The sequence below is a fragment of the Triturus cristatus genome, chromosome 10, assembly GCF_964204655.1.
Source record: "Triturus cristatus chromosome 10, aTriCri1.1, whole genome shotgun sequence".
NCBI classification, from domain to species: Eukaryota; Metazoa; Chordata; class Amphibia; order Caudata; family Salamandridae; genus Triturus; species Triturus cristatus.
This window is the reverse complement of record NC_140593.1, coordinates 1,101,635,272-1,101,779,450: the sequence shown is the minus strand read 5'-3', so window position 1 is coordinate 1,101,779,450 and position 144,179 is coordinate 1,101,635,272. Positions and strand designations below refer to the sequence as shown.

The following is a 144,179-nucleotide window of genomic DNA, read 5'->3' as shown; positions in this document are numbered from 1 at the left end:
GGTGATGTGACATGTCTGCAGAGGAACCAAACATCGACAGGGGCAGTGTGCACACATCGTAAACAACTGCCACACCCAATACACCCCTGATGCATCCCTTACCCTAAGGAGACTTCCAAACTTGTCCGTGCGTGTAACGCTGAGTCAGCACACGATGACGTGTCCATGAGGAATAGCAGTGCCACAACAATGTAACCAGCAGACGGCATGCGCAAGTACCTGGGGATGAGAGACGCACAAGAAGTCAGCCACAAAAAGCACAGCCACTTGCATGTGCATGTACTCGACACATGTGAGGATGACAACATGCTAGGTCACAATTATGACGGTGGAAATACACTCATCACTGGCACCATCACTCCAGTGACACATCCACACACACCTCTGACTCACGTGCCATACATGCAGATGGACACACACATCGCAACACATGCCACACGGGGACCAATGCGTGCACACACAGACACTGGTACTCACCACTAAGCAAAGAAGTCGCGTATGAGCAGACTCCGGATGTCCTCTTGCGGAACCACATCCTCCACATCACTAGCCCCATTGCCAAGCCCTTCGTCCTCCACGGGTGGATGGTCCTGATCATCTTGATCCAGGATGAGTGGCACAGCTTTCTCAACTGCCATGTTGTGCAGCATGCAGCAGACCATGAAGATTTTGCAGACCTTCGCCGGGGCATATGGGAGGGCGCCGCCGGTCTTGTGGAGGCATCTGAATCGGCTCTTCAGGAGGCCAAATGTCCTCTCTATCACTCGCCTTGTCCGGCCATGGGCGGTGTTGTAGCGGAGCTGGGCCGGCGTGATGGGGTTGCGGAGAGGTGTGATCAGCCATGGCATGTTGGGATAGCCAGCGTCCCCTACATGGAAACCACATGGACATAAGTAGGACAGGAGAAGCGGTCGTGCTGGAAGTCTACGCAAAATACAGGACAGACAGAGTGTACCCACCAACAACACATGCTCGTTCGTTGCGCAGCTGCGTCATCATTTCAGGCACCCTGCTACGCCTCATGATGTAGGCATCGTGTGCTGATCCTGGAAAACGAGCACAGACATGTGAAATCACCATGTTGGACAGACACACCACAAGGGCATTGATGGAGTGGTAGTGCTTGCGATTCCTGTACGCTACCTCCTGTGCCTGTGGTGGTACCAAAGCCACATGTGTCCCATCTATGGACCCAATGACATGGGGCATCCCTCCCAGGGCATAGAATCCACGCTTGACCCCAGTCAACAGTTCAGGAGTAGGGAAATGGATGAACTCATCCAGGTGAAGCAACATGGCCTCTAAGAAATCATGCAGCACACGGCTGAACATGCTCTGGGACATGCCACCACCATGAGCTATGGTATATTGAAAGGTACCCGTGGCAAGAAAATGTAGGGCTGCCATTACCTTCAGCTTGGGTGTCAGTGCCATAGGATACCTGTGCAGCGGTTGCAGGTGTGGTGCCAGCCTCGCCGTCAACTCCTCAATCAACGGTTAGGGGAAGCGGTAGCACCGGATACAGTCCTTCTCCCGCATGTCAGCCAAGTCCGGAATTGGTTGGGGAAGAGGCGGCGCTCTGCAGTAATTTGGAAGTGACAAGGAAGAGTGAGTGCACTACAACAACAATATTTTTTGTACTGAGCACATGTTAATCTGTCAATACACATATGCGACATACGGAGTCAGGTATGTGCCACATGCCCTGGACACGTATGGCTGCCAGGTGACACTCCTACCAAGACCCAGCTACACACGGAGATTGTGAACCTCCACATGCCATGGCATGGGATTAGCTGTGTCCCAGTGTAAGTGAACTGCCAGACGCAACACAGGAGTGACATACATCAACACATCAGCAGAAGTAGGATGTCGATTTCAGAGACTGGTAGCGGAACACTAGAGCCACAGGTCACACGACATCACACTAGGACAGCCCACACACCTTGCCAATAAGGTGTACATGTAATGATTCACCACACATTCATTGAGAGGATGCAGACATGTCCTTGTTACGCTACTCCGTGTCCCCTGCATACATACGCACCTCACATCCGATACCACATGTGGCCTGGTGTGCGTAACAGTGTGCCATGTCCATCTACACACAGACACATGTTGGTTGCTGCATCAGCTGATGCATTTGAGGGAGCACCAACATCAAGCTAATGGGAACACCCCACACATACATGACATGGACACATCGTGCACCGTGGGTAGTCACATGTCTTTTGTGGTAAAACCTGTAGCGGGCATCAGGGGACACTTGCGTGTGTTGTTGACTGTGCCATGCCAGTGACGCTCATCCCAAGTGTGCAGTACGACATGCACACATGTCAAAGGAGTTAAGGGCATGCCTGGCACACATTGCACCGTCACACATAACATCTGTACACATCTCATCATACATCTGGTGCCTTCTCGACTCAGGAGTAATGTGCCACATCACAGCCTTTCACACCTGTGCCCCACACATGTAGTACTGCCCAGACAATGCCTTGATGTCCATCCATGGACAAGTATGTCAGCCCTATTCCTTCCTGTGTGCTGCCTGTCACCACTGTGATGTGTGAAAGGCACTGTACATTCGCTCAGAGGGCCTGTGTACGTTCCCTATCACTATGGGAGTGCTGCCGTATGTGTACCCATAGTGATAGTGAGCGTACGCACGCGTGTACGGTCCGTATCACTATGGGTACGCATACGCGAGAACACCCATAGTGATAGTGAGCGTACGCACGCGTGTACGGTCCGTACCACTATGGGTACGCATACGCGAGAACACCCATAGTGATACGGACCGTACACACGCCTGTACGCTCACTATCACTATGGGTGTTCTCACGTATGCGTACCCATAGTGATACGGACCGTACACGCGTGCGTTTGCTCACTATCACTATGGGTGTTCTCGCGTATGCGTACCCATAGTGGTACGGACCGTACACGCGTGCGTACGCTCACTATCACTATGGGTACGCATACGCAAGAACACCCATAGTGATACGGACCGTGCACACGCCTGTACGCTCACTATCACTATGGGTGTTCTCGCGTATGGGTACCCATAGTGATACGGAGCGTACACGCGTGCGTACGCTCACTATCACTATGGGTGTTCTCACGTATGCGTACCCATAGTGGTACGGACCGTACACGCGTGCGTACGCTCACTATCACTATGGGTACGCATACGCGAGAACACCCATAGTGATACGGACCTACACACGCCTGTACGGGCCGTTGCTATGCATTTGGGGTGCCCTAGGGCCCCGGTACACACCGTACCTGTGTGTGAAAATCCAAATTACATAGGGGACACATGAGGGACAAGTATAAAGGCCTACATGCATGCTGGTTGTCATGGAGACCAAGTTTGAATTTTTTTCAGCAGGTGCACAGCAGTAGTCAGTTTGAATGAATCTACTTTGTTGCAATGTGGTTCTGGACTTGACATCATGCTCAAGAAAAAAACACAGTAAGAACCCACTGACTGTGCTAGGTTTGAAGGGATTGGAGGAAACATAGGATGCAAATGTGAGTGACCAATCACTCTGTACTCCTGTGCATGAAACAGGCCAGCAAGGCAGATATAAGGCAGCCAGGTCCCATGAGGGAGCACTTGCCTGCACATCTTTCGATTCTACGAGCCAGCTGCTGCTACTGATTCCCTGGAACCATGTCAAGGTCTGTGGAGAGGGCACAGCCTTTCACCCTGGAGGAGAACCTGGCTTTGCTGGATGTGATCCTCCCACAGTACCCCCTGCTGTATGGGCGACCAGGGTATCAGGTGAGTGCCGAGTCTACTAGCACAGACTGTGTCCCTTGTTTGTGACTGTGACTTCTGGCATTGTGTCCAGGTGTGACACACATGCTATGTACTGTAGGGGGGATCCCAGGGGGGGGGAATGCCTGATGTCTCCCAGCCAGTGCATGCTGTGGTGCATGTCTGCCGTCCTCACTTGCATTGTGTTTACTGTGACAATCACTGCATGGTGCATGCCACATTCTGCCTGTCTTGTCCTCCTGGGAATGTAGCCTCTACAGTCCTCATTTTATTATGTGGTCAGCCCAGTGTGACAGGTGACTGTACCCACAGATGTGTGTTAGTTCTGTGTACCTGTGCTGAGAGTGTCCACATGATGTGTTTGTACCCTGGACATCGGTGTGTGTGTAAGTCCCCTGTCATGTGGGTGGGTGCATATGTGGAGTGTGGCACCCGGGCTGCATGAGGGATGGATATACCCTGCCCATCTGATGTGAGCAGGGAGCAGTGCTGTGTGTCTGACGTGCAGAGCCAGCCCCACACCTGTGAGCCCCCCCCCCGTTTAGTGGCGCATGTGCAGAGTGAGGTTTGTCGCTGCATTTGGCAATGGCAGGTGAATGTCCTGTGCCTGTGTGTGTCTGTGTACTCTGCTGCGATAGCGTCAGTGGCCTGTGGCATGTGACTGCTTAGAGGTGCTGCACATTATCCTGGTGTACCTTCTGATGCACAGTGTGAGCCTGGATCATTGATTGTGTTGTTACCCTCATTCCACCTGTGTACTTTCAATGGCACGTACTGCTTTTGCCCTTCCCCAGAGGATCATGTCCCTATGACAAAGGTGCAATGCGTTGGATGCATACTATGCCTTGTTGTAAACAGCAAATTTGTTCTAATATGTGTCTCTGTGACATGTGCCAGGTGTATTGATGTAGTGTCACTTGTTCATCCTCACAGGTAGGCGCCTCTGCCAAGAAGCAGATATGGATGAACGCCGTCAGTGCCATGAGGAAGACGGAGGGTCGCAAGCGGCGCCTGGCCCAGGTGAGGAAACGCTGGCAGGATATCCGGTGCTGGACGCGGAGGATCGCACGGGTCCTGCTGGGGGACTCACCTGAGACCCATAAGTACCGCGGGCGCCGCCGTCTGACCCACATCCACAAGCGTGTGCTGGCGGTGGTATTTCCAGACTTGGACAGGTGCTTAAAGGAGAAGCAGCAGCAGGAAGGGGGTAGGTACATGTGTGTTTGTTGTGTGTCACCAGCATTTGTAGGTGCACAGTTGCATGGATACACTGCCAGGGTTTAAAGGTGCTGTGCAGATCCAGTTACCCACAGTATAGCGGTGCTCTCCTGCCTCCCTTCCCCTCCTTGCAATGTGTTCCCTGGTCTTTGTGTAGTCACTCCTTCACAAGGTTATGTAGGCTGGCACTTTCTCCACGTGAACTATGCCTGTAGCATCATGTGTGGGGGAGGTGTGTAACAGGTTTTAGGACCTTGCCTGTGCCCTGTCCAGTTCAGTACTTGTGGGTTCCATGTCAGTTGGCACTGATGCTGAGTCCAGACATGGGAGTTAGTCTCTCAAGTGTCATGCCTTACAGCACGCATGTCCTATGTTGTGGCCTGTGACATGATGTGCATGAGTGTGCGATACGCATAGTGCAGGGATGGTGGCGTGTGTTGCAGTCATTCCCATTCAGGACCATGGAGTTGTGTGGCAACTACTGTCCCCTGGGGCATATTTTCCTAGGTGTCATGTGTGTCATCACAAAATGTGGACACTCTCAGTGTCTACAGCATAGGTTGTGCTCTGTGCCATTGTCCCCTGGCACCATGTATATTGACGTAAAATGTAGTACAAGTGTCCACTGTACAGCCTGACCTGATTTTCCTTGTTCATACTCACGGTGGCCAGTGCCTGTGTGTCTTGTTACAATCATCTGATGATGACCATTTGTACATGATTATTTGGACAGGCGCACCTTGGGTATTTGGTGTCCAATCTTGCATTCATCCAGCACATGTGTATTTCACTCAGACTAAGAGATGTAAGTGCTTCCTGTGTCTCAACAAATTGTCTCATGTAGGGGGTGGTTGGTGCGGGCAAAGCCTACATGTCAAAACCTGATATCTCCTTGCTAGGTCTGGCCAGTGTGTGATGTTTGTCTGCACATGCACTCAAGGTGCAGTGAGCCTGTCATGGTGGGCATGTTTTCAGTATTACCTATGCAGCATGTGCCTCAAGTTCATGGATATGGTCCCTGCTCATCCCTATTTTCGGCAACGCTGTGTGGTGCAGATGCAGTGCTGGATTGTCCCCAGGGCCTGGCTCCTCTGTCAAACTCCATTTCATGTCATTTGCTATTGTGTCATGCTCTCCATAGTTTTTCAGTGGCATGGTGGGTCAACCAACTGTGTGTTGCATGCCCTACATCTGTACCTTGTTTTGTAGATGTTACTGATCTTTCTTTTCAGGCTATGCACTGTAACCTATGTAGATTGGACTCATGTGACATATGTATACAGGTGTATGATTAATTGCTGTCTCTTCACCTTGCCCACAGCATCGTCGGGGGACACGGAGGGAGACATGAGCACAGATGGAGCGGAGGGACCGAGCACCAGTGCCAGCGGTGACATCGTGCCTGGCACATCGAGTGGAACTGAGGCGGAGGAGAGTGAGGCCGAGGACCTGTCCACTGGCACGACAGAATATTAAGCTGACGGGTCCGAGGATGATCTCTCCGAGTGGGCGGAGGCTGCACCAGCAGCTGACAGCAGCACAACATCTCTCCCCACCCCCTCCATTGCCATCAGCCGCCTCCCACTTACTTGTGTCCCTTCCCAGCGTGCCCAGTCACCACATGTCTCCTTCCTGCCAGGTACCGCACCCCCTGCCCCTGTCTCCACTGCTGCCGCCAATGCCGAGTCTGTGGACATCCAGCGGCAGTTGCAGGTTGGTCAGGCTGCGATGCTTAATGTCCTCCATGGCCACAGCCAAGTGCTGCACAACATGGAGGCATACTTGGAGAGCATTTTTTCATCGCAGGCTGACCAACGCAACTTGCTGAGGTCCATTGACTCGACACTGACTGCAGCAGTGGGTCTCCTGCAGCGCTACGTCCAACCCCCTACCTCTGACCCATCCACACTTCCCACTCCCATGCCTGTCCCACGTACACCCAGACGTCAGCATGCACCCACCACAACAGACACAGGCACCACACCAGCAGGGAAGGTCAAACGCACACCTCCTGGCACGCACACACAGGGTGAAGTAGGCACACCCACTGGGTCGGGGGGCAAACGTAAGACACGCAGCCAGAGTGGGAGTCCGCATTCCACCCAATCCACTCCCTCCAAATCCCCTCCCCTCCCCTCAGCTCTCCTGGCCACATATCCGGCAAAGGCTCCTTCATGGCCGCTCTGTCCCTGAGCCCCACAGTGACACCACCCCGCAGGCGGTCAAGGGAGTCCCCGGTCAGGGTGGTTGAGTCCCCCCCCTGTCCACACCCTCCCCCAGTGGCGCTGCGACTCATCCCTCCGCCCCCCCTCCTTGGGGCCTGTGGTTCCTTCGGGTGCAGGGGAGTCGCTGGAGGATGCAGCGCCATCCTGGCCTCCACCTTTGGCCCTGACCCACCTCCTGTGGTGGAGTCCTCCATCCCTGCACCCACGACGTCTACCCTTCGCCCTCATGTCCCTGCGGTGCCTGGTCCTTCCCCCCCACATGATGCCCTCCCCGCTCTGGAAGACGAAGGAGTCTGACTGTGCAGGCAAGCTAGGGGACACGCGTCCCACTGTGTCCCCCACCTCGATGTGAACTTTGGATTGCCCTACGGGCATTGTACATTTTGAACTTTCAAGGGACAAACACATTTTTTTGATGCTGAATAAAGCAATTTCTTTTTCCTTAGTACACTACTGTCTGTCTGGTATTGCTGTTGGTGGACCTGCCCCATTATTTTGGGTGGTGATAATGTGTTGGGTGTGTGGGAATTGTAGTCTTGTGCTGGTCATAGGGTGGATCCTGGTATCTGTGTGCCATCACAAGCTGTTGGCTACATTACATTGTTCATGTAAGCAGTTACTGCATGGTGTTATCGTCCCAAGGTGTGTTCCTTCCTCTGTGTAACCTGACATCTTCCCTGCAGGGTCTTTCCAATATGTGGTGCTGAGCTGTGTCTACATTGGCTGGGTGTGTGATGGACTCGTTAGACTTGGGCCATGCATGCTGAGCGATGTCTCCACCTGCATCATTCGTGGCGTCCTTGGTGGTCACTGTACTTGTGTATGTAGACTGTTACCATGACTTCATGTGTACATGTTTTCTTTTTGGCGCTATGCATGTGTATACTCCCAGCCTTGCACACATGTGGTACATGTACTGCAGGATCTTTGTGCACCTGACTGACATTTGTGGGCATTGGATCTGTGGGTACTCCACCCTATTCTTTGCAGGGGCACTGCTGTGAGTGTTAGACACCCACCCCTCCTGTGACTGGCACTGCTGGGAGGACTCTGCACCCACCCCTCTTATGTCTGGGCACTGCTGGGAGTGATAGGCACCCACCCCTCCTATGTCTGGGCACTGCTGGGAGGACTTTGCACACATCCCTCTTGTGACTGGGCACTGCTGGGAGGACTCTGCACCCACCCCTCCTGTGTCTGGGCACTGCTGGGAGGACTCTGCACACACCCCTCTTGTGACTGGGCACTGCTGGGAGGACTCTGCACCCACCCCTCCTGTGACTGGCACTGCTGGGAGGACTCTGCACCCACCCCTCCTGTGTCTGGGCACTGCTGGGAGTGATAGGCACCCACCCCTCCTATGTCTGGGCACTGCTGGGAGTGATAGGCACCCACCCCTCCTATGTCTGGGCACTGCTGGGAGGACTCTGCACATACCCCTCTTGTGACTGGGCACTGCTGGGAGGACTCTGCACCCACCCCTCCTGTGTCTGGGCACTGCTGGGAGTGATAGGCACCCACCCCTCCTGTGTCTGGGCACTGATGGGAGTGATAGGCACCCACCCCTCCTATGTCTGGGCACTGCTGGGAGTGATAGGCACCCACCCCTCCTATGTCTGGGCACTGCTGGGAGGACTCTGCACACACCCCTCTTGTGACTGGGCACTGCTGGGAGGACTCTGCACCCACCCCTCCTGTGTCTGGGCACTGCTGGGAGGACTCTGCACACACCCCTCTTGTGACTGGGCACTGCTGGGAGGACTCTGCACCCACCCCTCCTGTGACTGGGCACTGCTGGGAGGACTCTGCACCCACCCCTCCTGTGTCTGGGCACTGCTGGGAGTGATAGGCACCCACCCCTCCTGTGTCTGGGCACTGCTGGGAGTGATAGGCACCCACCCCTCCTATTTCAGGATATGTGCGCTTAGAACATACACGGGTGTGGGTTCGCTCCATGCATACGCGGGTGAGGGTACGGGTCGTACTTACACTGTTGGGGTGGGGGGTATGCTTCATACGTACGCGGGTGAGGGTACGGGTCGTACTTACACTGTTGGGGTGGGGGTACGCTCCATACGTACGCAGGTGGGGGTACGGTCCGTACATCCACTGTTGGGGTGGGGGTACGCTCCATACATACGCGGGTGGGGGTATGGTCTGTACTTACACTGTTGGGGTGGGGGGTACGCTCCATACATACACGGGTGAGGGTACGGGTCGTACATACACGGTTGGGGTGGGGGTACGCTCCATGCATACGCGGGTGAGGGTACGGATCATACTTACACTGTTGGGGTGGGGGTACGCTCCATGCATACGCGGGTGAGGGTACGGATCGTACTTACACTGTTGGGGTGGGGGTACGCTCCATACGTACGCGGGTGAGGGTACGGGTCGTACATAAACAGTTGGGGTGGGGGTACGCTCCATGCATACGCGGGTGAGGGTACGGGTCGTACTTACACTGTTGGGGTGGGGGGTACGCTCCATACGTACGCGGGTGGGGGTACGGTCCGTACATATCCGTACCCACGCTATGGAATGCTTGTGCGGGCCGTACCCAGGCCTTTGCCACGTGGGTCCAGCCGTCCCGCCATTGTTGGGGTGACATAGTTGTGGGCGTGGTACGACTCATACCCACGCTCTTGAGGCGTGGGTACGGGACGTACATGTATTGTTGTGTTGACGGTTTGCGTGGTCAAGCACTTCCATTGTGGCGGACGTTGGCTTTGCTGGACACGCCCCCACCCCCTCGTAGTGACCAGGGCCTGGGGGTCAGGTATGTCCAGGGCATGTGTGCTGTGTGACTTTGGTGGGGGTTTTGTGGCCTACCCCTGCTCCTGCCCCCCCCTCTTTCCCCCCCTCCTCCCTTTGTTGTTCTGACCTTCTGCGGCGTCTGCGTCGTAACCTGTAGAGGAGGTCGACTGCTATGAGGGCCGGGATGACACGTAGGTTCGGGTCCATGTCTGTCCGTCGCGTACAGGTACTCCTTGTTCGCGTCGTCCTGATTTCCCGGCAGTTTTTGGCTGCCGGAAAATATTGTCCGTGCGGGATGACGTCGGTGCGAATCGTACTTCCTGGTTCGTGAATGGCAGGCTGCGTGCGTCCCGACGTCACATCGGCGCTTTCCCGGATCACATTTGTATGTCTATTTACGTCGGTCGGGGTTTTGTACGATTCGTACGGAAATGGTATTTCTGTGCGAATCGTACTTCCATGTTTGTATATTGTTACGACTGGGTACGCGTCGGACGGAGAATATGCTCCATCCGACGGTTCGTACCCGGTTTTTACAGGATCGTAATCGGCACCTAAGCCTTCACCCTCCTATTTTTGTTGAATTGTTTTTTGCCTTAGGACTCTGTGTACTTTGCCACTGCCAACCATTTCTTAAGTACTTGTGCTCTCTTCCTTAAACATGGAATATTCGGCTTACACCTGATTGGCATATTTAATTTACTTATAAGTCCATAGTAGGTACCATATACCCATGGCCTGTAAATTAAATGCAACTAGTGGCCCTGCAGCACTTATTGTGCCATCCACTTAAGTAGTCCCTTAAAATTTGTCCCACGTCAGCCATTGTAGCATGAAAGCAGTATTAAACAGCTAATTCAACTTGGCAAAATAACCCCCTTGCCAAGCCTGGAACACCACTTTTATTGCATATAAACCACCCCTAACATGAGCCCTGGGCAGCCCAGAGGACAGGGTGCATTGTAATTAAAAGGTTGGACATTTACTTTTAGGTTTTACATGTTCAGGTAGTGAAAAATTCCAAAAATAATCTTTCCCTACTCTGTCTCCTATGGGGTAACGTTGGATTGTCTTATTACAAGTGATAACTTTTGATTGAACCAGGTAGAGATTTCATGGTTGGCGTCTGAGAAATTGTAATTCAAAATCCTCTTTAAAGGTAAAGTCGGATTTTAAGTTACAATTTTGAAAAGGCCTCTTTTAGAAAGTTGGCATTTTCCTTCTGTGGCTGTTAGGTGCCTGCAGTCTGTTCCTGGGTCACTTGACTGGGTGTAGTTGGCAGTTGGGCATTGTATATTGCTCCCAGACAGCCACACAATAGAGGGATTAGGTGTGCCTGGATAGGTCTTCACTGGCGGAATGGGGGCAGAGCTGGGCACAGTCCCACTTGCAAATCAATAGGCTGTGCCCTGGCTTTACACAACAAACGTGTCAATAGTGCATTGTGCCTGCAGCCAGCTAGGAGCCAGAACAGGATAGGAAGAAAATTCCAAGCAATTCAATATTCATTTTTGGAAACTTCTCCCTACTTCAAAGAAGGACCGGGTATAAAAATGGGACCCTCAAGCCCACTCTTCAGTTCACTTTCTGGACCTGCAGAAGGACTACCAAAGGACTGCCTTCTGCTGTGGCCTGTTGTGTACTTTAGAATGCTGCCTAGAAACCTCAAAGGCCTGCCCTGCTGCTTTAGCCCTGTTCCACTGCTTGAACCCAGGACTACCAGAGTCCTAGGGCTAGTTGGCTGGTCTCCTCATTAGAGCCTTAGGGACAGAAAAAGCCCTTACAATTTTGATCCCACACCTGGAACTAGCCAGTGTGAGTCCTGACCCTCCAAGTGGTGCCTCTCCAGTCCTAGACCTTTAAAAGGTACCCAGATAGACAAAATCCAAAACTTGGGACTTGAAACATTTCTGCCTCAAAAATGTTCTGAGAACCGAGAAGAGACAGGTATGTACCTGCTCATTGATCCACCAGAGGTGCATCGCTGGTCAGCTTGACTTTGCAGCAGCTCCTGCTACTTTCCTAGCCACAGCAGCAAATCCTGTTCATCAGTCCTTCAAAAAAGGAGTTTGCGGCCTCATGTAGCTTTGACTTCTAAAAAAGAGACTAAGTCTGAACATGTAAACCTTTACAGCGAATACGTCCAGTGGCTGCCCTGCCACAACACCTCCTCCTCAAACACCACCTTCAGCCTTGCCCACTGAATTTAACTTCTCAAACATTTGCCCACAAAGGGGCCGATTCCAATCCTGGAAAAACCGGGTACGAACCGTCGGTCGGAGCGTTTTCTCCGTCCGACTCGTACCCGGCAAAAACACCATACAAACTTGCAAGTACGATTCTTACGGAAACACCATTTCCGTACGAGTCGGAAAAAACACCGACCGACAGCAAAATCCATACGAATGTGATCCGGGACACCGCGGACGTGACGTCCGGACGGAGTTAGGCATGTTTTTACGTCCCAGCAAGTACGATTCGTACCGACAGCAGTCCGGACGGCAATATTTTTACGGCACCCAAAAAGTGCCGGAAAAGCGAAGGACGCCGCGATGCGAGCGGAATAGGGGGCCCGGTATGCGCCGTCTCCCCCCCAGCCCCCCGTATGTACGCGCCGTCCCGCCCAGCCCCCCGCGGCTGTACGAGCCGTACGCCCAGCCCCCCGCGGATGTACACGCCGTACCCCCAGCCCCCCCAGCCCCCCCGCGGCTGTACGCGCCATACCCCCAGCCCCCCCACAGATGTACGCGCCATACCCCCAGCCCCCCCCGCGGATGTACGCGCCGTACCCCCAGCCCCCCCGTGGCTGTACGTGCTGTACCCCCAGCCCCCCCCGCGGATGTACGCACCGTACCCCCAGCCCCACCCGTGTATGTACGGCACGTACCCCCACCCCCGTAGGTACGGCACGTACCCCCACCCCCGTAGGTATGGCACGGACCCCCAGCGTGTAGCGCTGGGGGTCCGCACTGTACCGACAGGGGCGGGGGTACGTGCCGTACATACACAGGTGGGGGTACATGCCGTACATACACGGGTGGGGGTACGTGCCGTACCTACGGGGGTAGGGGTACCTGCCATACATACACGGGTGGGGGTACGTGCCGTACATACACGGGTGAGGGTACGTGCCGTACCTACGGGGGTGGGGGTATGTGCCGTACATACACGGGTGGGGGTACGTGCCGTACATACACGGGTGGGGGTACGTGCCGTACCTACGGGGCTGGGGGGACGGCGCATCCATCCGCGGGGGGGGCTGGGGGTACGGCACGTACATCCGCGGGGCTGGGGGGGGACGGCGCGTACATACGGGGGGCTGGGGGGTGTTCGGCGCTTACCGGGCACCTGTTTGGACGTCGCCATGGTTGCTATAGGAGTTCGCTCCGGACGGTCTTTTTACCATACGGTTGTACAATCGGACGGACGGTAGGAATCGTACTTGCGCGCGCGGACTTCAGTTTTCAGATTCGGACGTAAAAATGTCCGGGGACGTGTCGGACACCTTTTCCGACCCGAGGACGTGTCGGGGAATTTACCCAGAGCGATTCGTATGGACTTTTTCACATACGAATCGTACTTGCCAGTTTGTACGGGACATGTACGATTCGTACGGTAAAAAATCCAGATACGATTCATACGGGGCATATTTTTCCAGGATCGGAATCGGCCCCAAAATGTCTTCTAGTTCCGAAGGTAGGTGCCAACCTGGCCCAATCCACTCCTTGTCTCAGACCTGTGCTCTCAGCCAACATTTTTTTACCTTGACCCGGTTGCGTATGAATAGATGCCCGCAATTTCGCTTTGATCTTTTAAGTGCTAGTTTTTACCTTAAACTTTAGAATTTCTTAACTCCAGTCTAATTATTAGATTTTTGTAGTTTTTAGTGTCAAATAATTTATTAAAATGTACTCTATTTTTCTAAATTGGTGTGGGATTTTTCTTGTGTTGTGTTTTCACTTTACTACTGTTTGTGTGCTCCATAAATACTTTTACATTGCTTCTACATTAAGCTTAACTGTTTTAGGGCCAAGCTATCAAAAGGTTAAACACAGGTTAATGTAGTGACTTTTGTGGTTCACCCTGACAGGGATTGTGGTTGTTGCTTGATCAAGGCTTCCACCCCACTCAACCAACAATCCAATTACTCACAAGTACCAAAAAAAGTAATACAGTAAAAATTCAAAATAATAAAAATCCCAAACTAAATTAGAAAACTAGAGTGCCATTTAAGAATCAAAATTACACCAACATTACAAAAATCCAATCAGGAGAACTTAAAATGTGAATTTTCAAAGTTTTATTAGAAATAGTGCCAACAAGCACAAAGTGCCAATGATAGTCAATAGTTCCAGTAAACAGGGACCTGGGGCACATTTGGAGGCTGGCAGCGATAGAGTGTGGGTATTTTTTTTTTTTTGTCCTCATCCTCACCAAGGCTGAAACTTGCGTAGGCCAAAACAAAAAGAATGGCATATAAGACATTGACAAGCTTACTCAACAGATGGTTGGAAGAGGTCTTAAGGTAAATAGATGCTAACCATGACCCCACAGCTATGTCTTGTGTCCAGACAGCCTTAACATTTTGTAATGGACTCAACACACGTCAACCAGAAACCGCTTCCACCATAGCTAAAATCCACGTGAGAGTTGGCATCGATGCCATGCGGCATTAGCAGGGAAAATAGACCATGGCTTCGTAATCATCGGACCTGGGGAAAAAGAAAAAAAAACCCAGGCTGTCACTGAGACCAATCAAGTAGGTGCCAGAAAGCTCTTTTACTCAAATTGCCGGACCTAAGCAGGTCTATTTTCGAGATTTGTAGCATTGCCGACTGCCAATCGTATAGAGAAGGTGGGATTGTCTCTTTCCAGCGCTTACATATTTCCCTACGAGCCAACAGAATGGAATAAAACACGAGATCTTTTGCTGGACTTCGCTTCTGATCCACAGTCCCAAATATTACTAATCGCAAGTCCACATTAACAGTGAAACCCACGGCAAAAGAGAGTTTAGTGCTGATGGAATCCCAAAAAGGTGACAAATGGGTGCACTCAAAAAACATGTGGGCATCAGAAGCCTCAGCTAAACCACAACGGGAGCATGCCACCGGAATTCCCGGAGTAAATTTAGAGAGCCTCTGAGGAGAATAATATGCCCTGTGGAGAGTGTGGGTATTATACACCAACCAGGTTCATCATTGTCAAAGATTTTACCTTCTGACTTAGTCCATGAAGTCGCATTCCACCTCAAGACTATACTTTTAAAGCCCCCCCAGCTTTCCTCGAAGAAACACTTAGAGACTCACAGGGTGTCAGGCAGAGGCCAAAAGAGGTATCCAGTTCGGGTCCAGACTACACTGATCGGCTGGACCTTTGAACGAAAGGCACCATGCAGCTTGTTGTATCCCTATAGCTTGAATAGGTCAGCCTTATGACCCCTGGAGTTCACTTGTTTGTCCTAGTTACAAGAAGTAGGAGGTCCAGTCCTTGAGGGCACTTTTCAAGTCACAGACAGCAAGTTCAGTCTTCTCTACTTCCTCATGTCCAGTAGAGTTCTTCTTAGACCTGGCAGTCTTAGGGTGGCCTTCCCCCAATGTTTTGCCTTTCTTCTCCATTCCTGAGACAGTGATAACATTAGGGCTGGGTAGAATGTTTCATTCCTCCCAGAGAATTGGCGGTATTTGGTGACCCCACTTTACTCTTGTAACGCAGAGTTCCAGCCAAATTCCACCAATTGCAGCATGGAGGAATTTCTCACAAGGCTCCAGAAAAGCAAGCACGAGCAACATTTGGTGCCCCATAGCGCCATTTTCCATAGCGCCATTTTCTAATGCAGGCAGTCACAGGGGGGTGGGAGCAGTCATGGTCAGAAGGCTGCTTCTCAAGTAGATTTGTTGCCACTCGAGGAGATTTTCTACTCGCGTTGCAGCAAAATCTACTTGAATGGCCGCACACTCTTGCACACCGTATCATGCCATTGGCACACATTTTTCAGTGCTGCTCATGCTACTGGCACTAAATTGCAGGGAAAGCAGCACACCATGCACATATTGTGCCAATTGCCAGAACTCAGTCGATTCTTGCTGAGATTTTATGGGACTCAGTGGGACTCCGCGGAGTGAAACTCTCCGAGTTCCACCCACACCTACATAACACTGGGGTGAGTCAAAGGGTGCCCTGGGCCTAAAACTCTCCCTTTTTGCTTTAAAGTGGAATGGAAATCCCGTACCTCTAAACTCTTTTTTATCAGTGATTTGATGAAAACCCTACAAGACTACAATCATCCGAGCAAACAGTCTGGACTCTGTGGCCATGCTCATTTCCACTCTACACAAGCACTTTGTTATAAATCTCATTACTCACATTGAAGGGTGCTGTCTGTGCACAGAAAGGTGTAGTTCTTAAACAAAGCACATTGAAACTAGGAGTGAGCTTATCTGGCATATTTCTCTCTAGTGCAATTACTTGAAATTCTGCAAAATTACCTGTAATTATCTGTAGTTATGTTATCAGCATTTTTCAGCATTTAGCACTATTTTCTTCAAAATGGGCCAGATGTTGCATTTAACACAAAGAAAACTGCACTAAAACTACAGGACATGAACAGCAGTAGCTGGCAGCCTTTTGCTCTCTCATAGTTCATTGTTCTTGTGCCCCTGTGATAGGATTTGTGCCCCAAATTACTCTTAATTACTCAAGCTGGCATTATTGAGAAATGTTTTTTATTTCTGTAATTTTGCATCACAAAGTAATGCATGATACTGAAATTATTCCAATTACTCCAGCATAATTGAAACTCTCATGAATCACTTTAAGACTTGCTGAATACTGACAGTATTACTGATATGATTGTTCCAAATGTCTTATTGCAATTGTGTTAGGTAACATCTTCCACAAATTTTTGCTTCGAAAGTGGGCACAAAGTAATGTTGTTTTGGACTTTAATGCACTTATGTCTCCTTGCAGGTGTTAGCCCAGTACCTGTGCAGAAGTTTGGGACCGGTGCTTGGAAATCCTGTGAGTTTTCCAAAATCGGATGAAATATTGCAAGAGCAGTGCAAATTCCGGCCAACATTTTGGTTCCGCCGACTATATAAGGGAGCCAAGCCAAAAGTGTTCTACTTATTACTGGAGCAGTTCCATAGTAGTAGTTGCCCTCAAGAGTCTACAACTTGAAGACCGTACAACTTTAGATCTTTGAAGAGTAAGAAGAAGTAGGTGGAAATCAATCAAGGTAAGTCTCTTCTGGAAGGAAAAAACCAAAGTACAGAGACTCATATCATCCCATCAGAATCACAATAACATATGCAGTTTAATTGTTTTATTGCTCATCACGGTCTAGTGAGAGTAACATGAATCTAGCACAATCCTCAAGTAGCCAGAGACTGACATTTTGAGATAAGAGGGAGAGAGACTTTTGAAACCTTAAGAAGCATACTGGTAATTATTAAGAGTGACTGAATCAAACAGTAAAGGATTTGAAAAAACTCATAATTCACGGATCATGATCTTGTGTTGAGAGGATTTAGACTTTTGACTATAAGTCATTTTGATTGTAGAAATAGAGACTAGTAGTGTTTGAACCCTTAAGCAAAACAAGAGCTTTTTTCCAAGAAGAGTTGACGGCATTAACATTTTATTCTCACACGTAAGACACTAAGGCTAAATGAAAGTGTGCTAAAGAATGTAAGAACAAGTTGACTGGGGAAGTTGGGCATATCAGCTAACACCAAGGCCTTTTTCATTCTAGATCACCCTCCTTACAGTACCCTTTTTAATTCCCTTCCTGGCAACTGGCCACTCTGCAACTCTGGAATTCTAACTGCAGAGTCAGTGCTGCCAGAATCAGAACATTTTAAGTGTACTGCTCCAGAGGAACGTGGAATCCTGTCAAAATAACAAGCCCACAAATGTATTATCTCCTGAGCAGAGCCATTGAAATGTCATCCATTGAGGATTTGTGTAAACTGATGGGTAAATGCAAAAAGATCTAGCTGTCTTACATTTAGAGACAGCAATCTTGGACAACCATGTGACCCACTTAAAGGATCAAGAATGGTTATGAGTGCCTTATGAAAAACAAACAGAAATGCTAAAGTGGGAGCAACTTCTTCTATGAGCATGCCAATTCAACCATCTACTGTTTCAGTAACTGTTCCAACCTCCGTACTATTGGCTTCTCCAAAGCGTTTCACTGGTGATCCAAATTTTGTTTGAAACATGTCCAATTGCACTATATGGTCAGACCAACTGCTTTCCCTGATGCAAAATCCTACCTCACCTTTACCATCTCATATCTGGTGGGAGATGATGCATAGTAGACAGTAACTCCTGTTAATTCAAATGACACCTTCTTCTACAACTGGAATAATTTTAAAAAAGATTGAATAACTATCCCTAGATTGGTGGACACAAAGCTGTTAGAGCTAAAGCAAGGGATCAAAGATCTAGTCACTTACCTAACTCAATTTATCAGACTTACTGCAGAGACCAAATGGTCCAAAGAGAAAAGAGCAGTCACATTCTTTCTGGGCCTTAAGGACTACGTAAAAGCCGTGTTCACACAAATTTACCCTCAACCTACGACTTGTGTTGATGTCACTACATTTACTTTATGGTTAGAGCATAGACTCTCTAAAAGAAAAGGTGACAGGAAAAGACCAGAAACAAGGCTTCTATTCAAACCCAGGGAAAAAATGTGCATGTCTTCTTATTCGGCGGAGTCAATGGAAACAGGTCAAATTTGAGGACCCCTTTTGTTGGAGGAAAAGGTTAACACCACAATGTCTGTACTGCAGCATATAAGGACATTTTGTCTACTAACGTGACCAACTTTACCTCCAATACCAATAACCGATGGGAAACTAGAATGCTTGTGAGATAGTCAGCAGACTGTCTGGAGCAAGGTAAAAAAAAACCCTTGAACAATCACTTACTAATAACCGGCAAACCTCAGCCCATCATTTAACAATTAATGAAGAAATCAGAAATGGCCAACTCATGATTCCAATCATGAGTAATACAGAGGCAGACGGAAATTTCATTGATGCCATGTATTTTAATAAATTAGGATTTCAAACATGCAAAAAGAGAAGAAGCATTCCAAGCTTTCGACGGAACTATGTTAACTTTTGGCCCTATTACATGACAAACTGAACCACTATGTGTGGTATGTATAGACTGTGGTCTGCTTCATGACGAAGTCTTACGTTTTGATCTCATTGATGCCCCACAATTTGGATTTATATTATGAATGCCATGGCTCACCAGTCATCACCCGAGAATAGATTGGACAGTTTTGTTTCAGAGATTTACAAAAAGGATTGTTTCAGTCAAGAGGATGACAATAAAATGTGAAAAAGGTGCTCACCTCAGAGACACCACAGCAGAACAATGCACTGTCCTACCTGAAGAATACCAGAGATTTCTACATGTATTCAGCAAACAAGGGATGGAAACCATACCCTCGCAACATACTTATGACTCTCAAATTGATCTTGGGGCAAGAGCTAAGATACCTCGCAGTAGGATCTGCTCCCTATCGGAGAGTGAAAACCAACACCATGGGGCTAAATATCTATGCAACATTTTAATTCAACCCTCAAATGCTACAGCTGCTTTGACACTCTTCTTTGTCCCTGGTCTCAAAGCTGCATTGCTAACTTGCAGTGACTATAGAGCCTTGAACAACATTACCATGAAAAATTGGTAACCCTTTTCATTTACATTTGTGCGGATTGAACAATTTGGAATTATATAAAGAATGCCATGGCTCACTACTCATAACGAAAGAATAGATTAGGCAATTAGAAATGTAACCTTTGTTTCAGAGATTTACAAAAGGGTTGTTTCAGTAAAGAGGAAGACAATAAGATTCCAAATGGAGATCACTTGATAGCAACCACTTCAGATCAAGACACATTTCTACCTGAAGAATACCAGAGTTTTCAAGATGTATTCAGCGAACCACAGGCAGACACCTTACCTCCACACAGTATTTATGACTCTCAAATTGACCTTGTGGCAGGAGCTACCATACATTGTAGTAGGATCTAGACTCTAACAAGAGTAAGAACCAACACTGTAGGGATTAATATCCATGCAAGGGTTTCATTCGACCCTTGGAATCTCCAGCTGCTTTGCCACTCTTCTTTGTCTCTAGCACCAATGGTGAGTTGCAAACTTGCATTGACTTGAGAGTCCTGAACAACATCACTGTGAAAAATTGGTAACCCATTTTATTGATATTCGTGGTGGTTGATCAAGCAAGATCTACTAGCATCTATACTACGTTAGACCTACAGGGAGCATACTACCTGGTATGAATTTGTTCTAGAGCGACTGGAAAACAGTACTTTGCACTTGATATGGGCTCTAGAAGTACTATTCAGTGCCATTTAGCTTAAGTATTGTCCCAGCAACATTGCAAATGTTTGTAAACTATGTCTTGCAGGAGTTGTTGGACAGATTTGCCATTGTATATATAAACAATATTTTAGTCTATTTGCAATCTCAAGACAAACATATTGATCATGTCAAACAAATTCTGACCACCTTCAATAGGCACAGCATTCTTTGCAAGTTATCAAAATGTGAGTTCCACACTTCACGAATAGAAAACCTAGGATGTATTCCTACACTACAAGGCATGTCTATGGCAGGAAGAAAGGAAGATATGAGCCATATTAAATTGTCCTAAACCTCAGAATGTCAGATAAATAAAATGATTTATTGGCTTTGTCAATTTCTATTGTAGATTCATAAAAAATGTCTCAATAATGCCTCCTCCACTCATTGGTTTATTGCAGAATATGGTTAAATGTCTATGGTCTCAAGAAGCTGAAAAGACAGTTCAGAATCTAACACTTGCTTTCTCCTCAGCTCCAGTACTCACACACTCGGACACCTATAAGCCCTTCATAGTAGAGACAGATGCTTCTGATGTAGCTGTGGGAGCTATATTATTCCAATGAAACTCTGAATCAGGCCCATTACACCCATTTGCCTGTTTGTATACAATGACCATTGAGCCCTCCAATTTCTCCATTGAGCAACAGTCCTACTCCCAAGAAAATTAAGATGGACTCTTTTCTTTGCAAAATTTGTGTAAGCTATTATAGGCCATATGTATGAAGCCAATTTGCGATCGCAAACGCTGAAATTCACAGAAATCGGAAATTAGCAGTGTGCAATGTAGCACACAAAAACCCCCTCACAATATAAGGAATCGCAAATTTTGAGATTCCTTATTTTGCGCTTGCATTTAAGGAATTGCAAATTGCGATTCCTTAAATACAATGTAAGAGGCACAAAAGAAAGTGCGATTTGGCCTTAACTTCAAGTTGGTGGTAAATTGCGATTTCACTTAAAAATGCACTATTTTGCATTTTTTTAAAGTGCCATGTTGCGCACATACATGCCCCTAGGGTATGTATGTGTGCCACATGTGCACACATGCACATTTCAGGTGTGCAACAAGGTGTCCTTTTGACACCCTGGCACCCTTGAAAATGCATTCTCAATTTGCAATTCTCTAATTGCTAATCGCAAATTGAGAATGCCTTCCCATTCATTCCTATGGACCTACTAGCCCATAGGAATGAATGAGAAGGTATTCCTTATTTGCGAATCTCAATTTGCGATTCGCAAATAAGGAATATGTGAGATTCGTAAAATTATTAGCAAATCCTCCATACATTGCATTTTGCGATTCTCAAATTGCGATTCGCTGAAAATCGCAATTTGAGAATCGCAAAACTCTATTTTCATACATATGGCCCCATGTTATTAGTTGAGAGGGATATCCCTCTGGTAGCTTGGCACAAAAGCAGTCAGGCTTAACTTGGAGGCAAATTAAAATCCAAAACAATACAAATCCAAACTGAATAAACAAAATATCAAATAAATAAGAAAAATCCAATAAGGGGAATCAGACATATGAATTTGTAAAGTTTTAAGTAGAAATAGGATCAAGAAGCATAAAGTGCCAATGATAGTAAATATTTCCAGTAGATCAAGACCTAGGCACAATTTGAGGCTGGCTGCGATGGGGCGCGGGTAGGATACACCAACCAGGTTCATCCTGGTCAAACAGTTTACCCAGTGACTTAATCCTTAAAGTTCCAATCCACCATAAGAATACACTTCAAAAACCCCCAGGGACTCAGGGGAGGCACTTAGAAACCCACAGGGTATCAGGCAGTCACCAACAGCTGGGTCATGTCCACGTCCAGTTGTCACTGGTCATCCGAGCATTTGCAGGATAGGCCTCTTGTAGCTTGTTCTATCCCTGTTAGTTGAATAAGAGGTCGGCCTTATGATCTTTGGAGTCCACTTCTTTGTCCTGCATACAAGTAGAAGCAATCCCAGCCCTCCATGGCTCCTCTCAGGTCACAGACAGCAGATGCGGCCCTCTTCTCTTCTTCTTCAGGTCCAGCAGTGTTCTGAAATGTGTGCCTGAAGAGGCCACATTTATGCTTACCACTAGCTAGTGGGTAGGAATGACTCCTGGATTCATGCTAACCAATCGGGTAAAGGTTCCCGGGCCAACAATACCCACTTTTGGCATTTTCAAGATGGTGAAAGTATTTGGCCACACTAAACTTGGGCTCCAAGGGCTGTCTGTGTGTAGGGAGTGTACTATGGTAACCATAGACGATGCCTTCCCACATCTGACAATAAAATCCAGTTTAAAGCAGCCACTGTATCCACAATAAACCCAGAGACAGAAGCCTTGTAGGACAAAGGCAGGGCTCTTCAGCAACTAGACAGGAAATGCAAAAAACTGCCTTGGCATCCCGTTCCCTTCCTTTGAAGTGTGCTTCAAGTGTTATATGTAAAATCCAGAGACAGAAGTCTAGTAGGACAAAGCAGGGTTCTTCAGCAAACAGAGTGTAGGTGCACATAATGGTCTTGTGTTGGAAATGGCCCTCTCTGCAGGGTCACCAGTAACCTTTTACTTCCCTCCTCTTTTTTCTGACCTCTTTTTGTTGACTTTAGGGCTCTGTGCACTTTTTCACTCTAACCAGTGCTAAAGTCCTTGTGCTCACTACTGAAAACATGGTAATATTGAATTATTCACAGTTAGCATCTTTAGTTTACTTTTAATTGCCTAGTAAAGTGCACTACTTATGCCGAGGGCCTGTAAATTAAATGCTACTAGTAGGCTTGCAGCACTGATTGTGCCACCTCCACAAATAGCCCTTTAAACGTGTCTCAGGCCTGCCATTGCAAAGCCTGTGTGTGCAGTTTTAAACTTCCATTTCAAACTGGCAGGTTAACCCTCTTGCTAGGCCCAAACTTTCCTTTTTAATACATGTAAGTCACCGCTAATGTAGACACTAGACAGCCCTAAGGAAAGGGTGCAGTGTATATAACAAGCATTTGCAATGCAATAGGTCTCGTAATTGCAAGATTTTGACCTATTGGCATTGTAAATGGCAATGCAATCTATTTATTTGTTTAAAAAAACATGCAATAATAAAAGGCATTGTCATTTACAATACCAATAGGTCAAAGTTTCTAAAATGCAAGACCTATTGCATTGCAAATGCTTGTTTACAACTGGCATTCTGAACTCAAATATCTGAAAGTGCTTTCATAAGTGTTAATGAAGAAAAAAATAGTTTCAGTGAAATAAAATATTTGTCTAAGATCACACAATTTAAGCTGAAAAGCCGCAATTTATCCATGTTTTCTAATTTAACTTTGTGCAAATCAGCCAGGAAATGGGCACCAAGGTGTCTTGTTAAGGCTTTGTTTTAATCTCTTTGTGGTTTTTTCAGCAGTTTTTATATAGCATGAACTCGGCCCAAATGTATTTGAGCACTTTACACGACTGTTACTTATATTACTCGATAAGATGATATTCATTGTTCATAGGCAGGGGGGCAATTAAGTGATTTACCCCAAAACACAGGATTTTGAGCCGATTCCTAAACTAGAAGCTAACATATTGCAAGAGGGAGTTGGGAACTGAAAAGTGAAATAAGGCAAGGGGAGAGTAAGAGAGAAAAGTGGGAAGGGAAATGGAATAGTAATGAAAGTGTGGACGAGCTAATGAAAATATGGGTAAGAAGGTAGAAATGTAAAACAAAGAAGTGAAAGAAAATAAGTGATGAGGAGTATGAAAGGAAAATAATTAAAGGCACTAAAATTGAGAGGAGTGAGTGGGCGAAAGTAGGATGAGACTAAAAATGAGGGAGGAGGACAGAGGGAAAAGGGATAGAAAGAGATGGAGAGTGAAATCGAGAGTTGAGGAGAGGGGCTGAGTGGCAGAATGACTAGGAGGATAGATAGATAGATATTGCACACTATACACAAAGTTATTTCTAGGCCCTCACACTGATAATGTAGCCTGTGAGGACCAGAGTTAGAACAGGTTATCTTTACGACTTGTCTTGAAGATATAAAAACTTTTCCTGTCAGAGCTTATCTAACAGGACTTTCCACCACCAAATCCCCAAACTTCCTAGTCTATGCCCTTTGACAGTAAAAAGTTAAAAACCCTTCTGGCATAGCAAATTGCTGCCAACTGAAAGCAGCATTCTGCTAGGAAGGTATGCCCACATTTTCATTCAGTGAAGAGGATGGGTTCCCTCTTAGCTTTTTAGAGAGCACGCACTAGCGCTTTAATTGAATTCTAGTGCCTGCAGGGTGCCACAGAAGAGCTTGTCTAACTGGTCTGTTTTAGCTGATCCATAGACACAGCAGACTCCTGCCTGTTGGCTTTTTTGAGGATTTTAGGCTTTTCCTAACAAAGTGCCAATAGAGAACATTAGTGTGAACTAGAAAGTAGGTAACCACTGCACCAATTAAGGAGGCTCTAAAACCTGGTGGAAGGAGGAATTGTACCCTTTTCAAGCTCGAGGAGATATGACAACCATTGGGCAGAGAGAAATGGAACAAGTGAACAATGAAACAAGGTAAGGGACAGCGATAAAGAAAGAAGGGGGAAAGGAGAAGATGGAGGGTGTGTGTAAAAGAAGGGAACAAGAGAAAGTAAATAGAAAAGAAAGCAATACCAGTGAAAAGAGGGCGGGGGAAAGGAAAAGGAACATGAGGGGTATGCAGTGATAGGAGGGGAAGAAGTGGGAGTAAAATGGAAAATAGGAAAATAGGAAAGGGGGAGGTGTACAGAAAAATTGAGTAAAGAAGAAAAAATGGGAAGAGAGAGTAGAAGGGAAGCAAGGAAGAGGAAGAAGAGGGATTGAGTGAAATAAGGGAGGGGTATGGACAAGACGTAAAGAATAAATAAAGGGAAATGAGGGAGGAGAATTGTGAAAAAGATCAATTTCCCACTCGCTGCAGAGTAACTGAACTGTAGTTGGAACCTCCTTGTCTCAAGTGCTTCGACGCCTCGTCAGGGGTAGTAAGCGCTATATAAATGCAATTACAATACAATACAATACACCTTAGCTCTCTGTCTTGCTCCACTTGCCTTTGCAATGAATCTTTGACCAGGGTTTCCAGTGCTGCGGTTGGCACTTCAATGTTCTAATTATGTTTTCATATCATTATCATGCACAAATGTGGTCTGCTCCACTCCCTTGTGCTAGCTCAGATGTCCTTGATTGATTGTGATCCTGTTCGAACACTCAGACCTTTGTCACTTGTCTGTGATACATAAGCATCCTTTTCTATATGAACCAAAAACATTGATTGGTGCTCTTGCCATTCTGACTGCTTGCCTTTGTCGTCTCAGAATACCTCCTGTCATCACGTGCGTGTGTCTTCTTGAAACACAGATTACTTGAAGTCTCGGAGAGACAGCGCATGTGCGCTGCCTAGCCGAGACCTAAAAAGCAGGTGCCCAAACGGGTGCTGTCCATGTTTGCCCTCACCCTCAGGGTGAAAAAAACGGTAACTCTGCATCAACACTACCCTTCACTGCCTTTGATGTAACTTCAAAGAAACTGGTTATAGTTATTTCAGTCTCATCATTTCAAAACTGTGGCATTTTCAATATTCTAGACAACGAAGCCATAGTTGTTTATTTTTTTTCTTATGCAACTAACAACCATTGACAACGCCAACAGTCCTGGCTTGTAGTTGTAATGTTACTTGCGGTATTATATATCTGAATGCAATGATAGAAACAGCAAAATACCAGTCAGGGGCACACTATGCTAAGGGTTTGAGTTTACTTGTTTTTTAAGCCACGCCCTAATTTACATAGGCTAGGTACCTTTGAGAGACCCTACCCTCCCCCACACACACACAGTTTTTCCTTCCCAGTTAAAGCCCTGGCTCTCATCGAGGCAGCGCTGCTGTTCCTCCAGTGAGCCCCGAATACCACTATCTGGCACTGCACCAGTACTGCTCTGCCGCTCATTACACCGGGGCGCCAGTACTGTACGCTCCTGCTCTTACAGTAGGCTTAATGAGCGAACCGCACTGTGTCCCCAGTGATGCCAGTGCCACTACTCCGGTGCTTCCAGTGACGTGCCAGTACTGTTCTATCAGTGGTCACAGTAAATATCGTTCTGTAGGTTGCAGTGAGGACCCAGTACTGTTTTTCCAGAAGTTCCAGTGAGACATCTTTACCACAGCTGTGGTGTCCACAGTGAGGCATCACACTGCTCTTAGAATGGCTGCGGCGGAGCACCAGGACTTCAAGACCAGTGCTCACGTGACACACCATTATTCTAGTACAGACACCAGTACTGCTCTTCCGGGGAGCACAGTAAATCATTCACAAGTGAGAATTTGAATCTGTGGAGCTTGAGGTGAAACGCTAGCAAATAAGTCTTAATTCTAGTGCGTGCTCTTACATCACAACATAACATAGGAAAACATTGTACAACATGCCAGCCAGAACAGAGAATGAGAGTTGAAAGTGAGTAGGAATTTACAACAGATAAAAAAGTCAAAAAAGGAGAGAAGAGTGAAACAAGGAGAAGAGGTATGAGAAGCGGAAAAAAATAAGCAGAGAAGGGCAAGATAAGAAATCGGGGGACTGAAGAGTGGTACGGGCTAAAAAAGAAAGTGGACGTGGGGACAAGGAAAATGTGTGTCTGGGAGTAGGAGAGAACTCGTAGAGGTGCAGATCGTCTCACAGTTACGTGAAAAATAACGTCCGTACATTTCGCATTTATTTTGTTTTAATGCTTGGCAGAATGATGTCCCCCGTGGATAGAATAAAATGCAGAATTATTCAATAGTGTTTTGCTGACATAGTCTCACAGTTTCACAGGGCTGTAAATAACTGCTGCTGCTATTCAAGTCTATTGTACTAATTTAACAGACATTGGAATGATTTAAGGCTGAGCTAACTTTCCAGTATTCAGGCCTGTGAGCGAAACGAGAGAGAGCAGCGCGCGTGGAATTTGGCGAGGCTTCGGAGAAGGGCACAAAAGTCGCGGCTCACGATACTCGCGGGGGGGAGGGGGTGGGAACGCGGGGGCCGGGGGGTTAAAATTAAAGTAAAAAATTGTGAAAACTTACCTGCCCTGGTCCGCGCCGTGGCCGCCTCTGGACCCCACACGGAGCTCCATCTGGGCCCCACTTACTCCTGTCATGATCCGGCGACCCTGAGCCCCATCGACACCCCACATGATCCTGAAGGCTATGCGGAGGACTTGAGCAGCTCAGTAAAGCCCTCGGGTGTACCCGACCAGGAGAAGGTGACCGCTGCAGATGGTGCCTGGCAGCCGCCTCCCTTCACAGTGAATAAAGGCAAACATGAGGCATCTCCTGACCTCTGGGGCCTGCAAGCAGCGGCGCTAGGCATCAGACGGGGCTCGGTCGTGGACTGGACCCCCGTCCCGGTGCCAATAGCTGATTGCGACTCAAGCCGCTGCCAAAGCACCGAGCCTGTGCTGCTGTGGGAGGCAGACGGGAAAAAACATGAGCGGTGCTCAGTGATTTCCCCGGGCTCCTTGGGACAGTGATCGGAGTGGCCTGCCTAGGGACCGCTGCTCTGCTGCAATGGTGTCTCTAGGGGGACCCGCTGATCTCAGCGCAGTTTGGCAGCAATCAGTGTAGAGTGGCATCACTGGATCTCCCCTGGGCCTCCATGGGGATCGTGACCAAAGGTGCCCGGCCCAGAGTTATCGACTCCAGCAGGTCTCCCCAGAGCGAGAAGCTGTGGCACAGCAGTCAGAGCTGCAGGCTTCGGAGCTGGGGATCCATGTTCGAGCCCGAGCCTGGGCAGTAGGCTTAATATCCTGGAAATGTTCTATCCACACTAAATAAAATAAATACACTTTTAAAGTGAATGGCATCCCAAACAGCTTAATTATATAATATAGGCGAGCACCCAGAGCAGAACAAAGCACGGGACTTCCTTCCTCATTACCGACTTCTGTGGGGGTCGCGAGTGAGTCTGTGGTGAAGTTGGAAGAGGAAGACTAGGAGACCCTAAAAGAATATAGTGCTCACCAACTACAGATGGACACACAAAAGCGGATAAAAACTGTAGTTGGGCTGTGCTGCTTCCGGAATAACCGAAAGTGAGTATGGGAACAACAGCCAATAAAAAGCCCGATAAGAAATGCCAGAGTTAAACCAATGGCAAGCAGCCTGAGAAATTACCTAGAGTTTCACATAACCTACTGATTACTTGATGCCTCGCAGAGGCAGCGCATGCGCTACTCTATACGAGACCTAAAAAGTAGGACATGTAATTTTAGGTTTTACATGCCCTGGTTGTGAATAACTCTTAAATTCGTTTTTTGCTACTGCAAGGCCTACCTCTCCCATAGGTCAACATTGGAATTACCTTATTACATTTTATGAGTGTAATTTTCAATTAGGAAAAGATGGATATTTTGAGTTTGGTGTCGCTGGACTCACAATTTAAAATCACAACTAACGGTAAAGTCGGATTTTGTATTGTAATTCTGAAAATACCACTTTTAGAAAGTTGGCATTTTCTTACTTAAGCCGTATGGTGCTTTCTGCCTGTCTCGGAATACACATCTGAGGTGGGTGACAGCTGAGCTTTGTGCATTCCCTCTAGACAGCCACAATGGGAGCTTAGGTGTGACTTGATTGGCCCTTCTTGGGCCATTAACTGGTTTGATGGGGGGGCGGGCATAAGCACAGCCTCACTTACACTGAAAAGGCTGTGCCCTGTCCACACATAATAGAGCTTAGCTACCTTGCATTGTCACCCTAACCAGCTTATAGCCAGGACAGGGAAGTCCGGGAATATGTGCTCTTCAATTGCATAACTCTGGAAGCTTCTCCCCACTTCAAAGGCACAACTGTGTTTAAAAAAAGAACTTCAAACTCCACCACTTCAGTACACTTCTGGACCTGTGGATTCTCTGCCAGGAAGAAGAACTGCTGTCCTGCTACAAGGACTGCCACTTTGGTGGACTGCTATTCTGCTGGCTCCTGCTTTGTTGTGCTGACCTGCTGCCCCCTTGCCTCGGGGTGAGAAGTTCTGGACCTGCATCTCTACAACCTAGAACCCAGAGTGACTCCAAGGGCCAGGTGAGTGGTCTCCTGTTTTCTGAAGTCTCGGAGGCACATAAGACTTCCAACCAACTGGCTCCTGCACATGGACTCTGCCATATGTGAGTCTGTCCTGTCAGGTAGCACCACTCCAGTACTGGACCCTTAAAAGTGGGCGTAAGGTGCTCTGTCCTCTGTGGTCCTCATCAGAACCGCTGCAAACCCTTGCAAAGCAACACCGCACAGACCCGCTGTGTTCAGTGGGTCCAAGTAGGTTCCTACAGCCAGCTTATGTTCCACCGCAGGTGGCCTGAACTTGTGACTTTGTCCTAGTCCAGCATGATTAGATAACCATAATTCGCGCTTTGTGATTTTATGTGCTATTTCCACCCAAATCTTTAAAATTACGTATCTCAGGATCTACTTCTTGGATTTATTGGCCTTATTTTGCACATTAAATTAAGCTCTATTTTTGTTTTTTAGGTCGAGCCAAGTGGCAGCGCGCATGCGCTGCTCACTCTGCGAGACTGCTGTAGACTATTGGAGAGAAGCCACGCCCACTCTCCGCCTATACTTTTCATTTGCTAGTGTCATTGTCTTTCATAAATGATGCCTTCGGATTCATTTATAGGCTTTTTAGTCACTCCTAAGTACAGCCTTGTCTTCATTTGTAACCTCCCATGGTTACTGGCCCCTTTACTTCGGTTGTTACACAGGACCTGTTATTTAGTCTGTAAGAACTTTTTACTTTATGGAGTTTCTCTTACTTCAGGCCGGACATGCGCTGCTTCAGCTAAAACCGCTTGTGTTTTTTAAGCAGCACGACTGCTCCACCAGTAACACAACACCCACTTTCAATCACTTTAACCCGGCATTATCTTGAGTCAACCCCCCCAAGTAAAATGGATTTAGAAATTATTAGTGAATGTGAATTCCAGGTAGCACATAATCGTGTGCTAATGGGCTGAAGCTGACAACAGCGCATCTGTGTTACATGTCATCTGCACTAAAGGACTGGTTGTTTTCAAAAGCCTGTTATATTAACAAGAACACCACCACCAATACCACCAACACCACCACCAATATCACCACCACCACCAATACCAACACCACTGATACCACCACGACCAATACCCTCACCACCAATACCACCACCGCCACCACCACCAATACTATTACCACCAATACCACCACCACCAATACCACCACCACCACCAATACCAACCCCAATACCACCACCTATACCAACACCACCCATACCACCACCACCACCAATACCACCGCCAATACCAATACCACCACCACCAATATCAATACCACCAAATCCAATACTACCACCACCAATACCCCCACTACCACCAATACCACCACCATCAATACTACCAATACCACCACCAGCATCACCACCAATACCACCACTACCACTAACAATGCCAGCACCACCAGTACCACCAGTACCACCAATACCACTACCACCACAACCAGTACCACCACAATCACCACCACCGATACCACCACCAATACCCTACCACCAATACCACCACCACCACCAATACCGCCACCACCACCAATACCACCACCACCAATACCACCACCACCACCATTACCACCATCACCACCAATCGCACCACCACCAATACCAATACCACCATGTGAGAAGTTGGCCTGGCATATGATGTTCACTAGTTAAAGTGACCACCTTGTACCATGCCAAGCAACCCTTATGGTGTGGTTGTAAGTCAACCTTTTCGGACTAGCTGCCCTAGTGGTAGCGTAGGCTAAGCAGTCTTTGAGGCTAAACTCGTGATGCGTGTTAAGCCAGCTGTTTTACCAAATGCAACCCCCTTTTATACCAATGAAAGGACACCACACAGATATATATTCAAAATATATATGTATTTATTTCTCAAAGTAGCCCCTAGTCTCTTTATGAGCACAGGAGCACAAATCGTCAAACAAGATTACAGTAGAATACACAGAAGTTGCACTTTATATGGATAGGCCCAGGTGGCCACTCAAACCATATACTAAAATAGTGGTATAAGTACCACGAACAGAAAAGGGAAAAGGCCTAGGGCCTCTAGAATCGCTGGGCCTACAAGGAGCTAACTTCAGTTAGTGACCAGGAGGTCCACGGGTTGCGTGTGCAGAGCAAATAGTCACACGCGTGCTCCCATAGGTTTTCAATGGGTGCGTAAAAAGTACAAAGTTACTGCAAAAGGAATCTTCCGGATGGGCTAGGAACTTAAGATTGGAAACACAGACACTAGAGATGATTCTCAACACTTGGGCACCGGAGTGCCAGCTTTACCTCACCCACAGGAAGCGGGTGCATAGGCGTCGAAGTGCGTCGGGTTTCTTCTATCTGTTCAATGGAGCCTGTAGATAAAGATGCTGCAGGCGGTCGCCCCGGAAGAGGTGCGGTGGATCCAAGAGTGGATCGGAGATGTTGAAGACCTGTAAGCAGAGGGGACAGTGTTCACAGTCACTAGCCAGTGACCAGCGTGGCACCAGGTGGGTACCAGGTGATGTCGGGTGCAAACAGGAAGGAAGGTGTAGATTGTCTCTGCAGCCACGTAGTCCCTGAAGGTCGACGACGTCCAGGAGTCAAGTCACGAGCTGTCCCACGTAGGCTCTCGCTGTCGGCAGTGTCGGCGACTTGATCAAAGCAAACAAGCCTTGGCAAAAGCAATTGTTGTAGGAAAGGAAATAAGCTGATGGTTCTGACCAGCAAGGTCAGAGGGGCTGCTCCTTTGGAAGGGAGCAAGGGCCAGTCTGGAGCAACCAGACCAGCAGTGTATTTCGTGAAGTTCGTTGCCAAGATGGCTACTAGCCAGCGGACCAGCAACCGGTTAGGCGCGTCGAGTGGCAAAATGCAGAAGGGCCCCACTGTTGTAAATTAAGGCAGAATGTGATTAAGCATTTACTGAAAACATTAATGCTTTCCCTTGCGATCATGTTTTCTTCGTTATGTTGACCGAAGTCCGGACTCCATTTTGTATTGACATGCTGCCATGTGTTCGTCACGAGGAGAGTCCGACCTCTGTGTTAGTTGCTCCTGTAATCTGCCTAGTAACAGTTTATAAATAGCTCTCTTGTCCATCTGGCGCATGCCCAGACTTGACCACATCTGTTATAATTAGCTTTGCTTGACCATGCCCTTTCACGGGCTCAAGGAGTGTGTTGGCTCCGCCCATGTATTGATTCAGTATCGAGAATGACCATAAATGGTAATGTTCTTCGGCCTCATGTTGTATCCACCCACTTATGAGCCCCTCTGTTGTGTATAAAAGGGGACTGTGTACGAATGTTCTTTGTGCTACTCCATGCAATACTGAAGAGTGTTGTGTGGATTGTAGGACCACCCTTAAGGGTTAATAAACGTTGTTTTTGTACTTTGCAGTTTCCGTGCCAACTTCCTTATAGATTCCGTTACAGGAGAGCGAACCCTTGTGCTTTGCGGGCCTAGCTGGGGCCTGTATTCATCAATTGGCGCCCGTCACGTGGGGCTCATCGGCGACTCGGATGCTCGAAGGACTGGTCGCGACGAAGGTGAGGAGTTTGGCCGGGGACGTGATCACTGCCAGCGGCGTCTTAGCCCTGGCATCCCGAGGTTTTTCTTCCTTCCCTTCCGAGCTGACCGTCTGGGTGGCGCCGGTCATCGACTGAGACCTCTTCTGTCGGTCCTGCCGTGAGAGCCGTTTGGGCGATTGTGGAGCTTGGCAGTTGGAACCTGGACTCTTGATTGGTAAGAACCGTTGTACGGTACTTGCTCCGAGTTTTGAAGCCTGGGTTGGCTATTTGAGTTTGATTGATGATGACTAGTCATATTTTGTATTTGTCTTTGTGAAAATATATGCGTTGCAACACATATAGGCAGGTAATGTGGAGAGATTTCTCCGGAGCTGTGTAAACTTTGAACGGCGCAACGATTAAGTGCCATTTTTCCTTATAATATTGCATATTTTGCATTATTCCTAGCATGCCTGCTTTTAGCGCACTCCGTAAGTGGTGCTGCTGTTTTGGTAACCGGTTGAACCTCGAGGAATCTGCTCCAGCTCCCCCAGAGGGGACTCCTAATAGGGATATGTATGTGAAGCATGGTCTTTCTTCCATAATGTACAGCACGCTATGGAGGAAATACACGAGGAAGGATCCTGAGTTGCGATGGCCTTTGTATGGATCGTTTGATATACGTAAGATTGAGTATGTGGAACAGTGTATGTGTAAGCGACGTGCTCGTCAAGATATGTTTGAGTGTGTGCGGTTATGGGTGAAGGAAGTGCGTGAGCGAGAGAAACGTGAGAAAGCGCTGTTTGATAAAGAGCTACGGAAGAATGATCATGTGCGAGCGCAGGAAGCGAAGCGTCGGGAGGACAAAGAGCAAACGGACAGACAAGAGAAAGAGCGTAGGCTACAGGTCTCGGGTCAATATGTTGTTCGTCAGCCACTTTATCCTGTCCTTAATAATCCTGATGATGATTTTTATTTACTAGATCGCTCTCCGCCCCCTTATGTTGGCGCATCTGCTCCGCGGCCGCAAGATTCTGGCCCGGCTCCGGGTAAGGTAGACACACGGTCCATGTTATCGGCCGAGCATATGGCTGAGCTTCGGAAACTTTCCCTCCGTGCCCTTAAGGGCAAGATATCTAAGGAGGAGTTGTTCCATACTTGGGGGTCGTGGCAAGATAGAGAGAGGGTGTATTTTCTGTCTCATTTCGCAGATGAAGTAATTGCTGCTTTCCGAAAATATTCTAGTGTCCTTGAGCCTGACGAAGTGTCTTCGGATGCCGGAGCATTACGTAATGGTGTTTTTTCTCCCCCTAAGGCTCCTGAGGCGGCTCGGCGGCTGTTCGCTTTGCGGGACGAGGTGCTGGCCCTTAGAGAGAGAGCACGTCAACAAACGGAGGAGGAGAAGCAGTCGGATTCGTCTGTAGCAGGGGGCCACCCATCTGCCTCCCAGTCCGATAAGGATGACATAGTGCATGCTAAACCAATGCGAGAGGCGGCGCCTTTGTATGTTCCTCCTAAGGGAGCAGGGACTAGCTCGGACATTAACTCCGCCGATGCTAGGGGATATTTTGTATATAATTGGGTTTACACTCCATGGCATAGGGCCGATGTTATGGCATTAAAGAATGCGCTGCCTGACCCCCGCAAGAATCCAGCGGCCTTCTATGAAGAAGTCGAGGGGGCCTTGAATTCTTGCATTATGACTTTAGCGGATATAGACCTGTTCTTTGGCCTTATCCTACCGCCGGATACGTGGCGCTCTGTCCGAAAGGTAGACGATGCGGTTGCCTTCAAGGCCCGGTGGTCTGACCTTGAGGATGAGGATAGGGAACGGAAGCCTGCACAGAAACCACCCCAGAATATTTTAGATCTCCCCGCTGCTATTGTGACTAAGTTGAAGACGATTATCCCCCCTAAAAAGATTGACTGGAATATGTTAGCTGCATGTAAACAGAAAGCTGACGAGTCAGTTGCGGACTTCTTTACGCGCTTTGAGGAGACGTTTCATGATTTTAGTGGCCAGTCGCTTACTGACGACACGGGCCGCCACCTTTTCGCGGACAAATATGTGGCTAATCTGCTACCGGCAGTTGCGGCCCGGTTAAAAGCGAGTGAAAGTTCTTGGTCCTCCGCGACACCGACGGCCCTTCTGACTATCGCTCAGTATTATGAGCGTCAGGAGCACGAGGCGAAGGGCCAGGAGGAGAAGAAATCGAAAGATCTCAAAACCAAGGTGATGTTAGCACAAGTATATGGCCCGCCCCGACGGGGTAATAATAATAGAGGAAGGGGCGGATCTTATGGTCCCCCTTCGGGCCGATCTGATTTGAATAGGAACCAGTGTGCGTACTGCAAGCAGTTGGGCCATTGGGCCAGGGATTGCCCAGCGTTGCGTGCTTCGCGTCAGGGGCACACTCCGGGTGGCTCGAGAGGTAGAGGGGGCTTCTCGAACTTTAGAGGGAATTCTAACGATAATGTCCGTTTCGATACTGTCGGGCGGCACCGAGATGGCTCAAATGTTTTTGATCGCCAGCACCAGTATCATGTATCGGACATCGATCAATCGGGATATCATGATTCTCAGCATGCATAGGAATGCGTTGGATGGGGGTCCGAATCAGTTGAGGTGCCGGTCGATCAGACGGGTCCTTATGTATCGGCTGAGGTTTTAGGTTCTACTGATCAGTTCCTAGTAGATACAGGAGCGACTCGTAGTGCATTGTCTAGGTACTTGGTTCCGGGGGCTCCCCCATCCGGCTCAATAGTTACATCGGTAGGGTTTGACGGTACACTCTCCCGAAGCCCTCTTTCACAGCCCCTTACATTTAAGGTTGATTCTTTTTCTGCGCCCTGTCCGTTTCTGCTTGCTCCGTATACACCGGATAACATTATGGGCCTTGATATGTTAAAGTACTTTAGGGCTACAATACGCTGCTCCCCTGAGGGTGTGAGGGTGATCTTAAATGACAACTACCCCCGGTCTGGGCGGATGTGTACGATATCAGAGGATGCGTTGTTGGCTACCCTCCCCCGAACTTTATGGGCGACTTCGGACACAGATGTGGGACAAATGGTGATTCCTCCGGTCCACATTAGTGTCCAGGAGGGGGCGGTGTTACCACGCCTCCCGCAGTATCGTATTTCCCAGGAGGGCGAGGAAGCTCTCATACAGATTGTGCAAGATTTGATCGCAGTAGGGGTAGTGGAAGAAGTTCCCTATAATATCTGTAACAGTCCGATTCTCCCAATTTTGAAAAAGGACACAGATGCAAAGGTCTATCGGTTCATAATTGATTTGAGGGAGGTAAACAAGATCGTGATACCTCAGTACCCGGTGGTTTCTGATATCACGACGTTGCTTACCTTGGTCCCGCCTACGGCAACCATGTTCTCAGTGATTGATTTGAAAAATGCCTTCTTTTCTATTCCCATTCACCCTGATAGCCGATTTCTTTTTAGGTTCACATTAAACAATATATCTTATCGTTTTTGTAGAATTCCCCAAGGTTATACAGAAAGCCCTAGTATTTACAGTCAGGCTTTGAAGCGACAGTTGGATTCCTTTGTTTTACTCGAGGGGGTCGCCCTCATCCAATATGTCGATGACATCCTGTTGGCGGCTGACACCCTGGAGTTGTGCGAGAAAAGCACGCTAGCCTTACTTTCCTTTTTAGCATCCCACAATCACAAGGTCTCTAGGAAGAAATTGCAATTCTGTAGACCAAAGGTGACTTATTTGGGTCACCTTTTGTCTAAGGAGGGACGTGCACTCACATCAGATCGTATCCAAGTAATTTTGGACACACCGAGACCATCCACGCAGAAGGATGTGCGTGCATTTTTGGGCCTTGTTTCTTTTTGTAGACAGTGGATATTGGGGTTTTCACACATAGCTAAGCCATTACTAGCTCTTTTGACAAGAGACACGCCTATCCCAATCCCTTGGTCAGATGAGTGTGATGCTGCTTTTCAGCAATTGCGACAGGCCCTTTGTTCAGCACCAGTGTTAGGGACCCCTGATTATACAAAACCCTTTTCGTTGTATGTGCATGAGAAAGATGGATGTGCATTGTCAGTTTTAGTGCAGATGCACGGCGATAAGCAGCGCCCTTGTGCATATTTTTCGGCTGTGCTTGATCCTGTCGCCCGAGCATTACCAGGGTGTTTTCGCTCGGTAGCGGCGACAGCTGTGTCAATACGCCAAAGTGAAGGAATTGTGTTGTCCCATAAATTGTTGGTGTTAGTTCCCCATGCTGTGGATGCCCTGCTTAATCAAACAAAGACGCAGCATTTGACCAGTGCCCGTTTAACGGGATATGAGCTGACGCTTTTGGCTCCTCATATTACGTTGAAAAGGTGCGTGACATTAAACCCGGCCACATTGTTGCCATACCCCGAGACCCAGCCTGAGGCGCAGAAAGCGCATGATTGTATTCTTGTGACTGAGGAACAAACAAAGGGTCGTATTGATCTCCAGGATACGCCCTTTTCAGATGTAGATGGAGAGTTGTGGGTAGACGGATCATGCCTGAAGCTACCAGATGGTACGACTTCAGCAGCGTATGCAATTACCACATTACACACGATAGTGGAGACAGCACGCATACCACAGAAATCAGCTCAAGCAGCGGAACTGATAGCATTAACACGAGCATGTGAGCTCAGTACAGGATTATGTGTGAATGTTTATACAGATAGCCGCTATGCCTTCGGAGTAGCGCATGACTTCGGCCTACTCTGGAAGGAGAGAGGGTTTTTAACGTCACATGGAGTACAGATAATGCATGGAGAGTTAGTTCATAATCTTTTAACTGCATTGACATACCCAAAGAAAATTGCTATCGTTAAGTGTAGCGCCCATAGGAAAGTAGTTGATAAAGTTGGAGAAGGGAATGCGTTAGCAGACCGGGTAGCACGGGAGACTGCGATGCAGCCCGGCGCTACTGCCATGTATGTAGTAAAGTCACAGGTGGAAAGATGGCGTGATGCGAAGGAGGAAGTGCGAGAAATGCAAAGGACCGCTTCTGACAAAGAGCGGGAACAATGGGCTAGCGAAGGAGAACTGGATGACGAGGGTTGTTGGAGAAATAAACAGATGGATAGATGGAAGTTACCCACGGCTTTCGTACAACCTATGGTTCAAATGGCACATGGGCTAGCACATGTTGGAGCTTCCGCAATTGTGAAATTGCTTACCCAAGTCTGGGAGCATCCAGAGATTGCTAGCACAGCAAAGAGGGTGGTGCAGACCTGTATGATCTGTCTGAAGTATAACCCAGGGAAAGGCACTCGAACTCCAGCAGGAGGATTTGCGACGCCCACTGCACCCTTTGAGGTTTTGCAGATGGACTACATCCAGCTTGAGCGCTGTAACAATTTGAAGTATGTTCTAGTAGTGGTCTGCGCTTTCAGTAAATGGGTTGAGGCGTACCCTACGAAAGACAATACTGCAATGACCACGGCGAAGCTACTGCTAAAAGAGTTTTTCCCCCGATATGGCGTTTGTAGACTTCTGTGGAGTGATAATGGCCCTCACTTTGTAGCGGATGTTATAAAATATGTCTTGAAGGGCCTAGGCATCACCCAGAAGTTCCACGCCGTATTCCACCCTCAGTCTGCAGGACTAGTCGAGAAGTATAATGGTACACTGAAGCTTAAGATCGCCAAAATCCAAGCTTCAACATCTTTGACTTGGCCAGACGCCCTGCCACTGGCGTTATTGTCAATTAGGTCAGTGCCACACTCTCGAACCGGCCTTACGCCATATGAAATCGTATTTGGACGCCCAATGAATATTTGGGGTCCACCAAGGCCTAAGGCTGTGTATGATGTACCTTGTGTAATGATGAGCGATTATCTGGCACAGTTAACGGATAATTTGGTTTCTATTCATCAACAGGTCCGAGAGGCGCTCCCTGATCGGTCTACCGGCGAAGGACATGGTCTCCGGCCTGGGGATCATGTCATGGTGAAGGTCTTCGACAGAACGAACAGTTTGGAGCCGAGATGGGTCGGACCTGAGCAAGTTCTCCTTGCAACAAGGACGGCAGTGCGAGTCTCGAACAGGAAGAATTGGATCCATTCCTTACACTGTCGAAAGGTACCGCCCGGATTGGTGGAGTCTGCCGTGCTGACCGATCAACGAGAAATCCTAGCAGCAGAGACAGGCCGTGCTGCTGAGCCACGAGACACTGAGGAGCTCTTTCCGGACCATACGACTTCTGGAGGAAGGCGATATCATCTTCGACCAAGGAAGTAAGGTTTCCAGTGCCGGGACATACTGTCAGAACGGCCCTTGGGTTAGTGAAACGGAGAGCCGATGAGGCAAGGGGGGGGGATCAGCCCTGCATTAGTGTAGTGACACCCGTCTTGGCCCGCTGGTGAAGAAATCAACCACTGCCCAAGGGGAAGAGTTCTGACAGACTTTTTAGTTTCAGGAAGATACCAGGGTATTGTTTCTTTTGACATGGAGAAGAAGAAAATTCTTTGTGCGTTGGGGTTCATGCTAACAGTAGCTATTGTTGGGATAACCACATGGTTTGTGGAGGAGGTAACTCCTGCTCGGAAAACACTTGTGTTGACAACTCCGGTGCCCGAGGAGCACTACTTTTATACATTACCGTACCAAGAGTTGAAGCATCGACAATCCTACTTGAACAACACTTTCATCCAGATGCTGCATCATACCCACGTTGCTACGAATGCTACGAACTGTTGGATATGTGGGATGATGCCAGCCCATCAGAAGAAAGGAGGAACGCCATTCATACCACTTCCTTTCTCTCATAATGGCTCTTGTAGAGCATGGTACACTTTGCTTTTTGCCACTCGGAAACCGACAGTGGGACGATTGCTTTTTAGACTTAATAAAGAATGCCATCAGGACAAGAATGGGTATCCACAGGCGAATGGGACAATTTGGGAATGGGAAGAGTACCGACCGGACAATGAATCCATTCCCTATATCTTCACGAACACAAGAGACACTGCGGGGAAGGACAAATTCGTAATCCAAGTAGCACAAGCTCAAGCGGACTTGTGTGTCCAGAGTGTGGGTTTTATCCCTGTTGGTGTCAGTGATTGCATAACCGTATTAAATATTGACGGGCTGAACAACAGTACCTTCCTAGCGTCCCATAATACTTACTTTGTATGTGGAAATAAAGGTTATTACCGTTTGCCGGCTGGGTGGTCTGGGGTATGCTATGTATCATTCCTATTACCTCCTGTATTCCTAGCACCCGCGTCATATCATAAGGATTTGAAATTGTTGAATAATGTGACTGTAAACAGGTATAAACGTACTCTATCAATTGATGATGTGGATCAGACCGATACCAGCTTGCAACAGTATATTGATTTTAACTTAGGACTGTTTTTCTTTGTTGGAGCCGCTTTGAATAGTAGGAAGATCCGAAGATTAACAAGAGTGGTAGAAGCTGTGACTAATCAGACTGCTGCTGCTCTTGGGAATCTTACGGAAGAGTTACAAATAACTAGGATTGTTGCATTGCAGAATCGTATGGTATTAGATGTAATGCTAGCTGATCGAGGTGGAGCTTGTAAAATTATTGGAAGTAGCTGCTGTGTGTTCATCCCTGATCATACGCCATCCGTTTATAACGCCATTAACAAGCTGCATAAAATAGCAGCTGAAATCCACACAGAAAACGGCACTTGGTCCTTTTCTGGATGGTTTTGGGCGTTGGTTACTGCCTGGGGATGGAAGGTCTTAACTGGTCTCTGTATTATTATAGCAATTCTGTTCCTTTTCTGTATGTGTATTCAATGTGGACCATTGTGCTGTTCCGTATGCATTTCATTCTGCATTCCAGATAAGAAAGCTATTGCCGATGTTGCTCGCCAGAAGGGTCTAGCTAAAGAGGTTAAGGGAATGATGATAATTGATATATATGATGATTATTCTTGGAAACCGGATGTCTTCAGTAAATGCTGAAAGGGTCGTCTGTTGTAAATTAAGGCAGAATGTGATTAAGCATTTACTGAAAACATTAATGCTTTCCCTTGCGATCATGTTTTCTTCGTTATGTTGACCGAAGTCCGGACTCCATTTTGTATTGACATGCTGCCATGTGTTCGTCACGAGGAGAGTCCGACCTCTGTGTTAGTTGCTCCTGTAATCTGCCTAGTAACAGTTTATAAATAGCTCTCTTGTCCATCTGGCGCATGCCCAGCCTTGACCACATCTGTTATAATTAGCTTTGCTTGACCATGCCCTTTCACGGGCTCAAGGAGTGTGTTGGCTCCGCCCATGTATTGATTCAGTATCGAGAATGACCATAAATGGTAATGTTCTTCGGCCTCATGTTGTATCCACCCACTTATGAGCCCCTCTGTTGTGTATAAAAGGGGACTGTGTACGAATGTTCTTTGTGCTACTCCATGCAATACTGAAGAGTGTTGTGTGGATTGTAGGACCACCCTTAAGGGTTAATAAACGTTGTTTTTGTACTTTGCAGTTTCCGTGCCAACTTCCTTATAGATTCCGTTACAGGAGAGCGAACCCTTGTGCTTTGCGGGCCTAGCTGGGGCCTGTATTCATCACCACGCAGATCGTGGAGATGCTGGAGGCCTCACCTTTGGTGCAGATGCTGCTCGGGTGTTGGGCTTCTCAGATCCCAAAGCACAACTTGGAGGGAGCCTCGGTTGTTGCACTTGTCAGCTTGTCGTGGTCGTTTCAAGATGGCTGGCTCCACGTGTCTCGGTGCCTCCACGGGTCTCCTCTTTTCAGGGACTGTGGATCGGGCGGTGAGAGGTCTGGAGGTCCAGGTCTTGTCAGTCTCTGGGCTCGGGCTCCGTCGGGAGGCGGCGGCAAAGCAGACGTTGATTCGCTGGATGGTGCTTGCGTTAGCAAGGTGGTCACTCCCTGACCACAGGAGAGATTGGCTTCAGTCCTCTGTGCGGCAGAGCGTCGAAGTTCCCGTCTTCTTCTTAGTTTCAAGTTGATTCCAGGATGTCTGAAGTCTTAGGACACAGCTCCTACCTCTAAGCGGATTCTAGGGGCCGGACTACCTGCTAGGTCCCTCCCTAAGGGTGGGACCAGGAAGGGGGGTGGTTACACCCCCAATCCTTTGTCCAGCTCGCCCCAGGCCCGGGACTGGTGTGCCCCAGGACCGGATTGAACTGGCATATGCACCGAGGCTCCTTGTGAGCCTCAGGCATGTCTGGTTTCTTTCAAGCCCTACCTGACCAATACACAAAATCCTGTCTGGGCTGGTGCACGCACCTCCCCTGGCAGGAAACCCTTTGTCCACACCTCCCAAGCTGGAAGGACTCCCAGCAGCAGGAGGGCAGACTTGTGTCTGTGGTGGCAGCATCCATTTTGTGGAGCTGAGGCTATGTCTGATTTTACCCGGGTTTCAGGTACTGTACATGTCGTGTCCCTCTAGAAGGGTGGAATGCTAACCCCGTCGCCAGAATTGGCGAGGGGTTAGTATTCCAATTCGTATGACACCTTACTCGACATGTTTTGATAAAGCCAAACCAAAGATAGCATTTAACCGCGAGGTTCATAATGCACTTAAGAGTATATGGTATGACGATATCTGGAAACAGTAGAAGGAAGTTGTTCCGACCACTGCAGACAGGCTCAGCTCATGCCAGAGCACCATCTCACATGGAACCAAGCACTCTGCCTTCAGGATTGTTAAGGCCTGCCATAGGAGTGACTTATAGGTTACCAGGTGTCCCATTTAAGGTTAGGTATAGGTATACTACACCTAAGTAAGAGGTGGTTACACCAACTTACCCCAGCTGAGTGATCAGCCAGTTGTGTCAAATTTGTTAGGCCAAGCCTGGGGTGGCATAATACATGCTGCAGCCCCTGGCAGGCCTTAGATACACCAATGCCCTGGGTACATAGTGTACACTGGTACAGGGGCTGACAGGGTGATCCACTTCCAATTGGTTATGCACCTAGGGTGCATAGTTTTAATTTAGTAGAGAGAACAGCAGGCTGAGATCCTGAATGGCAGGATCTCAGGCCAACTAAGTCGAAAAACCAGCTAGACACTAGGCAAAAATTTTGGGGTAACCATAGTCATATATCCACCTTCCTACACAACCCCCCCCCCCCAAACGAAGGGAGATAAGGCTGACCTTGACCAGGTAAGCCTATATTGCCCAAGTGGCCATATAAGGAGGAACCAGCACTGGCATGGTTACCCCCTGTCTCATGGTCCACTAAGCAACCCCTCACCCTAAGGGTATCAGAGGGTCTCCACCATAGGGAATCTCTACCTTTGGTGTGTCTTGGCAAAGTAAAAGGCTGGTGTTGAGATGGAGTACTGAAGTGAGTGTCCTCAAAGTGAGGCCTCAGCTTCCTCCAATCATCCTCCACCATGGATGCCTTTCTTTCCTTAACTGAGTTGCACTGTGCTCTCAGGGTCAGCCTCTGGCTACCTAAAGCTGGAGGCTGGGTCCCTTTTGTGGGTTTACTGGAGGGACAGGTCAGGTCTGGGGCCCTAAGGTCCCATGTTTGCCTGTGCCCAACAGAATCCCTCTGGGGGAGGTCTCTAACTACCTGTAAAGGAGATCCCTCAGGAATGTTTTTACCCATCACCTGGCTAGGACTACTAGCCAGGCAATCCTCATTCTTTTGATGGGGGGGTTCTTGTGGACAGGGGCCCTCTGGGGGTCCACTGGCCTCCCTGACCTCTGCAGCCCTGGGCTGACTGAGGCAGGGTAGAGAGAGGCAGGCTACCTGCACCAGACTGGGTCCCACCTTGGAAGGGGCCACTGACATCAGAGGCTCTGCCAGGCCAGGCCTGGCTACCTCTGGGGCAGTTCCTTCACAAGGGGTGAGGTCAGCTCCCTGAGGAGGCTGATCTTTTCCTAATGTCTGGGGAGAGGGAGACTTTTCTTCCTCCCCACTACTCTCTGTTTGTGTGGAGTGATCCATAGTTTCAGGCTTCACTACACCTATGTCAGTCTGAGTATAGGCTGAGACCATTACAGCCTTGCCAACCTTTTCAGGGGGGCACTCAGTTTGTGTTTGAGCTGTGACTGTCACAGCTCTGCCAGTCTCTACAGGGAAGTCTGTCTGTGCCTGGGCCGTGGCTACCACTGCCCTTCCAACCTTTCCAGGGAGGAAATCTATTTGGACAGGGGTTGTGAATGGCACAACCCCACTACCCTTTTGTGAAAGGCCTACCATTTTAGAATGGGTGTCTTGTTCAACTCCAGCCCAGGCTGAGAGTTCTAAGTCATTCCCTAGTAAGCAGTCCACAGGCAAGGTTGGGGACACTGCCACCCTTTTAGGGCCAGTGACACCTCCCCAGCTGAGACATACCTCTGCCATGGGATGACTGTTCTGTTTGCCATCAATGTTAGTCACCTGGTAGGAGAAACCAGGCAAAAGCTGCTCAGAGGGAACTAGCCAATGGGCCACCATTGTGATGCTAGCTCCAGTGTCTCTGTAGGCCTCAGCTTTGGTACCATTGATGTAGGGCTCCTGTCTGTACCTACCCAAAGTGTTGGGACAGGCAGTGAAGTTGGCAAACCCCATGCCACCATCACAGACAAGAGTAGTTGCTGTAGGGGAATTGGCTAAGCCAGGGTCCCCCTGTGTTCCCCAAGTAAACCCACCCAGATTTCTGGGGGCACTCCCACCACATGGGGGATTACTGCTGACAGTAATAGGTGGTGTGACAGGAGTAATTGGAGGAACAGTTTTGTTTTTAGCCCTTGGGCAACCGCTGTCAGTTTTCCAATGCCCAGGAGTTTTACACTCATGGCAGTAGGGCTTTTTAGCTGTGGTAGAGGAGGGAGCTTGGGACCCACCACCCTGTGTGGAGTTTTGGGGCCCTGAGGAAGATTTCTCTTTTGCTTTATCCCCACCCTTCTCTTGAGGCTTGGTGATATCTTTCTTTTGGTCACCACCCTGGTTTTTAGGCCTGATCCTGGTCCTGAACCATTTATCTGCCCTCTTTCCCAATTCTTGGGGAGAGGTCAAATCTGAGTCTACCAGGTGTTGATGGAGAAGCTGGTTTTGACAATTACTTAAAATCTGCTCTCTCATCATCAAATTGTACAATCCTGTATAATCAGACACCTTACTTCCCAGCAACCAACCCTCCAAAGCCTTAGTGGCACATTCCACATATTCAGACCAGTCCTGAGTCTGTGTCTTCTGGGTGTCTCTGAACATTAACCTGTACTGTTCAGTGGTTAAGCCTAACCCATCAACTAGGACACTCTTCAGGACTCTGTAGTTTCTGACATCCTCTTCTCTAACAGTGAGGAGTCTGTCTCTGCCTCTTCCTTCAAAGGAGAGCCAGAGGATTGCTGCCCACTGGTCTTCAGGAACCTGCTGCACTTTGCAGGCTCTCTCAAGAGCAGTCATCCATTTGTGGATGTCATCCCCACTTTTGTAGGGGGGCACAACCTTAGACAGGTTCCTATTATCAAAGACCCTATCTTTGTCCCTAGGGACAATGCTGCCACCAGTGGGTATAGACCCACTCTCTCTAGGTTGCCTAGCTTTGTTCAGTTTCTCTTCCATCAGGGCTACTTCTAGCTCCTGCTTCCTGATCCTCAGCTGGGCTTCCTGCATTCTGGCCTCATGTTCCCTCCTCTGAGGGGTGGTCATCCTTTTCCTGGAGTGACCTTGAGAGCCTCTAGAGCCATGAGATGCATTGGATTCACCTGAGCGATTCCTTTGCCTCCCAAGCCCTGTGTTAAGTCCACTGGGGAGATCCAATGGGGTAAACCCACTGTCAGTCCCCAATAGCCTTAGTTTAGCTGGGCCAAGTATAACACTTGGCACTGGGCTAGTTCTCCCTTCATCCTCACTCACATCAGTATCCCCCTCACTTTCCTCCTCTGTAGTATGGTGTTCATCTAAGGGATGGCTATTGGAAAGGGGTACCTCAGTGGCATCTTCAGAAGGGGGGCCTCCTGTTCCTGTCCCTAAGGGGGCTAACTGGGAAGCTTTCTTGAGCTCTCTTTGATTTTCATCATTTTGCAAGAGTTCTCTGAGCTCAGCAGAGGTAGGGTTCTTGGGCTGTTTAAGGCCTCTAAGAGTTGCCAAATGCCTGAGCTCATTCTGATTAAGGGTAGCAAAGATGGATGGTGCCCTCTGGGGGTCACTCTCAACAGAGATGGGTACAGTGGACCCCTCTGCCCCAGCCATTGCTCTTAAGTGTGGGTGGATGTGTTGCAATCTACCTACACTTGGGTTTACCTACTAAACCTATCTAGTAGTTGTAGTCAGGGTGTGCTACTCCCTTTGCTCTACAACAACTAAGTTCAGTAGAACTTATGTATATCTAATCTTGTTTTATATGTACCTATAGGTACCTATGTGATCTTTCAATTGGTAACCAAGAGATTATAATGGTAAATCACAGCAAGCTCAAATCCAACCGCTGCTCACCAATGTGAGAAGTTGGCCTGGTATATGATGTTCACTAGTTAAAGTGACCACCTTGTACCATGCCAAGCAACCCTTATGGTGTGGTTGTAAGTCAACCTTTTCGGACTAGCTGCCCTAGTGGTAGCGTAGGCTAAGCAGTCTTTGAGGCTAAACTCGTGATGCGTGTTAAGCCAGCTGTTTTACCAAATGCAACCCCCTTTTATACCAATGAAAGGACACCACACAGATATATATTCAAAATATATATGTATTTATTTCTCAAAGTAGCCCCTAGTCTCTTTATGAGCACAGGAGCACAAATCGTCAAACAAGATTACAGTAGAATACACAGAAGTTGCACTTTATATGGATAGGCCCAGGTGGCCACTCAAACCATATACTAAAATAGTGGTATAAGTACCACGACAGAAAAGGGAAAAGGCCTAGGGCCTCTAAAATCGCTGGGCCTACAAGGAGCTAACTTCAGTTAGTGACCAGGAGGTCCACGGGTTGCGTGTGCAGAGCAAATAGTCACACGCGTGCTCCCATAGGTTTTCAATGGGTGCGTAAAAAGTACAAAGTTACTGCAAAAGGAATCTTCCGGATGGGCTAGGAACTTAAGATTGGAAACACAGACACTAGATATGATTCTCAACACTTGGGCACCGGAGTGCCAGCTTTACCTCACCCACAGGAAGCGGGTGCATTGGCGTCGAAGTGCGTCGGGTTTCTTCTATCTGTTCACTGGAGCCTGTAGATAAAGATGCTGCAGGCGGTCGCCCCGGAAGAGGTGCGGTGGATCCAAGAGTGGATCGGAGATGTTGAAGACCTGTAAGCAGAGGGGACAGTGTTCACAGTCACTAGCCAGTGACCAGCGTGGCACCAGGTGGGTACCAGGCGATGTCGGGTGCAAACAGGAAGGAAGGTGTAGCTTGTCTCTGCAGCCACGTGGTCCCTGAAGGTCGACGACATCCAGGAGTCGAGTCACGAGCTGTCCCACGCAGGCTCTCGCTGTCGGCGGTGTCGGCGACTTGATCAAAGCAAACAAGCCTTGGCAAAAGCAATTGTTGTAGGAAAGGAAATAAGCTGATGGTTCTGACCAGCAAGGTCAGAGGCGCTGCTCCTTTGGAAGGGAGCAAGGGCCACTCTGGAGCAACCAGACCAGCAGTGTATTTTGTGAAGTTCGTCGCCAAGATGGCTACTAGCCAGCGGGCCAGCAACCGGTTAGGCGCGTCGAGTGGCAAAATGCAGAAGGGCCCCACGCAGATCGTGGAGATGCTGGAGGGCTCACCTTTGGTGCAGATGCTGCTCGGGTGTTGGGCTTCTCAGATCCCAAAGCACAACTTGGAGGGAGCCTCGGTTGTTGCACTTGTCAGCTTGTCGTGGTCGTTTCAAGATGGCTGGCTCCACGTGTCTCGGTGCCTCCAAGGGTCTCCTCTTTTCAGGGACTGCGGATCGGGCGGTGAGAGGTCTGGAGGTCCAGGTCTTGTCAGTCTCTGGGCTCGGGCTCCGGCGGGAGGCGGCGGCAAAGCAGACGTTGATTCGCTGGATGGTGCTTGCGTTAGCAAGGTGGTCACTCCCTGACCACAGGGGAGATTGGCTTCAGTCCTCTGTGCGGCAGAGCGTCGAAGTTCCCGTCTTCTTCTTAGTTTCAAGTTGATTCCAGGATGTCTGAAGTCTTAGGACACAGCTCCTACCTTTAAGCGGATTCTAGGGGCCGGACTACCTGCTAGGTCCCTCCCTAAGGGTGGGACCAGGAAGGGGGGTGGTTACACCCCCAATCCTTTGTCCAGCTCGCCCCAGGCCCGGGACTGGTGTGCCCCAGGACCGGATTGAACTGGCATATGCACCGAGGCTCCTTGTGAGCCTCAGGCATGTATTGTTTCTTTCAAGCCCTACCTGACCAATACACAAAATCCTGTCTGGGGTGGTGCACGCACCTCCCCTGGCAGGAAACCCTTTGTCCACACCTCCCAAGCTGGAAGGACTCCCAGCAGCAGGAGGGCAGACTTGTGTCTGTGGTGGCAGCATCCATTTTGTGGAGCTGAGGCTATGTCTGATTTTACCCGGGTTTCAGGTACTGTACATGTCGTGTCCCTCTAGAAGGGTGGAATGCTAACCCCGTCGCCAGAATTGGCGAGGGGTTAGTATTCCAATTCGTATGACACCTTACTCGACATGTTTTGATAAAGCCAAACCAAAGATAGCATTTAACCGCGAGGTTCATAATGCACTTAAGAGTATATGGTATGACGATATCTGGAAACAGTAGAAGGAAGTTGTTCCGACCACTGCAGACAGGCTCAGCTCATGCCAGAGCACCATCTCACATGGAACCAAGCACTCTGCCTTCAGGAGTGTTAAGGCCTGCCATAGGAGTGACTTATAGGTTACCAGGTGTCCCATTTAAGGTTAGGTATAGGTATACTACACCTAAGTAAGAGGTGGTTACACCAACTTACCCCAGCTGAGTGATCAGCCAGTTGTGTCAAATTTGTTAGGCCAAGCCTGGGGTGGCATAATACATGCTGCAGCCCCTGGCAGGCCTTAGATACACCAATGCCCTGGGTACATAGTGTACACTGGTACAGGGGCTGACAGGGTGATCCACTTCCAATTGGTTATGCACCTAGGGTGCATAGTTTTAATTTAGTAGAGAGAACAGCAGGCTGAGATCCTGAATGGCAGGATCTCAGGCCAACTAAGTCGAAAAACCAGCTAGACTCTAGGCAAAAATGTGGGGGTAACCATAGTCAGATATCCACCTTCCTACACACCACCAATACCACCACCACCAATACCAATACAGCCACCAATACCACCAATGCCACCACTACCAATACCACCACCACTAATACCATCATTACCACCAATGCCAGCACCACCAAAGCCACCACCACCAATACCAATACCACCACCACCAATACAATGCCCACCAATACCACCACCACCACCACCAATACCAATACCAACAATACCACCACCACCAATACTAATACCACCAATACCAATACCACCACCTGAGCGCCTCTCGCTCAGTAGTACTAGCAGGGGCATTGTATGAGGCCAGAGCTGCAGCCAAGACCATCCCTCCCTCTCTCCATGCCTGCCATAAAGCACAGCCCGCCCTGCACGAGGAGGTGAAGCCTGGGCCCTACTACAGCTGGAGTGTTTTTATTAGGCCAAAGATAGCAATGACATTACGCAATGCCACACTGCACACTCAAATCACGAAGAGGGCAGGAAATAGCCCCCCCCCCACTCTTCCTCCTGAGCCGCAACAGTGTAATCACAGAGCGAAAGGTGTTGGAGCGCTTTGTTAGTGTTTATAGCTCAGGTCATAGGTAACTCTCAATTCACACTTTGTGTCTGTGTCATTTACAACACTTACATCTTCTTCACTGCACTATTTATCACTACTTTGAAGACGTTGCATGCCTATCTCTTCCTCTGAAGTTTACAATCTAACAAGCGGTCGAGAAGGCCCTTTATTGTAATGCAATAGGTCTCGCATTTGCGAGAGTTTAAGCTATTAGTATTGTAAATGACAATGCCTTCTGTTTATGTTTTAAAACCCAGAACATAAATAAAAGGCATTGTCATTTACAATGCTAATAGCTCAAACTTGCATGAATGCGAGACCTATTGCATTGCAAATGCTTGTCTAACCTGGTGAGGATTATTTTTATGTGGTGTTTTTGCTGTTTTCCTGTTTTAAGTGTTGCACAAAAACTTTACACATATTCTCTTGAGCTAAGCCTGACTGCTCTGTGCCAAGCTACCAGAGGGTGAGCACAGGTTATTGTACGGTGTGTATTTGATTTTCCCTGACTTGGATTGAGATTTCTGCTTGGACAGGGTACATACCTCTGTCAACCGGAAACCCCATTTATAACATCTTGGCATTTTGTTGCCTTCCTTTCAAATGTACTCCAGGTGTAATGTGTGAATCCAGCAGATCTGTCAAGCAGGAATTGACACTCAAGCAGGATTTGACACTGCAATGTGAAAAACGATGCCCACAGCCCCCTCCCTTTGGCTGAGGTCAAAGGAGTCATCCCTGTAAATTCAGGTAGACCTGTCAATCACAGTGACCAATTGTGCAGCTCCTGGGAGGAATTTTACACCTTTTTCACGCCTATTCAAATGCTGATTACTGGCTGGAAGAAGCTGGAGAGCAAATACAAATTAGCCTGCAGAAACTTCTGGTAGGGAAAAGGTAACTTTCTAACAGTTACTTTTCCTTACAAATCCACTTTCACCATAGAATTGGATGTTTAACAGCTATTAAAATGAGTTTGATGATTTTTCTATCTAGTCTCTTTACCAAAATACAGTAATGGTATTAAATATTGAACCCAAGTGCTTCTCCATGGGCCAGCCTGCCTTCCTACAGTGAAAATATATTTGAAGTGCTAGTCATTGTAAGTACATATTCAACTTTAAATGTTGTCATGTCACACTTTTAAATACCATGTACCCTGCCTTATGGCCTACGGGTTTTTTAGGAGTGAATTATAAATATTCAAAAGGATGGCATTTATCTCTCAAAGGAGATTATTTTGATAGGTCGAGTTGCAGTTTTACACTGAAACAGTTGGGCTACAATTGTAAACGTAAAGCCATGTTTGCATTACCAATACTGAATGGCACAATAGTTTCTGAAGTCCATCTGTGGCATTTAACATACCACGTACCATACCAGTACCATATACTACGGACTTAGAGGTGAGTTAAACAGTGGCGGCTCCTCCATACGGGCGTTTGGGCGCCGCCCCCCTGCTTTCTCGCAGTGCGAGAAGGCAGAAACATAAATGGTAATAACTACCATTTATGTTTCTGCCTTCTCGCACTGCGAGAAAGCAGAAGTGCCTGATCGGGGGTGGGCGGTCCTGCTTGAGGGCAGGGGGGAGTGGCTTGCCCAGTGTTGTGCATAGGGACTGTTTGGCCGGCCCTGGGGCCGATCAAACAGTCCGTATGCACAACACTGGGCAAGCCACTCCCCCCATGCCCTCGAGCAGCACCGCCCACGGCGCCCACTCTACATAGCGAAAATGGTCCCGGCTGGGGCGCTCTCTACTGCGCCTCAGCGTTGTGATTGGCAGAGCGGAGGGAGGGAGGCTGCCTTTCATTCATGACGACATGACGACGAGAGCTTCAGGACGGCGGGAGCGGCAGTTTGGACGCATCCAGAAGCTGCGGTGTTGCAGGACGGAGCGGGAGTTGGAACGCATCCAGAAGATGTTGCAGGACGAGGATGGTAAGTTTTATAATCTTCTTTCATTTACCCACCCGCCTCCACCCCCCGTGACGACCCCCACCCCCATCATGCCGGCCGTTACTGTGAAGTTATGAATGTACAAAACTATTTTAGGCCCTCCTTAGGCCTAAAATAGTTATGTACATTCATTACTATTTTAGACCCTCCGGTGCCGTATCAATGCCAGTCAGGGCTGGCTTTAGGGCGTTGCGATCGGTGCCACCGCACCGGGTGCTGGAATCCTGGGGGCGCCGTGTTTGAAAGTTTATTATGCCTTTAAAGTACCTGCTGCAGCGTTTCTTTCACCCCGCAATTACCAGGCCTCACATAAATGTCAAGATAACTCGTGTGATTAATTATCTTCCTGGAGAGAGAGATCAGCATTTTGTATAGTTGTGGTTTTGACTTAGGTGAAGTTAGTGCAGAGGGTTAATATGCCTGCTGCAGAGAACGTGTACCATGTAGATTACAGATGTAAACAGATCAGCAGGTTACTTGCAATGTATAATTTAAAGTCCTTAGTCCTAATATAGAATAGTGAGGTATTAACTTTCATCCTAGAACTGCATACACGCTGCAAAGTACAGAACATTGATCAATGTTGCAAAAAGGGTTAATTTGGCTAGAAATCGATTCTTATTATTAAAGAAAACTCCCAACTATGCTGTTTCTTTTTCGACTCTGAGTTTGTGCTTCTCCACACCAAGCACTCTTAAACTATGCTGCCTACCAGTATGGATGACATGTGACTCCTACACTTTTAGTCCTTTGGCTTACGTAACATTTCCTACACAGTGATTTACACATGTATGATTGAATGTCTGTGTGTAATATGCGTGTGATGCAAAGTGCTCAGACACCCTGCACTGGTATGAGTGGCGCTATATAACTAATTCAATGCATCTGAGAGAGTGTGGTTATGGAGACTTGGTCACTGTTTTCGCCACCCAATCTTTGGCCCTAATGGAGACCTGAGGGGACATATAGTTCATCTTTCTTTGGCAATAAGGTCAGGCGGCTAACGCCAATGTTCCCTATTCTTTTAAAATAATGCAGTCAGGCTAAATGGATGGCACGGGTGCAAGCAGGACTGAAGCACGATATGGGACAGTTTTAAATGTGTTTAATTATTTCAAGTCTACATATCCTACCTACTTTTATAAATATTCTTGCTTTCTGAAATGTGGTTTAACCTGCATCCTTTGGGCCTTTATTTTTTGTTCTTCAAAATTTCCTTGGCGTGAGGGTCCTGCAGTTCCCCTTTAGTCAATCAGGCTCGCTATGACACAAAACACATTTAGACCCTTTTTTTACGCCCCACCACTTTCAAATGTCACCAGCCACCACTGGAGTTAAATATACCAATTAGGACTATTCCAATACAACTATGTTTAGAAGGGGAAGCACAGGCACTTTACTGCCGGTTAGCAGGGGGAATGTGCACAGAGTTCTACAGCCAGCAAAAATAAACGATCCAACAAAAGGTGAAAAATATGGGGCATCATGTAGAAAAGGCGGATTTCCCGCATGGCCCATAGTCTTTCTTCCTGGGATTGTAACTCTTAGACTGCTGATCACCGCCTTCAACAGTAGCAAGCGTTCAACCTAATAAGCCATACTACTTGAAGAAATCTTGTCTAACCAGGTACGATGCACCAGCGCCCAGCCTCAGATGGCCACAGTGGAAGACAATATACAGGACAGTAGAGATGTCCTGGCTATTGGACTTTCTAATTGATGTAACCAAGTGTCTTTTGGGTACCTCTAGGCTTCCTGGTTCTTTAATCGTGGTTTTACTTTCTGCTAAATTTGACTTCGGGGTAATAAACACACCTTGCATCGTCCCTAAAGCCTGGCTTATGCTCTGCATGGTGTATTGCAGAAGACTGGGTGACCTAAGGGAAGAAACGTTACCATTGTAGCAATCCAGGACTACACAGCGCAGGGCCATTAGCGAAGACTCTAATTCATCGCCACATCAAAGCCCACACAAGAAGTTGCAGCGCCTGCAGCTGTTTCCCTCTTTCTTTCCCACTCGACACTGGCCCTCCGTAGCTCGTGCCTTGTGCTCTTTGAACGTACACACTGCCTGCAGTCAGGAAAACACCACGGCATTTATGTCTATTATACTGTACTGCAGATTGTATCTGTGCAATGAGTGTCACCGGCTGGTATGTGTGCGCCCGGGATTCCATATGGGAAGAAAAGCCCTCAGCTCAGTAAACTAGACTCGGGCGCCTCAAACTTTATTTAAAAATATATATATGTATAATAACTCGAAGTAAGATGAGTGAAGTACAGTTGCTGCCATCAGAGTATTTATGCATACAGGCTGCAATAGAATTATTTATTCACCCAGCCCTCCTGCCTCCACCCCTCCTCCCCCCTCGCCGCATCAGACCACCCACAGAGCCGAGGAAAAGCTACTGGCTGCGCGCGCCCCGCAGTTCAAAGGTTCACGAGAGAACGAGCCGATTTAATCCGTTATTAGCTGCGCAGCTCATAACCAGATTGGATGGGAACGGAATAACCCCATAGACCTGCTGCCCGGGAGTCAAGAGTCTGAAAAAGTACCAGGGGGGGCAGGGGAGGGAGGGTGAAAGGAAAGAGAGGCGAGGAGGGAGCCCAGAGAGTTGGGTTTGGAGCAGAGTGTCAAACGGCGGCACTCCCAGCAGCAGGCGCGGCGGGCAGGGGCTGGCAGGAGGCAGTGGGCTCAGCGGGGCGGCCGGGCTCTCTCCAGGATGTTTGACAACTCGCAGTACCCGTACAACTGCTTCAACTATGATGGGGAGGACTACCCGACGTGCAGCTCTGACGAGGAGAAGAAGTTCACCCGGCCTGCGTACAGGTATGTGTGCCACCTGGGTGGGATGTGCGTGCAGGACGCCACCGAGGTGTGAGGGTTGGCGTGCAGGAGAGGTGTAGCGTGGCACTCAAGGGTGAGGTCGAGGATAGTGTGGCGGGGAAGGAATCAATGCCACTCAAGTGTAAAGACTGCAGATACATATGGGTAAAGGTTACAAGACACCAGCGTGGGTCGGGTGTGCAAGGAAAGTGTAGCTGGTATTGTAGCATTTCACCAAAGTGTGAGTTCTTAACAGTATGCCCGGAAGGGGGGCATATGTCACTAAAGTGTAAAGACTATGATTGCATATGGGTAAGGGCAGCATGTCACCGTGATTGGGGCGGTTGTGCAAGCAAGTGCAGCATTTCACCACACTGCGAAGTCTATGATAGTATGCTGGGAAGATATAGCATTTCACCAAAGTGTGAGAGGTTTACAAGTATGCAGGGGTGATGCATGTAGGTAAGGGCAGCATATCACCCAGAAGGGGGTCTGGCGTGCAAAGAGAGTGGAACATGTCACCAACGTGTGAGGACTTTGATCGCATACAGGGAAGGGACAGCATGCCACCAACGTGTAAGGGCGTTAAAAGTATGCGGGGACAGAGCATTATGTCACCAAGGTCAAAGGGTCCAGCCAGCATGTCACCAAGTGGCAAAGCCTGTGATTGCATGCAGGTAAGGTGCAGTGTGCCCCAAAGAGGAGGGCTGGCGTGGAAGCAAAGGATAGCGTAGGACTTCACCAAAGTGTGAGGTCTGTGATAGTATGCCCCGAAGGCGGAGTATGTCACTAAAGTGTGAGGGCTTTTGCATGAGGGTAAGGTGCAGCATGTCATCGAAGAGCGCAGGCTATGCTTGTATACACAAAACATGGGCAGTATATCACCAGCAAACGAGAGATGTATGCCTGCACATATAGGGAGGAATCAATGTGTCACCAGGGTGTGAGGGCTATGCTAAAATTCTGAGAAAGTGTTACAATGTCACCAAGGCTTGAGGGCTATGTTTGCCCACAGAGGGTAACACATCGCAAAGGTGTGAGGGAAATATAGATCTCAGATCTAGAAATCATTGTAAGGTAAGGGACGTCCTTCCATTCAGATAAAGGACAGCAAAGCGTGACAGCTATGACTGCATGCACGGGGAACAGCAGCCTTGCACCGCCGTGCACAGGGTCAGAGGTGGGTATTTAACCAAGGCGGGACGGCTGTGCTTCCATGCACGGGGAAGAGCAGCCTTGCACCGCCGTGCACAGGGTCAGCAAGCTGCGGTGGGTATTTAACCAAGGCGGGACGGCTGTGCTTCCAGGCACGGGGAAGAGCAGCCTTGCACCGCCGTGCACAGGGTCAGCAAGCTGCGGTGGGTATTTAACCAAGGCGGGACGGCTGTGCTTCCAGGCACGGGGAAGAGCAGCCTTGCACCGCCGTGCACAGGGTCAGCAAGCTGCGGTGGGTATTTAACCAAGGCGGGACGGCTGTGCTTCCATGCACGGGGAAGAGCAGCCTTGCACCGCCGTGCACAGGGTCAGCAAGTTGCGGTGGGTATTTAACCAAGGCGGGACGGCTGTGCTTCCATGCACGTAAGACTTTAACAAATATATATATCCTATAAAAGCGGGGGATCCTATGTACCCACACATAGAACTAAATATGTACAATTAGGGGCAGCCTGCTTCGAGTGTGTAAAGGGATATGTTTCCATTCTGCTAAAGGTCGGCATGTTACCAACTTGTGTCACCAGCAACGCACAAGAGCTGTGTTTTCACGTTTGTGTAAAACCTGTGCTTGTGTAGAGGTAATGTTCAGCGTGTCACTGTCACCATGGTGAGGGGGGCTAACCTTACTACTGGCACCTACGTAAGTTTTCATCTTTTGTTTGTCTATCCAAGAGCTTTAAATGTGCAGGTACTGTCCGGTACTGAGCGCCTGCACCTCTCAGCACAGCAGCAATGCATTTCATGGGAGAGTGCCGGCACTTCTCAGGAGTGTGCAGATAATCTAAATAGTGAACACCCGCACTTGCACCTTTCCATTTAAAGCACTGGTCTTCCCATCCTTCATTTACACTATTTGCACTTTCTAGGTAACTGGCAGATCAGGGTCACAACCAGGCACCCGCCCATCGGCAGCACTTAAGCGAATGCACGAGTCTAAAGCTTAAACAAAGTTTTACGTTCTTTTCCCTCTCTTAGGTTATGTGAAGTCACTTTTTCGGGGTAGAAACGAAACACTGTTTGCTCTTGTTCCTGTATAATATTATTGCTAGAAGAAGAATGCAAATTGTATACATTAATTGTGATTTCTTTAATTTAAGTAGGTCGGAATTGTGCTTTATTTTGTTTTATTTTTTATAGCAGGCTACCTTATCTACAGTTTTTTTTTATAAAGGGACGCCGGGTGCTATTCGCATAACGAGTTTGCATTTATTGCTGTACCAGTTTAGAAGCCTGATGCTTGCAAATGTGCCTAGTGTGTCACTGTGACACTGTGCACAGTGATTTCAAGCTTCATGTTGCTAGGACTTGTTTTATGTTTACCAAAGGACAAATGCACTTTTTTAATAGGTAGAAACCATCAGGCCCAAGTTGTGTGTCAGTCTTTCTACCATCCCCTAATTCAATTTCCCTGTCTTTTTATAGTTACATCGCTTTGATCGCAATGGCCATCCAGCACAGCCCTACAAACAAAGTGACCCTGTCTGCCATCTATGATTTCATAATGAAAACATTCCCCTACTACAGATCAAACCAACGGGCCTGGCAGAACTCCATCAGACACAACCTGTCACTCAACAGCTGTTTTATCAAGGTGAGCATGTGATGATAACCCAACCTCCCCAACATCCTCAAATGGCACCTTTTATCTCTGCTTTTCAGTTTTAATACATATGTTTTTACTTGAAAAAAGCTTGGAGATAACCTAATTTAATTCCATTTGGTTCTTAGAACATGCTTTTTATGTAGCGGTGTTTCCATCGCCTATAATGACGACTATTGGTTCCAGCTGACATTTTAATATACCCAGCAGAATTTCACATTTCTTTCATTGGCTACAAAGGTGTCTGATTTGCAAACATTTAGTGGGTGTAAACAGCTGGAGTTTGGAGTGGACATTAACTTGCAATTCTGCTTCAGACCTTTCCTTTGGAATGAATGCAGGAAAAGGAAGGACACATTGAAAGGTACCGAGTAGGACATGAGATGTCTTGTAAAACCTTTGTGAGGTTTCACAAAGTGTGAACTTGGTGGATTTAAGAAATATTTTAAAAGTGCCTTTCCGCTTTACAAACACTATAAAAATCTACGCAACTTAAATAAGGTGTAGGTGCATTTATAGGATGGTGAGTGGAACACTATAATTTCCAATGTTGGCAACAGGAAGTGGATTTTGAAGTGGATTTTTCAGGGGAAATATTGTTTTCACTATGGACAAATGACAAGCAAAAACAGCTCGTATGCGCTAATGCACCTAATCCCCAAAACACGGAGGCATATTTACAAGGGCATTGCGCCTCCAGTGGAACAATGCCCTTTTCCATATTTGCAAGGCAGTGCTAAGCCACTTTGCATGGCTTAACTCCACCTGGTACATATGGCCCTGTTCGCTGCAGCAAAGGGGCGGGGCGCACAATCGATGCTGCTGTTAGCGTTCCCATGTAACACCCATTACTTTTTGACACATCACCAGATTTACAAAGATCTGTAACTTAATTAGTTAACTAGCGCGTTTGAAACGGAGGCGTTAGAGTGGCATAACAAGGAGAAATATTTTTATTTCTCCTCGTTTTTTGCTCTTTCTATGTGTGCTGCAGGGCACACATAGAAGGGGCAAAACACCATTAATGATTGTTTTTGCGCAGGAAGGTGTGCCTTCCTGCACAAACTCAATCATCCCTGCAACGCAGGCACCCTTGCACCATGGAGCAAGGGTGCCTGCGCTGCCTCTAGGCAGCTTTTTTCGCGCAAGGGAAAACACAAGGGTGTGCCCTATTCTTGTAAATACGGCGCATCACTGCATTTTTCAAATGACATAGCACGTCGCAGCTAAATTGCTTGCCCACCACACCATTTCTTTGTAAATATGTCCCACAATGTTTCCACCAACAGTCAATCTGTCATAGGGGTTGTGGCAAAGACTTAAGCAGAAAGCAAACGGAATTCCACATGTTTCACACTCTCTCACTTAAGCAAATGTGATCTCTGTCTCTGTGCTTGACACCTTTCTCTCATGGTAACATTCTGTGGGCTAACGCCTGATCTTTCCTCACCGCAATCGTGCAAATTAGCAAGGTGGCTACAAACATCAATCTTTAACACTCAAGAAATAGACACTGCATCCCATCAGACCACTTGAAGACAGCAGTATGTGCCACAGTGGTCTATGGACTCTGTCTGGCTCGTCGCTCCCTCAGCCAATTTCATTCACCTTACCCCTTGATTTCGCCAACTCAATTCTCTAGCTATCGTAGCTAAGAGTCAATTTCAACTTGGTAGTCTGACTTACAGAACCCACCACCACAACACTCCTCCATGCATAGCTAAAGTACCCTTCATTTCTTGTGGATTAGGAAACCGTATAAAGATATCTACCCTTCAAATCTTGGTATCCAAATTCAGGATATTTCCCTCATAGCAATACTACGCTGGGGTAGTTACTAATGGTGTAACCCGCACAACTTGACAAAAGCAAGCAAACCACACTTCTCACCTTCAGCAAACCTCTTAAAGCCCACCTCTTCATGCCTTTTTGAACTAATTCCTCCTTAAATAGATCAAAGTTGTTCCTTACATTGCCAGCTCCACCTTCACCCTGCTCACCATTCTCTACGACTAAATGTTTTCTTTTGGAGTGTGTTATTGTATCTAAGAATGTATTGTACACTCTTATATTTCTATTGCCTTTTGTGGCTAGTGATATTACAGTCCAGTGTTCCAAAACTGATATCCAGCCATTGGGTCCTTAGGAATCATGTCAAAAGCGTAATTTGTTATTTTCTCCTACAAATGAGTATTCCCCCAGAATATCGAGGCAGGAATCTCGATGGCACTAAACGCCACATGCACAATATCGCAAGACACTATTAAGGTGCACAGATGTGGAGTTAAAAATAGCAAATCAATATTTTCTCCATAGCCACTCACCTTTCAATATTTTGTCCCTCAATATTCTGTCTACATTGTTATAGTATCGTGATATGCTTAGCCTCGATATTCCATAGTATAATCTGCAAGGGAATATCTTTAGGGCACGTTGGGTCAATAACATTTACTGTAAGCTTTTCTGGACCTAGTTTATTCTAAAAGACCCCTATTTACAAATTATTTTACAGGTTTAAGTCTACTGGATAATGTAGGCAAGCACTGATTACACCTATTTCAGAAAATGCTAAACAGGTAAAAAGCATGTGATCTACTTGTGTATATTGTGTTAGCTCATATGGATGCTGAGTTTAGACCAGTTGGCATACCATGAGAACTGTTTGACCAGTGGCCATAGAAATTCAAACCCTACTAGGTTAATAACTTCACACCCTTAACAGCGTGTATATTCACAGATATTTGGCACAACCTTTTCAACACCTATCTACATAGCTGACCTGTCACTGGAAAGTTCAGGTTGAAGTTCCAGTAAATGTAGGACAGAGCACACTGTTGAGTGTAATACAAAACATTACTGAATGACAGGGAATCATTTAGGTAAAAAGCCATTTTATTGATATATATATCTTCAAAATGAGTGTAATGTCTATAGTGCGTACATATACGACTAAAAGTGGAGTTTGACAAACTGCAAGAAAGAAAAAAATGTCCAGAATCTTCCCAAATGCTCTTCAAGGAGCATTTCCATTTTCAATCATAAGTAATACTTTTAAAATTACCTATTCACTGGAGTACCCCATTGATATCCAAGCGCCTCCAATACTTAAATTGGCCGGATGGCCATTGGTCACATTCTCATCACTGAGAAATGAGGTAATCTGCAGGCCCTGAATCCGTGCCCCTGAATGGCTGCCTGAGCCTTCAATCCTCCTATTAGGTCAGTAAACTGAGCAGCATGGAGTTGAACAATAGTAACACTTTTATTTACAGACCTAGAAGATGTATTATTAGTATACTGATATGACACATTTTCATTACATCACAGCTTTGTGAACAATATCTGAGTCTGTCATCACACTCACCAACAAATCATTCCATTCTGTTTGTACCTGGGTTTGTGTGTTCTTGCTTGTGTGCTCTGACTCGCAGTCTTTCTTTCTCTCTTTCATACGCACACACACACACAAAACACACACACATACACAAACAAAATGTTATTTGATGACGTGATGCTGATGGAAGTCAGTATTCTTTGGGAACAAAAGAATAACTTTGTAGACCTAAGCTTCAAAAACTCAATTACGATAGTAAATTCCTCACCCCGATTCACAAAATTTGGATTTGTGGAATTTAAAAGCCTAAATTGTAGTAGTAAATCCACCATCATGACAGATTTTCCTTGGTCCTATATTTAGAGCTAGCGATGGAAAGGCAGCGTTACGGGTGGGTATTGCCCCCCAAAAATGCTACTTATACTTTTTGGTATTTGCTATTATTTTGTAAGTTATAGCATGAAGCACTGATTTAACTGCTGCAGAAAATGTGGGAAGGAGCACGCCTCACCTCTTTGTTCATAAGTGGGGTTGGGAGTCGAAAGGACGCTAGCAAAAATATTTCTAAGTGAGAATAGAAATAATTTTTACATTTAATTTTAAATTTCTTATCTCTAAAACAATCTTTAATGAATGCATAAAGTACAGAAATGTAGGGCGTAGAAAACAGGCGGAAATGTTTTACTTAATGACTCCCACGCACATACGACAGTTCCTTACAGCATGGTAAGTTACCACAACTAGAAGAGTAAAGGCTAGTATATACCTCCAACAGGCATACCTTAAAACAGATCATGGCACGTTTTGTTTAGAGTCATAAGTTTTTCCCATTTTAATAGATCAGACCTCTAACTGTATTTTGTGCTGAATATGGAAATATGTTACAAAAAATGTTTCAAAGGTTTGGATATTCATACATTGTTCTGCAAACTTGACAGTGTTAAAGTTTCCCATAAAAAATACTACAAAACCAGAAGCTTTTTCTTTCTTTTATATCTTTATTTCGATTATGTAAATCATAAAAGAACATACAGATACATTGAAGTCACAAAGGTTATCTTTCAAAAAAGAAAGTCATTCATAAATAAAAGATACACAAGACCTAGGGAAAATACAATTGCAAATAGATAATAATAAATGGATTGGAACATAAGCCTAATGTATGATAAACAATTACATTTCATTCCGTAAGATGGATTCTTCTAATATGCCATATTGCTGCCAAATACTTGCTGATAGCAAATACTGTACGAGAAGATAGATCAGTTTTTAGCAGCCTATAGGCATCTAAATGTCGTCTGAATCCCCAGCTCCTACAGATGGGAACAATCCATTTATTCCTTGATTTCGTGTACATAGGGCAAAAAAACATTAAATGAATATCGTCCTCTAGCTCACTAGAGCATGTAGGACAATTTTTTACAGTAGGGGGATGCCATCTACTGGTAAGTGCTCTAACTGGGAGTGCATTATATCGCCATTGTAAGAATAATTTTCTCAGGGCGACAGGATTAATGTCATTCAGGACAGTTTCTAGCAAATAGTGGTCCTTGATAGTTAAAAATGTAGTTGTCATAGATCCCAAATTCTCATTAGCAATAGTAACCGAGAGATTAAAATTGTGGTAGAGAGCCACTAGTTCTTTGCGGGGTATTGTAGCACATGATTCTAGGGGTTTTGTCCAATGGGTCTGTAACCCCAGCTTAGCAAATTCATTTTTAACATAATTCAGCCATGGGATTTTACCCAGGGCTGGATGGAGATAGAGTTCCAAAAGTTCAGAGCGATAACTCAAGAGTTCAGGGGTTGTCCAAAGACGCCTCCAAAACGTTAGAGGCTTCACGCCGAGTTCCTCCCTTATCGATCTTAGTCCCATATCGAGCCTAAGGGGAAGTAAGGGTGTGCTGGGTGGAAGGGCGGACAGGCTCCTTAAGAACTTATTTTCCGTAACGACAATCTCAGGGGCACAATCAATGCCCCAGAGTTCACCGCCATAGATTAAAGCCCCGCGAGCCTGCAATTTATAAATTTCCATAGGCGGGCCAATCGGGTGCGTCATGGATTGATTCCATAATTTCAGGATTCCCCCTACCCTTTGATTTAACTTTAGATTTAATTTGGTCTGATGGTGAGACTAGGTCATTTTCTCATTAAGTGTTAGACCCAAGTACTCGAAAGTGTGGACTCTTTCTAAGCTGGTTCCATTTATAGTAGGATTAGGTCGTAAAGACCTCGGGGGGTTGAAGATCATAAATTTAGTCTTAGCCGTGTTGATCTCCAACCCCCGATCGTTACAAAAGGATACAAAACCGTCCAGGACGCGTTGTAGCCCCATGGGGGTCTTAGCTAGAAGCAACGTGTCATCGGCAAACATAATGGCCGAAATGGCAGTACCCGCAAGCCGTGGGGCATCTCTATTGGGTACCTTGTTTAAATGAGAGATGAGACCGTTTACATAAAGGCAAAAGAGGGTGGGCGCCAGGACACACCCCTGCCTTACCCCCCTTTCGACAGGGAAACTAGCTGAGAGGCTGCCACCCCTCCCACATCTTACCCTCGCATAGTTGTTGGTGTGGAGACGCACAAGTGTATGCAAGAGATGCCCTGGAAGTCCTAAATCTTGTAGCACGGCCCATAATTTTATGCGGGGAACAAGGTCGAAAGCCGCGCGGAGATCCACAAAAACTGTGTATAAGGACCCCCCCTCTATCTTTACTGTTTTCCAGTAGAGCATACACAACCTAAAGATCTGATCGGTTGTGGAAACGCTCTTTCAAAAGCCAGCTTGGTAGTTGCTCAAGATCTCAGACGACTCAACCCAATCCATAATACGGTTCAGGATCAGCCTCGAGAAAAGTTTTTGTGCAACATCTATCAAGCTAATAGGCCTGTAATTCCCTGGCAACAGTGGAGAACCTTTTTTGAAAATAGGCACAACTTCGGCGCCTAACCAAGTAGAGGGGATTGGCAAGCCGTTCAAAATGGCATTGAACAATAATGTAAGATAGGGTGCCCATATACTAGGTTCATGCTTATACAAATCACCCGGTACCCCATCCAAACCGGGTGCTTTCCCCGCAGGAAGTTGGGAAATTGCAAGCTGGATTTCAGTTAGCGAAAATATTTGATGATCTCGGCTGGGTACTATGTGTAGTGGGCTTACAGGGGCAGACAACGGGGCCCTGTAGAGAGTGCTAAAGTGGATTTCCCAGGCTTCTGGAGCAATGTTGTTATTTACAATTGGAGGGGGTTCAATTGTCCCAGTGGATACAATCGACCAAAATCTCCTCGAATCTCTTGATTTTAGGGCAGAGGTTAGATTCTCCCAATTTTCAGTAGCCCATTCCAGTTTAGCAGAACGTATCAGGGATCTATAGGTCTGTCTCTTGTGTTGGATGTCAGCCTTGGGAGCCTTGTTCTTTATAGCCCCTAGCAGGTCGCTCTTTGCCAATCTACAAGTCTTATTGTACCAATTGGGCTGTTTGACAAATCCCTTTTTACAGGGAATAATAGGGTTAAATAGCCCAGACAGCATAGAAAACAGATCCTGGTGGGCAGTTGCCAATTCCTCACAGTAGTTTGGGGGGGAATGCTGATCAAGAATCCCCACTATATTGTTGAAAACCGAGGCGACGGCAGCATAGACTTTGGATATTTCTTTATCATTACGAACCATTTTACTCCATTTAATTCTCCGCTTATTATTAGAGAGAATAGCTGAATCCGAAGGCTCCGAGTTAGATGGAAGCGCCGGAACCTGGGGGGATAAACCAGATAATGAGACATCCAGTACGAGAGGATTATGGTCACTCTCCCCCCTTGGGATGACTTGAAAATCTAGAACTCTATTCCAATCCTTGGCTTGAACAAAAATGTAATCAAGCCTAGCCTCTCTACCAGGTTTATTAAATGTGGGCTTAGGAGGGTTATCTAAGGTAGTTCGACCATTGCAAGCCCTAATAGAGTGGACCATTGTCAGGGAGGTAATCTGGATAGCCAAAGGTGTCCAGGCCCTAGCCATTGGGCCGGAAACCTGAGGGATATTCCAGATTTCATCCTCTTCCTGGTTGATTTGATCCACCAAGCCCTGGAGTGGTTCAAAATGAGAATTAAAATCACCAACTATAAGAAGCATTATATGATCGGGTATCCTAGTTAAAACATTCGAAAGGGCCTCAATCACCCGGGATTCCGCACAAAAATTCACGGGTCTGGCGTATACATTAATCACCGCCAGTTTTTTGTCTAGGTCCCAATCCAGTATTATACATAGAATATCGTCCGACCCAGTTTCAAATTTAGTAACAGTACAACCTAGATAAATAGCAACCCAAATAGTCAGGCCGCCAGAGGGGCGGCCACGCCCTGACCACACTGCAGGAATTGAATAAGTAGCATAGCCCAGTCGATGGTAATCTTGTCTTGCCCAGGTTTCTTGGAAACAACAAATTTGGTGAAGATCTATAAAGGAACCCCAAATTGGGCAATCAAGCTTGCTGGGTAGGCCAGCTAAATTCCAGGAAAGCACCTTATGTTTTGTTATACAATTGGAAGAGGCTGGTAGATTTTTATAAGGAGGTGGCACAGGCAGAGTCGGAGAAATAGGGGTGGTGATAGGAAGAGGAATAAAAACAGGGGAAAAAGGATGATGATTAGAAGGTGGAAGCAATGGGGGCAATGAAACAGAAATGGAGCCTTCCTGTGGAAGTCAATCGACATCCTCAAGGCAGGCAAACCTGTTGAAAGTTGGATAGCCAGCAGACATAGGCTCGTCGAAATGTACGTGCCTGGGCCTGCCTCTGGCCGCGTTGCCCCTAGGTTTTGACCAATTATCATCTATGTCATCCGGAATAGAAATGTGGAGAGGGGGATAGAAGAAAGACAGGGGAAGGGAGTTAATGAGAGAAGTGCTGTTACCACCAGTCCAATTAAGAATGTAGGGAGCTGTTAAGCGGTTGCTAAAATTAACCAGAATACAATCACCCTTGATATTCTTTATAGTGCTACCAAGCCAAGGAACCCTTCTTACCATTAAAACCTGTGACCTCACATTAGGAGGGAGAGGCCTATGCTTATTGAGCCAGTTAATGACTTTATTTTTTAGGGAAGCATAGGATTCAGTTGATGAGTTAGCAAGCTCCGGGACACCTGTTAGAACAACAACATAAGGTGAAGCCTCTGGTGGAAGATTAATTACGTTCCTCCTATTTATTGGGGCTGTACTTGGGTTGGTATTAGTTCTTGGACCTTTGTTATTTAGGTCCAGATCTGCGTGTTGTAGGTTGGGTACTGTAGCTATGTTCTTAGTTTGGAATTGTAATTGACAATGAGGAGGCACAGGGGACGTATGTTGTGAGGCAGGGAGTAATAGCAGAGAAGTAGTTGGATTAGATTCTGGTAAAATTGGCGTAGGATTGCGGGGCCCGGGGGGAAGAGAACCCATAGGGGTAGGGAGGGATAAAGAATGTGAATCCGCTTTTCTTGCTTCGCATACAGCACATGGTTTGGCTCTGTTCACTGATACATTTGCCGGGGGTGTAACAACCCTTTCTATTTCCTTAAGCCTAATATCAATTGCATCAAACCTAGCAGTCAATGAAATGAGGAGACCATTAATAGCAGATTGTACAATATCATTGTATCGACAAGAGGTCTCATCGGGTTCTGCAACACAATCAGAGACATGTATAGGAGTATTGGATAGCGATACAATGTGCTCTAATGGTGATTTGGGGGTGCAATTGTTGACTTGCGCTGGCCTAGGACATGTTGAAGTGCGAGCTTTATCAATGCTAGAATGGGATCTATCTAATCTAGGTTTTTTCCCTCTCTTGTTGGGCCCCACGCGTTTCCTTTTTGGAACGGCTCCCTGCTCAATATACTGTGCTCCAGTTAACGACTGGTCCAATAATCGGGGGTGTCTAATGTGGTCCGTTCCCTCTGGTATTGGTTGAAGGGTATCTCTACGTGAGGGGGAACTGGATCTTAAATCACATAGAACCGATTCAATTGTACGGTCAATACTATCCATCAATGCTACTTGAGAGTCATCAAGATTTGTGGGGGAGCCTGCAGAGGCAATTAAACCAAGGGATGACCTACGCGTACTGGCAATTCCGTCAGATAGACGCCTTTCTAGTATGTTCAATTCACCTTGGATTACAGAGTTCGCCCTAATGATAAAGTTATCCAGTGTTCCAGATATTATCGGTTGAGCTTTCAATAATTTACCTCGCGTATCCATAGTTACTTGCTGCCTTGTGCGGGGCGGAAAAATAGATGAAAGGGACAGGGCCCGGTCCGGTCTTGTCCGTGCTTGAACGGGCTTAAACGGGCCCGCCCTTGGCCCGGGCTTCGCCCCGGAGTGCGCCCCGCAACGCGTCCCGCTACGCAATAGTAGGGGCGGGAGCTAAGTAGGAAGAGGAGGAGCCGGGAAGAGTGCCCAGGTGCGCTCAATCCAGTTGTACAGCAGCGCACCCTGGTCCTCGCAGTCCCAGCAGGTGATGGGCTCCAAGTGCAGGAAACAAGATATCTTCGTTAAAAGTCCTCGGTAACAAAGGCTAAAAGAGGAGCAGAGTTCTCCCGTGAACACGCCAGCGAGCGGCACCTGCGAAGCGGGGGCCGCGAGGCGTTATATTAGCAGGAGAGTGGTGGAGGAGGAGCCGGGAAGAGTGCCCAGGTGCGCTCAATCCAGTTGTACAGCAGCGCACCCTGGTCCTCGCAGTCCCAGCAGGTGACGGGCTCCAAGTGCAGGAAACAAGATATCTCCGTTAAAAGTCCTCGGTAACAAAGGCTAAAAGAGGAGCAGAGTTCTCCCGTGAACATGCCAGCGAGCGGCTCCCGCGAAGCAGGGGCCGCGAGGCGTTATATTAGCAGGAGAGTGGTGGAGGAGGAGCCGGGAAGAGTGCCCAGGTGCGCTCAATCCAGTTGTACAGCAGCGCACCCTGGTCCTCGCAGTCCCAGCAGGTGACGGGCTCCAAGTGCAGGAAACAAGATATCTCCGTTAAAAGTCCTCGGTAACAAAGGCTAAAAGAGGAGCAGAGTTCTCCCGTGAACACGCCAGCGAGCGGCTCCCGCGAAGCGGGGGCCGCGAGGCGTTATATTAGCAGGAGAGTGGTGGAGGAGGAGCCGGGAAGAGTGCCCAGGTGCGCTCAATCCAGTTGTACAGCAGCGCACCCTGGTCCTCGCAGTCCCAGCAGGTGACGGGCTCCAAGTGCAGGAAACAAGATATCTCCGTTAAAAGTCCTCGGTAACAAAGGCTTTGAACAGGTAGTCGTACTCGTCGTCCCGAGTGCCCATGTCCGTGTCGGTCTCCGGACAATGCAGACTCTGTTGGATCCTGACCCTGCAGGGAGGAAACCAGAAGCACTTAGTGATATGTGGAATATGTGTGCACAATCACAGGTTTAGCTTGTGAATGTGCCGTATAGGGTTGACAACATTTGGCACCACAAAACGTTGTTGTTTTTCTTTCAGAATGCAAAGGAATGTTGGGAAGAAACAGTGTATTAGAGTTCATTTTGACCAGACTTGCTAAAGCTTGCCGGTGCTCTATGCACACTCATATTTACATCAACCGCCTCCCTCTTGATTGCTAACAAAATGCACTGGAAAGACTTGTAGATTGCAATCCCATGTTCAAAGTTGTAATATCCAAACCGAATTCACAAAGATTTGCTCAGGTACACCTGGCTCCGGGCATCACCTGATTTGTTCCAGTACAATCCCTTTTGAGTGTGGTTTAAGACAGCTGGTGTATATCTGAGATGCTCATAGATTTTTCCAAATGTTCTCAGAAAAAAGACTCTTAAGAGCTATATGTTTCTTCCCACTGTTGAGGGCTATGTTTTTGAGATGTGTCTGTTGAGAGAATCTGCTGTAAGTATGACTTTTCAAGTTCTATTTGTGCAGTTTGCGCATTTCAACACCACTCCTTACTGCAGTGTGCTCAATTGACAACACTGAATCCGTAGAGAGGGATATGATGAGAATATGACTGAGTGTGTGAAAGTGAATGAGTGAGTGAGTGAGCATGTATTATTCTCATTCTGTTAGTCAAGCTTATGGGATATTCATACACCACCCACTGCAAACTGAATTGGTGTCAAACACTTCAAATTGTAAACATTAGGTAGTTGCAAGTTGCGCTGCTTACATTTCACTTACTGTCTGTGTTGTCTCCAACTGTCAGGTCTACGCTAGTACCGTTTCCTACTGATGGTTCTGGATGGAGGGGGCCTAATTATGATCTTGGCGGATGCGATACTCCTTAACAAACAAGACAGGTATCCCGTCTGCCGTATTTCAAGTTCCATAGGATATAATGGAACTTGTAATAAAGCGAACGGGAGATCCATCACTTTTGTGGAGGAGTATCCTGCCCAGCTCGATCGTAATCATGTCCTGAAAATTAAACGAAAGTGTAAAGCTACATTAAAAAAATGTATGTATATAGCCTGCCAGCGCAGAATGGGCCTTTCTTATATGTTCACATATTTTGGAGAAGTGACTTCAGGTCGGGGGTGTCGGTCAGGGCAGGGGGGTTGTAGCACACTTTTTAAATCTTCTGTGGATGAAAGGGATGGGGGGGGTGATCATGCAATTTCCTAGAATGTTTCAGCATCCAATGTTTGCAGGTAAATTAAAGGTCTTGCATGATGTAGATAAGAACTTTCAAATTAAGCCGTCTGGCCATAACCGCCACAAATGTGTGCATAGTTTGCATAATGTTCTGCAAAGTATAGCCTTAAGCTCTTTACCTACAAGATGCTTAATGAAAAAAAGTAGATTTGAACCTCTTGTTTTGTGTGTTTACACCAATGTGGTTCTAAACTGGAGACAGATGTTGTGCTGCTGCAGCTGTATTTCATACACTCACTGAACTGCTTTTAAATGAATGCAGGTTCCCAGGACAGAAGGAAATGAGAAGGGAAAAGGAAACTACTGGACCTTTGCACCAGGATGTGAATCGATGCTGGATCTGTTTGAAAATGGGAATTACAGGAGGAGACGAAGAAGGAGAAACATCAAGCGAGGACAGAAAGTACGTACACCTGGTCAAAAAGATGGACTGCCATCTCCTGCATTTACAGTTATGGACTCTTGCTTGCACGATGCGTCCTCTAATGAAAACCAACCTGAACCAGCACATAGACACCTGGAGCCAAATGAGTACATTCCAAGAGAGATCTCCAGCACTCTGATTCAAAGAAACCCTGGACTTGGAAAAACAGACTCAGAAATAAAATTTAGCATTGATTATATCCTCTCAGCTCCAGACCCCATGCCTTTGGCCAGATCTCCCTATGGCATTCAAGACAAGTATAATCTTGTGGACCAACAGCAAATGCATTTCCAATTCTGGACAATATGAAGTTCTCTCTTTGTCACAACTACTGAAGATATAAAGCTTGAAGTATTGGAGTCCATTCTCTCAGCCTTCTTGTTGTGTTATAACAGGCCACAGAATTGCTCCCACACAGACTTAGTGATAAAATCAAATATATAACTTTCAAAGTTCAAGAACAATCTGCTTTTTGGGTCTTCCAATTTCTTAGTTTTGTTTCTCCCCTTCCTAGCAATAACCAACATACAATAAATTAATATAAAATAATCCTTGCCTATAGTTCAGTTTGCAGATGGTGTGTGCCCTGCACTATGTTCTGGCAACTTGTTATAAATTTCATGAGCAGAATGCAAGTAAAAAGGGAAGCATTATATTGTTTTTGGATAACTTTTGCGTGAATTAGTATTCATTCAAAGCCATACCTCAATAAGCGCTGCAAACAATCTGTAGTCTTCTTTGAGCTTCCTTCATGATAAATGTCTCAAACAAGGATGGAAGAGTAAAACTCAATAATAAGCTAAGAAATAGACAGAAATAAGACATATGTAACGCTAGAATGTTTATTCTCAGTCGCTGGTTCAGTTCATGCACTGAACCTATTGCAAATGAGCGACTCATTGGCTTGAAAGGGGTATGTGCACTATATTGAGTTAATTTTACCCGCAAAGAAAAATTAGCCCATGTTTTTTTTTGTCCATAGGTATAAAACAAGACCAATCGGAATTAGCTTTGAAAGAAAGTGTAGTCTTGTCACCTCGAAATAGCTAAAGCACTGTGGTATATAGGCACTTTTTGTCTGTGTTGGTTTTTGTCAGTCCTCTCAATTTTATTTTCCCTCTTTTTGTGTGTCGCCCTGTCTGTTCCTACCACTACGTGTCTCTGTTTTCTCATAAGTCATTGCACTTGAGTTTGCGTGGTAGACGCAGTGTAACCAAAATACCCAATTCCACACAGAAAACATGTGGAAAACACCACCAAGTTAAGTGTTTGCTATCTCTGAAATTATATGCTCCTTTTATTGTCTTTTTTTGTGTCTTCAAACCCCTAGTTGAGAAAAAATATTATTGTGCAATGCTTTGCTATCAACAACTAGGTACCAATGCCGGTAGTCAACCCTGTAACGTTTCCACTTGACAAAGATTGAAGTAAGTACCGATGCCACCTTCTAAGTAAGGGGGTATAGGTTAAGATACTGGTGGTGTTCAGCTTAACTCTTTCTTTCTTTTCAATATGTGCTGCATGTCCATTTTAAATAAGTTCCTCCAATAGAAGGCACCCAACCGCTACAGCACCTCAATATAAATCTGTTAGCCTAACTTAACATAAAAATATTTTTAGATACAAAATTTACAGTCTAAAAAACAATCAAAAATCTACTTTTCAAACTCCACAAGAAAAGTCAGTGGTTCAACTATTTTACTTTGTTAAAAAAATCTATCCAAGCTCTTCTTGTGGTAGAATAACCAATTGGGAATACATATTTTTCTTAAATTAACCTTGATTTTGAACATTATTTAAATGAAAGATTAAAAGAAAAATGTGATATTCCATGCAATAAAAATGTCATTTAGTGACATTGCTTCTGTGTCTGCGACCAGTAAGATTAATTTCTCAAAGCTTGGCTCTGCGGGCAATTCGAGTTTAGCAGGAAAAGGTTAACCAAAAATGATGATTCAGAATTATTTATGCTATGGGTTTCAGTGTTAATATTGAGAATTATATAATGACAAACACATATCTCCAAAAGCAGTTAACAAAATAACATTTAAAAGATATTTCTTTTCAAGTGGTTTCCTATCAGATTCAAGATTCTACCTTTATTTTGCCAGTTTATATAAACTGAGAAGTTCACCATGATTACATTTAGTTTGTATCAGCTGAAAGGTGACTTGAATTTTTTATAGAAGAAGGTTTCACATAATTTTAAGTTATGTAACAAGGGTATTAATGTTTATGAGAATATTATATATTTTTGTATTTTATGTTGGAAAATGTAACATCTTCACTAGCACTTGTAAAAATTGTTAAATGCACGATAAAGATCATTGTTGTTTGGGGAATACGGCCGTACAATGTCTGCAAAATCATTAAAATGAACAGTTTTTCCCTACATCGTGTAGTATGTTCTATTCCAGGTGTAATACAACGTATTGCCTTTTGTGATTTGTTTTATTTCCCACTTTGAAACTGTAACCTGCATTTGTTTTTAGTTTCAATACCAAAGACACAATTCTCGAAATTCTGGAATTGTTCAAGGGTGACATTGCAAAAGTAGTTACAGAAAAAAAACCTGAATAAAGGTGTTTCATTTCCAGCCAGAACGATGGGTACCATTGCATATGAATAGCTATATCTGAACACAGAGGGGCTTATTTACAAGCCCCTTGTGCCACTGTTACGTCACTTTTTCCTATTTTAAAAGTGACGCGCCGGGGGCGCAAGCGGCTTGTAAATAAGCCCCAGAGAGGCTAGGCTAGGTATTTACGGGCAAATGTAAATGGCAGGCAGGTGTATTAAAGGTATAGTTTCCTTTGTCTATATGCTAATGCGGAAACATATCTATTTTTATAGCGGTTGCTGAATGGTATATTTCTTTAACCTCAGTTTTATGTATTTACCTTTGAGGTACAAACCTGGTGCAGTCGGGCATCAATTTGGAGATCAATGTGATCTGAGTCAGGGTGCCCGACAGCTCAATAAATACATTTTCTTTGCTCACATCTTGCTTACATGCATTCAGCGGATGCCAACACTATCACTCTGACTGGTTTCAGCTAAGAGAAACCGTCTCTCTGATTTCTGAACAGTTTTAAGAGATACCTTTCATCTCACAGGTGGCAAGCCTGAATAAAAAACAGATCTATTTGATATTATGGTCATTCACTAACTATTGAAGGAAACAGGATGTTCCTTGTTGACAAAGATGAACCCCCATCTTGTTATCGATCCTGGATTCTGAAGTGACAGCTCTTGACTGGGTGCTAAGGAAGTGTGTCGGGTATGTGAATGATTGCTGCCTGTTTCATTTTAACTTTTTCTCTTTTTAATTACCACTTTTTTGAAAATATTGGCTTCGGCTGCCCTGGACATACACGATCAAAGGAGACAAGACGTCAGCAAGACGATAGAAAGGATTTGTGAGTGCAAAATATATTTGCTAGCTGTCCCTCGTGGATGTGAGTATGGTGACTGAAACCAAATCCTACATTTAATATGCTTGTCTTGTAATCAGAATTAGATCCACCTTGGAATATGATATTTGGAGCAAAGAGTTAAAACTGTGTGCATCTATGCATCTATGCATCCTCATCTTCTGTTTGAGATTGAGGGCCACATATCTGAAGTTTGTAGCGCAGGGCGGCAAGTCACCTTGCTGCGCTGCGCTGCGCTGCCCTGGGTCACAGGCAAAAGGCAAGAATGCGCCATATTTATCCAATACAGCATATTTCCTGTCCTTTTTTCTTGCCCCGGCCCTGTTTTTGCAGCCTGGCACCAACGCAGGCCCCCATGCACTTTGGTGCAAGGGGCCTGTGTTGCAGGCAGTATTGTTTTCGTGCAGGAAGGAACACCTTCCTGCACGCAAACAATCCTGAGAGGCTTTTTCCTCTTTCAGTGTGTGCTGCAGACATAGGAAGAGGAAGTAATGAGGAGAAATAAAGATATTTCTTCTCGTTACGTGCTTCCTGGGGTGGCGTAGCTTTTTGGTGCATTCCCAAAGGCTTGTAAATTAGGAAATGCGTCAGGAACCATGGCAGTAGCTTAGGAACACGCACACAACGCCCATTGAACGCCTACCTAGGGCAGAGTAATGCAATCCAGCGATTTGCACTGTGTTGCATTGCTCCAGATTTTTGGAGCAACGCAAAGTGGCTTTGTGAGGCTTAAAAAATCTGACTTACCGTTTGCGTCGCTCTTGCACCACGTTGCAAGAGCCATGTAAACCAGATCATAAAATGGCCCAACATTCTTGTGGGAGAAAACCTTATTTAACCCGTTAACCACGGCGTAAAATCCTCCGCGGTGCGAGTAAATTCTTGTGCGGGCGGGGCCGCGTCGGCCAACGGACGTGCGCAGCACTACGGAGGTAGTGCTCACGACGGCCGTTGGCCGACGGGCGCATCGAACGGGTTAAAGGGCTGGAGGTATGTGTATGATGCAGGAGCATGATCTACTGGTCAACATGTAAAGCAACCTATGCTTTGAGTGCCAACAAAAGATTTTGGTCTCAGTTACCAAAATCACATGCGTTGTAATTTTTCCGGTTTTTCAGAGCCCAAAAAACACTGACTGCTTTTGAGAGTCATGTAAGTATGACCTGTCAGTTCTTCTTTCTTACTGAGCAGTCAGGAGGAGTGGCATTTTTAAAAGTTTTGCCTTGTGGGATTCGTGTGCTCTATCTGTGCCTGTAAAATCAAATATTGTGCAAGATAATGGAATTTAACAATTGAGTTTGGGTTGTGCAACAAACCACTGATAATTGAAGTATTTTTTTATTCTCACTGGAGTCCTAACTGCTTAAGACAGATAAACGTTATGTGTGGTGTGCAGCTGACTGATTTTATTTTTATTTGTTAATAATTGGACATTTGTAGAACACTCGTGCCTTAAAAGTCAACATGAGAGCTTGTTTTGAGCTAAAAGAAGAAAGGAGAGTGAAGAAGAGGGAAGTGGCGTGCACATACCATGGGAAAGATGCAACAACAAGGCTAATTTATTTAACTAAAAGCAATGTTGTACAAGAGGATATGCAATCATTGCAGGTTGGTCCGATGCTGATTATTGATGGAAGAGGGCCACCACTTTAGGTCTGCCCCTGCACACCAAGCCTCTGGCTACTTAACCAATGAGGATGGTACAGGCGAGAAACCTACAACTGCCTGAGAGTTATGAGAAGATAGCATCTGTAAATCCTCTTGCTAAGCTAGCAGCAGCCAAGCTGTGGAGGATTATGGGAATGAGGCAGAGTTTATATTCACTCCCAGCCGCTACCCCATGATATCTCTGGAAGCCAGGGCAAATCAATGCAAGATGAATTTGAATTTAGGGTTGCAGAATGCAATTAAGCTTGACTTCCTTGGTATGGCACCAGCATGCAAAACCGGCCTCCACAGCATGCATTACCATTTTCGGCAACATGGCTCCTGATGGGATTTTTTCAGTGCTTAATTTAAGCCGGTGGTTGCAGGCGGGGGCCACCAAAACTCTTTTTTGGGAACCAATCATCCGACTTTAATCCAGAGCAAGAGAGAGAAAAAAACAAAAAAGAGAAAGACAAAAAAACAGTGGCAAAGGAAAAAAACAGGGGTGAAAAAGTACCTGCAAGAGTGAGATAAATGGACAGGGAGTGTCTGGAGTGGATGAAAGAGGAATAAGGAAATAAAAGGCAGCTTTGGTATTTAGAACACCCGCGATTATGTAGTGTCAGGCACAGACTTCTAGCCCAAAAATGTGGGTGCCGACTCTAATTCTTTTACAAATTAACAGAGGATTTTCTTAGTATCCATGCGATTACCCATCTGCAACGAGAAAAGCATTAGATATATTCAAGTTTCAGAAAGTCTATTTTTAAAGTGATATATCCATTTAAAGAGATATGGCCTTATAGTCTTAGATGTTGCTAACAGATTATTGGAAGGGGTTCATTTCTGATTCTATGGTTATGGTTTACCTTTGAGTACTTACACCTAGATTACATTCTTCTTGTGATTTTCATAGTCCTGACCAGAACCGGCAACTCCTCGTTTGTTGTGTAAAGTTACCAAAGCTGTGATGCTGAATTGATAGACCCCTGCACGTTGCTTTTTGTGCTTTCAACTTTGTCAGTACTAATACCAGTCCTTTCTTTCCAATTGAAGAGTATAATTTTTCAAAATCGAGCTGCGGATAGTGGCCCAACCCCAGAATTTGAATTTGGGCTTCCCAATTAATATTCATCAGTCAGTTTAGGTCCCCAAATATTCATAAACTCACCCAAAACATGTTTGCAATACTTTTGCAATTGGAAATGGACTGCCTCAAGCAGGGCTAAGTATTCTGCTCTCCCCTGCAATCATTTCGCGTTCACGCTCCCCCGCCCCATGCTCACCATGCAAAACCACCACTGTACCACCACAGCTTCCATGAATCATGCATATATTCAAATTATCTTTTTCTGCATTAACAGAGTAGGCCTTCTACTAAACAATATATATTTTTTTAAACATGTTTTTATTGGCATTTATAGTTTACAATAACAAAGTGCGTTAGGATACATTTGGTTGGATTGCATTCATCTCAGTTTACTTCGTGGTGCAGTGCTAACCACACATTAATTAGACAGGTATCCTGGCAACATTAAGGCCTGATGCTAAGTGATTGCCATAGAGAACTGGGGTGCGAAACTAGGGGAAGGTTCATGGAATTCTGGGTACTGACGTCAGATGAGGTATATGGGCGATATATGCCTCGCTAATCGGTACATCTGTCTTCTACTAAACAAATGTAATGAAGTTCGATTTGGTGAAGGCTGCAAGGGATCTGCCACTGGCCACAGGACGTTTGAAAAAAACCAAAAAAACCTCTTTGGGTAACTGGATCCGATTGGTTGTTCCTATCTAAAGAAACACTGTGAATAGGATTGAATGGATATGTTCATCTAAGATTAATATTACCTGTGGTTACCAAGCATATAGAACTGATATATACTTTGTTTACATAATGGTAATTTTTTGTGCCATTGTGGCACTTATGCAATGCTCTTATTTCACACACTAGGGACACAGTGAATAAAAAGTAGTCTGTTAACAATGATGTAGTGGTTGGAGTAGTGCATCTTGAAGAATTCGAGCAACACTGCAGCCTGGGGCTATAATAGTTGTGAAAGGCCCCCACCATTGTTGTTGGCCTTCTCTGGTTTGTAGCTTTAAACAGCTGTCTTTGCTCTCGGTAGCGGGCACTAGATTCTAGATCAGGGATTTCAAGAGAACACGTTCAGTCTGTTTCCACCGTTTGAATTCATACTGTAAAGTTTGTTCTCAGTTGTTTTCGCATTGTATAATCCCTCCATTGATGGAAGACTTCCTGAAGGATACCCATACCTCATCTTCATCACTCTCGGGTGTCAGTCAGGCTAGAGCTTAGTTAGAATGGACGACACCCATCACCAACACCTTTACCTGCTTCTGATCGGAAACATGTATGGTGATATACATTTCCAGAACAAAAGAGGGACTGAAGTCAAACTGATCTTATTCAATTGCAGAGGTTTTGGGAATGCCTAGGTATTCAGCGTTACTAGGCAGCTGTCACTGCCATCTTTCTCCATAAAACGGGCAAGAAAACAGAATTAAGCCAGATGTAAATATTGACGCTTTAGTTTGGAATTGTATTAAAAACTCAACCTGTTTGTGAAGTTACACATACACTTAAATCTTAAATTTGCCCATACTTGAAACACATTAATATTTATTAGTAGCAATGTATTTTCATATCTCAACATATTTTTTTGACATCTAATATTGTATTCAACTCTTGTTAAAAGAAATGCGTCCTACATTTTATATTCGGTGCTGTGAATTATTATAGTTTTAAAAGAGCAGGTGATGGCGTTAGGCACCACATTTTACCTCGTCTTCCAATTTAAGTAGCACAACTTCATGCTCTTCAAAAATGTTGTTCTTTCATGTCTGATAAAAAATAACTTTTTAGTTGGGTATCAAGCTATGTCCACAAAAAAGATACTATTTAGACCGCATTTGATAAAACTGCGGATATTATTAGTGTTACATAAAATGAGTGTGAAACTGCATAGCACAATTGGACCTGGATTAGTGTAATATTGCATTTATTCCTCTAGCAGCCCTTTCCTTCAAATAGGCATCGTTCCTTTAACTAAATTAAGTGCTAAGATTAAGTCAGCAGCATTTGTGTTAACATTTGTTTTGCAAGGGATATCAATCATGTTTGTGAACGCAAGAGGACATTTTTCAATTTACCTACTGTATTATTTTCTGACTGCGTCAAAAAAGGTTTCCAGCACTTACAGTGAGTGGCATTTAATATAGAACAACAGGGACGGGGTGAAGGCTACGTGTGACCTTATTCAAATGTCGCCGCCATTACGCAGGCGCTCCTAATGCAATTATAATTAAATACTCAATGGCGTTCTTGCAAATCCGAGGATCGATCACAAATAAGAACATCAAGACCATATTACCCCGGAGCAAGTGTCTAGCGTGCAAGTGTTATGGATCACAAGGTTTCCATTAACAAAGTTTAGGGGCGCTGCTCTGCTCCAGACAGGGCTGCATTTACCTAAATTGCCTTTTCTTGCAGAAGTCAAACCTTCTGGATTGTTTTTGAATGCAAGTGCTCCCAGTCTGTGCTGTGTTGAGCTCTATGATTGGCTGCACACGACACAAAGGAAACCCCAGGTGGGTTGGGGGACAATGGGATGCTTTCAGGGTCGGAGCCTTTCAGCCCCAGGAGCAGCACGCGCATTCCTTCTGGGCACACACATGGGTGTCTGCTGTAGACAAATAACACTGTGTGGTACTTTCCCAAAACGTGAATTATTGAAGATTTTGATTACTTTTACTCCATTACTACCTATGAATATCTATTTTTTTTGCAAATAAATTCAGAAACTGCGGTGTTACAAATCACTTGGGGGGAGAATTTCAAAAGATTTGCGCAACGCAGCACAACCCCCCTCCCCACGCCTATTACTTTTACTCCATTACTACCTATGAATATCTATTTTTTTGCAAATAAATTCACAAACTGCGGTGTTACAAATCACTTGGGGGGAGAATTTAAAAAGATTTGCGCAACGCAGCACAACCCCCACCCCCACGCTAGGCTGTTCTGCGTTGCGTGACAGGGAGGGAGCAGGAGAGCAACCTATCTTCAGCGATATGGCTCTCTCCTCCACTTTCCCTTGCGCCGGCGCTGATTTCAGCTGCCGTGCGCCAGGCACACACCTTAGCGCCATAGCACTGGGGTGGGTGCACTAGTCCAACATAGGTTTTGTACAGAAAGTGTACCCTTCCTGTACAAACTATAATGCCTAGACACGATGCAAAGCTTTTCCCACTTTGTATGTGTGCTGCAAGTGCAGCACACATGCAAACTCAGAAAAGCGCGAAGAAATGAAAGTATTTCTCCTGTTAGCGCCTCTTTTGAAGGGGCATTAACTTTTGGCACAAAACAATGTCTACAAATCTTTGTAAATATGGTTTTGCATCAAAAGGCATGGGTGGTAGCATGGGAACTCCCATGTCCTGCCCATGTAACGCCCCTCAGCGGTAAGTAACTGCTTTGCTCTACTTTGAGGGTGCTCTCCTGCATAAAACAAGTTTTGCGCTGGAAATTAAATAGTAAAAAAATTTTTTTGCGCTGGTTAGAATCACTTCTGTGGCGCTAACCCTGCGCAAAATGTGTGTAAATCTACCCCATGTGTCATTTTTAAAAACAACCATTCACAAAGCCAATAGTTTTGACTCTTCAATTGTGCACGCACACATGCAGAGAGGATCTATCATCCATGTATACATTGACACGGATGGCGCATGCATGCAAATATGCAGATAGACCAACATAACTACAGACATCCATGCACTCACAGACTAACTCACCTGGAGCCACCCATGCACATAAAACACCAACAAAATGCACCCTTGTGCACAGTAGTACAAAGCACTTCTGCACACGGACCACCTATCACACGGTTTCCCCATACACTGATACACAGGGAGTGAGAGGCATGTGAAATGTTATGTTGTTTGCATGCATAGCTTTTTATGCTCATTTAAGGTACTTTTAAAGTGCCAGATGTGACAGAGAATGTAATGGAGATGTTAAGGGAGGGAACTATAAAGTAGCCCAGTGACTGGAATAATCTTTCTCAAAATTGGGTCATACTGGATAGCCAACCTTAATCGTCTAGTAGCCAAAGACCAAATATGAGAGGAAAACAGGCTACAAGACATAAAAGGAGTAAGCTGGAGATGGTAGAAGGCATAAGACAAGCAGTGGCCAAAAATGAGAAGAATCAAGACTTGACTAAGGGCACGATTTATATCTTGTTCGTTAAGGATACTCCGTTGCAACGACGATGAGGTATCCTTACTACCAAGATAATACTCTCTCACCATATTTATATGCAGGTGCATCATAGTTGTAACCATGGCAGAGACTAGTCCGTCTTCCCCATGGTTAGATCCCTCCGACAACCTGATGGAGTAAGGGCCTCTATGTCAGCCCACCTAAAATAGATGAACGGACAGACATAGAGTTCAATTTTCACTGCCTGTCATCACCAGGAAAACACTTTTGGTAAGGGGTAGTGAAAACTGTCTAATACCCCCTCGCCATGGGAGATAGCTCCCTAAGTAAGTGGGCATTTTAAAAAATTTTGTTTATCCGCTTTGGGATTTTCTTTTTGAAGATAAAAAATATATACGTTTGATGGATGGCTCCTGTAGGAAATTGGGCATTTAGTTGTGTGGTCTACACAAGTAATATGTCCACAATTTCATCTTACTGGGACCCAAGCACCCCATTGTAGCACTTGACTCTCTCAGGGTAGCGAAACAGAGCAGTCCAAGGCATATTCAGGGGAGGTGATATGTTCTAGCCTTGCACCCCATTTTCGTCTGTTTTTTTTTTTCTTTTGCCTGGTCCCACCTGGGCATCCCACATGCCTCTCTTTGTTGGGTGCAACTCCCTGCTCGACAAGCAGGCTCTTGTGCTGCTGCGGGACTCTGCAGCACGTCTCCCCTTCCCACTCTGGCAGGCAGAGAATCCTCATCTTGGTGGCCGCCTCACTCCCCCAGACACAGGCACAGGGAGCCCCCCCGCATTGCTCACGTCACATTGACCACCACTTTACACCATTGTTCAGGACCACTGAATAACGATGAACACTTTCAACGGACCTCTGAATATTGTCAAACCCCCACCTTTCTGACCACAACAAAGCTTCACCCAATCACATTCATTGATGCGTCTGGCGACTTTATTTCTTCCTTCCTGACTTCTACTCAGCGCCCCACTCTAGCTTGTTCCACTCTCTCCTTCATCCAAGCAGGAGCCAATTCTGTTCCTGGAAGCCTGCCCGCATCATTTTGAATGAGGTTTTATTTGTTACATCATGGACACTAGTGCGACAGGCCCAGACCATCTCCATGACCATTCTTACTAAGTCTTGCCCATTTGCTACAGCCATCTGGATGGTACCTTTGACCGTTCTATTTGCCCTCTCTACAACTCCATTGCTGTGTGGGTTATATAGTGAGGTGCGATTGTGTTGACTTCCATAAGACTCTAAGAAAACTTGCATCTCATGCAAAGTCAGTTGTGTGCCATTGTCCATTATGATTACAGAGGGAATGCCTTTCCTACTCAAATTTTCTTTCAACAAACAAGCTGTTGCTCTAGTGGTAATCTCCCTCATAAACTTGACTTTCAATCACCTAGTATGTACATCAACCACCACCATACCAAACCTCAATTCACCCCTCGATTCATTAATGGGCCCAATAAAACCCAAGCTAAAGGTGTGCCATGCCTTGCCCGAATTGGGTATTTGTCCCAAGTCTGCTTGCACTCCTATTCTCAATCACTTTTCATCCTTCTTGCACATACTACACCTCTTGTCCCACATATCCACTGGTTCATCCAATACTGGTCTCCATCATTCTCCTCTTAATCTTTTCTTTGTCTTGGATTGCCCAAGATGCCCCTCATCTGCTACCTCTACTAGTTTTGACCACAACACAGGAAGAGGTACACATTTTTCAACCCTCCTGACTACCATATCCGCACACACTGATAGTTCATCCAAGACCTTGAGATATGGCCTGACAGAGAGCGCCACAGAACCTTTCTTCCTACTTCCTAACAAAATTATGAATTTCAGTTCCTTAATCGTGGGATGAGACACCATTTCCTTTCTCCATTCCTCCACTGTAATGGCTTGTGCACCCCCAACCACATTATCTTGCACTGACACCACTGTAACCTCACTTTCCCTTGCCAAAATAGCAGGGCCATCCAGCTCCTGCCAACAACAACCTAGATAAGCAGTCAGCTTGACAGTTCCTCCACCCTTGAATATGCTCCAATGTATAACAATAATAAAGTCGAGCCGCAAATCTGGCCAACCTCACAGATCCCTTGCTAGTTCCTCTTGGAAGCAGAACCTTTACTAACATTTTGTGGTCTGCTCGCAAAAAAGTTCTGAAATATTCCGCCCCCCACGCTGCTGCTAGTGCTTCGTGATCTGTAACCGAGCAGTTTCTCTAGGATTTTTTCAAGGTTCTGGAAGCAAATGCGAATGTTTTCTCATGTTTGCCATAGATGTGTGAGAGAACCACCCTATGCCCATGGCACTGGCATCAACAGTGAGCACACACTTCAGTTTGGTGTCAAACGGTGTCAGGATTCCAGCACCACAAATTTCTTTTTTTATGAGATCATAACACTTTTTCTATTTATTACCCCACAGAAAACTGGCCCCTTTTTTAACAGTAATCCTAAGCATTCTCTCTTATCAGAAAACCCTTGAACGAATTTGGCATAATTTTCGATGAGCCTAGGAAAGACCTCAAACATCTTTATCAACAGGTGAAGAAGCTAACCTAAAAGCATTTAACAAATTCTCTCTGGGTTTTCCTTATGGGTGGGCGGAATTTGCGAAATTAACTTTCGCAAACTATCGCGAAAATGCTAAAAATCTCCGCAAACACGCCGGAAATATCGCGAAGATGCATAAGTTTTTTTCCCGCTTGTTCGCGGTATTTTTTACGTGATCGCGGGTCGCCAACTTACCCATGCGGTTGCTCACGGGCGCGGCCATCTTGTTTTCACTTGTCCCGCCCTCTCGCGATGCTTACTTCCTGTTCCGGGTCGCGCAATGCATGTTCGCGCCCGTTCGCGGTCGATATTTCCTGTTCGCGACCGCTTTTACTTGATCGCGTTGCTTTTTGCTTGCTCGGGAGAAAATATCGCGCGAACTTGCGCACGTGGTCGCAATGGGCGCGGCCATCTTGTTTTTCACTCTATTGCATGGTTCTGGGGCCTGATTTTGAATCCTCCCAAAATCTTTTCAATCCTTTGTTTCTAGCCACTTTTTTTGGATCTTTATTACTTATTATTTCTCTAACTATTTTCCTGCCTCTATATTTTTGTTTTTTGTCTACTTTTTCTTTGTTTTTTAGCTACTTTTTCTCTGTCTATTGCCTGCTATTTATTTCCTTTACTCCTTGATTTATTTTACCTTTTCTTTCCCGCCCCGTCCCCAGAACCATGTCCAAGGGTAGGGCTGTTCGCCGGCGCAGCCAGAGCCGCGACCGCCTACCTAGCGGAAGGCGGCACTCACAAGGGGTGCAGGCACGGGCCTTATTTGGGGAGGTGGAGTTGGCTGCACTAATTTTCTTTGTGCAGCGCCACCTCCCCTCAACCCTGGCAGCAGGTGGCAGGCCTGGGTCCGGGTACGGCCTCCGGGAGTGTCGGCAGCGGTGGGGGAAGGTGCGCCGGGCAGTGTCACGCTTCTCTGGTGTTCGGCGCACCCAGGCGCAGCTGACACACCGGTGGTCTGACATCTTGGACCGTGAGCAGGACCTGCTGGGAGTGGAGGTCCCGGGGCTTGGTGAGTACCTATTTAATTATTACTACTTTGTGTCTGTTCTTCTGCTCTGTGTTATATATTGCGAATATCTTTTTTTTCTTCCAACCAGCTAGAATGTTGCTGCTTACATTCCAGGTTAATTACGTTTAAAAGTCTGTGATTTTTTTGACACAGGTGCTCTTCTGCGCTACTACTAATCTTACTTGTTTGCAGCTTTGCGTTTGCGCTTGCTTAGCGTGATTCTTTACGAGTTTATTTTAGAGAAATTAAGTTACGTAATGCTACAGTGACTCTAGTCCACTCCTTACTTTGTCCTGTCACTAATAGAAAGGGGCGGATTGATACTTCGGTTTAGGTACTTTGTATGAGCTTCTAATTTGTTAGTGGTATGCGTGATGCCCCCTCACTCAGTTACGTGACGTGCTGGTAGTACGGCTGTCTTTATTAGAACCTTTTCTAGTTTGTTCAATGAGTGGTGGTAGGCTTAGCAGTTACTTAGCACTAGCAGATCAGCATCAATCAATCAAACCTAAATTTGGTGTATACAAAACATGTAGTCATGTTCATGTGTCCTCCATGATTTGATCATATGCATTGTTGAGGAATACAGTGGAAATGCATACTTAATGTACAATTGGCATGCCTGGAATAGGTGGGCTAGGTTGGGTGGTACGCTGTACTTAGGCTTCGTTGTAACTTGGTATTCTGGAATCAGAATGGAAGACTGGATTACTTTTGATTAATAGTAACTTAAGTAGTCGAACTGCGAATCCCCCGATATTACTTGTTGACCAGATGAGATCGGTCAATTTAGTTATTGCAATTGTTGTTTACATAAGTGTTTTTTGACCGTTGTTGAAAAATATTGTATTTGTTTGACACCATCCATCAATGTTTGTCTCTTTCTTATATCTTTCCTGTTCATCAGCACCCAGGGGCAGACCAACAGGGACTGGGCAGTCGGCGGGACACACAGAACACCACCAGGAGGACACCGCTGAGGGCTCCTCTGCTGGCCCCAGTAAGTCTTCTTGTTTTTAATAATATTTCTTATTCCATAACTTGTACTGCCCCATATTTTTCCCTAACTATTGTTTGTTTCCAAATGCTATTTTTTTACCACCAATTATCCTTCGATCTGTACGGTTTCAAAAATCTTATCCCTGCCTCCGCTATGATGACTCTGAGTACTACGACTACTACATACTATCAGTCTCTCTGTACTGTAGTAGCTAGTCTTGCCCAGTTGGCCAGTGCCACTCTTTGTGAAAGGTTGTAATATAAAACTCATATTCACCAGTAGCTCGAGCCATTGAGTCCAATCCGTTGGGTCGTTGTCTTGTACTACTTTTACTCTTATAGATCTTGAGGCTTTGAAAATTCACAGCAACAGCCCTACCAGATTTATTACTATTTTGATATGATACCCTATAGGACATACTACTGTTGTAGGGATCTTGCACATACACAGACATTTGCACCAGAAAATAGGATGTTGGTGATGGTATGTTGGACCTTCCTTGCACACCTCAATCAGAAATTCCGCACCCACCACAATTCCACTGCTTGACTATAGTACTGTCTTGTCATAACTATTAGGTCTCGGAACCCTCCCCCTAAGATACCCAACAAGTAGACAACCCAGAACATAACACACCCAACCTCTCAGTCGTGGAAGCAATTCACATGCACACCCTTACTTTAATTTGCTCACTCGTGTAAGTTAGTCCACACCAAATACCACCAAGTCTATGTAAGTTCAAAATGTTTATTTCAATTTGAGAAGGTCTGTACACTGTTTTCTTATAAATGCAGCACCAACCGGAAAATCAATAACATTAAAACAATATACATTGTTACACTTATACAGTTGGGAATTAAATCATGATAACTGAACAGTGGTGAAAGGCAGCACCACCATCCCATAGCAATTTAGTTTATATAAATTCATAAATGAAGATGTGAGTGAAGGGACCCCTCACCTTAGAAGAACCTAGTACTGGTAGTTGTTGCATCATTCAGAAGCTCTGGTTCATAGAAGGGAATCTCGCGTCTGTAATGCGATAAATGAAATGGCGTGCGTTAGTATATTGCAACTTGCAAGCATTTCTCAGCCGTGCCAAAAAGTGTAGCATTTATGGATAAGCAATATGGACTAACAGTAACAGTAGTACACCAGTACTTCCTAAAAAAGTGGCTTGTTAATGTTTGTTGACCGCTTGTACGCAGCGCGTAGACTAGACAGTAGCAGTGTGAGGCAGGTCATGTGGGCTCAAAGGTGTCTTAAGCTGCAAGGGAAAGGTAACGTCACATGTGCAAAAATAAAAGACACAAAGGTAAAATGGTCGCATGGCTAGGGCTAATTAAGCAAAGGCTACAATGATCATATATAACTATTAGTGTCTACTCTACTACTACCTGATTTGTACTAGTGATGTATGTTGGTATTAACTCATTTTCCAACCTTGCTACTGATCAATAGGGGGGAGGTGTATATGACGCCTAATAAATGTGTAATGTTTTCTAGGCGCACTACCGACCACCATTGCCGGGGCCAGCGAAGGCGACGCGGAGGGCGAGGATGCGGCAGTTGCTGCAGATAGCAACGGAGCGGTAGGGGGAGTGGCAGCACCAGTGGTAGGCGGTGGTAAGTTAGATTCATAATCCTTAACTATTGTTGAACTTGACAGTACACTCACTGCAAGGGTGTACTGTATGTATATGTATACTGTACTGTTGAGACTTAGGGCCCCATTAGGATGGCGGGCGTATTGCCCCCGCTGGGCCAGTGGTATTCACCGCCGACACCACAGGGGCAAACCTCCCGCCATCCCTGTAAAAAAGAGTCAGACCCCCCATATGTCGACCTGGCGGAAATGGGTTCAATATGGCGGTGGTGTCTCTCTGAACACACCGCCAGCCATATAATCTGCATTTTGGAATGCCTTTGCGTGGCGGCATTGCCGTCCGCCACGGAAAGGCATGCAGACATTGCAGAGTATGCTTGGGGGCCCCCATGGAGGGTACCTACCTATGCTATGGTACCCCCCTGCCTTTCAAAGCAAAACGTGACAGGCTCCGTGCGGGGCCCATCATGTTGTGCTTGGAAAAGCAGCACAACATGTATTTTTAGCATTGCTTTCGGCACCGTCAACCAGAATGTAAAAAAAAACAGGATGCGCCCGCCACTGTGCCGGGCGCATCATCCTAATTAATTGTCCCCACGGGACCCCCACCCTTTTTAGCGTGAGGATGGCGGGCAGAGAAAGTCCGCCCGCCATCCGATGTCGTATGTAAGTATGAGTTGTTGGGGACGTTTGAAGAGTGAACTAGAAGACTAGAATCCCTTTAATTTGCATAGGAGCGGAAGTATTGAGTAACCAATGGCCTCATCTATCTGATTTCAACTCCGCTTTGAAAGTTTTATGGAGAAGAGCACCTGGTGCACTGTTCAACTAAAAAGTGAAAGACGGGTGGAAGTAAGAAGGACGGGCGAGATTTAAAATGTTATGTACTACTGTGCTTTATAGTGCTACTCTACCATGCCACTATGTGTATAAATAATTAACTTGTCTTACTGTTTTTCTAAGAGTATACTTTACAATTGTCTTGTTTTTTCTTTTTGATACACAGCTACTCCTAACCTAAACCGCAAGGAGTTGGCCGCCAAGGCACGGCGCCGGAAGCTGGAGGCAATCCAGCGAGAATACCGGCGGCTGGTGGTCTTAGCCGAGGAGGAGGAGGAGACTGCGGCTGCAATTGTTGAAGCCTCCTCCCGTGGCCCGGGCCTCAGCCACCGCCCTCCAGCGGTACGGCGCCACCGTCTGGCGGCTGCCCGCTGCCACCGTTCCATCTCCGGTGCCCCCCCCCCACTGTGGCTGCAACTGCCGCACCCTTAGACGCCGCTTCGCCCGTTTAGAGGGCGAGATGTGCCAGATGCGTGTCCTCCTGGAGTCCCGCCCCACTACTTAGTCCCTGTCATCCTGTTCTACCCCTTTTTTAATTCTTGTTTGGGTGGGGGGGTGGGAACTTGTTTGGGCGTTACGGACTTCTATGGACATTGGTTGGGGTTAGGGAGGGGGTGGGTCAGCTTTTGTGGGTTTAGTTTATTTGTTAGGGTAAATTAAATATATTTTTCTATGTTACATGCAATGTTGTTAATGTTTTGTAGGTGGGGTAACTGTTTTACATCACACTGTTTCCTTGCTGGTGCATGGCCGCCCATAGCCTGTGTTTGATTTCAATAATTGGCTGACTGTATAAGACACAGATAGATGCGACACACCTCACTCATTGACTGGTCCTTCTAGTACTTTCAGTCTGTCCTCTAGTCTATGCATTCTTTGTACTGGTGTGTGAAAATGAAATCATTGACAACATGTCCATTATTAATTCTGCCTCCCCCAAACTTGTCTCTTACCGGTGCTTGATGTTTATGTCCAACTGTGGCACAGCACTGGCTGCATGGTGAAGATGGTTATCTTTTTCATACATGCCATGATTGGGGTGGTGGTGGTGGTAGCAGCATAGTAGTAGTAGTAGTAGACACTGGCAGGGCGGCAGCATTTGCAAAAAAAGAGAAGGAGACAGTCAATCGCCTTTGAGAGACTGTTAGGAGTAGTTGAATGAAGTACAGTACAGAACTTACCGAGCAACAATAATATGCTCAAATATTTGACAAAAAAACAGAATGGTGGTTAGGAGGATAGCCTACTAGACAGAGTTACAAACTATAGTTGTGTCGAGTCACTTGACTAGGCCTACAGCCTAACAGTTAGTGCTGTATATGAGGAATGACAAGAAACAAATCCAATCAATGCCGGCAATTCATGCTGAGGTATATGTTCCTTTGTTAAAAAAAAACCTCTGAAATATCCTACTCATGGGTGGCCAAGCAGAAGAAGATCATCGCTCTGCCTTGAAATTGAAGTAGTGTTGCTTTCACCACATCCGCCCCAGCAAGTATTGGTGTACATTTAATTTAGTTACACCTCGACAATAAGTCACACAGCCCGGGGGAAGAGGGTTAGGGTTTGTTGAATGGATGGGAAGGGGGTTTTTGGGAAAGGTTTGACATAGAAAAACAGTATGCATACATAGACAAACAAACGACAATCATTGAAGACTACCATATCCATATGTTAAGGGAGAAAAAGGCAATGCATGCATGATGATGAGAGACCCGTATTACATACACTTCTAGTTCTTGTTCTGTTGTTCCGGCCTTAATACTTTAACAGATAGCAAATAGAAATTTTAAATATTGGTAGGGAAGAATCGTAAACACAGAGCAAACCTAATGATGATTGATAATAACAACTCCAAGAACACACTGTTGTAAAGATTGTATACAAGATATTAATCAAATTATTTAAAAGAAGATAAAAGTGGATACTGTTACTGTCTTATCCTGGTCAAAAATGTGGACTGGATTTTTGCATCTCGGCATTCCTCTTGCTCCTCTCGTCCATCAATCTTGGGTGTGTTGCCTCGCCACTCGCCACTGCCCGGCTGGAAAAAAAAAGGTGATTGATTGGTAACGTAATTAATATGCATTGTAATGTTTTACAAAGTTTCGGGCAAGGCCCGGCCTGTAATTGTAGATTGAAAACCAAAGGGGATATTGAGAAAGAAAGTTAAAACAAATGCACAAGTGATGGTGTAGTGCAACAAGAACACTTTCTGAGGTGGCATCTATGCATCATCTCTACTCTAGTCTGTTTCCAGCATTGACCTTCAACAGTAACAGGAGAGAGCAGGCCCACAGTGCTTCGCATTAGCACATCCTACGTTAACACTTAAAATTCTTTTTTTTTCTCTCAAAGAGTTGGACAAACGCAAAGCACATTATCCATTCCAAACATAGCATTTTACAGTTTAAGTTAGTAAAATCAATGCACTGCAGTCATCCCACCGCTAGACTCTATTCAACTTCTACACAGACATTTGGGTCTGCTGTGGCTGTTGTTGTTGAAGTGTTTACCTTTTGGCTTTTCCGTTTAATGACACTCATGATGAAACGTCCTCCTGAGTCCTGACTTAATCATCATCATCTCTGATACTTTTACTGACTGACTGTGAAGATCGGCCTGCAGTATAAGTAAAATGTTTATGACACAACAAGAGTAGAAATATAAATATATTACTGACTTGAGTCATTCTTTATTGTGTACAGAAAGATAGATTACTAGTACACTTTGATATCACTTTGTGCACAACAAACAAACAACGCAAACACAAACACCAATAGCTTAGAGTCAGGTGTCCAATGCATGCCATTAAATGTCATCATCACCTGTTCCTTCTCATCTCAAGTTAACGGGCCATCTATTTCGCCATCATCATGATGGACGGTGCTGTTGTGTCAATCATACTCATTGCGCAGATTGAGTGAGTCCCCTTCCTGTATTGAATTAAAAGCAATGGGACACCAAGCTGCAGGAGAAGTACCAATTTCTTATTTGCAAGAAGGGGGAAATTAGTAGGGGTGGGCGGAATTTGCGGAATTAACCTTCGCAAATTATCGCGAGAATGTTTAAAATTATCGCAAACAAGCAGAAATATCGCGAAGATGCGGAAGTTTTTTTCCGGCATGTTCGCGAGATTTTCTGCATGGTTGCGGGTCGCCAACTTACCCATGTGGTTGCTTGCGGGCGCGGCCATCTTGTTTTGAGTTGTTCTCGCGGTGCATGATCGCGAGAAGAAAGACGTGATCGCGCGACGCATGACGTCACTGCGGGCGCGAACTGTCGCGAGACAGCGCAAATGGCTAAAAACAATACAACATCTCATGGAGAACGTGACCGGATCAAGAAAACTTGTCGGCGAACGCAGGGATTCAGGTAAGGCGATCGCGCGCGCGCGAGAATGTATCATTTTACAGCGCGAGCAAGAAACAAATTATCGCCAAGCTGCGGAAACCGGAATTTTTGACATTTTCGCGCTCTCCGCGGAACGCAAAAATGTCAAATTATCGCAATTTCCGCGAACGGAACGAAATTTTTGCCCAGGCCTAGAAATTAGTGTGATCTGTAGAAAGTTGATTAGTGGCAGTGCACAATTACATAAATTCAGGAACAACAAACACAACAAAATCTAAATCATTCAGTCTGCGACTCTGCGTCCAATGCATGGCATCAATCATTACCTGTTCCTTCTCATCTTAAGTTAACGGGCCGTCTATTTCGCCATCATCATGATGGACGGTGCTGTTGTGTCAATCATACTCATTGCGCAGATTGAGTGAGTCCCCTTCCTGTATTGAATTAAAAGCAATGGGACACCAAGCTGCAGGAGAAGTACCAATTTCTTATTTGCAAGAAGGGGGAAATTAGTGTGATCTGTAGAAAGTTGATTAGTGGCAGTGCACAATTACATAAATTCAGGAACAACAAACACAACAAAATCTAAATCATTCAGTCTGCGACTCTGCGTCCAATGCATGGCATCAATCATTACCTGTTCCTTCTCATCTTAAGTTAACGGGCCGTCTATTTCGCCATCATCATGATGGACGGTGCTGTTGTGTCAATCATACTCATTGCGCAGATTGAGTGAGTCCCCTTCCTGTATTGAATTAAAAGCAATGGGACACCAAGCTGCAGGAGAAGTACCAATTTCTTATTTGCAAGAAGGGGGAAATTAGTGTGATCTGTAGAAAGTTGATTAGTGGCAGTGCACAATTACATAAATTCAGGAACAACAAACACAACAAAATCTAAATCATTCAGTCTGCGACTCTGCGTCCAATGCATGGCATCAATCATTACCTGTTCCTTCTCATCTTAAGTTAACGGGCCGTCTATTTCGCCATCATCATGATGGACGGTGCTGTTGTGTCAATCATACTCATTGCGCAGATTGAGTGAGTCCCCTTCCTGTATTGAATTAAAAGCAATGGGTCACCAAGCTGCAGGAGAAGTACCAATTTCTTATTTGCAAGAAAGGGGAAATTAGTGTGTTCTGTAGAAAGTTGATTAGTGGCAGTGCACAATCACATAAATTCAGGAACAACAAACACAACAAAATCTAAATCATTCAGTCTGCGACTCTGCGTCCAATGCATGGCATCAATCATTACCTGTTCCATCTTATTTTCAGTTAATGGCCAGTCTCTCTCGGCTCTGAAAGGAGGAAAGCTATAGTAGTCATCTGATTCATGGTCCACTTCTTTTGGAAGGACTAGGAAAGTTTGAATTTGTTGTTACCATCATCCAATCATCATTCATGAGGGAAATGGAATTGAGCAGGAGATTCAGTATGATGGAGCGGAGGAGCTGGATTCGGAGGACTGTACTGTCAAATAGCAGACACCTGAAACTTGTATATTAAATTAGAAGAGTAGAAGACGGTGGTAATAGATTTGTTGTGATTCACAAGTTTATAACCGTAACGACAGACACATAAACAAAGGGGGAAAAAAGGGAGGAAGACAGTAAGTGCGAGCCTAATTGTCAGGGAAGTATAGCTCGTCCTCAAACTCTGGGGGTTCAGCCAGTAGTAGGTAATCATCTGACACAATACTTCCGTCACCTGAGCCGCTGTCCTCATCTTCCTCCGTTGATTCATGTATTGTGTAATTCGTGGTATGAAGTGCTGATTCATTTTGATCATTGTTAACCTCTCCACATTTTTTGGAGATAGACTGGTCCTTCTCAATGTTACAATGGAACCAGCAGCACTGAAAACACTTTCGGAAGAGAAACTTGCGACAGGGCAAGCCAGATAGCTTATCGCCAGCCTGCTGAGCGGTGGCCATTCAGACCTTTTCCTATACCAATACTGCAATGGGTTTTGATCAACGTACACCTCTGTTGGGTCGTCCAGATAGGCCTGGATCATCCGCTCAATGTTCAGGGTTGCTGCTGGTAAGCTTTTGTGCTGTTTTTTCTGTGCATCAGCACTGTGCTTACAATAGCCCATCTTTACATACCAATCCTGTAATGATAATGATTGTACTCGGCCTAATGATGATCCAGTTATTGTTTCTGTAGTCGATAGTGATGGTGAGTGTTGTGATTGTGAGCCAACCGCACTGCCCTCAGCCGACGAAGTTGCACTTGATTCTGCATGGCCTGCTTCAGTATCAGTACTTGTTGTGGGTTGATCTTGCGGGCTTTTATTTGGCAGCCATTCGTTTTCCAACTTACTGGCTGCTTCAGCTATACAACTTTTGTAGCGGGCAACATCATTGTCGGAAAAAGCAAGGAATGTCTTCAGTAGTCCCAATTTTGCACGTGGATCCAGAATTGTGGCACAAATGTAATGTTCTTGTGACAAAATTTTATTTTGTAACCTTACATTTTCAGTTAAGCACCGGGATAAGCTCTCCACCAAGTCATGGGCTTGCCTTCTGTCCTCCACACCTTTGTATGATTCAGACACATTATTCAGCTCATACTCTAGCATTTGCAATAATGGAATAGCTTGGCCCATTGTACAGTCCTCCTTGCTGACTTCACGTGTGAAGACCTCAAAAGGAGAAAGCATATCAATCAGGCATTTAATTAGGCTCCATTGCTCCATGTCAAGGTTCATGCCTTTAACAGTAGCACTAGCATCCCCTCTTCTTTTCCAGACATATTCATGGAGTGACATGTGCTGTTCGTACAGACGATCAAGCATGTAATACGTTGAGTTCCAACGTGTTGCCACCTCCCGGATGAGTGCCTTGACTGGCATCCTAAATTCACGTTGGATGATCCTCAGCTGCTTCCGAGCTTTAAAAGAATGGCTGAAATGAGTGCATATTCTTCGGCAGATGGCCAGTAAATTGCTGACTATGGGTTCTTTTTTCAGAAAGTCTTAATGTTTATGCAGTGCGCCAAACACGGAACCCTGAAATAGGAACCAAGTTCCATGGCCTTAAGTACATTACTGCCAATGTCTATGGCAACAAAACCAATACAAAGCCCTCTGGGCCGCAGCCATTCCAAAACCTTGGTGCGAAACTCGTGTAAAATGTTTTCAGCCGTATGAGATTTCTCCATGGCGAACATGGCTAAAGTTGCATGTTTCCGAGTACCTTCAAAAATCACAGCTGTGTCAACAACACCTCGTGCAGATAGTTTATCTTTAACCCCCACAAAAGAGATCCAGTGTGCAGTGATGCACATGTAATATGTGGCTTGGCAACTGCTCCACATGTCTGTTGTCAGGTGGATATTGTGCACAGCACTCTTCTGCAAAGCTTGTCCAACCAATTCCAGCACATCATGATGTAGTGCCGGAACAGCAATTCTTGCGAAATAGGACCGGCTGGGAACTTTCCATTTCGGGCAGATGGCAGACACAAATTCAAGGAAACCCACCCCTTCCACAAATGAAAAAGGAAGAAGGTCCAGCGCTAACATTTTAGCCATCTTCGCATTGTACAATCGTGCCGTTGGGTGGTTGCATTGGAACTGCCCCTCCAACCTAAACATGCTCTCAATGGTAGGCTGGCTTACTTTCCTTAGTGGTGCTGTTTTCATTAACCCACTACGGCTCAACGACACAGATTGTCTCATTGAGGTACTCGCCGGTCGCCTTGGTGTCTCACACAGACTCTGAGTATGGCTCTTACTGCGGTGCCACTCTGATGTTACAGAGGAGGATGTGGGCGTTACCACCACTGCACTACTGGGGACAGGGCTAGAAATGCCTCCCTCTTCTTCACCTGCCACCGCAATAATATCGCTCTCTGATTCATCCTGACCAACTTCAATGGGTTGACTTTTTCTACTTTCTTTTAACTTAAGTAGGTGATCCTCCCACACGATAGTGTGGTGTATTCTGAGATGACTTGCTTGTCCTCCGGTACCATAATTTGTACCAAGCTTACCACGCCAAACACCTTGCCGACAAATTGAGCATATAGCAACGTTCTCCTCCTTGGCGCTAACAGAAAAGAAGTCCCAAACTGAGGAGGAGAACTTTCTGGCACTGCTGGATGTGCCACTTTCAACACCAGATGAACTTGAGGGGGTGTTTGAAAATGTGTGACCCTGTGCACCTACACTGTGAATTTTACTACCACTACCTACTGAGATGGTTGAGCTGGATGTAGGTCTCTGCTGGGCCTTGGAAAATATATCAGCTGGAGGTAGTGGTGGTGTAACCTGTGTTGGTGAGATCCGTGCTACATCCCGCTCAGTAGCAGCCTATCTGGATAGGGTGAGAATGTTGGTCTCCAATCCCTTTGGGGCGGGAGTAATGTGCGTGATGACTGGCTCGTCTTCATCAACATCATCACCCCCCTCTTCTACATCTACCTCCATAACTCTAAGTTTTTCTGGGACCTTCCTTTTCAGAAGCATTGTCTTGTGGCGTATATCACTCTCAGACCGAGCTGGTGGGACCCAAGTGTCATCACGATCATCAGAAGCGGGGCTTGAAGAAGAATATGATGGACTAAGCCTCCTTTTCCTTGCTGGTGGTCTGGAAGACAATAGATCTTCTGAAACAGTGGTTTGACTTTGCTCCACTTTGTCTGCAGGAAGCTCGATTTCCTGAAATGCCCCTACGTCAGGAGCAACAACTACTATGGTGGGCTGTTGCGGCAGCTGCTGCTGTTCTTGTTGCGGCGGCTGCTGCTGTTCTTGTTGCGGCGGCTGCTGCTGTTCTTGTTGCGGCGGCTGCTGCTGTTCTTGTTGCGGCGGCTGCACACTGATCTGCTGAGTTTGCGCCTGCATTGAACTTGATTGTGTACTACTTTGCGGTAATGACATTTCTTCAACATCGCTGCTCGTTAGTAGACTGGCTACCTCTGCGACACTAAAGCCCTTGGGCCTAGGTTGGTGTGGTTGGACCGCTGTGCTGCTCCCAGCTTGGTTCCCGGACAACGCTGCTGGAGGCGTAACTTTTTTGGTGCCAAAAAAAACATTGGCCGGCACACCACCAGTCGTGGTTAATGGCACTTCCTTTTTCTGTTCCTTCTTCTCACCGGCAACTTTCTTGGTACTGGACCTGGTACCTTTCTTTGGGGCCATCTTCTTCAGATGTCAGGCAGGATGCAGATGCACAACAAGTTCTGGTCACACGTGGACGTGATGCACAGCAGGACTTCTGTCTGGCTGGCAGTACAACGGGTAGCCGGGTGATGCTGATGACACCTCCTACTCTGTCTTTTGTGCACCTAAAAACAAATAAGACAGGAGAAGAACATCAGTGAAATGTTGCATTTGTTGTTGTGGTTCAGTTACTTAGTACTGTACTAGTGCAAACAAAAGATAGTCTAGCCATTTATGACTTTTTTTTAACTAGAGCTATGTTATACTACTGTGTACATATATTGCAATATAACAAGGGTACCCCTAACTTAGTTTCCTATATCAGGGTTTTAAAGCAAATATTTATGAATAAATATATAGGAAACAATTTATAGAAAAGTGAGGTAATATACAAACATAAGAAAAACTTTATAATCCCATTGACCAAGTATGACCACAGAAAGACCTAATTTCTATTCATTTCTTTATTTCTTGTTGTTTTATTTTTTTTGCAAATAGAAAATCATTTAATTTTTGTCAGTACTCTTATATTTCAAAAACTTGTACTATTTCACTGTACATTCCCCTAAGTCTTTCTTTACAAACATTTACTGTTATAAATATTATGTCACTGCATATTTGGTCAAACAAATGCATTACAATTTACATTCAAACAAAACAAAAAAAAGGGGGTGATTATTGAACATGGCTATTGTTCGGTCTACGCGCGTTTCGGCGTTCCGCCTTCCTCAGGTAGCCATAAATTCTTAACTCCTATAACATAATAAGAAGAAACAAACTATAATTGTTTGTATATACCAAAACATTCGAGTGCACATTTAAAAAAAAAAGATTTTTTCCTCTTTTATACAAATCCTATTCATATATACAATTCTATACATATTATTTACAAAAAATATAGACAAAAAACACAGTCCATCTCCAATGACGCTATTAAGTCCAAACTATTTTATAGGTCATAGCACTTGATCTGCTGTGAAATTCTCTGCATACCATTATTTATATCCAGAGAGCTCCTACACAGCAGGTGTACACAAAAGTGAATGCAAAAACCGCCTACCTTATTATTGTCAATCTAGCATTCAAAATTTGGGTACGTGGATACGAGCTGAAATTGTACAGCAGAATCTTTTCTTTTTCGCTAACTCATCACGATCCTTTCCAGCAAGTCTGTAAACAGAGAAACCGACCAACTATATTGAATATTCCTGGCCTTTTCATATACAAAGTAACTACACCAGCAATACGGGTTAACTTAATTCATATCCCCTTGCTACATTTGTAGCCGCAATAGCGTGCTACCATTGTTACCTTTGTTTTATATATTCCAGGTTTCGAGTGGGATGAATGCAGAATCCTCCCTACTTCATTAAGATATCCTATTGCTTCGTTTTATGGGTGGGTGTCTCTGTAATTAGCTGGAACCAAACGTGTTTTTTAGGCAAACACGACCCAAGAGGCTCAAACAGATCTAAGAAAGACGGAGATAAACAGCGGAAAATGTGGATAAAACCTTACTGGGGGTGGGACCCATGATAACTGCCTCTATAAATGGGGTGCTTGTACACTTACTAGTAAACGCTAGCGTGTTCCGAGTATCCGTCGTCTAATCGTTCCCACCGATTTCGCAGCGTGTAAATCAACACTCGCTTTTCAAAGATATGGAGACGCCATCTAAAGGAAAGCGCATCTCATTAATGCTACTTTTAAACGAGGTAAAGCCGAACATGGTTACTGCTGCACTATATAGAGAGCGCATCGTCCCCTCCTACTCACCGGGTAGCATTACTTCTTCTTCCGTTCAGATTCAACATGAAAAGTCGAGGTAGAAACGAGACTAGCCCTTGAAGAATTCTATATATGTCCTAAACTCTTTGCTCATTGGTCCAATTTTATCGACATGCTTCTGAAGCCTCCAATGGCATGCACCCAGAAATGTATGTCATTCATTACGTTAAAGACATATACACAACAACTATATCTTGTGTGCCGATCCTTCGTGCTATGACCTATAAAATAGTTTGGACTTAATAGCGTCATTGGAGATGGACTGTGTTTTTTGTCTATATTTTTTGTAAATAATATGTATAGAATTGTATATATGAATAGGATTTGTATAAAGGAGGAAAAAATCTTTTTTTTAAAAATGTGCACTCGAATGTTTTGGTATATACAAACAATTATAGTTTGTTTCTTCTTATTATGTTATAGGAGTTAAGAATTTATGGCTACCTGAGGAAGGCGGAACGCCGAAACGCGCGTAGACCGAACAATAGCCATGTTCAATAATCACCCCCTTTTTTTTGTTTTGTTTGAATGTAAATTGTAATGCATTTGGTTGACCAAATATGCAGTGACATAATATTTATAACAGTAAATGTTTGTAAAGAAAGACTTAGGGGAATGTACAGTGAAATAGTACAAGTTTTTGAAATATAAGAGTACTGACAAAAATGAAATTTTCTATTTGCAAAAAAAATAAAACAACAAGAAATAAAGAAATGAATAGAAATTAGGTCTTTCTGTGGTCATACTTGGTCAATGGGATTATAAAGTTTTTCTTATGTTTGTATATTACCTCACTTTTCTATAAATTGTTTCCTATATATTTATTCATAAATACTACTGTGTACAGCCACACACTACACTCTCAGGAAGGATAGGAAAGTTAATAATAACCACCAAAATAAAAATGTAATGAAAGTGGGGTGGACCATTAAATTATTTGAGCATCTCAGCATCCATGGAGCTGCTGCTGGCAAAGGGGGTGGATGGATGGAAGCAGTAAGCCAAATAGCCAACAGGAAAACCATGCAGGCCTATGGCAAAAGCAGGACACTAATAACTCACAGTCCAAACACCAAAAAAGGCCACCACCCACATGGACACTCACAAATCACAAACAAGCCGGGGGCCTGGGAAACACCAGGAGCTGACAAAAGGCCTATAAAAGCCAGGTAAACGATGCATGCTAAAGCACACTGCTCTGCCTTTTTAATGCAACAAAATGGAAATACGAACATTCACAGGCCCCAAAAAGGTCTGCAGGGTGCATGCATTGCACACCAACACACCAGACACATACAACAAAAGCATGTCTTTAACCCCTTGCATGCCCGCCCCTTTCCCCGCCCAGTGCCGCGCTTTGTATTAGCGGGCGGAGTTCATGACGAGCTGGACTTGTCATGGGCACAGCGCCACCGCAGCCCATGACGAGTCCAGCTCGTCATGGGCACTGAAGGGGTTAAGACAACCAACATCAGAAAGGCCACCCCAAAAAACACACTTCCCCAACTCAATCCAATGCCATCCATGCCCTAAATGATGTCTAAAAATTCAACAGACCACACAGAAAACACTTGATTAATAAAGCTGTGGCTACCTGCTCTGATCCTAGTGGATGAAAAAGCAGGCCTGTTGGCAGACAAGGACAGGCAAGCTTGCAGGCCTAGGCTTCAAAATGGCCATCAGCCACATGGCCAGGCCCAACAACATCACAAAGGCCACCCCAAAAAAAACACACTTCCCCAACTCAATCCAATGCCATCCATGCCCTAAATGATGTCTAAATTCAACAGATCACATAGAAAACACTTGATCAATAAAGCTGTGGCTACCTGCTCTGATCCTAGTGGATAAAAAAGCAGGCCTGTTGGCAGACAAGGCCAGGCAAGCTTGCAGGCCTAGGCTTCAAAATGGCCACCAGCCACATGGCCAGGCCCAACAACATCACAAAGGCCACCCCCAAAAAACACACTTCCCCAACTCAATCCAATGCCATCCATGCCCTAAATGATGTCTAAATTCAACAGATGACATAGAAAACACTTGATCAATAAAGCTGTGGCTACCTGCTCTGATCCTAGTGGATGAAAAAGCAGGCCTGTTGGCAGACAAGGCCAGGCAAGCTTGCAGGCCTAGGCTTCAAAATGGCCACCAGCCACATGGCCAGGCCCAACAACATCACAAAGGCCACCCCCAAAAAACACACTTCCCCAACTCAATCCAATGCCATCCATGCCCTAAATGATGTCTAAATTCAACAGATCACACAGAAAACACTTGATCAATAAAGCTGTGGCTACCTGTTCTGATCCTGGTGGATGAAAAAGCAGGCCTGTTGGCAGACAAGGCCAGGCAAGCTTGCAGGCCTAGGCTTCAAAATGGCCACCAGCCACATGGCCAGGCCCAACAACATCACAAAGGCCACCCCCAAAAAACACACTTCCCCAACTCAATCCAATGCCATCCATGCCCTAAATGATGTCTAAATTCAACAGATCACATAGAAAACACTTGATCAATAAAGCTGTGGCTACCTGCTCTGATCCTAGTGGATGAAAAAGCAGGCCTGTTGGCAGACAAGGCCAGGCAAGCTTGCAGGCCTAGGCTTCAAAATGGCCACCAGCCACATGGCCAGGCCCAACAACATCACAAAGGCCACCCCCAAAAAACACACTTCCCCAACTCAATCCAATGCCATCCATGCCCTAAATGATGTCTAAATTCAACAGATCACATAGAAAACACTTGATCAATAAAGCTGTGGCTACCTGCTCTGATCCTAGTGGATGAAAAAGCAGGCCTGTTGGCAGACAAGGCCAGGCAAGCTTGCAGGCCTAGGCTTCAAAATGGCCACCAGCCACATGGCCAGGCCCAACAACATCACAAAGGCCACCCCCAAAAAACACACTTCCCCAACTCAATCCAATGCCATCCATGCCCTAAATGATGGCTAAATTTAACAGATCACACAGAAAACACTTGATCAATAAAGCTGTGGCTACCTGCTCTGATCCTAGTGGATGAAAAAGCAGGCCTGTTGGCAGACAAGGCCAGGCAAGCTTGCAGGCCTAGGCTTCAAAATGGCCACCAGCCACATGGCCAGGCCCAACAACATCACAAAGGCCACCCCCAAAAAGCACCCTTCCCCAACTCAATCCAATGCCATCCATGCCCTAAATGTGCTTGAAAATGAAATACATTCAAAAAACAACAAAAGGAACAGTTGCTTCATCATGCACACACCCATGAGGCCATGCCCATGGCTAGCTCGGGCCTACTACTACTACCCACAAAATAAAAAAATAAAAAAAGGAATGATGATAATTAATTATCAAAAATAAATTGTAGTTACTTACAACAACTGCAATGCCCACAATCAAACAGACACAACAACCACTTACTTGTAAAATATCCTATTCCAAAAATCCTCAAATCCAATTGCAATGATGCAGCAGACAAAAAGAGTGATCTTTCCAGCTCCAAATCCAAAGGCAGAATGAGCAGGAGATGGACAAAGCACTGGGAGGAGCCTGCTGGACAGGAACAGGAAGTTGGAGATTCTGTGTCACTTCCTCCCTCTCTCCACCTTTTAAAAAAAGGACTCCTTGCACAAAAAAGGACAGCCAAATGTCAATGTAAGGAGTTGTTTTCATCCAAAATCAGCATTTGCAGAAGGTTTCATGCTGCTAGAGCTGATATTCCTCTCCAAATTGAAAATTTTACATGTTCGAGTTCTCGAGCTTCACATTACTTCCGCCGGCGTGTCGAAAATGACATGATCGCGTTCTCTTTGTCCCTGTCGCGTTGGATATGACGTGTTTGGGGTCTCTTTCTCCTGTTCGCGTTTGATTAGACGTGCCCGTGTCCTCACCCTCTCGCTCGCGATGTAGAATGACGTGTTCGAGATCTCAATCTTCTCATACTCGCGCGGTGCATGATTGCGAGAAGAAAGACGTGATCGTGCGACAAATGACGTGATCGTGCGACAAATGACATTAATGCGGCCGCGAACTGTCGCGAGACAGCGCAAAATGGCTACCAACATCCAACATCTCGTGGAGAACGCGACCGGGTCGGGAAAACTTGTCAGCGAACGCGGGGATTCAGGTAAGGCGTTCGCACGCACGCGAGAATGTATTTTTGTACAGCGCGAGCAAGAAACAAATTATCGCTAAGCTGCGGAATGCGGAAATTTTGACATTTTCGCGCTTTCCGCGGAACGCAAAAATGCCAAAATATCGCAATTTCCGCGAACGGAACGGAATTTTGGCCCAGGCCTAGTTTTCCTCCATTCACAGTGATATTGAATATCGTATCCTAAATATTTTACTTGTTCCACCAAAAACCTGCATTGATCACATCAGAGGGACAGGCCTGCCTCTCCTACTCTGTGTAAAGCCTGTCTGAGGACCATGTTGTGTTATTCAATCGAATCATCAAAGATTAAGATATCATCCAGGAGGTATAGAATGTTGCATGCTCATACCCTGAAACACCTCGTTCATCAATCTTTTAAATACGCAGGCTGCCAAACACAAACCAAACAGTGTCCGCGTGGATTGAAAAGTACCCTTCATGGTAATAAAGGCCATCAGTGTCTTGGATTCTTGATGTAGTTTGATTTGGCGGTAAGCATTTTTCAAGTCTAGTTTAGAAAAATACTTTCCACCCCCAAAGCCAATATCAATTTGTTTATGTTCAGCAACGGGTAAGTGTTTACTACCACATTATGGTTAAAAGATATAAGGTCAACACAAAACCTGCACTTCCCATTTGACTTCTCTGCGATTCCTACTGGAGATATGCATCTGGACGTCGCTACAGGTTCGATCACTCCATTCAAAAGCATCTCTTCTAACATCTCTTTCACTGCATGCCAAGTAATTAGGGGAATTCGCCATACCTTGTGCTGAATTGGTTGGCATCAGGCTTTAACATTATTTTGTGAATGTACCCTTTCAGATGGCCTAATATTTCTCTAGAAACATCCCAGGCTTCATTTAGAATGTCAGATAATGAGATGTCCTCCACTACCATCACCTGATTGGGTGCTCTTGGGATTTTGACCATGTTGAGGTCATATTGATGTATCCTACCCAATATAGGTGGTCCATCCTCCGCTATGTAGATCTTCCCTTTATTCTCCCTCCCTCCATATTCCACAGTAGACTCTATGTAGCCCACCAAGTTAATGGTTTCCCCTTGATACCCCCCAGGGTTAATGTCTTTGGGCAACAGGTTCATGCTTGACCAATGTTTTGTGAACATTTCCTTGGAAATCATCGAATACATGGAGCCCAAGTCCACCATAAGCTCTACAGTCTCCCTGTTGATCACAAATTCCACTTTTAGGATGCATCTCCTCCTCTTCCCGGCTCCTGCATCTCCTACTTTAAGGATTCATCCACCATGTATTCTTCATCCACAGTAGCCACTCTTGGTTTGTTCTTCTATTTACAAACCACCACAAAGTGACCTCTTACACCCACACTTCCTGCAGACTTCGTAATTGCTTTATATTTACCATAGTCTGCATTGTGAAAAATATTGCTCCCACAGCTATAGCATAACATGGTATGCTGCTTGATTTTCTCAGTACTATTACCTGAAAAAATTCACACCCACATCAGGTTCTGCTTTCACTGTATTGTAAACTGCACTACAGTTGGTGTCCTTTTTCTTCATCTCCTTCAAGCACTTTCTCAACTACTTTTGCAATGTCTATGTCATTTTTAAGTGACAGATTCTTCGCAGCCCACAAACACACTTGAATCTTTTTACTTTTACAGTGAACAATTAATTGGTCATTGTTAGAAATGGGTTCCTGGTTGACCAAGGTATGCACTGTAGTCTAGCAGAACCCACCACTCTAGTCAGTGTAAGTCAGGTACACACCAAGATAACCTGTGCTCACCCTCCGGTAACTTGGCGGAGAGCAGGCAGGCTTATCTATAGATGCAATGTGTAAAGCATTTGTGCAAACACCCTCTAACAGTAACACAATGATACACCACAAAATGAATAGACTCCACGCAGAATTATATGAAAAATAGATTACTATATTAGGCATAACACCATAACAAGACCAAAACAACACAAATACAATATATGCTCTTCAAGATATCCATACTCTCAGATAGTACTATTTTCAATGAAGAACACAACATCAAAATGATAGAAATCACCGAAGTGCTTTTTCAGTTATCTCAATTACACAAAGGAAACAGAATGCTCAAAAACACACTTGATAAATCTAGTGCTCGAAATACATTTGCTCCTCTTAGAATCTGTATGGTAATTCTTGCAGAAGGCAGCAATCCCTATCAGGGATGAACAAACGGATTGTATAGGTGTGGGCGCGGGGAAGTAACACACAGTGCCCAAAAAGAGTCTTCAGTATGAGAGTCCTCTCCTGGAGTCTTGTGGTCGAGCACTAATAACCAGGGGCGGTGCGTCCATTAGGGCGCTTGGGCGTTGCCCCACAGGGCATTGCCATCACTCTCTAACTCAGACGGGACTCTCTCAATGCAATTCCTGTATCCCAGCCAGAGACGGAGGTAGTCGGCTTAGAAGGGGGCGGGGCAGCACTACAGGACAGAGTTCAGCTGCAACTTAAGTGATTGACATCCACCATAACATCACAGGTGGTCAGCAGAGCACACAGCAAGAGAGCGCATGTTCTGTTTAGGGCTTAAATATTTTGCAACCAGCCCTGAACATGCGCACACTAGGCTGCTCATTAGAAGAGCAAGGGTTGTTCCATGCTGCTCTTCTAATGAGCAGCTTAGTGCGCATGTTCGGGCTGGTCGCAAAAAATGTTAAGCCCTAAACAGAACATGTGCACTACTGCTCAAGCCAATCCTGGCGCTGCTGCTGGAGCAGCGTCTGGATTGGTTGAGAGCAGGCAGTGCTTACCAAGGTGCCAATGCGGGAGTCGGACCCCGGCCCAGGAGGACTCGCAGAGGCGGCGCGGATCCGGTAAGTTTAGTTTGCTAAAGTGTGCTTTATTTTAATCTCCCCCACACGCGACCCCCCCACGTGAGTATTGGAGCGCGAGCCGCGACTGTGCATTCCTCTGGTGGCGCATGCCCCCACATACTGCTCTGCTCTCACGAACACTTCCTCAGTGAGATGAGATAATGCACTTGCCTGCAGCACGCAGGGAGTTAAGTATTGACTTGCCGGCTGGAGCATGCAGCAGTGCATGTTGGTAGCAGGGTTTGCCGGTGCCTCCGAGGTGGTACTGCATTGAGAACGGCAGGTGGCCAGGATTGGTAGTGGGGAATGAGGAACTGTAATTGCAGCAATGCAGCTTCCCAGCCGAGTGCTGAATAAGGACCTTTTCTCTTCCTCCAGTGCTGCAGGCTGAGAGTAGTGTAGAGGCCGTGATTCCGGCGGGCAACCCAGCTGTGGGAATGAAGGGTAGGGGGCTGCTGGGACGCGGGATCCGTGCGCTTCTTCTGCAACACCGGCTGTCTGAATAAATTTAAAAAGGGTTAGTGGCCTGGCCGACTCCCTCGTGTGGGGAGGTCTGCGATTATCTCATTGCGTGCTTGCCGCCGTCGCCACCGCGCTGCGCTGCATGCCAGAACGATAGGGGCCTAGCTGCAGGCAGGAGAGAGGCCATGCCACACAACATCATCCGGTCAGGTAAGGGGTGCTGTGGCCTGTGGAGATGTGGGGGACATGGGTCGGGGAAGAAGACCATGGATCGTGAGCCCATGGGTGAGTGGGATGTGAGGGGTTTGGGGGTGCTTACAACATTGAGTCTTACTACATCTGTCTGAAAAAGTGAACAACGCATTATATTGTGATTCATAATTATTGACTGTAATCTTAAATCATGAACCGTCAAAACTGGTTAAGGCAGTGAAAACCACCCAGACAGTGCTTTTTAGACAGGAATACGAGGGGGTTTATTAATAATATGATTGTGGAAGGGGCTGTTAGCACTATGACGTGACGGCCTTCTTTGTTAGAGCAATTAAATGTATCCTGGCATTCATGTGAATCCTTCAGTGTATTACAGTGAGAGGGAGCTATTCTCCACTTCCGGGGAGAGAGACAGGATGCAAGGTGTGAAGGGTTGAGGCCAGGGCTGCGTGGGGGCAAGGGTGAACAAAACCTTTACATTTTTCGAATCAATATGGCAAAACTTGTTTTTTTCAGTGTAAAATGCTGCACGCAGGACATTTTATTTTTATTTGTTACTACAAGGGTGCCAATTCCTGTAAAACCCGGGTACGAATGGTCGTACAGAGTGTATTCTCCGTACGACTCGTACCCGGGAAATCCACCGTACAAACCAGCAAGTACGATTCGTACAGAAATACCATTTCCGTACGAATCATAAAAAACACCGTACGGCTAAAAAATACCTACTATTCTGATCCTGGACAGCGTGTACGCGATGTCCGCACGGAGTCAGGCCGCGTTTTACGGACCAGCAAGTACGATTCGTACCCACAGCACTCCGCACGGCTATTTTTTTCTGGGAGCCAAAAAGTGCCGGAAAAGCTAAGTACGCTGCGATGCACGACGAAAAGGGGGCCCGGTACGCGACGTACACGCCATCAACCACATCGTACCTGTCATCATGTACGGTGCGTACCCCAACATTGCATATGTACGGTGCATACATACGCGCTGTTGGGGTACGCACCGTACATAGGCCAACAGTGCATATGTACGGTGAGTATGTTCGCACCGTACCTCCCCACCCGCGTATGTCCGCACCGTACCCCCCCACCCGCGTATGTCCACACCGTCCCCCCCACCCGCGTATGTCCGCACCGTACCCCAGGCGTAAACCAATCCTCGCATATGTACGGACCGTACATACGCGAGGATTGGGGTACGCCTGGGGTATGGTGCGGACATACGCGGGTGGGGGGGAGGCTGGGGGGCCGTACGACTCATACCCCGGGCACAAGTGTACCTGGGTTAGGGGTCGTCCAAAGTTCGCTCCGTACGGGACGTTTTCCATACGCTTGTGCATTCGGAACGCCGGTACGGATCGGACTTGTGCGCTCCGACTTCTGTTTTACGACTCGTACGTAAAACTGTCCGGGGACGTCTCGCAGACCTTTTCCCGATACGATTCGTATGTATTTTTAACGTACGAATCGTACTTCATCGGTTGTACGGGACTTGTACAATTCGTACGTAAAAAAAAGACGGATACGAGTCGTACGGTAATTCTTTTTAACGGATCGGAATCGGCACAAAGACAACACAGATCTTTGACAGTTTTAATACAAAGTTCAAACATGTCTTATGAGGCCCTGTCTACTGCTAAGCGAAGAAGGGTCCTATGAAAACTATAAAATAAACGTAAATTCAAGTGAAATATGGAGTGGACGTTCGAGTGCAGTCTATTGGGGGTATGTGATGAAAATTCCCATGTATAAAATGTTTGCCCTCAGACTCACATGTTTTACGTTTTTTTTTTAAGGCTGTGTTCCTTAGTAAAATTGCTAAAAATCGTGATAATATAGGACTGTAAAAAATTGGATTTTTTTAGCTTTCAAATTGTTTTGGTCCGTAATTAGTAATGTGGATTTTTCGAATGTTAAGAGACGTGTAGGTTTTATAGTGAAGCAACAAGGCCAGCAATAAGTAAAGCAGACATTTCTTCAGGGTATGGGTACATGTCAGTTTGTGGTGTGTCTGTGTTAGCAGTACACACATTCGCACATGTACGTCACTAGATGGATGGTGTAAAGTAAATGGCGGCAGCGTGAATGCCAATGGTGTCTGAGAGACGTGAGCATGCGCTGAGACCGTTGCATTGCTCTTGGTGGTGTTTAATGGTGGAGGTGGAAATGCACTTAGGGGGGTGGGGGTTATTCTGGTTGTTGAAGGTCTGGGGTACTGACGGGGTGGGGGAGGGAAATTGTGCAGGTGATGCGTGCTTCACATTTGCAGCCCCCTGGGGGTGCCAGTTTTGAATGAGAGCCAGATTTGCTGCGAGTCGGTCGGTCCCTTGTACCAGAGTTGCTCAGCAGTATGCTTTTGGCAGTGTGGTTGTCTAGTCTATTAATGTAATAACAGCACTTTCACAATTGCTTCATTAACCTTCTTGCTTCTCAAATTAGCTTGAAAATGCACCATTTACCCACTCGCTCGCCACGGTGCACTGCAACACAAAGTTTGTGCCTCACCACTTACAAATGTCACCAGCAGCCCCTGCTAATAATTGCAGCGGCCTGTAAGAATGCAATGCAGCTTCGGGTACCTCACGGTCCCGTCGATCACAGTACCTTGTTCCTGTTGAGGCGGGCATGTTGCAGGAGACCTGCCACTGGGAAGAGCCTTGAGGATGGGGGTTCCGATGTCAGGATCTGCCTCCAGGTGTGTGTGCAGCCACCCGCAGGCACTGCTGGAGGTGGGGCTAGCCATTACCCCAGCTGCCCAGGTCCCAACAGGAACAAAGTGAGGGGGCTGATGTTTTGCCACTACTCTGGGATTTATGTGGCTCTGAATGGCTTCAATAACCTGGAGTGATGCAATACAGCACAAATCACTGTGTTACGTTACTCTACCCAGGAAGGCTTAATGAATAGAAATATCTGTATTTCTCTTAGCTTCTTCCTCTTTTAATGTGTGCTGCATTCTGAAGCACGTACAGAAAGATGAATAGGCCTCCAAGGATTGGTTTTGTGCAGGAAAGGGCCCCTTCCTGCAAAACAAAAACCTGAATGCAGCGCGGGCACCCTTACACCATGGTGCATGGGTGCCTGCATTTGCACTAGGCTGCCAAAAGGACGTCAGTGGAAGGGAAAGGACAGGAATGCACTGTATTGCCTTAAATATGGCACATTCCTGCCCTTTCCCCGGCACGCAGTGCAGCACAGCACGGTGACTTGGACAATAATCTGAACCTACAACTACACATTAAATAGTTTGGAAATTGGCACAGATCACATCAGCCTCCTACAAAATATTGAATTTTGCAGCTCAAAACGTGATTTTAGACATGTGATTCACTCACTAGTACCTTTGAAGTTAGAGTCAAATGAAACCTCCTTAGTCATAGGAATCCTAAGTTAGACCAAAGCACTCTCAAAGCAGCCTTTCATGCTGGCCACTAGCTCAAGGATGTTTGATCCCATGACTCCAGCTCTGATCAATTTGAAATGGCTCACCAATGAGGAAATTAATACGTATAAACAAGTTTGCATTTCCTATTAAGCACTACATTCTAGAACACTAAACTATCTTCCCAGAAATTGACCATTTCAGGGGACAAGTGCCTTCCAACATCAGAGATCTAACCGCGTTTTGAGATTACATCCTTCAGGATGTAGGAAAGAACAGTAAAGCAATCCTTCTCAGGACATCCTTCTTGTGCCTGGTACTCTAAGCCACCAACTATGAAGAAAACCTCTTCTTTTTTTACCTGTTAAACAGATTTGTTACTGCTCCACTTTTCATTGTAAATAGATCATATGTGTTCAAAGTTCTGTTTAGTTTACAAAATTCATCTCTAAAATGATTACAGTAATCCCAAAATTATAGATGATATATCTGCTTGTTTCTATATTTTTAATTCATCTGCATTTTTATGTGAAACACTGTTCATTTTTACACCTTGTTAATTTTCAGTGATGTTTAGTACACCCCATTTTATACCTCATACATACATATTAAAGGCAGTAACCATCCCTGTAACCTAGATTATGCATTGTATTGTACATATTGTGTGATATTTTGATATTCTTCTTTGTTGTATATAGTCTTTATTCCTTGATTAATCTTGTAATCTGTAACAAGAAAACTTGGTTTTAGACACAGCAGTCTGTAATGCAAGCAGTCTGTAATATACTGGGCCTTGCCTGCTGCCTATGCGTTTGTTAATAAATAAATAAAGCAAATACATACATTTTGCCTTGTAGAGCTGATTCCAAGGTGCATACTGCTTGAATGTAAGTCGGTCTTGGTTGCCTGTTGAACTGGTAATATCGGATAAAATACTTGCTTTAATCTAGAGCAGTCTGAAAACCCTACATAACTCAAACTTTAGCTGCACTATGTCAAGCTGTCAATTCCCAATACATATAATCAATTAGTGAAAATGAAAATCATTAGTTGACATGGGTTTTGATTTTATCTTTACAAAAATGTATTTTATAAGGTTGTCATATTGTTGCTCTTAGGGGACCTGTTTGTCCAGTTGACTATAATCCTCTGTCTCTGTAACTTGGAATTTCCTGAAGCTCATGAGTAATCCATTTTATTCACACCTACATTTGTTCCCGGAAAGGTGTGACACTCTCAAACCTGAAGCTTCCCTGAAACAGTAGTCTTGCTGAGTGCCACACACACCACATTTGATAGCCACATGTCAAATACACCATGCCACTGATCAAAGGGCTATCAACGGGCAATCAAAGCCCTTCATTTTTACAAAAAGTGATGAAGGACTGACACCCATATAGTGTATATACAACAGTCTCAAAATTGGCTGCCATTTTGTAACGTTCTTCCATGTATAATACATGGTATCAACAATGTAGATTCCATCAGAAAGGCACTTAGGTGGCTGATTAATCTCCACTCAACAGATTCTGGTGCTAGCAAAAAGTCCCTAGTACTGTGTTACAGGGAAAGATGTACATTTATCGATATATTACAGAATAATTAAAAAAATTAAAAAAATCGATACAGTCACTCATTGATGCTGTCATAGTACGTCAGTGCTCAATATTCAACACTACAGCTCAGAACATATAATGCATCAGAATACAATTTACAATTTGTATCTCGCCCCAGTGGGCAAATGAGTATCAACCTATACTCACATAACTAAATAATGCCCTAGTGGGCATAAGCAGATAAAACATTGATGCCACCTTAAGCCTCTATAAAAATACAAAAGTGAGTCCACTGAGTAGTCACCATGGTTGAGAGAAGAAGTGCCCAAACCTAAAAAAATGATACATCAAATGTTTATAATCACTTAAAACTAGAAACTGCACAGATTTACATTAATCATGCATGACAAATTGTATGCATTTAACCACTCAAATATATTGCCAGTTCCTCACTAGAATTTAAACCTTTGGGTACCAAACTCTCGAAATCGATAATATATTGAGATTCCAATTTTCGTAATGATAGTTCATGATTACCATCTCTGATCCCCATAGAAACAGCATCAATCACAACCATTCTCAATACGTTTTCATTTTGATAATGGCAATCATAAAAATGACGTGCTACAGGGTACTGCCTGTTGTTGTGCCATATTGCACGAATGTGTTCAAGCACTCTCGTTTTAGCCCTATGTATTGTACTGCCTACACACAACTTATTGCAGGGGAAAATCAAGAAATACACGCAGTGCATGGTGTTACATGTCCAAGGTTTCCTGATCAAGAACTCTCTGTTGGAGTTAGGTATTGCAAGCTTGACACAGTCACTGCTTTTACTGCAAGCTTTGCAGTTTTTGCAGCATTTAAATCCTGGTTGTCCCTTGTCATTCCCCTTTACATAACTGTGACATGGTTGTGACTTAGATCATCTCGCAGTGAGCGACTTTTTCTAAAAGTAATCTGTGGATTACTGGTAAGATTAGTCTTCAAATTGTCATCAGTTAATAGCACATGCCAGTGTTCTTTGAATATCCTGCGAACCTCATGTGCCTGACCTGAGAAGGTGATTATAAATCTCATGCTCTCAACTTTATCCTCCTGTCTGTTCGGATGCAGCAGCTCATTTCTGGTAACTTTTTCTACTCTGTTGCTAGCTTCACTGATGGTCTTATGGCTATACCCCCACTCACTAAAGCGTTTGCACATAATCGATCTTTCAGTTGCAAATGTGGCTTCTGTACTAGAATTGCATTTTGCACGTAGTAATTCCCCATAGGGGATGCTGTAAATGAAGTTGCGGGTATGCGAGCTATTGGTAACCCTGGGCATAGTTCGCGAAGTAACGCTACGCGTAGCTACGCAAAGTGCACTTCGCACTACGCGAGCTACGCGTAGCACTTCGCGAACTGCGTAGTACCCTGTTCACACTGTGCAAGATGCTGTTTTCAATGATTGCACAGTGCGGACAAGCATCCGGCGCTGTGCAATCATTGAAACCGGCATCTTGCACAGTGCGAGCTGTAGTTTTCTGCCGCTCGAGTAGATGTTTACTCGAGCAGCAGCTTTCTCAATGCGGACTGGTAGTTTCTCATCGCGAGTGGTCGCGAGCATACGCGACCACTCGCAATGAGAAACCTGACATCCCCAGGTTGAGAATCTCACCGGGAGGTTTATTTTTCACGCTCGGCAACTTGATGTTGCTGATCGCAAACGAGGAAAAAGTCTCGCAGGGATGTCATTTTGCTTGCTCACGGTCGCCAACTTGACGTTGAGGACCGCAAGCAAGCAAAAAATGACTGCTGCACTACGCTATGCTACGCTACACGTGTTTGCACTGTGCTACGTGCAATTCGCGTAGTGCGAAGTAGCGCAAACTTCGCAAACTGTGCGAGCGTAGCGTAGTGCTTTGCCCAGGCTTAGCTATTGGCACTTAAAATACTGTTCCCTGCTGTTTTCTTTCTGAACAGTCTGGTTTCCAGTGTCTCTCCTCTTACATCTAAGTTGACATCCAAAAATTCAATAAAACTCTTACTGATGTGTTCAGTAAAGGTAAGATTGTACGTATTAACATTCAGTTTATTCACAAACTCTCTGGCTGACTCTACATCCTCACTCCAAATGAAAAAAATGTTGTCAATAAAATGCAGCCACATGACCACATTGTTCTCAAATTCCACCATTCACGCGGCCACCTGCTCCTCCCACCAGCCCATGAATAAATTTGCATAGCTGGGGGCCAAGCAGGTGCCCATCGCTGTGCCCTGTGACTGCCTGTAAAAAGAATCATCAAAAAAGAAAAAATTGTTAGTGAGACAAAATTTTAATGATATCTAAAATCATCTCTTAGTGGTGAAACAAGGAGATCGATCATGTCTGCTGGCAAGTCGGTCGCCAGTAGGTAGTTATAGTTAGGACCTAGTTTCCATAGGAAAAGCGTTTTTTGTTTTCCCAATAACTTTGGTGCCGTTTGCCGAATCTTTGCGAAAGTTTCAAAACTAGTGGGGCGCTCCGGTCAGCCCTGTCTTGATAGTTTCGGGGTGATTCGTCAAGTGGGGGCCGAGAAAAAAGGGGGGTGCCAAAATGTGTTTGCCCCATACAATTTTCCATAGGAAACTTCAGACAAAGCTGCAGCCCAAACTGCTGAACAGAATTACACCAAATTCGGGAAAAAGGTCGGGCCTGGTTCAGAAAGATCCCTTTCTTTTAAATGGAGTAAATCCGTTCAGTAGATGCTGAGAAATATAAGAAAGAAAACATTTATATATCTGATCAGGTGGTCGCTCCCCTTCCACTGCTGCTACCCGACGCCTGCCTACCTGACGCCTGCCTGCCTGCCTGCTGACACCGCTGACCCCCCTGACGCCACTTACCTCTTCCGCCGCCGCTGACCTCTGCCCCGCCACTACCTGACGCCTGCCTGCTCGCCTGCTGTCACCGCTGACCCCCCTGACGCCACTTACCTCATCCGCCGACCTCTGCCCCACAACTTCCAGGTACTGCCCTCCGCTCGCTGCCTGCTCTGCTGCCCTTCTTCCTCGTGCCAGCTCACTGCCGCCGCTGCCCCGGTCACTCGCCTTCCTTTCCCGCCTCCCAGTTCCGGTTTCCCGCCACTGACCCCGCAGTCCCGCCTCCCCTTCCTTCCCATTGGCCACCCAGCCTCCCGCCTCCCAGCTGACCCTCCCTCCCGGCTCACTACTTATGACGCCCCCTCAGCGACCGCGCAGCGGACGCGCGCAGCGGGAGCGCCGACTGAGCGCCGAAGGTGCGCCAAAGGTAAGCCCGTCTGCGCCCATCCGCGCCTGGACCGTGCCCAGCGCCAGACCCCCTGGCCCCCGCGCCTGCCAGCCCCCCCGCAGGACCTACGATGCCGCCACACTCATCGCACTCAACACCGCCCGAACCCCCGGGTGCCACCAAGCATCCCCGCGACACACCCACGGACCCTTCGCCTGCAGATCCTGCAAATTCTCCTGCCTCCGCACCGGCACCGCACCCACCAAGACGGACAACAGCAACCACCTGAAGTGCATCCTGCTCAACACCCGCTCCGTCCACAGACACGCCGTGGAACTCTGGGACCTCCTCGACACCGCATCTCCTGACGTTGCCTTCCTCACGGAAACCTGGATGAACGCCTCCTCAGCCCCCGACATCGCCATCGCCATCCCGGACGGCTACAAGATCATCAGGAAAGATCGCGTCAACCAGACCGGAGGAGGCATCTCCATCGTCCACAAAAGCACCATTCGCATCTCGACTGACTCCACCGACACTCTCAACGCCGCCGAACACCTGCATTTCCAGATCCACCTCAACCCCAAGACCACCCTCAGAGGCACCCTCATCTACAGACCCCCGGGACCACGCACACAATTCAGCGAAGACATCGCCGACTTCATCAGCCCGCACGCCCTCCCCTCCGCCGACTACATCCTCCTCGGGGACCTCAACTTCCACCTGGAGAACAACAACGACCGCAACACCACCACCCTGCTGGACAACCTGGCCAACCTCGGGCTGAAGCAACTGGTCAACACCCCCACCCACTACGCCGGCCACACGCTCGACCCCGTCTTCTCATCCAGCAAGCACGTCACCTTCAGCCACTCCACCGGACTTCACTGGACTGACCACAGCTGCGTCCACTTCAGCTTCAAAAAGAACACGGTCCACCACCACCCGAAGCGGGTTCCCCACAGGAACTGGAGCAAGATCACCGTCGACCAGCTCGCCACCTCCCTCAGTCAGAACCCACCTGTCAGGACATCGGACCCTAACACAGCAGCCCTCAACCTCACTCAGTGGCTGACCTCCTGCGCCGACGACCTCGCCCCACTGAAGAACCCACTCACCAGGCACAGAAGCAAGAAGGCCCCCTGGTTCACCGACGAACTCAAGAACTCCAAGAAGGCCTGCCGCACCCTCGAGAAGGCCTGGCTCCTCGACAAGACCGCCGACAACATGACCGCCCTCAAACTCGCTACCCGCAGACACCACCAGCTCATCCGCACCACCAAGAAGAAATCTCTGAAGGAACGACTGGACAAGAACGCCCATGACAGCAAGGAGCTCTTCAACATAGTTCTCTAACCCCAGCACCGGCAACAACAACATCACTCCCTCACAGGAGCTCTGCGACTCCCTCGCCTCGTACTTCCACTGCAAGATCGCCAACATCCACAACAGCTTCGGCGTTTCACCCCCGCACCCATCGGTCGAACCTACGCACCCCGCCGCCATCCTCCAGACGTGGACCAAGGTGACCCCCGAAGACACAACACGCATGATGAACACCATCCACTCCAGATCGCCGACAGACCCGTGCCCCCACCATGTCTTCAACAAGGCCGCCTCTACCATCGCACCCCACCTCCGAGACATCATCAACACCTCCTTCGACACAGCCACCTTCCCGGAAAGCTGGAAGCACGCCGAGCTCAGCGCTCTGCTGAAGAAACCAACAGCGGACCCGACCGACCTCAAGAACTTCCGCCCCATCTCGCTCCTTCCCTTCCCCGCCAAAGTCATCGAGAAGGTCGTCAACAAGCAACTGGCCGCCTTCCTCGAGTCGAACGGATCCCTCGACCCATCACAGTCCGGATTCAGAGCCAACCACAGCACCGAGACCGCCCTCATCGCAGCCACCGATGACATCCAAGCCCTGCTTGACAACGGTGAAACAGCGGCACTCATCCTCCTAGACCTCTCCGCAGCATTTGACACTGTCTGCCACCGCACCCTAGTCCAACGCCTCAACGACACCGGCATCCAAGGGACGGCCCTGGAATGGATCACCTCATACCTCTCCGGCAGAACACAGAGAGTACGCCTCCCTCCGTTCCTCTCTGAGGCCACCGGAGTCATCTGCGGCGTCCCGCAAGGATCATCGCTCAGCCCCACTCTCTTCAACATCTACATGAAACCCCTCGCTGCCATCGCACGCCAACACAACCTCAACATCATCTCCTACGCCGATGACACCCAGCTGATTCTCTCCCTCACCAGAGACCCCGACACCGCCAAAACCAGCCTACACGAAGGGATGAAAGACGTCGCCAAATGGATGGACATCAGCCGCCTGAAATTGAACACGGACAAGACAGAAGTCCTCATCCTGGGACCATCGCCCTCCGCATGGGACGACTCCTGGTGGCCCCCGGCCCTAGGCACCGCACCCAAGCCTACGGACCACGCACGCAACTTGGGCGTCATCCTGGACTCCTCCCTATCTATGACCAGACAAGTCAACGCCGTATCCTCAGCCTGCTTCCACAACCTTCGCATGCTCCGTAAGATCTTCCGCTGGATCCCGACCGAGACCAGGAAGACGGTCACCCAGGCCCTCGTCACCAGCAGACTAGACTACGGAAACACCCTCTACGCCGGTACAACAGCCAAGCTTCAGAAAAGACTTCAACGTATCCAGAACGCCTCCGCCCGACTCATCCTGGACATCCCCCGACGCAGCCACATCTCGAGCCATCTGAGGGACCTGCACTGGCTCCCCGTCAACAAGAGGATCATGTTCAGACTCCTCACCCACGCACACAAATCCCTCCACGACCTTGGCCCAAGATACCTCAACGACCGCCTGACCTTCTACACGCCCACCCGCCAGCTACGATCCGCAAACCTCGCCCTCGCCGTCGTCCCTCGCATCCAGAGAACCACCGCCGGAGGAAGATCCTTCTCCTACCTGGCGGCTAAGACATGGAACTCCCTGCCCGTCCACCTGCGACTGACCCCGGACCACCTCGCCTTCAGGAGACAGCTCAAGACCTGGCTGTTCGAGCAGTAGCAGACCCCCTCCCTCATGCGCCTTGAGACCCTTCCGGGTGAGTAGTGCGCAATACAAATTTCTTGATTGATTGATTGATTGATTGAGCACCGAGGAGGGTTCGCGAACCCTCCCGGGCACGAGCTTCACTCTGATTGGCTGCCAACACTTCAAACCAGGAAGTGTTGGCAGCCATCTTGTGACTCAGTAGAACCGAGTCACAAGAAAACAGTGAAAAAAGAGGGTAAAAAAGAAGAAAAGGGGGCACGTCCCTTTTTACACCTCTCTGCTACACAGATCTGTGGCGCTTACTGGAGGTATCTGGTGGAATAGATGGCCCCCAGGGACCCTCAGGATTCAAGGGGACCTAATTCCCCAATAAGCAACGTGCCAGGGGGCGCATTTGCACAGTGGTGCAGGGAGGGGGCAGGGCCTGATATAACAAGTTAGCAATCCTGCTGTGTGGGACTTACTGGAGGTAATAAAAGGGGTAGTTGGCCCCCAAGGTTGACGATGGGGGCTAACTATCCCTCCAGTTACCTCCGTTAAATCCCACACAGTGGGATTGCTAAAAGGTGTTTGGAGGCCACGCTCACCTTTCTCCACCACTCTGCTAATGCAACTGCTATGTTATAGTAAGAAATTAGCATTTAAAAAACCTTTGAAATTCACTGAAAAAACCATAGGTTTCAGGGACGTTATAGTTAGAAATTAGCATTTAAAAAACCTTTGGAATGCACTGAAAAAAACCATAGGTTTCAGGCACGTTATAATTGGAAATTAGCATTTAAAAAACCTTAGAAATTCACTGAAAAAACCATGGGTTTCAGGGATGTTATAGTTAGTTGGATATTTCACTTGTATAAAACCTGATTAATTCCGCCGTCATAGTTAGTTCAGCTAACTATAACTCGCACCCCCGCAATGCACTACTGATGACATCACATATTACATCATTCATGACATGGTCACTGACATCAGTGATGACATCACTGATAACATCTCAAATGGCATCACTGATGACATCAATCATGTTGAAATCTGATGCACCGCCTCACACCCTAATATAAACTTTGATACACCCACTCTAAAATACAGACTACCATTTTCGAAACCATAGACACACCAATACCAGTTACTACATACGCACTCCCTGATTCCTAGGTCTACATACACATCCACTCATTCACCCATACAGTCACTCATACATGCAGTCACTCATCAATACAACACTATCATACACAGTCATACACCTATACAGACACTAACATACCATCACTCATCCAGAGTTACTCACACACCTAGTCAGTCATGCAAAGAATCAATCACACTTGCATTTACTCACCTATACAATTATACACACACCATCTCACTTATTCATACAGATACTAATGCATACTTACTCTCTTATACAATCACTGATACAAATACAAACTCATCCATACAGCCACTCTCACAATCACTGACTCTCATGTATAGTCATTCATATACTCCAACTCTCACATACACTGCCTTTTAGATATGTAGTTACTTGGACATGTACCATTAAGACATCCATTCACTCACCAACACACCCATACACACATTCGCCCACCCATACAGCTGTTTCCACATGCACTCCTGAACCCATACACCCAGTGAATCAACCACTCACACATCTATGCACAGTCACACACCTCCCACCCACCCACATACACACTCAGGCACCCATACAAATACTCAAGCAACCAATCAATAACCCATATAGACACTCATGTAGCTACTCACCAACCCATACAGCAGCTTACACAACAACAGAGACTGATACAGACATTCACACAGTTTAGTCACTAACCCATGCAGTCAGTAGGACATATTTAATTACTCACTTATACAGTCAGTCACGCACCTACTAAATCTCCCATTCAGACACTTATACACCCACTCATTCTTCAATACACCTTGGCATATATATAAAACATATTTAAACTTTATAGAAACACACAGTCACTGGATGATGTCATCAGTGATGTCATTTGAGATAACCTCAGTGATATCACTGATCATGTCATGAATGATGTAATATGTGACGTCATCAGCAGTGTATTGCGGGGGCGCGAGTTATAGTTAGCTGAACTAACTATAACAGCAGAATTTCTCAGGTTTTGTACGAGTGAAATGTCCAACTAAATATTAAGTCCCTAAAACCTATGATTTTTTTCAGTGAATTTCTAGGGTTCTTTAAATGCTAATTTCTAACTATAACGTGCCTGAAACCTATTGTTTTTTCAGTGAATATACACACACACACACACACACACACAAAATCAATGGAAACTTTTAAATAAAAACCTCACCTTACAACCATGAAAAATACGAATGTAAACTGAGTTGAACGTGAAATACTATTAAATTAACAAATAATATAGAAAACAATCATCATCAAATACAAAAAGGTTACTTAAAATACCACACTATTGTAATATACTTTATTTTAAACATTGATATTATCAACAAAGATAAGAAAACAGTATACTCACACTCGATATTCTGCTCTATGTTATTTTAGCACTGATGGTATTTTGGCATGTTATAGCGGTTAAGAAATATTTTAGAGTCACGATTCATGCACTGCAACAGAACCCTCAGGTTAACATTGTATGTTTGTATATGTGGAATGTCTGCAGCTTTAGCAATGTACCTACGTTTTAAAAGGTGCCATATGCCTTTGAAGCCAGTGATGCTGGGTATTTCCTCTCTCTCTGTCTCTTTACCCACTTCCAACGTCCAGCCACCCAGCCTCACAAAGGAACAACATGGTAAACACACCTGTGAGTCATCACTAAGCACACAGTTTGCATCCTCAAGCATCACTTCAGATGCCTTGATCATTCTGTGGGTTGGGAGACATTCAAGTATTCCCCACAATTTGTGTGCAAGTTTATTATAGGGTTAAATCGTTACAGTATTATCACAGTACAGAACAAAACTGGTAAGTTCTAGACATCATAAGAATAGTAAGTAAGCCCTTCCTCTTTTTGCCGCATAGCACACCAAAAATTAATGCATTTCAATTGAAAAATTAAACTAGCCCCAGCTAGAGCTTCTTATTTGGAACCACCATTGGCCACCCTGACCATAGAAGGGACAAGTAAGGTGAAAAGACATTACACAAACAATATTTCACATCATGTCACATAAAGAAATAATAGACAACAGCTATTGCCTCCAACTATTTTACCCTCATGGCAGAGGAAATGTGGCTCGCTGATTAGCCTGTACCTGCTTCCAAGGGTGGGGCAGTAATGTCATACCAGACATGGCAGTTTTGAGGAGCATAGAATTTTCTTTTGGATTAACATGCTGTCCTCTGCTTGTGGATGGAAAAGCGTCATTGTCCCCAGGAGTAAAAAGTAAAAATACATTTTAAATATTAACTAACACTGTGATTTACACAATGAATATGCAAAAAACTGAAATATAACCCATTAGTAATGATCAAGAGATTACACTTTTACATCTAGAAAGAATTGCTCTTCGAAACTAGGTTTTCTAAGATAATGATTACCCCAGCGTCCAAAAAACTAACTCAGAAGGAAATCTTAACATCACTTGCAATGGCTGCTTTCTTTGAGGACAGACCCTTTCCCTGCTTGGTCTTAGAAGTTGGTGGTGGACATGTCTCCTTATATCAAGCATGTTAGGCCTAGCCCTTTTGACAGGTTTATCCCCAAACATTTTGCCTTTTGCCGGCTATTTTCCTGACCCTGAGTTCGTTGGCGATAGGATTATGGGCACTTTACCACTGCTGATCAGTGCTAAAGTGCAGATACTCTCTGTATAAATTATGACAATGATTGGTTATCCATGATTGGCATATTTGATTTACTGAAAAGTCCCTACTAAAGAGCATTGTGTGTGCCTGAGCCTGTAAATCAAATGCTGCTAGTGGCTTTGCAGCACTGTTTGTGCCGCTCACATGAGTAGCCTTGTAAATGTGTCTCAGACCTACCACTGTAGTGTCTGTGTGTGCAGTTGTGAACTGCCATGTTGTCCTGGCAAGTGCACCCACTGACCAGGCCCAAACCTTTCCTTCACTTCCTTACATATAAGGCGCTCCTATGGTAGACCCAAGTTACCCCCATGGGCAGGGTGCTGTATATGTGAAAGGTAGGACATGTAGTGGTGTGTGTGACAAGTCCTTATAGTGAAATACTGTGTATTTCGTTTTTTACTATTGAAAGGCTATCTGTCCCATAGGTCTTTCATTGGGGTTGCCCTGTAACATTTTTACACATGTAATTTGCAATACGGACAAGATAGAAAAATTGAGTTTAGGCTCTCTAAACTCAGAATTTATTAGCACACCTTTTGGTGAAGAGGGTCTTAAATTCTGTGTTTAAAATGCCACTTTAAGAATGTGGGTTTTTCTTACTTTACCATTGTGTGTGCCTCTGGCTGTTTGTGTATGCAAGTCTGGTTTTTGAGTGACAGGAAGTGGGATGTGCATTCACTCTAGACAGTCACTGGGGGGGGGTTTGAGATGTGCCCTGCCTTTCCTGGGTGACTCATCACAGGGCTGAATAGACCTGGTCTGTATTTAGAGTTGTGGGAGGAGTTTAGCTTGCACCTGAATAGGCTGTGTCTCCTCTTTGACAATGCTGTCTCCACCCCATGTGGTCATGCTGCACCAGGGAGGACTAGGGAAGGATGTTAAAAATATTGAATAAAATATATAGACAACAAAAGTATCGACTCCTATAATTAAACAGGTAAGTACAAATGTATCGACTCAGAAATATCTATGTAAAAAATATAATTGCATACAATATCGACTTTTATATCAATATACAATATTATAATATATATATTAAATACATTGAATATTAAATATAACATTAACAAAGTAAATGTAATATACATTTTAATAACATATAACAAGTAAACTTAATTGAAAAAATAAACACACAAACATAATAATAATATATATTTATTTTAAAACAATCAAGAAACTATTATTTTAATTTATGTTAAAAGCTTAATATGAAAAATAAAATTATATATTAATGAGTTAAAATATAAAAAACTAAAATCTACAATAAATTAAAACATTAAACTATTAGAAAAATATTTAAACTTACATTTCACAATGCAATCAGTGCAACAGTAGGGAAAGTGGTGGATAGCAAAGGTGTAAAAATATCTATTCCCACTCCAGTGAGTGCAAAAGTAGGGTAAGTGTTGGATAGCAGAGGAATTACATTTACTATTCCAACTCCAGTGATTGCAACAGTAGGGAAGGTATTAGATTGCGGAGGGGTAAAAATTACTATTCCCACTCCACTGAATGCAACAGTAGGATATGTGTTGGATAGCAGAGGGGTGCTACAGTAGGGTACAAATTTCTATTCCCACTCCAGAGAGTGCAATAGTAGGCAAAGTGTTGGATAGCGGAGGGGTAAAAATTACTATTTCCACTCCAGTGAGTGCAACAGCAGAGAAAAAGCTGGTTAGAAGAGGGATACAAATTACTATTTCCACTCCAGTGAGTGGGTAAGTGCTGGATAGCGGAGAGGTAAAAATGACTATTCCCACTCCAATGAGTGGAACATTAGGGAAAGTGTTGGATAGTGGAGAAACAAAAATTACTATTCACACTCAAACAATTGAAACAAAATAAAAAATATACAAAATAAATAAAAATAAATAAAAAATATTAAAAAAATTAAAAAATCTAATATTTTAAACATATGAAAAGAACACATATTTTAATTTTAAGAACATATAGCAAAAAAGCTACAAATAATATATAAAATAAAATAATAAATACATTTATAAAAAATAATTCTTTCACACTAGAAAATATTTACAAACAATTTTTTTTATTAAAACCTAAATGTATGTATTTTATTTCCTACTTTATAACACCACACCAATAACAAAACACTTCAACATTTTTTTTTTGTTTCATGACGTTTTAATTACATTTATTTGCATAATTAACATAATTAATAATCAGTTAAAAAAATATTATTAATAAAAAAAACTACAAAACATTAATTGACTACACACGGGAAGCCCATTCCCACTTTTTTACTGCTTGCTGCCACGGAGGAGAGCTGCCCTGCACCGGGACACTGGGACCACGTTTACCAGCACCCCTAGCGGCACGCCGCCACGCATGATGGCATTGCGTGCCAGGAGGCACCTTAAAAACAGCAGAGACCTCCCGCAGCAGGGACGCGTGAGGACGCGCCTGGGCCAAGGGCTGGCCCATCCGTGCCCGACAGTGTCCGGAGGAGGCCGGGCTGGGCCCCCCCTCTTGATGACTTCATCTGGGCAGCTGGACCTTTAAGGACCGCAGAGGGCATTGCAGCTATTGACTTTACACTTGCCGCCACTCACTAGTCTCCAAAGGTGCCACTTTGCAAGGTAAGCCTCATTTGCATCATGTTACAGACGCTGTATAAGCCCTCCATTTACAGGCTGTCACCATCCCCGCTCCTTGACAACCCTCACATGCCTCACCAGTAAGAAGGGTCGGACCATAGACAGAGAATTAACATCTTGGCCACTTGTCAACTCCTTTTTTTATACAGCTCTGAGTGGGTTAAATGAGTAGACGCAAGACGGTCATGGCCACGGCTCACGCTACGCCAATCACCAGCACTATGGATTGTTTTTTTAAAAAAGCTGTGGGGGTTCTTGAAAAAGAAATTGAACTTGTGTCCTGCAGGCTTTCCCGGTCCCCAGTGAGTGTCCCCCCATTAGGTCACAGCTTCTAACAGAGGGACCTTGTGGTTCTATGGAAGGACTTGAACTGGTTGATTCCCTGCCACACCTCACCGCCGCGGAGGCACAAAATGATCGCATTGACCGCGACGAGTCAAGGTCGGGACCTGCACCAGGCAGTGGGTTACTTACCTGTTCAAACCAAAGTTCCTCGAGTAGTCGTTCAGGGGCGCAGTCTGGTGGAACAGAGGCCAAGCGTAAACATGCCACCACTGGGGCTAGGGCAAAACGTTTTAAAATGGACACATACTCGTAAATCGCACAGTGCCCAGCTTTTGTGACAAATGACGAACTGGCGGCCATGCTGGAAGCTGATTTTAGCTCCCTCCTTGATTGCATGGATCTTAAGCTGGAACCAATTGTACAAAGGCTATCTTTACTCGAGCGGGACATTCTAAAACTGGCTCAATCATTTACATCATTGAATCCCCCCTCCTCTCCTGGGGATTCAGGGGTTGCATTGGTCGGGCTGGTTCCTGCTGCTCCGGCCCCAAATAACACTCTACCCCCACCTCATGAGCATCATCTCTCTTCCTGGCCCTCCTGCAAGTACCGGTCATCTGTTACCTTCCATTCGTGGCCCACAGGATAGGTCCTGCCATCAATTATCCTCCAGATCAGAGGATAACTCTCGAAGAGAACCAGCTTCATGAAGGAGGGGCGCAGAAAGGGATGTCCTAATTTCCTTCGCTACCAACCAGGACAGAGTGCCGCAAGGTCCATCTTCAATCCATTTACCCCCGGAAGCAACACCGTATGTAGTGGTGCTGGGCAACGTGCCAGTCCTAAAGCCCCCGACCACGGAGGACTTTTTCCAACTAAAGAATAAGGTCCTTCACTGGCGGAGTGGAAAGGGACATCCTCATGGTCAGGAGGGTGGCCTGGATAGGGGGCTTGAAAAAGCTGTGACGGGGACTGTGTAATCATCAACTTTAACAGCCCAGATCTGGCAGAAAGGATTCTACATGATGCTAACCATGGCGAGAGAATAGGCCTCCGCTCCTCCAGAAGAGCACTTCCCTTGGGCTATTTTATCCCCCGTCACCAATGAAGTCGCTTCTGAGGAGACCTGCAACTCCGATTCTACTGGAGCAGCCGCCACAACCGCCTACGGTCCCTTTATATAACTCATTTGAGCCCCTGGGTCAATTGGACCAATGTGATTGACTGGGTGGCCAGGGCTCAAGGACACCCAATGTGCTCCTTCAAACGGCTGCAAAGGACCAGTTGGATAAAGTGAACTGTCTGTCACACGACGGATAAAAACTTTCTTAATATCATCTCCTGGAACCTACCCGGCTTGGCTACCAAGTTTTTGGACACGGGGTAGTTAACTTTTATCAAAAGGTGTGATATGATCTGTCTCCAAGAGACATGGTCTGTTGACAGCACCAACTTCTTGAAGGATTACAAGCTTTTTAATATTCCTGCAACCCCGTCAAGGGTGGGACGCGCTAAAGGGGGTCTCTCAGTTTCTGTCTCCTTTGGCCTACGAGGTGACTTTTTGGTATTAAACACGGATAACCCGTGTCTCCAGGCATTATCTTTCTCATCAGGGTCCTTTAGCCTAACACTTTTGAATTTTTATAACGCTACCTCTCTCCTCCTGGAGGTGTGTAATGTTACCCATTTAAGTGCTTTCATAACAAACGGTAAGGTTTCATCACGTAAACCGGGTAACATAGTCCTGGTAGGGGACTTTAACACTCATATATGTAGAGCTTTAAGGAAGAGGGGTCCTAGAGCCAGCGAGGAGCCCTCTTGTCCCCTTGCATATGGCTTGCATTTTGATCTCTGCAGGCAGGGGGAGAAACTAAACGCCATGGTCTGCGATCTGGACCTGCAACTTACCATAGGGAAACTGCCTCCTACCAGGCGATACCTCACCCCAACTTTTAAGGGTCTGGGACGGAAACCCTCGTTTATCGATTTTATCTTAACTTCCACCCCCTCTATTATCTGATTTCAGAGTTCACAATAATAGCCAGTAGTTATAGTGACCATAACCCTCTATGCATCACAACATCTGGCCTCCTTTGATCTAAAAAGACAGGCCATAGGAGGTGGGGCTTTACGGGCAATAGATGGTGAGAGATGCCTTAGATGGGACCAGATTATTCCAGAAACATTGTGCAGGTCCATAACGGAGACGCGCCGAAAGGAATTCCATATCTGTCAGAATGCCCAGGCTGAGTCCGATGAGGCCATTATCTGTGCTTTTAACCTAATCTCTGGCTCTTTCGCCGACCTATTGACTGCTCCTTTACAGAGAACCCAGAGAGGGGGGGGGGCCTAGATGGTTTATCTCTGACTGCTCGCTTGCAGCCAGGATGCTGAAATCAGCCCTTCATGCCTCCCTGAGGAACGCAGAGCTTGTTAAAATCCATAGGAAACAGTATAAACTGGCACTTAGCTAGTGCAGAGTGGCCTTGAAGGAAGAAGCTCGGAGCAATCTTATGGAAGCTACAACCTACAAGTCTAACACCAAGTTCTGGAGTATCATAAACAGCCCCATTCTGGCTGAGGAGGCCGCCAATGTTTTAGAAGCATACATTAACGAAAATTAGTGGGTCAGTCACTTTGAGGACATGTTCAAAGGAGACCCGGCCCGTCTCCCATACCTAAATCTGTGGGTCTCAAGTAAAACTAGTTGTCCTGGAAGAAGAGTTAAGGCGTGGTGTCACAGGTCTGACTCGTAACAAGGCCCCGGGTCCCGATTGCATCCCACCCGACCTTTACGTGTCAGACGTGTCACTCTGGACTCCAGTACTCACCTCTGTAATTAATGCAGTTGCTAGGACCGGTACTCCGCTCTCATGGGCTACCTCCATCATCGTGCTAGTCTTCAAAAAGGGGGACAGGGACAGCACGGTGTGTTACAGACCGATCTCATTAATAGACTCGGTGGTACAAGTGGTTGGCAGGATTTTGCTGGACAGGTTAGCGACCTGGGCCACCGACAATAACAGTCTGTCGGATGCCCAATATGGGTTCCGCCCTGGCCGTTCCACGATTGAATAATTCTTGAACCTTTTCTTAATCTCCAGCAAATATACAGTTGCTCGCAGTGGTACCATCTTCCTGGCTTTTATGGATCTGTTGTCCGCATTTGATTGCATAAATAGGGCCAAGTTATGGCAGATAATACTAGCCTTAGGGGTAGGTAGGGAGCTGGTCTCCTTTCTCTACGACCTTCACCGGAACACCAAAGCAGTAGTGCGATACTCCCAGAGCTTGAAGGTATCATGCTCTTTCCCTGTAAAGAGTGGGGTCAATCAAGGCTGATTATTGGCTCCTTTTCTTTTATCTCTATATTAACAATCTGGAGAAAATACTTTTGGAGACCAAGACTGAATACCCTTGGATCGGACGGTGTGGCCTCCCGGTTCTGCTTTAGACAGATGATGCCGTTTTGATGGCTAGGACAGAGAGGGGCTTAAAAAACATTCTAGCTTCGTTTGCGCAGTTCATGGGAGATTTGGACCTAAAAATTAGTAACTCCACTTCATATATTATGCAACTAGGGTCCCGCTCTCAAGATCATATGTCTTTAATGTAGGACCCACCCCTATTCCCAAAACATCAGTCTTTTCCTACTTTAGGGTACTCCTGGATGACAAACTGAACTGGGTTCCACAACTCACCCGTAGGAGAAATGATCTCAAAAGGAAAGTTGCCGCTATCTTTAACTTTGCCACGAGATTGGGTAAAAGACCAGTGGGGGCCCTCCTGGAGCTTTTTAGAGAAAAGTGCCTGTCAAAAGTATTTTATGGCAGTGAAATTTGGGGATATGTAGATGTAAAGGATGTCCAAATCTTCGAAAACAAATTCATGAGAAGAATGCTGTCTGTACCTCCTTTATCACCCATGAAGAGCTGGGAATGCCCTACATTACAGGTAGCCTTTAGTCCGCTGTCACTCTGGCTAAAAACATGGGTCAAGGAGGGGGATTCGTTAAACTAGGCAATCCTTTTAGATTGTTTATCTTTGGATCAAGCGCAAAGGTGTAAGCAGAGGGCAAGTTTTTCCTTCCTGAGGTTGCGATGGTTCATCTCCGCAGGAAATGCTTCATTTCACCATGTTCTGTCCTTTTATGATACCCCGAGAAAATCCTATCTAACCCCTATCCTGAAACAGGCCAACTTTAAACAAGTTCGGCCCGCATTTATATTTTTACAGATGCTGACAGACAACAATACAGTTTTTCACGTTTTAAGCTTTATAAAATCGCCCATTAAGCTTAGAGCAAGCTGTGATTAGTCGGGTCACTCCCCACAATGACTCTGGGCCACATGTCCTTGTATAGACAACATCGTGTGGATTGGGTTAGTGACTTTTATGCATTGTTGCTCCTTTTGTATTGTTTTTACTTCAATATTACTGGTGTAAACATGTAATTTAGATGCACTCTGCATATAACTGATGAGCTGTGGAATTGCCTAGGCCTGATTTTGAGAGTGTTCATATTGTATCCCACTATTTTACTCTGTTTTTTTTATGGTTTGCTGAATATGAAACCGAATAAAGTAAGATGATGATAATGCTGACTACACACGCTTTAACACTATAATATCCAAAATACACACCTAAATTAAACTATAAAATAATAAAACACAATTAAAACTTATTTTAAAATCAAAAACTATTAATATTAACAACTAATAATTAATTATTTACAATTTATTTAATACCCAACCTTTACCCTTTAAAAGTAAAAACAACACACACAAAAAATAAACAATTAGACAAACTAAATATTAAATAATTAACATTAGTTAACAACTATATAATAATTAATTAAACACAAATTACTTCCCACCCTTTACTACTATAAACACCACCACACACACCTAGAATTAATCACACAATTACCATAATTAATTACCAATGAATTAATTACAATTAATTAACAATTATTAATTCTTAAATGAAAAATAAATTACTTTCCACCCTTTACACCTATAAACACCACAACACATGCCTAAAATTAATTACAGAACTACCATAATTAATTACCAATTAATTACTTAAAATTAATTAACAAATTATTAATTCATGAATACAAAATCAATTACTTCCCACCCTTTACACATATAAACACCACAACACACACCTAAAATAATTACACAATTACCATAATTAATTACCAATTAAATAATTAAAATTAATTAACATCCAATTATTAATTCATGAATAATAAATTACTTTACACATTTAACACTATAACATGTCAATTAAACAAATATTAATAAATAAAAAATTATCAATAAATTTTACATAATTAAATTACTTCCCACCCTATTCCCCTATAAATCCACAACCCACTATGGAAAATTCAAATTAATAACTACTAAATATAATCAATAAATTACATATCATGTAATTACTTCCCACCCTATTCCCCTATGAACCCACAACCCGCTACGGAACTAAAAATGCAAAATTCAAATGACAAAAATGTATTAACTAGTAAAAATGTAACACATATATTAAAAATACAAATAATTCTTATACAAAAAAACATACATCACAGACATATAAAATATATACTAAAATACTTAACATTCATAAACAAACGATATTTTTGACGACTATATTTTTGCAAACGATATTAAACACTTCGATATTTTCTTAAATTATAACTTACCTTAAGTCGATATTCTTGACCACGATATTCTTCCTGTCGATATTTCTGAACCACAATATTAATGATTCGATATTTGTGCAATTAGATATCTTTTAATCAATATTCTGTCTCTGTACCCCATATGACTAATTGGGCAGAAATTCAGTCCTCGTTTTAATAAGGAAATCTCGGAGTCTGTCATTGATCTCTTTGACAGGTTAGCAACAACCAGATCGTGTTTTGTACTATCTATGTCTTCTGTTGCTTCATGCTCCTCTTTGTTGCACCCAGTTTCTCCCTTTTCTGTTGTTTGTCTTTCCTCTTCTCGTCTGTTTCCTTTTCCACGGCCTTGTCCTCTTCCCCTTCCTCTGAAGGTTTGAGTTGGGGCTCCCATTTTTTTCTATCAGTGTCGCTGTTGGCGAGCTAACCTCATTGCGCCTATAAAAGTTTGTTTTGCTCTCTCTCCCGGCTGTTTGGATTCTCCGTCACTCCTTCACTCAGGTCAGTGGAGGTTAATGACGATAAGCTTCCTGATATGTTGGCTATACTGTCCAATTTATCTGTTTTCTGGAAAGCCCATCCGCCAAGGGTCCGACAGAGGCAATCGTTACGATTGCCTGTCGGACCACTCCGCATCCACAGAATCGTGGCGGTGCCCAAAAGGCACCGTCCGCCAGATCAGGATGCTGGATCCCCGCCAGCCTTTCCATGGCTGTTCAAACACCATGGGAAAGACTGATGGGGATGTACTTTGGGGGTCCGTTGCGGGTCCCCCTTGTGCAGGGGCAGTTGGTTTGTGCACTGGGGGGGCACTATTTCCCTGCCCAATGGTGCCTGCCATGTAGTACAGGGAACTGTAAACAGTGCTTTTTTAACATTGTGGCGGGTGCTACAGCCAGCAGCACCCGCTGCAATGTTAAACATGTCATTTGCGGCTGCCATGGTGGTGGTCGCATCATAATTTCATTTGCGGGACCGCCGCCTTATAGGCAGTAGGTCCCCATCCTCAGGATGATGGTGGACAGAATGAAGTCCGTCCGCCATCGTAATGACCCCCAAAGTTCCCACAATAAGGGATAACAGATTAAACTTCTTTTGTCTGCTGCCAGCATTTCAAAGGGAGGTGATTTCTTTCTGGTTGTATTAAAGGGAAGGCATCCCTTTCTTCAATTGGCAGTCCTGAAATTAGGAATAAGCAGGTCGAATCACGTTGCCCATACATCTTTAGAGATATCCTGTCCTCTAATTCTGGCATTCCATACCATTTCAATTTTGAGACCTTTTTTTAAATCCAGAGTCTTGGACTATAGAAAGAAACCCATGGCATCCATCTTTGTTTTAAGCCGTACATTGTGATAATTTACAATATCCTTCAATTGATGTTGGTGTTATTCCAGATGACCTATGCACTTTCCAAGATTGGTAATAGTTTGTGGAGTATCACACATCTGTTTTTTATCTGAAAAACTTCATCTTTGTACCCAAGATATATCTTCTGGGTGTCATCTCTAATTTCATCAGCATGAGTACTGATTTATTTGAAAACTGCTGTTTTTCAGCCAAAAAATAAATACTACCACTAGAACGTCTATTGTTCTAAATTTTAGATGTTTAGATCATTGTTTCTTAGTCATTGAGGAGCAATCACCATCTCCGTTTGCAGAAAACTGGTCCTTTCCCAAGCTTTCTGAAACCTTAATTTCTTAGTTATGCCCTACCATGGTTGTCCTTCTTCTTCAGAGGTCAAGGTATTCTGGCTAAAGTCACTTTTCTCATTTCAAATTATTGGGCTTTCTGGGTTCAGCCAAAGGTTATGGTGAGTGCTATAGCAGCAAATCCTGAAAGCGAGTTGATACAGCTGAAAACCTTTTTAAGTAGGGTGCAGGGTGGTTTGTAGCTTTTGCATCTCATTTTGTAGTGGAAGCATAGATTGTGCTGAGGTGTGCTGTTGGTCACTTTGGTCATGATTGAGCCCCATCACATTAATTGGGATTCTCTGTCTAACTGAAACATCAGAGCCCGGGTCAGTGTTGGTGGGTACTAGAGATCCACTGCACTGTCAGTTATCAAGTGTCACAGAGAATTATGAGAGAGCATTCTTTCACTCTGGAAAGAATGTGAGTGGCATGGTACCCTTTTCCTCTTCTTTCCCTTTGTGAACATTCACTGGCCTGTTGCATTCTCTCCTCGCCTGTGCCGTAGTTAAAGCAGTCTTGCCTGCTACAAGTTGTCAAATTGGGCTCACACCCTTGCTGCAGACTCCTCAGCCAGCACCTTCTCTTTGTTGACTGGTGACTGAATTCTGGCCACTGCATTAGTGTCAATTGTTCCTGATACCACAGTGTTGGCAGCAGATTCCAGAGAAGTTGTCGGGACATGTCTTGGTACTTGCCGCATGATTTCCATAAGATTTAAAAATCACCTTTGAACGGTTTGTGGTGCATAAACCCCCTACTATCAATTTCTTTCTTTCCTCCTGTGCTGCTGAAACTTTGGGGCATATTAACAAGCCAGGCGATAAAATTATCGCTGCTTTAGCGGCAGAAAACTGCAGCTAAAACAGCGATTACGGGCTTGATAATATGCTCTATGGAATTCCAATTGAAGCCCATGTTAAATGTGAAGTACGTCTAACATGGGCTTCAATTGGAATTCCATAGAGCATATTATCAAGCCCATTATCGTTGCTTTAGCTGCAGTTTTCTGCCGCTAAAGCGGTGTGGGACTTGGCCCTTCTGGCAGGTTCACCCCTAAAACTTTTTGCTTTTAATTGTGACCTGGTGTTAGTAATTTTTGGCTTCTGCGCATTTTTACCGCTGTGTCCCAGGGTAAAGTGCGTGCGTGTAGTGAGGTTGGCCTGCCCCCCCATAGGAATGCATGGGGGAATGTATGTGTCCCTGGTAGTTCCTAATGCATGGGGAGTGCAGGTGCGAGTTTGGTATGTGCGGACTCGTGTGATTAAATGCTGCGCGATGATGTGTGCGGCGTTACTGTAGCTAGTATGGAAGTGCCACTTCTATACGCTGGCATAAATGTGCAGTGACTGCCTGGCGCGTGATTGGCTGGCTGAGGTCATGTGATGGGCTAGGGAATCCCCAGAGTCAGGATGAGTCACCCAGTGGTGAATGGGGAGATCAGCAGCCAGATGGGTGGGAGGAGTACACCTAGGACCTGAATAGGGCTGGGCTTTCCCCACACAATGCTGGCTCCGCCCCCTGTGGTGCAACTGATGACCCTGGCCTGCTCTCTGAATAGGGAGAGGGGCTGAGCAAAACAAAGTGCTCAGGAACCAGTTGTAACTGGTTCACCCCTCTCCTGCATCTTGAAACAAAGGTAAACCTGTGTATAAAATGGGGCTGTGACCCCAAGTAAAATGTTCTCTGCTGATCCTAACTTGAGGGGGGCCTGCTGCTGCTGGGCGCCAGGAGAGACCGCCACGAGGGACTGCCTCCCTGCTGGAGGGCCCTGTGAGCTGGCCCCTGGGCCCAGTCTTTGCCCCCCCTGGCTCTAAAGACTTTCCCTGAACTTTGCCTGACTGAGGAGAGCTTTCCCCTTTTCTCCCTGGAACTGGCTGCTGCAGAGCCTGGGGAGCGATCTACATTTGTTCCTGGTGAGCTCGCGAGTTGTTTGCGCTGATAAGAAGCAGCCCGGCGATTCCCGACAGCAGCACGAAGCTGCAATCATCTGTGTCGGGGAATCCCCGACGTAGGGATTCTCTCGCTTTTTGCTGTGGTTCGTGGCGGGTGCCCACCCCGCATAGTGGCGCTCGTTGGCGGGTGCCCACCCCGCTTATTGGTTTTCATTTCACCGCGGGTGCCCACCCCGCTGTATATTTCTTTTTATTATTACGAGGGAGCCTACCCCTCTTACCGCCGGAGAATCACCGCCGCGGCCGGGGAAACCCAGGAAGTCAGGCAGCCCTTGCAGGACGTGGGCGGGGCGTTAGCAGGAAGCGGACGGGAGCCTACCCCACGCTCCTGTAGCCGGAAGAGGAACGCTGCGCTGACAAAAGAAGCAGGGAGCAGCCGGGAGCCCACCCTGCGCTCCAGCGACCCAGAGGTGCTGCCGGCAAAGGAGAAGAGCCCCTGAGACCGCGGGAGTCCCCAGAGAGCAGCCCGGTAAGTGGTGAAGGGCTGGGGGACTCCGTGCGTGTGTTGTGGGTGCCGGTCCCAGACCGGTCTATCTCCCGAGCGGCCCCCCCCGCCTGATAGAGGGGGGCGCTCCCACATGAGGGGGACAGTATTGATTAAGAGTCCAGAGGGACTCCAACATCTGGGGGCATTATTCTCTTGAGTCCCTGAGCAGGACTCCAACGTCGTGGGGCACAAGTGCTTCTTAGAGTCCAGAGGGACTCCAACTTCCGGGGGCATTTTTCCTTGTGATGAGAGCAGCCCCGGAAGGCAGCGGGCCGCTCCAACGTTTTGGGGACATCATTCTTCTCGAGCCCACGAGGCTCCAAGGGGGCATATTAGTTTCAGAGCCCAGAGAGGCTCCAACGTATGCCATATTTGATTTACAGGCACAGTGGTGCCCACGCTCATTTTCCCAGCTGCCCAGCACTTCGTGGGCAGCTGCTCCGTTTAGGCCCCTGACACTGGCACACAGGGCGTCCTAGCCCCAACAAGGCCGGTTGGCCTATGGACAGTCACAGGTGGTGACTTATGTGAGTTTGGCGCAATTGTGTTTTCCTGCACCTCTGAATGTGTTTTTATGCGTCATGTGCCTTGTTTTTACACAGCGGAATGTATGTTATGCATCCGGTACTTTCCTTCCCTACACCTCTGAATGTGTTGTGATGCATCATGTGTAATGTGCTTATACCCCTACAGGTATTGTAATACTTAGGTGGTTGTTTTTCTCCTAGTACAGGTGGTGCTAGTGAGGTCCTGGTTCCCTGCGCAATATTCTCCTAAGGTGGTTAGGGTTGCGTAGGTGGTACTTAACATTTACCAGTAATTACTGGTTGTGTGCTATAGTGATTTACATTCTATGTTCTAAGCGATATTCTAAGTGCTAGTTCTAAAAGTGCTGATTCCTGACAGTGGTCCAGGTGGCCCTGTCTTGTACATATCCCCTGTAAATTCTGCCCGTGCCTGTTGGCACATTGTAAAGTGTTTGTTTTTATCTATTGTGTTTTGGTATAATACAAAGGCTATTTTTATATGGAGTTTCTTTTGTGGTGGGTCTTGAGTGTTGTTGCTGGGTGCGCGTGCAAACGCTTTACACATTGCCTCCGGGATAAGCCTGACTGCTCGTGCCAAGCTACCAAGGGGGTGAGCAGGGGTTATCTTTGGCGTGTAACTCCCCAGCCCTGACTAGAGTGGTGGTTTCTGCCTGGCTTTGGCGCATGCCCTAGCCAACCAGAAATCCCATTTCTAACATTGGTGGCAGCGGTGGGATAGGACTTGCGTTTGCGCTGTACCGCAGCAGCAACTGGCTGCACTACAAAACTCTGCATTTTAGATAATCACATTTTGGAGATTATTATTTTTGAGTTCCATTATTTCCTCTCCTAAAGGTGTCCTTTGTGAATTGTGTACTCCTGTTTTAGCTCAGACACCTAGGTTCCTTGTGTTGAACTTTTCTCGAGAACGTCCGCCAAAATGGAGCCAGCTTTTAATTTCTGTGGTCTGTTTAGATACAGTATGTTAGAGTTGGTCACGTTCTGTGAAGAGAGAGACATAGAGGTGGGTGAGTCAGACACCCAGTCCAAACTGAGGGACAACCTGATCCTATGGCAAAAGGATGATGGGAACGTGAGTGCAGTGAGGAAGATAGGGCCTGGACCGCACGCCAAGAGGGTGGTGAGTCTGAGGGGAGCCCTGAGGAATCTGAAGAGGAGGAAGAAAGTGACCTGACAGGGACGCCAGTAGATAGTGAAGACCCCATAGATAGGGAGTCCCTTGCTGGGTCCAGTGTCAGGAGCAGCACCCCATCCCTTTCCCTGTCCCCAGAGGAGTGGGTAGATAGGAGGGAAGAAAGGGAGCATCAGCAGGCCATGGAGAAGCTCAGGTTAGAGCACGCCAAGGAGATGGCGCAGCTGAATGTGGAGGAGAAAAAGTTTGAGACCGAGAGGGTCTTAGCTCAGAAACAGATGGCGGAGGCTGAAAGGGCCTTCACCAGGGAGAAATTAGCTCTGGAGGGTAGTTTGTCCCCTGAGCGCAGTTGTAGTTGTCTGGATTCCCCAGGGAGGGTAGAGTCCAGTGGTGGCAGCAATATACAGTGCAGTGCAGAGAGTCCCATTCCCAGTTCCCAGAGTATGGTACCTGTTCCCCAAGAAGAGGAGTATTGGTTGAAATTCAGGGGCAGTAGGAAGCTGTCTCACCAGTCTTGGGACGAGTTTGTGGATGTATGTGATGCTGCACTGACCGATTGGCTGATACTTAACAACAAATGTACCTATCATGCCCTGTTTGATCTGGTTATCAAAGAGCAGCTGCTCAGTAGTTGTTATCCCGAGTTGCGGCAACACCTGTGGGGATGTGACGCCTTGGATCCTTGGACCCTGGCAAGAAAAGCAGACCGTTGGGAAAGGGCCCAAGGTTCTGATGAGGCATGGGAGAGTACTTCCAACAGTAATGGCTCAAGTAGCTTCCAGTCCAGTATTGGGGAAGAGACTCAGAGTAGCCCAGCTAGGTCCCAGAGTAGTGAGAGGGGTGTAGGGGCTCACGTCCTGTCTCAGTGGAGTAGGAGTGAGTGGGTATCTTCGAGTCCCCAGAGGCCGAACCCCAGTCTTAGAACCTGGATGGTTTCTTCAGGGAACACCAGGTTGGGGGCCTAGGCTGTCCTGTTAGTCCATTAGAGGAAGATCACCTAGCGTATGGAGAACCTGGAGCATCTGTAAGTAGAGCTCCAGTGGTTCTGATGTCTGGCAGTGCCGCTCCAGTTGGGAGGGTACAGAAGTCCAGCGAGAGGAGTGGCATGGGGCTGTGTTCCCCGGTGGAGGAGCCAGTGGGTCAGGGACCAGCCGGGAGGGCTGAGTCTCCTAGAGCTGACCATGGTGACCACGCGTCTGTCCTGGGGGATCTTCGCGCACTGTCAGGTGGAGAAGGGACGGGAGATCTGCGCCAGGCAGACTGTCACGCGACATATGAGGCATATGTTACTCTCGGGGGATGGTGTGTAAGTCCCCAGAAGTCCTGGAGTGCCAGGCAAGTACTCAGCCAAAGGGTTTAGACCCCTGGTTGGGAAGCCAGGTTAAGGATCAGCCTGACCTGGAGGGCAGGTCGACTGTAAGCAGTGTCCTGACCGATGTAGCTGTTAGGGGCACCACTCCAGTTGGGAGGGTGCCAGACTCTGGAAGGGGGTGCAGAGGGAGGGAGTCCTCGCCTCTGACCCCGGTGCAACCTGAGGGGTTAAACCCTAGGTTGGGAGACCAGTTCTCAGGGAGAGGTCCTGAGCTGGTGGGAAAGTTGAGTTAGGAGGGTGCCTCTCAGAGGAAGAGAGGACGGAACCCTAGAAGAAGAGGTAGGGGGAGGAGAGCCTCGCCCGTGACTTTTGGTCAGCTTGAGGGTACAGACCCTAGGCTGGAGGATCAGTGGCAGTTTAGAACTGCCCTGATGAAGGGTAGAGTGGAGAATGGTTGCTATATACCATGGGTTACTTCCCCCCACTCTGTGGTTAGGCAAGGACCAGTGGCACCTGGATGGCCTAGGGCCTGGTCCTGGCCGTGGACAGCTGAGTAGTACCAGTGGGGTAGCCCAGTTAGTCCGCCGAGTTTTTTCAGAGGGAGCCACGTGGGTTCAGAGTGGCGTAAAACCGGAGAGTGTCCCTGCCGTTGCGGGCCTGCGTCCGTGTTTTATCGCCCCAAGCAGGGAAGACCATTACGGTGGTGATTGGTCTACCCTGCATTTTGGCTGGAAGGGGGTTGTGTTGGACTTGGCCCTTCTGGCAGGTTCACCCCTAAAACTTTTTGCTTTTAATTGTGACCTGGTGTTAGTAATTTTTGGCTTCTGCGCACTTTACCGCTGTGTCCCAGGGTAAAGTGCGTGCGTGTATTGAGGTTGGCCTGCCCTCCCATAGGAATGCATGGGGGAATGTATGTGTCCCTGGTAGTTCCTGATGCGTGGGGAGTGCAGGTGCGAGTTTGGTAAGTGCGGACTCGTGTGATTAAATGCTGCGCGATGATGTGTGCGGCGTTACTGTAGCTAGTATGGACGTGCCACTTCTAGACGCTGGCATAAATGTGCAGTGACTGCCTGGCACGTGATTGGCTGACTGAGGTCTTGTGATGGGCTAGGGAATCCCCAGAGTCAGGATGAGTCACCCAGTGGTGAATGGGGAGATCAGCAGCCAGATGGGTGGGAGGAGTACACCTAGGACCTTAATAGGGCTGGGCTTTTTCCACACAATGCTGGCTCCGCCCCCTGTGGTGCGACTGATGACCCTGGCCTGCTCTCTGAATAGGGAGAGGGGCTGAGCAAAACAAAGTGCTCAGGAACCAGTTGTAACTGGTTCGCCCCTCCCCTGCACCTTGAAACAAAGGTAAACCTGTGTATAAAATGGGGCTGTGACCCCAAGTAAAATGTTCTCTGCTGATCCTAACTTGAGGGGGGCCTGCTGCTGCTTGGCGCCAGGAGAGACCACCACGAGGGACTGCCTCCCTGCTGGAGGGCCCTGTGAGCTGGCCCCTGGGCCCAGTCTTTGCCCCCCCCTGGCTCTAAAGACTTTCCCTGGACTTTGCCTGACTGAGGAGAGCTTTTCCCTTTTCTCCCTGGAACTGGCTGCTGCAGAGCCTGGGGAGCGATCTACATTTGTTCCTGGTGAGCGCGCTAGTTGTTTGCGCTGATAAGAAGCAGCCCGGCGATTCCCGACAGCAGCGCGAAGCTGCAATCATCTGTGTCGGGGAATCCCCAACGTAGGGATTCCCTCGCTTTTTGCTGTGGTTCGTGGCGGTGCCCACCCCACATTGTGGCGCTCGTTGGCAGGTGCCCACCCCGCTTATTGGTTTTCATTTCACCGCGGGTGCCCACCCCGCTGTATATTTCTTTTTATTATTACGAGGGAGCCTACCCCTCTTACCGCCGGAGAATCACCGCCGCGGCCGGGGAAACCCAGGAAGTCAGGCAGCCCTTGCAGGACGTGGGCAGGGCATGAGCAGGAAGCGGACGGGAGCCTACCCCGCGCTCCTGTAGCCGGAAAAGGAATGCTGCGCTGACAGAAGAAGCAGGGAGCAGCCGGGAGCCCACCCCGCGCTCCAGCTACCCAGAGGTGCTGCCGGCAAAGGAGAAGAGCCCCTGAGACTGCGGGAGTCCCCAGAGAGCAGCCCGGTAAGTGGTGAAGGGCTGGGGGACTCCGTGCGTGTGTTGTGGGTGCAGGTCCCAGACCGGTCTATCTCCCGAGTGGCCCCCCCCCACCTGATAGAGGGGGCCGCTCCCACGTGAGGGGTACAGTATTGAGTAAGAGTCCAGAGGGACTCCAACGTCTGGGGGCATTATTCTCTCGAGTCCCTGAGCAGGACTCCAACGTTGTGGGGCACAAGTGCTTCTTAGAGTCCAGAGGGACTCCAACGTCCGGGGGCATTTTTCCTTGTGATCAGAGAGCGGCCCCGGAAGGCAGCGGGCCGCTCCAACGTTTTGGGGACATCATTCTTCTCGAGCCCACGAGGCTCCAAGGGGGCATATTAGTTTCAGAGCCCAGAGAGGCTCCAACGTTTGCCATATTCGGTTTACAGGCACAGTGGTGCCCACGCTCATTTTCCCAGCTGCCCAGCACTTCGTGGGCAGCTGCTCTGTTTAGGCCCCTGACACTGGGACACAGGGCATCCTAGCCCCAACAAGGCCGGTTGGCCTATGGACAGTCACAGGTGGAGACTTATGCGAGTTTGGCGCAATTGTGTTTTCCTGCACCTCTGAATGTGTTTTTATGCGTCATGTGCCTTGTTTTTACACCGCGGAATGTATGTTATGCATCCGGTGCTTTCCTTCCCTACACCTCTGAATGTGTTGTGATGCATCATGTGTAATGTGCTTATACCCCCACAGGTATTGTAATACTTAGGTGGTTGTTTTTCTCCTAGTACAGGTGGTGCTAGTGAGGTCCTGGTTCCCTGCGCAATATTCTCCTAAGGTGGTTAGGGTTGCGTAGGTGGTACTTAACATTTACCAGTAGTTACTGGTTGTGTGCTACAGTGATTTACATTCTATGTTCTAAGTGATATTCTAAGTGCTAGTTCTAAAAGTGCTGATTCCTGACAGTGGTCCAGGTGGCCCTGTCTTGTACATATCCCCTGTAAATTCTGCCCGTGCCTGTTGGCACATTGTAAAGTGTGTGTTTTTATCTAATGTGTTTTGGTATAATACAAAGGCTATTTTTATATGGAGTTTCTTTTGTGGTGGGCCTTGAGTGTTGTTGCTGGGTGCTCGCGCAAACGCTTTACACATTGCCTCCGGGATAAGCCTGACTGCTCGTGCCAAGCTACCAAGTGGGTGAGCAGGGGTTCTCTTTGGTGTGTAACTCCCCAGCCCTGACTAGAGTGGTGGTTTCTGCCTGGCTTTGGTGCAAGCCCTAGCCAACCAGAAATCCCATTTCTAACAAGCGGCGATAATTTTATCGCCTGGCTTGATAATATGCCCCATAATTTCTAAGGGGACGCCTTTAACATCTTACTCCTTCAGCAAAATCTGAATGTCCTCCATCATCCTTTTAAGCTCCCATACATCCTATGTTGTTTTTTCTTTCTGAGAAGATGTCTTGCCTGGTCCTGCACTCTTCTGCCACATATGCAGTAGTTGCAAAACTACACCTCTTTGGCATTGCACAACTGAACCTGGACAGTCAACCCATAATCACTTTTACACTTGTTGTTTCGCGAGCGCAGCTTGATTAGTCACCAGTTGTCTCAGCTGTACAACCAAAATGAAATGTCCAGGAGCTCAACAAAAGTGACCGGTAGAGGAAAAGATGTGAGGGTTTCTCTTTGGGTTCCTAATGTTATTTCAGAATCTGTCGGGTAAATCAATGCACCTACAGAAGTCAGGGCAGTCAGAATGTTGTCTTCCCATTGCCTGTTTCACCGTAAGTTCGTCTTGTATTTATCACTTCCAAATCACATATTCAGTAGATGCCCAGCTAAATTCATTGTTGTTCAGCTGAACCTTTAGCAATGGGTTTAAATCTGATCCATCAATCTAGGCATATTGAACACATTTTTTCTTTTTTCTTTTCCAAGAAGTCAAGTGGGTTGCATTTCTCTCAGAGAGGTTTTACTCAGCTCACCTAAGTTGGCATTCATTGCTTTTTTGCTTAAGCATTGAGGGTGGGCATAGTGGGCGTAGTGGGGCTACGTGAAGCAGCACGTAGTGTGCCCAAATCTACGCACACTACGCGCTTCGCGTAGCCCCACTACGCGCCACCCGCCACCCACCCACCCTACTTTTAAAAGATAAAATGAATTTGTAATAAAGCAAAGTAAAGCCACTTACCTGACGCGCGGCGTCTCCCGGGGCTCTCTCTTCCTGTTTTTCAATTTTCCTGACAAATGCGCATGCGCGGACGCCCGCGCGTGCGCATTTCTTGCGAGAAATGCGCATGCGCGGGCGTCCTGCACCCTGCATTCCTGCTGAGAGATGTTAACACATTGGCAAATGTGAAAGAACTGAGTAATACTGTATGTTCTTTGAGTTATACATGCTCTGCCCTGATTGTGTATACCAGAAGAGTACGTGGGCTACTTGGCAGTAGCAACAGTGACACTGCAAGCCCACATATGTGAATAGAGAACCAAATAGCGCCAACACCAGTATGGCGCATCGTGTGACACTGTTATATCAGTATGGATAGTTATCCTTTTTACCATGCCCTTGAACTTTAAGAATAATAGTATTATATATTTTTTCTAAAATGAAATGGTACTGACTGAACAATACAGTTATTGCATGCTATCTCTGTGTACCTGTATCTGACGTTGTTCCCCGCCACTGCAGCATACAAGAGTAGACCATGACTGTTTAAACTCAATGCCACTAGAAAGTCAAATCCTAAAATAGAAGTAGTTTGCAAGTTAGGAATCTTGTGGCAGCACCTATAGCTTTCGTTTCAGTTTCAGCATCACTGCTTGTCGCAGTGATTGCCAGTTTGCCCTTGAGTGCCATAGGACAGCACACACTTGCAGCCTTGTAGCTGCCATAAGGGGTGCACCACCTCTGGAATTTCAGAGAGCCCCTGCCTTGTAACAATACAGAGTGGGAATTATCAATGAGCTTTTCAAGATGGGGGCAGGGGAGGGGATCCTACAGAATGTTGATGAGTATGGTGTTGACAAACGTCCGCTCAACATCAATATCCCTTGTGAGAAAGAGATAGTTACACAAAGACATCTATCCCATGGACCCTAGCCTGGATGCCGCCAAATTTCAGGAGAACCTAACCGTCATCTCAGCCTGGATGGAGGCTAATTGCCTCCAGCTCAACTCCACTAAATCTGAGACCCTCCTACTAGGTAGAGACTCCCACCTTTGGGGCAGCAACTGGTGGCCTCCTAAGCTTGGCACACCCTCCCCTGCCGAAAACCATTGTAAAAATCTAGGCATCTGGGTCGACAGCTCCCTTTCCTTCTTGGACCACGCCAAGTCTGTTGCAGGGACATGCTTTGGCTTGCTGTGTGACCGTAAACCCATTCTGGCTTTTTTTTACCCTCACACTCGTCAGCTGATTGTTCAAGCTACTGTTCTGGCCAGGCTGGACTATTGTAAAGGTCTGCTGCTTGGCGCCAATAAATCTGTGATTGAAAGGCTTCAGCGCACTGCAGCCCGCACGCTGTTTGCCCAACCTAGGCACTGCTCGGCCTTCACTGGCTGTCCATAGAGCAAAGAATCCATTGTAAAGTGCTTTGCTTCGTGCACAAAATTCTGGCTGGCTCTGGCCCAGCAATTCTGAGTGACCTCTGCCTTCCCTACATCCCGACGCGTGTCCTACCCTCGGCCGACCTCCATCTGGCACGTGTTCCTCAGTTCCAGAGAACCCGAGCAGGAGGGCGTTCATTCAAGGTGCTTGCGCCAACCCTCTAGAATACTCTACCTCTGTCCATCAGAAGCATCCCCAACCTTCTACTCCTTAGAAGGGCGGTGAAGACCTGGCTTTTCCAGTGATCAGCGGTTTCCTCTCCCTCTCTCTTTCCTGGCATTTAGCGCTGGGACGTCCCTTTGCCGGGACAGCCATGAGATGCTCTTTACAAATTTTATAACATAACATAATGCTGAAGCACAAATTTGATGGGCCCTAGAGCAATCGATTAGCAAACCTGCTCAAATGTTCAAAGCCTAGGGTCTCATTTAGAGGTGTTGGAGGGAGTACTCCACCACACGCATGGGAGGGTGCGCTGATTGCCAAACTGGCAGTCTGTCTGATCTATTTAGAGTCAGGCAGAAAACAATTTTTCTGCCGGTGGTGCCCCAGCTGGCTCCACTGGTGGAAACCTTACATCGACGGCCCAACAGATTTGGGGCAATCAGTGTAAGTGCATCAGACCATCTACCCAATTTAGATCAGAGGGTCTGAAGTACTTGTTTTCTGTTCAGGACCAACAGTGTAAAGCCAAGGCCGTCCTGAAAAGAAAAAAAAGAAAAAATACCCCCACACTCAGGATGACATCTCCCAGGGTCTCAAGGATATTAGACTTTTGTTTTACAAAAACAAACTCCTACCAGGCCGGTGAGATCTCCATATATGGTGGCGGCAGCCACCCGGGTGGTGGGGTGGACGCCGGGCCACCCACCAAACTCTTAATGAGGACCATAGCCCCCTTGTTGGACATTATGAACTTGGTCTCCAAGAAGAAGGCAGAACTTGATTGTTTCAAGCCATTTGCTTCATTTAATGTAAATGTAAATGGGTTTGTGAGGCGCAGCGCGTGCTGCACCTCGCTTCCCACATGGAGAGCAACGGAGCACAATAGGGAAAGGTCAAATCCCGTTGCGTGCTTAAACAATATGGGAAAATAAATTACATGATGGTTATGCATGGGGAAGAATAATGGTTTGCAAACATCCCCGGGCCTTCGTTGCAAGGAAACAAAACAAGCATTAATTTGTCTCTAAGCTAACCCTCATGGACCCACTCACGATAAACATCATATATTAAATACCAACAGATGGCCGCCTGCTTTCTGTAGCTGGTGCTTTAAAATAGCCTTTTTCACAACACCACAAAGGATCCATTTAAAGATTTCTACGTTCCAAAATATCTTATGGTTCATTTTGATTATCTTTGTGTCTATTTCTGGAATATAAGGTAAATTGTTTGAGGAAGTGTTACTACTTATTTTAGAGACTTGAATGAAACCCTTTTCGGTAGGAAAGTATGCAGATGCATGCCCCAAAGTGCAATGTTTGCTGAAGAGGCTGAAGGAAGTGAATTGTTGTGCAGGGAGGTGCTATTTTAGAGGTCTTGGGGCTTGTGTGGGGAGCTACAGATACCTTTAACTTTATTAAAATGAGGACCTCTATGAACAACCGCATCTTCAGAGATCTGTGGTAAGAAGGGACCCAGGCAAGGGGGTGATGAGATTGTTTACACACAGGACTGGAGCATCCGAGTCGAAGCGATAAAGAATATGTGGAAATAATGAAATTGAGTCACAAGATGGCCTTGCAGAAAACATTTGGGGCCTTATTTATGAGGACTTGCGTCCCTTTTACGCCACCGGTGCGTCACTTTTTGTGGCGCACCGGCGGCGTAAATAAATGCACCATGTTGCGCCCTATTTACAAAGTGACGCATCTAGGCAGATGCGTCACTTCGTAAAGCCTTGCGCCACATTATTCCTGCGCCAGGTATAATGTATGCAGGGTAGGCATTTCCCAGCAAAAAGCCTTGTGTAAGTGGCGCTTGAAATCTAAGATATGTCAGTGCGCCACTTCTAGGACGCCATTGCGTCAATATCTTACACCTGCCTCACTGCAGACGTAAGACTGATTCAGGCCCTTTCACATCAGGCTTGCCCCATGTGAAAGGACACTTTGCTGGAGTTGCGTCTGTTTTCAGACAAACCCCAGCAATGCATCACTTTTGCGCCTACAGATACGTCAGAAACACTGACGTATCTGTAACTCCTTGCGACATGATGCATAATACAGTAAATATGAGGCTTCCATCATGTCGCAAGGAGGGCGCTGTTTTCGCGCACTTCTCATAAATAAGGCATTTGCATGCTTGGCCAAATACAGGCACAAGTCTTGTTCATCCCTGGTGAGAGATCAGTGCACTGAAAAAGAGCAGTTATTTCCCACTAATATATTTCCACAGTGTATGGAGAGGACTATCAGCCTGCCTTTTTCCTGTCACAGGCAAAGCGTTTTTGTGGATGTATTCTTAACCTGGGACCCCGTGATAGTGTGCAGCATCAACCCATTAGCTCTCACATAATCGGTGGGTGGGACTGCAGCATGCACAACTGCTCCTGCACCCAGATGGTTACTTCATCTGCAACTTTCTCTGTACTGAGATTAGAGATACTGCTTGCCTGCATGAAGCCGCCATTCCACCAAAACTGGCTTCTTGGAAACAAGACGTGTAGTAAATCGAGGTGTCGATGACGTCATATTATATGTTCGCCAACAGAGGAATGAACCCTGATTTAAAATTACAGAGAGGGAAATAATCCGTGCTTAAAAGCACATACTCTGACCTCCCTGATTTATATTCAACA

The 144,179-nt window shown here is 46.2% G+C and overlaps 1 protein-coding gene across 1 annotated transcript; it reads left to right on the top strand.

Moving 5' to 3' along the window:
• Positions 1-54,034: 54,034 nt before the first annotated feature.
• Positions 54,035-71,989, top strand: FOXL3 (forkhead box L3). The gene is made up of 3 exons (XM_085630222.1): positions 54,035-54,387; positions 57,022-57,190; positions 69,436-71,989. The coding sequence occupies exons 1-3, from the start codon at positions 54,281-54,283 to the stop codon at positions 69,904-69,906; spliced, it is 747 nt and encodes a 248-aa protein (XP_085486348.1). The 5' UTR covers positions 54,035-54,280; the 3' UTR covers positions 69,907-71,989.
• Positions 71,990-144,179: the final 72,190 nt, after the last annotated feature.

Bases quoted from the DNA above. Each gene is read 5' to 3' on its own strand.
- FOXL3 (XM_085630222.1), top strand. From the start codon at position 54,281: ATGTTTGACAACTCGCAGTACCCGTACAACTGCTTCAACTATGATGGG. The intron at 54,388-57,021 runs GTATGTGTGCCA...GTCTTTTTATAG, and splicing joins TTCACCCGGCCTGCGTACAG to TTACATCGCTTTGATCGCAA. The intron at 57,191-69,435 runs GTGAGCATGTGA...AAATGAATGCAG, and splicing joins TCAACAGCTGTTTTATCAAG to GTTCCCAGGACAGAAGGAAA.